Source organism: Bos indicus, chromosome 23, assembly GCF_029378745.1.
Source record: "Bos indicus isolate NIAB-ARS_2022 breed Sahiwal x Tharparkar chromosome 23, NIAB-ARS_B.indTharparkar_mat_pri_1.0, whole genome shotgun sequence".
Classification (NCBI taxonomy): Eukaryota; Metazoa; Chordata; class Mammalia; order Artiodactyla; family Bovidae; genus Bos; species Bos indicus.
In genome coordinates, this window is record NC_091782.1 from 22,172,697 (window position 1) to 22,316,875 (window position 144,179).

At 41.8% G+C, this 144,179-nt stretch overlaps 3 protein-coding genes across 4 annotated transcripts; all 3 read left to right on the forward strand.

Moving 5' to 3' along the window:
- The first annotated feature begins 262 nt into the window (after positions 1-262).
- Positions 263-35,645, forward strand: LOC109577446 (putative adhesion G protein-coupled receptor F2P). Of its 2 annotated transcripts, XM_019986374.2 has the most exons (10): positions 263-518; positions 8,800-8,906; positions 11,722-11,764; positions 13,199-13,350; positions 15,130-15,360; positions 17,143-18,501; positions 24,763-24,804; positions 26,446-26,505; positions 30,974-31,050; positions 32,231-35,645. In XM_019986374.2, the coding sequence occupies exons 2-9, from the start codon at positions 8,826-8,828 to the stop codon at positions 31,019-31,021; spliced, it is 2,016 nt and encodes a 671-aa protein (XP_019841933.2). In that variant the 5' UTR covers positions 263-518; positions 8,800-8,825; the 3' UTR covers positions 31,022-31,050; positions 32,231-35,645. The 2 variants fall into 2 exon arrangements, with proteins under 2 accessions (XP_019841933.2, XP_070634181.1); XM_070778080.1 differs by lacking the exon at positions 8,800-8,906.
- Positions 35,646-36,449: 804 nt separating this feature from the next.
- On the forward strand, positions 36,450-63,451 carry LOC109576863 (adhesion G protein-coupled receptor F4). Its single transcript, XM_019985501.2, has 10 exons — positions 36,450-36,616; positions 45,414-45,522; positions 46,755-46,809; positions 49,628-49,779; positions 50,741-50,992; positions 52,466-53,845; positions 56,218-56,259; positions 56,697-56,756; positions 58,203-58,259; positions 62,592-63,451. The coding sequence occupies exons 2-9, from the start codon at positions 45,436-45,438 to the stop codon at positions 58,248-58,250; spliced, it is 2,076 nt and encodes a 691-aa protein (XP_019841060.2). The 5' UTR covers positions 36,450-36,616; positions 45,414-45,435; the 3' UTR covers positions 58,251-58,259; positions 62,592-63,451.
- Positions 63,452-102,726: 39,275 nt separating this feature from the next.
- Positions 102,727-135,174, forward strand: OPN5 (opsin 5). Its single transcript, XM_019985528.2, has 6 exons — positions 102,727-102,856; positions 106,879-106,998; positions 110,697-110,867; positions 114,165-114,499; positions 130,702-130,943; positions 135,040-135,174. The coding sequence occupies exons 1-6, from the start codon at positions 102,727-102,729 to the stop codon at positions 135,101-135,103; spliced, it is 1,062 nt and encodes a 353-aa protein (XP_019841087.2). The 3' UTR covers positions 135,104-135,174.
- The last annotated feature ends 9,005 nt before the right edge of the window (positions 135,175-144,179 follow it).

A 144,179-nucleotide genomic window follows, 5' to 3' on the forward strand; every position in this document is an offset into this window, starting at 1 on the left:
ACCATAATCTTCGTGACCAGAAAGCCAGCCAAAGAGCTCCAAGCACAGACACTTGTGTTTCCCGTATCCCATTTTCAGGCTTAGGCAGATGCGTGAGGATGTTAGTAGCTGTGACCTAATACCACAAATCTTGTGCCGTCTCTATAGTCCTGGATCCTTTGCCAGAAAGAGAAGCCTTGGCCTTTTGTGAGAGTCTGTGTGTGTTCACCTCGTGTATGACTCATCCATTCTCCACCACGCTGCCCCTCCCACGGCAGGGGCTACTCCCAGGCAGGACTTGCCTGGCAGGCTGCAGGGCATATGGGGCTGGCTGCCTGTCAGGCAGAGCCCAACCTGACTGTCTCAGCCAGGGGAGCCACCATTCAGGGCTAAATTGACGGCTCAGAGATACAGGGGCCCAGCTTGCTGGTTTGCTGTGAGATATGGCAAAGGGAAGTCTTTGACATCTGCGTCTCCAGCTGCCGGGAGTAGGTCGAATTTGCCAGTGACAAATTCGCCTGTGTCGTTGGCTAGCCACGGTGAGTAGCCCCATGACCTTCTCAGTCCAAGGCCTTCCCTTGGAGAACTTCAGAGATGAGCAGCCAGTGAGGCTGTGTGGTGTGGGCTTTCATTAACATATACAGAGAGTCTTAAAAAGGAATTTGGTAACCTAGGGGCACTTGGCATAATTCAATAAGAGCACTAATCCGGTAGGACAATATTTTTGTTTTTATTTATTACTCTCCACTTCTCTGATCCCATGCAAACAGAGGCCAGGAAAGTAGAATCTTTAAAGGAATTTTTCTTTGATGACTTGACAGAGATTAAGTACAGATACAGAAGCTAATTAACTTTTTAAAAATCATAATTTCCCTCATCACACTTTGTAATGTTTTGTCTATAATTTTGGCTTATTATTAAGTCATCACCAGCCTTAAAGTCTCCTTGAATACAGAGGAATCTTTTTACACCCTTACACACACAAATTCTGCATTTCTAATGACTAACCTATGGCATTAAGAATTCCTGATCCTAAACACTGTTTTCCTGAGATCAGACTTTCTCAGGAGGAATACAAAGTTTGGGTAGATTTCTCTTGACGTGTGTTCTTTGTATGGCGGGTCGAGGAGTGGTGGTAGACACCCAAACATCCCCATGTCTATTGCTTTTCATGTTCTTCCTTAAAATATTGTTGAAATTGGTGCTTAATTTGATTCTTTCCTTTTTCAGAAGGATTCTTTGTATTTGTTGAGTGTGAATTTTGAAAGTTTAGTTCTGCTTAAAAACTTTTTTCTCTTTGAATTTTGACAAAATGAGTTTTCCCCTCTAAAGTAAACTTGCCCGATTAAAGAATGAGGCTTGACTGGACCTCACGTTATTTGGGTTTATTAAATTTTCTCCTAGAAAGTTCATTCATATTTTTACGGTTTGGAAAAATCAGTTTATTTGTAGCTCACAGGAATGATTTTTGTTTAGCTTTAAAAACTGTAAAACTGGGACTTCCCTGGTGACTCAGTGGTTAAAACTTTGCCTTCCAATGCAGGGGTGAAGGTTATCCCTGGTCAGGGAACTAAGATCCCACATGCCTGAGGCCAAAAAACCCAAAACATAAAACATGTAACAAATTCAATAAAGACCAAAAAAAAAAAAAACCCTGCAAAACTTAAAAGACAGCAAAAACTATTTTCTGTCTTTAGAGACATCTTAAGATCACACAGACCTAAACCCCTTTCCAACAGTATTTGCATGATATAGAGTTATGGCATCATTGTCTTTTTGCAAAATAAATGATATTTTGTAAACAGAAACCAAGGCTGTCATTCGAATATGAGGTGATCAGGGGACAGCTCCAAGCCTGGTGACCGCCTGATCTTGCTAAAATTGGACATGGGTGCAGAGGCACAGGCGTTGGGAGTAGAGGTGGTTTGCCCAGGTCCAGCCAATAATGGGAGGCAGTATCCATAGACAATCATATGTTTAAATATGTCTGAAAAGAATAATAGAACTAACTGAGATTCAGTCTACTTTTATTATCAGGTTTTGGTGATTCTAAACCACATCAGTGTTATGATACAATACTTGTCACCTCGGGGACACACCATTCCCCTCCTTCTCCTCCTCCTCCCCACACCTCCCCTTTCAGATGGAGCCTGGCTTGTGCAAGGTTTGACTTGATTCACCAACCGGCTACTTTAGCGGTTGCTGCTTCCACAAAACCATAGCCTGTGGTCTAGTTATCTTTAATCCCACTCTCTTGGGAATACACAGCTTCTGGTTTTTAAAAGGTCTTTCCCTGGTGTCTCTGATGGTAAAGAATCTGCCTGCCGGGCAGTAGACCCTGGTTCAATTCTTGGGTTGGTAAGAAAAAAGTATATTCCTCTTAATGTAATCTTGATCTTTCAAGTCAATAAACCCTCTGTTGTTGCTGCTAAATTAGGAAAGAGGTTATAGAATTCTATTGCCTCTGAATATTATTCTTGACCCTTTTGATAGCAATAAACAAAGTCCTAAATCATGCTACTTTAAGCCCCGAAGGTGATTTTATGATGATGATACTAAGGTGGCTCATAGAACCCAGGGCATGAAATACAGGATCTTGAGGGTCGCCAGGACGCCATTTTTAATCTTTATCTTTCTTGCCGTATCTACTTAATTTTGTGCTCTTTTTTGTTTTGTAGTTAGGGGTGTTCTCAATCCCATCACACTAACATCAGCTGGGGAGTTAAAAAAAAAAACCCTACTCATCCCTAAATGTTAATAATTAGTGCAATCTAAGTGGAAGATATGTAGGTTTTCACTGTACTATTCTTTCAACTTTTCAGTAGTAATGAAATTATTCAAAATAAAAAGTTTGGGGAAAAATATTAGTGTTTGAGCCTTACTGTCAGAAATCCTGATTCAGTGGTTCTGGGGTAGGATCCAGACATTGGCAATTAAAAATAAAGCTCTCTGGGAATCCTAATGTGTAAAGTTGAAAACTACTGGCGTGGGCTGCTGTCTCTTTCAGCTTCTCTAGAAGAGAGTGAGTGTTTTGAAAACAATGACATAATTTGAAAAATAGCTAAAATAGGAAATAATGGCTTTGGCTTATCAACAGATATTCTCAGATGCAGCAGTTTAGGACTCAATTTGCATTTCTGTTGGAGGGATACATTGGACACCTATTATTATTATTGCATTATTAATCATTTTGCCTAGATAAACCCTCACCCCACCCACACTTTTCTAGAAACTGCCTACGTCTTCCGTGTTTACTGCACATGGAGCTGAAAGATGGGCCTGGCCACAGCTGATTGGATTAGGGGAGGGCAGCTGACCCAAGCTGGGTAGACCAGTCCTCACCTCAGGAATCTTCAGGAAGGAAAGATTAAGAGGATTCACCACTCAAAGATCTTCATTGCAGAAGTTTGAGAAGATACATTCCAGCAAGACCTAAGTGAACGTAGAGAAAAGGCACAGAGAACAAGAAAGAATGTGACACCTAAGGGACCACAGGAGGAGCAATGTCTCTTTTCAGAAACTCAGAGCTGAACAGGACTGACATATTGTTTCAGGTTTAGGAGTTAGGTGATGCCTTGTTTCCATATTGGGTTGTTGTTTGTTTTTTTTTAAACTCCTCACTATTTAAAAAAAAATAATTTTTTTTTTTTAATTTAATTTTTGGCTGTGCTGGGTCTTGGTTGCTGCAAGGGCTACTCTCTGTTGCAGTGCTCAGGCTTCTCAGTGCGGCTTCTCTTGTTGAGGAGTGCCGGCTCTAGGGCGAGAGGATGTCAGTCGTTGGCAGCTCGTGGGCTCAGTAGCTGCAGCTCCCCCGGCTCTAGAGCATGGGCTCAATACTGTGGCACACAGGCTGAGTTGCTCTGCAGCATGTGAGATCTTCCCAGATCAGGGAGCAAGCTCGTGTCTCCTGCATTGGCAGGCGGATTCTTTACCACTGAACCACCAGGGAAGCCCCTCCACAGTTTTTAAAAAATTTCTGAAGATCTATTTGGAAACATTCTCCTCTTTCTATTTATATTAGAAAATATTCATAATTTCCATACATATGAGTTGTGAACAGCTATTTTCATATATATATAATATAAATGAGAGAATACCAAATGTCAAATAAGATGGAGCTAAAGTTCACAAAGATAACCCATGAGACTGTTGCATCCTATTGACTGATGTCCCATTACTATTACAAAATTATACATGTATATATATGTATATATAAAACACTGCTACCTCATACTAATATATTATCAAAGCTCTTCATAAACATTTTTAATATTTGTGTAATATTCCTTTATATAGATTTATCAGAATTTACTATGCACTGTATTATTATTTGACAGTTACGTGTGCAGTCGCTCAGTCGTGTCTGACTCTTTGTGACCCCATGGACTGTAGCCTGCTGGGCTCCTCTGTCCATGTAACTTTCCAGGGAAGAATACTGGAATGGGTTGCCACTTCTTACTCCACGGGATCTCCCTGACCCAGGGATGGACCCCCGTCTCTCGCGTCTCCTGCATTGGCAGCCTGATTCTTTACCATTAGTGCCACCTACTATATATTATCCAAGCGTGATCAGCAAACTTACATAATCATGCTTTTTTCTGTACTTCAAGTTACTTCTATATGATGGAGTCCCAGAAGTGCTTCAAAGCCACAATAGTTTGGGTTTACCTAGTTACTTAATCTTCTTTTCCAAATTTTGTATATGTTTATGATCTCTTGAATTTATCTCAGCTGTCTCTGTCAGAGTAAATTCTCTCTTTGGTTTTGTGGTGACTCATGAGGCTGGTGGTTCTTGGGGTACACCTTTACCAAGTGCCTGCATAGACACCATCAACCCATGTTCCTACCTGTTTGCTGTTTACCTTTCAGGTGTGAGTAATTCATTACTCATCATGGCTTGAAATCTGCATGCATAAAGAGAAAAACATCCAATTCAAAAGGAGGTTAGTGAAGCTTGCCAAGGCTCAGGGGAACCAATGAAATTGATGGAAAGTTCAAAAAACTGGGCATCTGGAGAAAACAGAGGACTTACATAAACATATCAGAGGAGGTGGTTCTGCGGATATGGTTGGGATCATAGAGGGTCATCCTTATGCCCAGGAATTTGGCCCATTGACCAAGGTCAGTGCCTTTACTTCCTACTGTTGGAGAGGTTTAGTTCAGTTCAGTTGCTCAGTTGTGTCTGACTCTTTGCGACCCCATGGACTGAAGCACTCCAGGCTTCCCTATCCATCACCAACTCCTGGAACTTGATCAAACTCATGTCCATTGAGTTGGTGATGCTATCCAACCATCTCATCCTCTGTCGTTCCCTTTTCCTCCTGCCTTTAATCTTTCCCAGCATCAGAATCTTTTCCAATGAGTCAGTTCTTCGTATCAGGTGGCCAAAGTTGGAGAGATTGCCTCTGGGAAATTCCTGTTAGAATGTACACGTACCTGGGATGATTAAATCACAAACCATTAATATTCACTTTCGCATTATTGGTAGTCAGCCTGACTGAAGGTAGTTCTTGGCAGTCAGAAGAATTCCAAATGGCTAAGATCTGAGAAAGGAGCTCATTGATGTGGCAAAGTTTGCTTCAGAGTAAGGAAGGAGCTTTGTCCAAGGTCAGAGATTTTTAGACTGGAGTCAAAATGAGACCCTGAGCATCTGGGCACAGCATGGAGATGACTCAGGATGAAGACTGAAGGAGTTCTGAAGGCAATTCTACTTAGTTTGTATGTTTCTAAAAGATTATTTAAACCTAGATCTCTCTATTTATCATCTATCTCTGACATCACTATTTCCATCTGTCTCTCTATGTGTATAATTTTTTTTACTGAGAGATAGAGATAGTGATCAGTTCTTTTACGTCTCCAGTGAGGACAGGAAGGAGGACAGGGACAGATCGATATAGTTTAAAAAGCCCTTGATCAGGAGTCAAAAGAATCCGGTTCTTCTAGTAACTTGGAGTATGATCTTGGAAAAGCCACCTTCTATCTGGACAATTTCCTCTTTGATAAAAAAGGAAAAATGGTAACTTTTTTGTTTACCGCATAAAATTTTATGAGGTCAAGGTGAAAGTTATATGTGAAATGTTCTGAAGGAATTAACTCCATACAAAGCTCAGCTCTTTCTTATATCAGAAAAGACATGTGATATACTGAAAAAAATTGCAGATCTGGGTTTAAATCTTAGCCATGCCACTTAGTAACTATGAGGTTAGCCAGGGTCAACTTTTAGCCCCTTAATTTAAAAAAAAAAAAAAAATTGTGGCAATCACTCACTTAGAACTATCCAAAGGCATTACAAGAGTGAATGTAAATATAGTGTCAGACACACAGTAATAGACAGTGTCTATTTGTTTTACCAATCTCTTGCCTTTCATAGTGTCTGCATTTAGGCAGGAGGAAGGGATTGGCCATTGACTAGGGGTGAAAGAGTACAATGTCTACAGGATAGACGCTATGGAATCTTCCACTCCTGAGATCATCTGAAGTGTATTCCCACAGTCTGTCTGGGAAATTACATAGTGTTTTGTGGATCTCACTAGAAGCCTCAGCAATTCACCTCGAAACCTAATTATGCAAGTAGGAGCCGCAGACTCAGCTGACCAGGCTGGTGATTGAAATACTCCTGGGTGTCTGATCAAAATATGTCTGGAGTTTTCTTGACTCTTGTTTGTGTTTGCCATGATTGCTATTCCAATACTTTCTTTTTTTCCTAGTCAAGATTTAAGGGTTAAAGTTGTAGAGTCCCCCCCACCCCCAATCATTCTATAGAGCTGCTCTGGTCTCTATCACTTGTGTGTGTGAGTGTGTTTAAATTAAACAGATGTTTGTTTCCGATGGAGCCATATGCAAAGCACAAGCCAGGGTGCAGCACGTATGTTTTCTTTCTGCCTGTTTTGTCTTTGTCACTCAACCTATGGCTTTCGGGATGGAGGAATTTGACATAAAGGTAGGAAGAAATATTTCAGAATTGAATTGCTAACAAATATGGGAATTGCTTTGTGGAATCTGAAACTTGGGGACACTTCCTGTCATGTCTACTTGTCTGGCTTTGACTTCAAGGGTCTGGAGATCTCCAGGGAGCAAACCCTAGCCAAGTTGCCACCCAATGGGTGGTGCTTCAGGAGTGCCATTGGACTGCGACTTCCCGAGATGTTGAGGGGACACGGAAAGTAGTCATCCTTGCTGTCATTGTTTAATTTCTGTTTAGGACACCATTGTTTAATTTCTGTTAAGGCATTACTTGGAGACGGGAAGCTCATTTTATGTTTGCTAAGAAAAGCAGGGGTGGGGGTTGGGGGGAAGGGATATTTAGGGAGTTTGGATTGACATGTATACACTGCTGAATTTAAAATGGATAACCAATAAGGACCTACTGGATAGCACAGGAAACTACTATGTAACAACTTAAATAGGAAAGTGTAGTGAAATGAAGTCGCTCAGTCGTGTCCAACTCTTCGAGACCCCATGGACTGTAGCCTACCAGGCTTCTCCATCCATGGGATTTCCAGGCATAGGGTACTGGAGTGGGTTGCCATTTCCTTCTCCAGGGGATCTTCCTGACCCAGGAATTAAATAGGAAAAGAATTTGAAAAAAGAATATATATATATATATATATGTGTGTGTGTGTGTGTGTGTGTTTAACTGACTCATTTTGCTGTACATGTGAAACGAACACAATATTGTAAACCAACTACAGTTCAATTAAAAGAATTCTTTTTAATTAAAGGAGAATAAAATACTATAGGACCTTCAGAAAACTGTTAATGATGGTCTGAAACAGGCACTGCAAAATATTTTAAATAATCATTCGATTTCAGTGGAACTTCAGCTAGACAATCATTTCAATGCAGCAAACATGATTTTAAAATGTAATTTGCCTAGTCTTTAAAATAATGGCATTGTTTTCTATAGAATTATGCATAGTTGGGATAAAGACTATTTATCTTTCACCAAAAAATGGTCAAATAGTATCAACCATTGTAAAAGCTCCTGGCCTTTGTTGATGACATCCAAGCCTTCTCCTTCTTTATCTGAAAGTAAAGAAACACCTCTCAAAGAATATCTTACTCAGGGATGAAAAATATTGAAGTTATTAAAATTTATATCTATATAGCATGGACTCTGATGCAAATCCTCAGTTCTTCCGGTCTCCCTTCTCTCGGTCCTACCTTTCTTCTTTCTTATGGAATTTTCTATGTCCCCATCATGTGTCCAGCACGGTTCTAGATGCTAAGAAATCATTTTAGTTTTGACATCAGTTTTGGCAGAAATAACAATACCAGGGCATGTCTAAGATCCATTTTGAAGGAGCTACTACCTACCTATGAAAATACAGCTCCAGAGTTAGGGGGAAATGAGGGACCACAGGTCAAGCCTGGTGCTTACTCTCCTTCAAAAGTGATTCTAATCTGAGTTTGCATGTGGGAATGCCAGCTCACCTTCCACCCTAGCCACCCACAGCTTTCTCAGCCCTGCCTAACCCAGAGAGTGTGCCATCCTTCCTGCTCCCCAAATATGGGCTGGATATGTCACACCCCAGTAGGCAGATGCCTTTGGAGGGATTCCCATGCTAGGTGTTACATGCAAGACAACAGCAGAACCTGAAGGTTATCACGGCGATTGCCTGCACCTCCCAGGGCCAGCTGGTGCGCATACCTGTGGCATCCTGGTAAGGTCTAGGGAGACCACAGGGACCCCACCTCTGAAGCAGTGGAGCCCAAGCAGACAGCGCTAAGGACAGAACCCAGTCTCAGGCTGACTGGTTCTGCATGGAACACTGAAAGCTTCCGATTGGAGACATTTTGCCTTTTCGTTTGTTCTTCTAGTAGCCAGAAAGGCAACTGTGTTGAAGATGATGACTCAGATGCTTTTGCTCTTGCTGTACGGCTTCGTGTTTCTTTTGGCCACAGAGTCCTGCAGGACGTTATGCCAGGTGAGAAGAGGGAGGTGGGAGGATGAACTGGTGGGGAGACCAAATGGAAACTAGAACCCATGAGTTAGGCAGCCCATCTGAGCTGAAGGGTATGTAGAAGAAGGGGTGAAAGTGAAAGTCGCTCAGCTGTGTCTGACTCTTTGTGACCCCAGGGATCGAACCCAGGTCTCCCACATTGCCAGCGGATTCTTTACCAGCTGAGCCACAAGGGAAGCCCAAGAACACTGGAGTGGGTAGCCTATCTCTTCTCCAAGGGATCTTCCTGACCCAGGAATTGAACCCGGGTCTTCTGCATTGCAGGCAGATTCTTTACCATCCGAACTGTAGGGAAGTCTCCAACCTTGACTGGGAAATGGTTAATGGCATTGAGTGAGCAGGATTTAGGAATGGTCCCGGCACCGTGAGACACTGTCCCACCCAAAATGGCATCTCCTTCGAGAAGTCTGATGGTGAACACCACCAATGGGCAGGAAGGAGCAGTGAGCACCTTGGTCAGGTGGCAGCCTGGATGGGAGGGGGTTTGGGGGAGAGTGGACACATGTATATGTATAACTGAGCCCCTTTGCTGTTCGCCTGAAACTATCGCAAAATGGTTAATCAGTTATAATCTGATATAAAATAAAAAGCTAAAGAATTCTTTCTAGAAGTTTCCAAATAATATTAACTCTGTAAATAATGTGCCCCTGGATGGGAATTTTCTCCATGACGCCCCTCCCCCTAATACTGAGTTACAGCCCAGTTTCTGGGAAAACTTAGAGACTCCCTCAGAAAGGCCTTTTCCAGGAGGCACCCAACTCCACAGTTCTGTACTATTTCCTCTTCATTTCCTCATCCACGCTCTTCCACAAGACAGAACTTGGAGGCTGAGCATGGGAGGCTGCCTTTGTTTTCTTGATTATCGCGGACTCACCTTACCAGAAATGTTCCATCCTTTTCTTCTCAATTTACAAGTTGCTGGGGGCTGAGCTTTTTTGGGGTGCTATCTGTCTTCCAACCTCTCTCAGGCAGTTCTGTGGGTTTAACAGGTGATGGGTTTGCAAGTGTCTTGTTCGTAGTATTAGTCTGAGGATTATTGCTGTGTGTGTGTGTGTGTGTGTGTGTGTGTGTGTGTTAGTTGCTCAGTTGTGTCTGACTCTTTTCAATCCCACGGACTGTAGCCTGCCAAGCTGCTCTGTCCATGGATTGTTACTATCTGAAGCTTAAGTGGCCCAGACCGGATACCACCCTAGAAATGAAGAGATCAGGTGGAGTTGTATACATGGACTTTGGCAGATTAACTGGAAGTGAATCAGTTCCTTCACTTAAGAAGACAGTTTCCAGAATTTCTTGTAAATAACATACCATTGCCTTCTGCCTTCCTATCTGACTAGCAGGATGTGACCTCACTGGAGTCTGTTTAATGGGCCAAGTGTTATCCAGAATTGTTCATTTTGAAGTGCTTTGTTATGGTGCATTGGAGATCATGATCCACTCAAGATGGGCTGAGGGCATCTTGAAATGTTTGCATGTCCATGCATCTATTTATTTATTTATTTGGTTGGCACCGAGTGGCATGTGAGATCTCAGTTCCCTCACCAGAGGTCAAACCTGTGTCCCCTACATTGGAAGCATGGAGTCTTCACCACTGGACTCTCAGGGCAGTCCCTCCAGTAATAAATTAGTAACAATATTTTTATAAATAAACTGCCAAGATTTCCTCTCTACATTTTTTGGCTGCATAGTTACATGTCAATAATTTTGTAGTTTTTTTCTATAAGAAAAATAGAAAGATGCTTCAGTTTTACCTCTAAAATTGATGATCAGATTTTTTTCATTCTTATTGCTAGTTAAAAAAAATAGTTTTCAGCTTCTCAATTCATTGTTAATAATGTTATGTAAACATGTGAGAAAGACTGTTGTCAAATTTGGGGAAACCAAATTTTTTTCATATGTTAGTTGCAAGGTATCTTGAGCACGTACGATTTTCTTGTTCTATGACAAATTGTAAATACTCTGAGAACGAATGCCTCTTATATGTTGATGTCCTCCTTGTAATGCAGATACGACTGCAAACTACATAAATATATGCTTTTGAATCCAAACTAAACATATACCCAACTCAACTTCTACCCCAAACAGCTACATCCTTCGAGTGCTCTCCAAAATAAGAGAGAAGGAGGGGGAGTTGGAAAAAGAAAAAAAAAGGACTGAACAGATGATGGCTAAACTATTTTGCTTCTGAAAATTTAATCAAACATATGATAATGATGGAGCTTCCCTGGTGCCTCGGTGGTAAATAATCTGCCTGCCAATGAAGGAGACGTGAGTTTGATCCCTGGGTTAGGAAGATCCCCTGGAGAAGGAAATGGCAACCCACTCCAATATGCTTGCCTGGGAAATCCCATGGCCAGAGGAGCCTGGCGGGCTACAGTCCATGGAGTCGCAGAGTTGGACACGAATTAGCAGCTAAACAACAACAACAGTGATCATGTGAACACATTGCTACACTCTTTTTCAGCACAAAGAAGGGGCCCATGCAAGCAAGGGGTTCTGCACCTCAACCTTCATTAATTTCCAGTGAGCCCACATCTGCCCAGGGTGTATTTCCTAGATAGAAAGCAGATCATTCTTCCTGGAGTGAAAGGAGTTCTCCTGCTGAATAGCCGTGGAAAGACATCTGTTCAGGTTGAGGGGAAATGGGACCGTGGTGACAAATTCATGGTCTTAGATTTAGTGGCACGCTAGCATCAGAACTGAGTCAGATGTGGTGAAAGTGAATCACTGGCTGCACATTTTAGTGACTGCTTCTGACCTGAGTTTTAATTTTCCTTCCTAGGCTTCCAGCAAGAGCAAGGAGCAGGTGTCTACCAGGCCACACGGTATGTTGGCAGCAGTTACTAACAGTTGGCTGTGTTCCTATCCATCTGTTGTAATGCAGAGCTCTTCTCAGCCCTCTGTCTCATGGCGTGGTAGATGGCACACCTCGATGGCATGTATCTGGATTTTCTTTTACTCTTCTCATCTTAAATTGTACCTTTGACCCCTGCTCCCTTCTTGCTGCATCCTGGTCTGAGAGTTCTTTGCCATAAATCCTTTGGATTGAACCAACTCAAAATAGAACAGTGGCTATGGGGGGGTCTATGACACCCTGCTGATGACATAACTCCTTGTAAAGTTCTGGAGCTAAGAAATTTTTTGTATAATACTTTTTAAAATTTATTTTTTTAAAATTGAAGGATAATTGCTTTACAGTATTTTGTGGTTTTCTGTCACACATCAACAAGAATCAGCCATAGGTACTCCCATGTCCCCTCCCTTCTGAATCTCCCTCCCCATCCTACCCCTCTAGATTGTCACAGAGCCCTGGTTTGTGTTCCCTGAGTCATACAGCAAATTCCCACTGGCTATCTATTTCACATATGATATTGTAAGTTTCCATGCTACCTTCTCTGTGCATCTCATCCTCTCCCTCCTCCCCTCCCCCCATGTCCATATGTTGGTTCTCTCTCTCTGTTTCTCCATTGCTGCCCTGAAGATAAATTCATCAGTACCATCTTTTTAGATTCCATATATATGTGTCAGTGTATGATATTTATATTTCTCTTTCTGACTTACTTCCCTCTGTATAATAGGCTCTAGGTTCTCCCACCTCATTAGCATTGACTCAAATGTGTTCCTTTTTATGGCTGTGTAATATTCCATTGTGTATATGTACCACAGCTTCTTTATCCATTCGTCTGTCAGTGGATATCTAGGTTGCTTCCATGTTCTAGCTATTGTAAATAGTGCTGCAATGAACCCTGGGGAACATGTGTCTTTTTCAGTTTTGGTTTCCTCAGGGTATATGTCTAGAAGTGGGATTGCTGGGTCATATGTGGTTTTATTCCTAGCTTTTTAAGAAATTGGAGCTGAGAAATTTCTTAGAGGCTATCAAGCATACTGGCTTCCAAACTGTATTCTTGGGGAGCTGCAGGCATGAGGCGTGTTTAGGGGGTTCCTATGGGGTGAGATAGGGAGCTAGTGGACTGAACTGTGGGCTCTTCTCTCTTACTCACTTCAGCTGGGATGGTACCATTTTTATCTATTTTAAACCTTAGAGTTCAGGATACTAGTTTGTCGGAATTAATAGGAGGTTGTCACTGAAATAGATGATGATCCCTGATCTATTTCAATTGTCCTGCACTTTACAAAGAAAAGACACCTGATGTCCATAGGACTGATGTGCCTTCACTGTGCGGACACCGTGGTAACTGGCCCATGTGGTCCAGAGCCCAGACCTCTCCATCCGATGCTGACACCTTTTCTTTTCTCAGGTGAATGCCGGGGCACTTGTGTGGACAATTCCTACTGCAGCCAACCTTGCCCTCCAGATACTCCAGGGGATATGGGGTTTTTATGCAGGCAAAAGAAATGGCACAAAGTCACTGAGTCCTGCCGCACTCTCACTGCCTTCAACATCTTTGAGGTAATATCCTTTCTCTCACCTGCAAAGTGGAGCCCCAGACTAGCAGTGCAGCACAATGGACAATAGTCAGGGCATGGAAGCAACCTAAACATCCATCAACAGCGAGGTGGATAAAGAAGTTGTGGTACATATATACAATGGAATATTGTGTATATATATATATATATATGTATATATATATATATTCAGCCATAAAAATGAATGAAATTGGATCATTTGTAGTCATGTGGTTGGACCTAGAAACTGTCATACAGAGTGAAGTAAGCCCGAAAGAGAAAAGCAAATATTGTATATTAATGTACATATATGGAACCTAGAAAAATGGTACAGATGAACCTATTAGTAGGGCAGGAATAAGAGACACAGACATAGAGAATGGACATGTGGCTATGGCAGGGGAGGGGAGGGTGGAACGAACTAGGAGAGTAATATTGACATATATACACTACCACGTATAAAATAGACAGCTAGTGGGAAGCTGTTATATAGCACAGGGAGCTCAGCTTACTGCTCTGTGATGACCTAGAGGGGTGGGATGGGGGTGGGTGGGAAGGAGACTCAAGAGCGTAGGGATATATGTATACATAGCTGATTCATTTTGTTGTGCAGCAAAAACTAATACAACATTGTAAATCAATTATACTCCAATTAGAAAATAAGAAATTATGCATGTAGCACTCAATAACGGGAAAGTGGACATGAGGCTGTGTGGTTGGTAAATGTGTTTGTACTTGTCCAATAAATCTATCAGTTCCAATAAAACTATATTTACCAAAAATCAGGCCATTTTTGGTGATAAGGAGAAGGCAATGGCACCCCACTCCAATACTCTTGCCTGGAAAATCCCATGGGCGGAGGAGCCTGGAAGGCTGCAGTCCATGGGGTCGCTGAGGGTTGGATACGACTGAGGGACTTCACTTTCACTTTCATGCATTGAAGAAAGAAATGGCAACCCACTCCAGTGTTCTTGCCTGGAGAATCCCAGGGACGGAGGAGCCTGGTGGGCTGCCGTCTATGGGGTCTCAGAGAGTCGGACACGACTGAAGCGACTTAGCAGCAGCAGCAACCTGCTGACTATCGCATTAACCTGATGATCCAGTGGCTAAGACTCTGCACTCTTACTGCTGAGAGCCTGGGTTTGATTCCTTATGTAACTATGGAATATGCCCTATGTAACTATGGAATAAGCCATGGAGCATGCCCTGCCCACTCTCCCTCCCCAAATCAGATGATTATCCTGGGGCCATAGTTTGCCCTGCTTGCTCTCAAGGGTGAGACTCAAGCCAGAATCCATGGGAGATCTCTCAATACTTTCAGTCCTTCTCTATGGATGTTCCAACGGATTCATCCAAATTCAGCTCAGAATTTCTATTTTAAAAATATGCTCATATCTCGCACTTTGCCCCTCAAGAATAGTAGAAATAAGCTTAGAGGGCACTAGAAATCTACCTACAGAATGAATGTGCAGCATACATAAATAGAAGTCAGAAAAGGTGTACTAAAGACCACAGTTGCTATTTTGGGCAGGAAGCAGGTGGCTGGCAAGGCAGGGCTTTCCTTTTCTGTTGAAACAGAAAAGGTTTCACAGAATAACAGAAATAACAGAATAACAGAAACAGGTTATTCACAGCGAGTATGAGCTTGAGAATGTAAAATACAAAAACATTATGCAATATACAATCGTGTAATCAGACTGTCCTAAATTTTAGTAAAACTCCTTTTCTATTTAAAACAAAAGGAACATTAAAAAACTTTTTGTTGTTTTTTGCCATTTCTTAGGCAGATTCAAATTCTGTTCAAACATTTGGAGGATCAAAAATAAATGAATATACCAATAAGCCTGAGACTATTACAGATTTGTTAATGGAAAAGTGTCCACAGAATCTGTCCTGTGTGATCAGGAACATTCAGAAGTCTCCTCGGATTCCGGGTAACATCGCTTTGATTGTGCAACTCTTACACAACATCTCCACTGTGCCAATGACGGATGTTGATGAGACAAAGATGAAGGTGAGTGGTGGTGAGGGTGTGGCAGAGAATCATCTTGATAGAAAAGGAATGCAGGTGAGCTGGATACTTTGTGAGCTTTTGGGGGTCTGAGAACTGTGTTTTTCATCTCAATATCTCCAGTGCTTAGCACAGCAAGTATTTAGTAAATCGTCATTGATAAGTGAATGAAGAGCTAATGAATAGAAGAATGAAAAAGTGAAAACATTCAATCAACAAACATTTAGAGAGACCACTTATGGGGTGTGGATCAAACCCCAGGGTACATTCCAGTATCTGGCTACTGAAAACTAAGAACCACGGTAGATCTGCAGAGAGAAAGAGACTTTTTTTACTTTCATTTGGAGTCTGAACTGGTTGCAAAAAAGGAAAATAACTGAGTGCAAAGAAAACAATCATACATATCTGTCTCAGGAATATAAAATGAAACTAGATCCATTTTTTTTTTTGCTTTGATCTTCAAAGCGGAGGATATTAAAAAGTAAGTTTAGCCTCTAGGATCGATTTCCAATTTGGTATGTTCCTATACGTGGGCTCCCCTGATGGCTCAGAGATAAAGAACCCACCTGTCAATGCTGGAGCCACTGGTTTGATCCCTGGGTCAGGAAGATTCCCTGGAGAAGGAAATGGCAACCCACTCCAGCATTCTTGTCTGGGAAATCCCATGGACAGAGAGTCTGGCAGGCTACTGTCCATGGGGTCACAAGAGAGTCGGACACGACTTAGCAACTAAGCAACAACAAATGTTCCTATACAGGGTGCTGCACACAAGCGGGATTCATTAGATGCTAATTACGTAATAGGTGCTCTGACCTGGGTAAACAAATGCTAGTTTCACTAAGGTATGAAAAGGAATTGATGATGGCAATGGGCATGTGGAAGGAAGGCATTGCACAAAATGCGAGGAAGGCAATTCCCTTGCAGCACTAACCTCACCTGGGAGTCTCATTAAGATGCTGGTTCTACATAGACATAGAAAATAGACTGGTGGTTTGCCAAGGGGGAGGGTGGTGACAGAGGGATGGATTGGGAGGTTGGAATTAGCAGATGCAAACTAGTATACAGAGAATGGATAAACACCAAGGTCCTACTGTATAGCCAGGGAACTGTATTCAATATCCTGTGATAAACCATAATGGAAAAGAAATGCAAAAGAATGTGTATTTATATATGTGTGTGTGTAACTGAGTCTGTTGCTGGACAACAGTAATTAATACAACACTGTAAATCAACAATACTTCAGTTTTAAGAAAAGGATGCTGATTCTGATTGACTAGGTCTGGGGTGGGGCCTGAGATTCTGGATCTCCAGGCAGTTCCAGGGGATGCCTTTGCTGCCAGCTGGAGGACCACTTTTTTATGTATTATTTTAATTATTTACTTATCTATTTATGTATTCTTGGCTGTGCTGGGTCTTTGTTGCTGCTCAGGCTTTGCTCTCGTTGCGGCGAGCAGGGGCTACTCTCGTTACAGTGTGAGGGCTTCTTACTGCGGTGACTTCTCCTATTGCGGAGCCCGGGCTCTAGAGTGTGTGGGCTTCAGCAGTTGTGGCTCCCAGGCTTTAGAGCACAGGCTCAACAGTTGTAGCACACGGGCTTAGATGCTCCATGGCATGTGGGATCTTCTTGGTTCAGGGATCCAACCCGTGTCTCCTGCACTGGCAGGGGGATTCTTTACCACTGAGCCACCAGGGAAGTCCCAGGACCACACATTTTAAAAGTAAATGTTGATTGTTCTGGCAGATTCAGAGAGTGGCTCAGTACTAATCCCGGTTCTTCATTGACAGAGTTACAGCATCATGGCCAACCACATTCTAAATAGCAAAAGCATCTCAAACTGGACCTTCATCCCCGAAAGAAACAGCAGCTGTGTCCTGCTACATTCAGTCAATTCCTTCGCAAGAAAGCTATTTGTCAATAAGCATCCCATTGAAATAGCAGATATTTTCATCCACACAGTGGGCACCATCCTCTCTAGAGACAACGCTGGAAAGAATTTCACCTTTTCAATGAGAGTTAACGACACCCGAGAAGTCACAGGGAAGGTGTCAATCAGTAGAGAGGAACTTCAGGAGGTGCCTTCTCCTTCTCGGGCTGTCAGCATCGCATTTCCAACTCTCGGGGCCATCTTAGAAGCCAGTGTTTTGGAAAGCATCACCGTGAATGGGCTTGTCCTGTCTGTCATTCTGCCCAAGGAACTTGAAAGAATCTCGCTGATTTTTGAAAAGATCAGCAAGTCGGAGGACAGGAGGGCACAGTGTGCAGGCTGGCACTCCGTGGAGAGCAGATGGGATCACAGGGTCTGCCAAAAGATTCAGGAGAACTCCCAGCAGGTAGTCTGCAAATGTAGCCCGAGCAAGACGTTTACCTCTTTCTCGATTCTGATGGCACCCCATGTCTTGCAGAGCCCCATCCTGATTTACATCACGTACATAGGCCTGGGTGTTTCTATCTGCAGCTTGATCCTCTGCTTGTCCATCGAGGCCTTGGTCTGGGGCCAGGTGACGAAGACAGAGATCTCATACTTACGCCACGTGTGCATTGCTAACATTGCGACCACCTTACTGATGGCTGATGTGTGGTTCATCGTGGCGTCCTTTCTCAGTGGCCCAACGAGGCACCACAGCGCATGCGTGGCAGCAACCTTTTTTGTTCACTTCTCTTACCTTTCTGTGTTTTTCTGGATGCTCGCCAAGGCACTCCTCATTCTCTACGGAATCCTGATAGTCTTCCATACATTGCCCAAGTCCGTCCTGGTGGCAGCTCTCTTTGCGGTGGGCTACGGGTGCCCTTTGCTCATCGCTTCTATCACGGTCGCTGCCACTGAGCCTGGCAAAGGTTATCTCCGGCCTGAGGCCTGTTGGCTCAACTGGGACATGACCAAGGCCCTTCTGGCTTTTGTGGTTCCGGCTCTGGCCATCGTGGTTGTCAACCTGGTCACAGTCACACTGGTGATTGTCAAGACCCGGAGAGCGGCCATCGGCAGTTCCATGTTCCAGGAGGTGAGGGCCATCGTGAGGATCAGTAAAAACATTGCCATCCTCACACCACTGCTGGGACTGACGTGGGGATTTGGCATAGCCACAGTTCTCAATGACAGCTCGCTGGCTTTCCACATCATCTTCTCCCTGCTCAACGCCTTCCAGGTAAGTCCAGACAGAGCCTTCTGACTGAGTCCACAGTGAGAGAATTCAGGAGAAAGTTTTGTGATCAGGAGCTCGTAGCATCGTATTTCTTTGTAAAAGACAAAGGATTTGAAATAGCATATTGAGTCAGGAGAGCTTCCCAGGTGGTGCTAGTGGTAAAGAATCTGCCTGCTAGTGCAGGAGGCACGGGAGATTCAGGTTTGAGCCTTGGGTCAGGAAGATCCTCTACAGGAGGAAATGGCAACCACTCCAATATGCTTGCCTGGAGAATCCCACGGACAAAGGAACCTGGCGGGTTACAATCCATGGGTGGCAAAGAGTAGGACATGACTGAGCGTGCTCGTGGAAGGGAAATTGAGGCAGGAAGTAAGCTTTTGTTCCAGAAAGGTCTGGATTAAAATCTGGATTCTCTGACTTATGCCTGTGTAACACTCTCTTGGGATATTTGCTTAACTTTGCCAAGCCATGTTTTCTTCACTTACAAAATGGGTAGAAGAATTCCCATTTTATAGGACTGTTTAAAAAGGAAAGATAACAGTGAATGGAGGACTTGCCTGGTGGTCCAGTGGCTAAGACTCTGCACTCCCAGTGCAGAGAGCTAGGTTCGTTCTCTGGTCAGGGAACTAGATCCCACTAGCTGTAAACAAAGATTCCTCACGTCCCAACTTAAAGATCGTTCGTACTGCAACTAAGACTTATAACAGCCAAATAAATAAATAAAATATTAAAAGCTGAGCTGTTGCTGTTGCTGTTTAGAAACTAAATAATACTACTTCCCCAAAAATCTAGGCATGTAAATGGAGGTACTAAAATGTGCCCACATATTTCTTTCTATTTAAAATTTTTAAAAAATTTAATTTATTTTTACTTTTTTCATAAAATTGTTTTCTTGGAGGATAATTGCTTCACAATGTCGTGTTGGTTTCTGCTGTACAACAATGTGAATCAGCCATGAGTACATATATGTTCCCTCCTTCTGGGATCTCCCTCCCACCCTCCTCACCATTTTAGAATTTTTAGTGACCATTGGAAACCATCTTATTTTAATGAGGCAAGCCATCCAGAGTGGTATTAAAGACAGTCTCTCTTCTTGTGGATTAAGCGATATTCCCAGTTTTATACGTATCTTTACCAAGTTTTCTATGCTTATATACAAATATGTTTTCACATAGGATTGGGGTTAAAAAACAATGTATGTTTTTACTTAAAAATACATCCGAGCATTTTACCAGGTGACTATGTATGTATCTTTAATGATTCCTTACCTGACTGAAAATTTTTTTCGTTTTTTCAGTTATGGTATACCAAAGAGCCAAAGTTTCTTATACTGAATGTTAAATGTAGATAGTAACTAACTGAAAAGAGAGCTTTTATTTTTCTAAAGCCCTCTAAAATATTGCTTTTGTTCCTAATTGTGTACTTATTAGAAAATAAGACTATTTCAAATAAATGTTTTATTTATAATAGAAATTTTAAGTCAAATGTTTTCTCATTTTGCTCTTGTAGAATTTAAGTGTACATGATTTCATTCTACAGCGAGTGTTTTGATATCTTGGGGACAACCTTGCGGGGTGAGATGGGGAGTGTGGGAGGGAGACTCGAGAAGGAGGGGATATACATATATTTATGGCTGATTCACGTTGTACAGCAGAAACCCACGCAACACTATAAAGCAATTATACTCCAGTTTAAAAAAAACACAAAAATAAAGGTGTTTCACCTTTCAAATTTTTTTTTTTAATTTGTATGAAAAATATTAATTGTGCCATACATTTTTTTGTATAGCTCTTGGTAATTATCAATTGCCTTACCCACATTTATGCAGCTAGTCACTGGTAGAACTGGGTTCAAAATGTAGCGTTCCTAGGGACTTCCCTGGAACCCCAGTGATTCAGACCCCATGCTTCCACTGCTGGGGGCGTGGGTTGGAAACTAAGATCCCACATGCTTTGCAGCAAGACCGCCAAAATAAAAAATATTTTAAAAATTGTAATGTTCCTAAAACTTCTCTTCTGGGTACCCCATGGCCATTCATCATGAATGCTTAATGAATTCATGTTTCACTTTTAAGCATTTTTTTTTTCCCTTGTCTCCCTTGGGGCCACTTTACTGTGACTTTTGTTTTAAACCAGGCTGTGAGCATTTATTTTTGATACCATGAACTCCTTTACCTATTATTACAGGGTCAACCTGTAATTTCAGCTGTTTCTGCCTTGACTCCTGACAAGGAGGAGGGTGGGGCCATCCAGCTAAATGCCAGGATCCTTGGGACAGTGAGGAGCTGAGAGCAGAGTCAGGGTGAAGGTCAGACACTGGTGCAGGCATGAGGCAGTGATGGGCTGGAACTGGCTTGTACTGGCTCAGGAGAGCTGACTGTTACCTTTCAGGAATTTGGGGAGCTGATTGTAAACATAGACATCCTTACAAATTAAATAAGTTAGATTGAAAACAAAGGTCATACATCCTCAAAATGCATCACTTTGTAATTGTTTGTGTCTATTTTTCACTGTACTTTTGAGGTTATTGGCAACTATTTTGTCTGGGTGGTGGGAACACTGTGTAATGATGTATCCATCTCTTCCTGACTCCATGTTCAGTGATGCCATCTTGCTGGATTGATTGATTGATTGATATTATTTTCATTTTTTATCTTTTTTTAATTGAAGTATAATTGCTTTACAACATGTGTTAATTTCTGCTGTACAAGGAAGTGAATCAGCTGTGTGTATACATATATCCCCTCCCTCTTGGGCCTGCCTCCCACCTTCCCTCATCATCCCCCACCCATCGTTACAGAGCACTGAGCTGAGCTCCTTGTGCGATACAGCAGCTGTCTATTCCACTAGCCATCTATTTTACACATGGTAGTGTTGCTAGATTTAAATCAGCTGTGGTGGAAGTATTTAACCATGGAGAATGGCAAGAGCTACAAAGTTGGTGAGTTGGTTATTGCTGTTTACCAGCAAGTCTGTGGATCAGAGTATCCTGAGGATGCCCAGTGCCGGAGGAGAGAAAGGACAGTCATCAGCCCTCACTGATGGAGGAGACAGAATCAACGGAGCAAAGAAGAAGCAGGACATGCAGGGACTAAGGAGGAACTGAGATGTGGGGCAGCTGAGGCTGACGGGGCAGATGGAGAAGAGAGACTCCTAAACATGCAGGAGGTCAGCAGGATGTAGGAGAAAGACCTTCTTAAAGATTTCATGGTTCCTTCTCTGTGGGAGCATCTCCACAGGTTTTAAAGCTCAAGCTGTGTGTGTGCTAAGTCCAACTCTCTGTGACTCCACGCACTGTGGTCCGCCAGGCTCCTCTGTCAATGGGATTCTCAAGGCAAGAATACTGGGGTGGGTTGCCATTTCCTCCTCCAGGGGATCTTCCCAACCCAGGGATTGAACCCGCATCTCCTGTGGCTCCTGCATTGCCAGCGAATTCTTTACCTCTGAGCCACTGGGGAAGCCCCACCCTTTAGCTAGGGAAGTGTTATTATGTAGTCAAGAGCTACCTTGACTGTTCATTTGTCAATCCGTAACTTTTGACCCGTGTCTTCCTTCATATTTACCCAGAATAACTGTCTGGGTGGGAGGTTTGAGGACCCCCTCTAGCTGTTTTGATGGGAGAAAAGTAAATGTTTCAGTCCATTTGGGCTGCTGTGACAAAAAATACCATAGACTGGGTGGCTTATAAACAACAGGTATTTATTTCTTATAGTTCTGGAGGCTGGGAAGTCCAAGATCGAGGCACACACAGATAGATTGAGTTATCTGGTGACAGCCCACTTCCTGGTTTACAGATGGACAGTTTTCTCGACGTAACCCTGCCTGTTGAAAGGGGCCAGGAGCTCCCGGGGCCTCTTTTATTTGGACCCTAAATCCTTTTCAGGAGATTCTGCTATCATGACTAATCACCTCTCAAAGGCCCCACCTCCAAATATCTTCACATCCAGCACTAGGATTTAACATATGAATTTTTGGAGGACACAAACATTCAGTCTACAGCAGTTAAAGCACATACTTTAAAACCCGGGAGAACATCTTGAGATTTACTGCTCAAATTGTGCTTTATCTACTAAAGGAAATTCAAAGAAGCTGCTACCAGTGAATTCTTCTCACTCAGAGATAAAACTGTGACTAAAATCTTATCTGAATTTTTTGAAAGATATTTTTGTAACTTTTCCCAAGGTGGCATGGACCAATGACAAGTGATCCTTGTGGAATGTTTTCCTGTTACATATTTATTGCTATAGATGCAGGTTGTATAATAAAGCAATTAAATGCACACATGCACATACAGAAATACACAGATCCATGACGTTTATTATTTCTTTTGTGCTGAGCATTATGGTAAATGTTCAGATATGAATATAATTAATCCAAACTCAAGAAATTAAAGATCTTTCAAAGAGAGAGCTGAGTCCTTTAGCCTTCAGGAAACAGGCTAGAATTGTGGTTCCCTGATTTTTGAAAATTACTTCCTGGGTAAAATTCGTGAAGATTTTGGTTTAAAATGTATTCCTAGTACCAAAACCCGACTGGGATGTATTTGGCCCAAGCATCTTTATACAAGTGGTACTTTATAACTGAATGGTTCACAAAATCAATGACATTTTCTTAATAGACACAATGACAGATTTCAATGGTTTTCTTGTAGGTTAAGAGAAACACTAGAAAGAGTAATGTGAAAGAATCATTCCATGCTTTGGAGCGCTCGACAGACTGGGTGAACAGAGAGGTGTATTTTAGCCTGTCTGGGGGAATAGCTGAGCTGGGTAGCCATGCACTGGTCCCTGTGAAATCCTCTATCCTTCAGCCAGGTTTTTACAGATCATGATTGCAGGGGGTTTTATATTGTTTCTGCTGATGGTCACTTGGTTGCAACATCTTTAGGGTGCCGTTTGTCTTAAATTATGTACCTTAGCAGGCCTTAGCCTGGGTAAGGATCACATTTGATTATGAAATAGAAGCAGCTTAACAAGGATGCCTAAATTGAAGGTCATTATCTTATGTCTCTTGTCTGGTGAGTCAAGACCTGAGTAACTTCATCTCCAGGAGAAATTTTGTGTAATGTATTTTGTTGTTGCCTTTCACATTTTGAAAGTTAAATCTCTGAGCTTCCTTAGGTGAAAAATGGGACATATACATTTCCTTCCTTCTTCCAGAGTGGTTTTGTGCCAATTCCATGAAAAAAAAGTTGAAAACTCAAATGGACTATAATGATAGGAGAACAGCCACTGTGTGACTTTAATGGGGTCTATCTTTGTATGAATCATAAGAGATGTTGTTGTTCAGTCTCTAACGCATGTCCAACTCTTTGCAACCCCTTGGACTACAGCACTCCAGGGTCCCCTGTCCTCCATTATCTCCCACAGTTTTCTCAAACTCATATTCATTGAGTCGGTGATGCCATCTAACCATCTCATCCTCTGTCACTTCCTTCTTCTCCTGCCCTCAATCTTTCCAAGCATCAGGGTCTTTTCCAATGAATTGGTTCTTCACATCAGATAGCCAAAATATTGATATGAGATAAGAGATATGAGAACTAATAAATTCTCCCTATACTATAATATCTGGAGCACCCATATCTGAGCACCTGTTAGTGTACTTAGAAACTCTAGAGTTTCTAGTATAATATCTGGAGCACCCATTTCTGAGCACCTGTTAGTATACTTAGAAACTCTAGAGTTTTTATGAGTATCCGTGGACTTAATTTTTCTTCACAAGTTTTATAACAGTTTTTAGTTGTGGATGGGGGAAGGAGGTTGGGGGTGTTCATAAAAGCTGAACACAGCTGCTTTTGTTATTTTCTGTGGAAGTTTCTTTCATTACTGATTGTTCAAGAACTGTGAGGTGGCTGTGCATAGCCTGTCTCCTTGGACTTTCTTGGGCCATTATATTCTGATGAGATGCACAACTCCTGATAAACACAAAACACTTTATTTTGCCCAAATAAAAAATTCCTATAGTATTCTTGCATGCCTCAGGGACCTCAGTCTGCTTAGTTTACTGAGTATTCTAAGTGTTGAGAGCAGCGGCTGGTGCATGAAAAATTCTGTATCCATATTTGTTGAAAGGATCAATCTAGGTGTTGCAACTTTAAAATGAGAGAGTCAAAGATTTAATAAAATGGTTTTTGTCTTTCTATTTAAGGATTTAGGAAAGTTATTTTTACCTTCTACCAGAATAGGAACTGATAATAAGTACTGGTATTTATTATTATCATTTTATTTTGTTTAATGGCTCTTCCTCCCTCTTCCATCTTTCTCAGGGCTTCTTCATCCTGGTGTTTGGAACAATCCTGGATCCGAAGGTACAATAAAGTCTTCTGCTGCTTTATGCATTATCAGTATTTGGCCCTGAAATGCTCACTTGTAAATACCACTTATTGGGGGTCTTTCACCTCAATCATTTGTGCAGACACTTGAACAGGACATCGAGGTCTCAATGCTGCAAGCTTTCAAGCTTTTATGGGGCTAAGCTCTTATATTCATTAGCTCTTACCCTGAAAGCAATCCTGGTTATTCCTATTTTTAGTTCTACAGATGAGGAAATTGAAACTCAGAGTGATGAAGTAGCTCAGAAACCCACTCTAGCTAGCCGAAGCAGAAAAAGTTATTACATCTCACGATAACATCTTTGGGAAGGTCTCTCTGTGGCTGGGAGGCATGGAGGCTATGCATAAAGAATAGTTTCTGATTCACAGCACAGATGACTCCACAGGAGGCTCTTCTGCCCCTTCCTACTTTGCTGGGCACAGAGAGCACAGCTCGGCAGGGCAACATGAGACAGTGTGTGCTGAGCTACAGTTCCTGCTACTGCAGCCCCTTCATGCTGCCTGGGGAGGATCACTGATACATGCTTCTTACATTATCGTGTCTGATTGGCTGAGCCCAGGTCACGCGGCTACATCTTAGCTGCAAGAGAGGCTGAGAAAGTGAGTTCCTGGCTTCTACCTTAAAGAGCAGTGGACTTAAGGAAGGAAATTCTCCAAATACAGATGAGTGTGTGTAGGTGGTATGATGAAAATAAGTGAAAAAAAGGAACAAAACATCAGATGTTTATTCAGACTTTTAAGATCACCCTGTTTCTATTTTATTACATTGCCTCTTGAATTGAGAAAAGCAAACCTTCTAAATCATAGATGCAAACACTCACACTGCAGGGCTTATTTTGTAAATTTTATGTATCTATTTATTGTACTATCAATGCTGTTTTACTACTAAGTTAATATGCAAGGTTTGTAAAAGACATTTCACAGAGGTTCTTTTGTTTTCCCATGGGGATACAATACCAACCTAAAAGCAAAAGAGGTAAGGGTTAAGAAATGAGCTCTTTAATCCTGATATTTCTATGGAATAGCTGTGTGCTGCTGGAGAGTCCTTAACCCATGAGCCTTAGAATCTTCCAATGGATCACAGACATAATAATGGTTTTCCTGCCTTCTGTGCTCCTCAGTCACTTCAGTTGTGTCTGACTCTGTGATATTATGGACTGCAGCCCACCAGACTCCTCTGTCCTTGGAATTATCCAGGCAAGAATACTGGAGTGAGTTGCTGTGCCCTCCTCCAGGGGCTCTTCCTGACCCAGGGATTGAACCCACATCTTCTCATTGCGATTGCATTGCAGGGGCATTCTTTAGCTACTGAGCCACCTGGGATGCCCTGCCTTCTCTGCTAGATTAGGATAAAGAACAAATGCAGTTTTGCAAGTGAAACTGCATAAAAAACACTTAAGGTTTTATGTAGTTATAGACCATATGATTACTTTTTAAATGAATCGAATACCACAGCTAGTATTTGTAGGCAAAGTACCAACAAGAGCATTATTCCTGTTGGTCCCGCCAACAGTACTTGCTGGAAACACACTCTCAGCATAGTGTTTGCCGGTCTCAAGCATATGCGTTAGTTCTTCATAGTCTTCTAATCCTTAATTCCTTTTGTTAACCCCCCAGATAAGAGATGCCTTAAAGGATCGAATAAACTCTGCACAATGGATCTCCAGGATATCAGAGGTAAAGCCTTCACGTTCATTTTTGTATTTAAAATTTGACGAGGTAACAGCCACATTGGAGTTTCTGGCACCTGGAGTGTTGCTCAAACCATCACCTAACACTTTTGCGGTATGGATTTTTCAGAAGAGCTTTGTGAGTGCCTCTTTGAGCTGTTCAGATTCTAGGTGGAGCACTGGGACCACAGCCACAGAGAGAAAGTAGACTTCAATGCATTTAGAGGAGAGTGACAAGGCAGCAGGGCCTGGAGGGGTGACCCTCAAACTATGGAGCAGGAGAGCAGGTGATGAAACAGAGAAATGAGAGCAGATGGAAAGTCTTGGGTCCCCATGACAGCTCACTCATTCATTGTGACTCTAATTAGTTGAACCATATTCAAGGTGTGACAATTCCAGAGGAACAAATTCTGACCCGACACAAAGATTTTCCTAATATCAATAGCTTGATGTTCAGGAGGGCTTGTTTCCATGGTTACTGGAGTTGTAAAAGGTTAGGGACCTGGAGGAGGGCGTGACAACCCTCTCCAGTATTCTTGCCTTAGAAATCCTGTGGACAGAGGAACCTGGTGGGCTACGGTCCATGGGGTCCCAAAAAGAGGTGGACATGATTTAGAAATGAAACAACAATAGAGCTGATTAACAATATCGTGTTAGTTTCAGGTGGGCAGCGAAGTTAATCAGTTATAGATATCAGTTCCTGTTCAGTCGCTCAGTCATGTCTGACTCTTGGCGACCCCATGGACTGCAGTACGCCAGGCCTCCCTGTCCATCACCAACTCCCAGAGTTCACTCAAACTCCTGCCCATTGAGTCAGTGATGCCATCCAACCATCTCATCCTCTGTTGTCCCCTTCTCCTCCCACCTTTAATCTTTCCCAGCATCAGGGTCTTTACAAATGAGTCAGCTCTTGGTGTCTGGTGGCCAAAGTATTGGAGTTTCAGCTTCAACGTCAGTCCTTCCAATGAAGTCAATTTCCTTTAGGATGACTGCAGTCCAAGGGACTCTCAAGAGTCTTCTCCAACAGCACAGTTCAAAAACGTCAATTCTTCGGCGCTCAGCTTTCTTTATAGTCCAACTCTCCCATCCATACATGACTACTGGAAAAACCATAGCCTTGACTAGACAGACCTTTGTTGGCAAAGTAATGTCTCTGCCTTGTCTAACTCAATGAAACTATGAGCCATGCCGTGTAGGGACACGCAAGACAGATGGGTCATGGTGGAGGGTTCTGACAAAATGTGGTCCACTGGAGAAGGGAATGGCAAACCACTTCAGTACTCTTGCCTTGAGAACCCCATGAACAGTATGAAAAGTTATAGATGTATTTATTCTTTTTTCAAATTGTTTTCCCATTTAGGTTATTACAGACTATTGAGCAGAGTTCCCTCTACTATACAGTATGTCCTTGTTGGTTATCTATTTTAAATATAGTAGTGTGTATCTGTCAATTTTAAGCTTCCAATTTATCCCTCCCTCCCACATTTCCCCTTTGGTAATCATAGCTGTGTTCTATGTCTGTGAGTCTGTTTTGTAAATACGTTCATTTGTATCATTTTAAGATTCTGCATATAAGTGATATCATATGACATTTGTCTTTCTCTGCCTAACTTACTTCATGTAGTATGCTAATCTCCAGGTCCATCCACATTGGTGCAAATACCTTTCGCCTTACTCTTCCCGAAACTTTGGTCTCCTTCCCAGTCCTTGGTCTGCATACCTGGAAGATGGTTGATAACCTTTACATGCTTTCCAGCTGGGGAAAAGAAAAAAAAAAGCCAATTTTTACTGAGAAGAAACATTAATGATTATCTAAAGCAATGATTCTCAATGTTGGCTGGATATCAGAAGCAACTGGGAAGCTTACAAAAAAATGTTGCTCCACCGCTGCCATCCCCCGAGGTTTTAATTGGATTGGTCTGCACTGTGACTTGGATTTGGGAAGATGCATAAGCTCCCTAGGTGGTTCTAGTGTAGTCAGGGTTGAGACACACTCATCTAAGCCTTCCTGAAGTATCTCAGCAATGTAAATGTTTGCCTCCAGCTACCCTATCTGATTGGAGAAGGCAATGGTAATCCACTCCAGGACTCTTGCCTGAAGAATCCCATGGACGGAGGAGCCTGGTAGGCTGCAGTCCATGGGGTCACTAAGAGTCAGACACGACTGAAGCGACTTAGCAGCAGCAGCAGCCTATCTGATGTATTCCCACCTCTTCCCTGGGGTCTTCCTGGATGCTCTCAGGAGAGAGATCTGACTCTTCCAATCTCTTTCAGCTTAGTTTCACTCCTTTACGTGTGTCTGTTATTTATCCATTCAGCTACCACAGGGAAGCTCTGCTCTTTGGTGTTATAGAAAATAGTTATTTCCCCCCCTCCTTCTCTTTGTGTCTTTGTATGCAAGGTAAGTCAGGATAATACCCAGAATTTCATTATTAGCTTGTTGATTGTCTGAATCTGTGGTTTTCCAGGGTGGCTGCACCTCAGAAACACCTGGACAGCTTGTAAATAATACCACTGTCCAGGTTCCACTGAAGAAATTAAACTAGAAAGTCTTAGAGTAGAGCCGAGTTACTATATTATTTTTAAGCTCCCCAGTGATTCTAATGTACTCTTAGGGTTAAGAATTACTGGTCTGTTGAACTTCCCTGGTGGCCCAGTGGCTAAGACTCCACATTTCCAATGAAAGGGACCTGTGTTTGATGCCTGGTTAGGGAACTAGATCCCACGTGCGGCATCTAAGACCTGGCACAGCTAAATAAAATAAAAATAAGTGTTAAAAAGAGAATCACTTTTCTGGGTCCTAGGCAAATTTGTTCTTACCTTTTTATGTCCTTCCTTCACTCTGCCTCCAGCTGTAGCCATTGTAAGTTGGTGTTTTAGCCCTACTCAGAGGAAGTACTCTTGCCTGGAAAATCCCATGGACGGAGGAGCCTGGTAGGCTGCAGTCCATGGGGTCACTAAGAGTCAGACATGACTCAGCAACTTCACTTTCACCTTTCACTTTCATGCATTGGAGAAGGAAATGGCAACCCACTCCAGTGCTCTTGCCTGGAGAATCCCAGGGACGGGGGAGCCTGGTGGGCTGCCGTCTATGGGGTCGCACAGAGTCGGACACGACTGAAGCATCTTAGCAGCAGCAGCAGCAGAGGAAGTAGGCTATCAACTGTCTCCTCCTCTCCTATCTGTAGGTCTCTGACTTCTAGGTCACCATATCCTACAGTCCAGATTTAAGTCTTTCTCCTTGGGCTACCTGCCTGGGGAGTGTCAGTCCCAGCTCCCCTAAACTAAAATAATAAACATACTTGTTTGCATTCATTTTATATCCTATGTGATGGATTAATCTATGTTCACGTGGTGATAATTCCACCAGCAAGATGATATTTCCAATCCACAACATGTACCTGAAGCACAAGGATAATTTAGACCAGGTGCATCGCAAGCTGGTGATCGTATTGTTGAGTATTTCAGTAGCTGAGAAGGAGCTGTTTGAAAATAAGATCATCTGTACCATTTTTTGGATTCCACATATGTGTGTTCATATCTGACATTTGTTTTTCTCTTTCTGACTTACTTCACTCTGTATGACAGTCTCTAGGGATGTAGCTCAGGGAGCTCTCTACTCAGTGCTCTCTGGTGACTGAAATACGAAGGAAATCCAAAAAAGACGGGATAGATGTATATGTGCAGTTGCTTCACTGTCCTCTACAGTAGAAGCTAATATAATATTGTAAAGCAACTATACTTCAATAAAAGTTAATTTAAAAAGTGGAGTTGCCTGACGACTAGGGATTACCTGTTTCACTCTCTCCACACCAGTCAACTGCCTTCTCCCCACCTCCGTCTCAAACTAGAGGCTTCCAGAGAAACATCCAAGCCAGGGAGGAAGAGAATCTCTCATACCAGCCTATTCGCATGTTGTCAGTGGTTCTAAAATAAAAAAGGACAGGGATGAGGTGAAGGCAAGAAAGAAACTGCTGTAGGTCACAATTCTACATGTGCTTTTTTAGAAAACTGAGATGGAATCAATTTACAGTATTATGTTAGTTTCAGGTGTACAACATAGTAATTTGATGTTTTTATAGATTATACTCCATTTAAAGTTATTGCAAAAATGATGGCTCTATTCCCCATGCGGTACAGTATATCTTGGCAGCCTATTTATTTTATACGTAGTAGTTTGCACCTCTTAATCCTCTGCTCCTGTTCCACCCCTCTCCCCACTGGTAACTACTAGTGTGTTCTCGATATCTGTGAGTCGGCTTCTTTTTCTGTTTGCTGGTTTGTTTTATTTTTTTTAGATTCCACATATAAGTGATAAGATTCAGTGTTTGTCTTTGTCTGACATGTTTCACTAAGCACGATACTGTGCTTAACGAAATAATTCTCCACGTGCTTTGAATAATGGTGATCTTATTAACGACTGAATAATTGAACAGACTGCTGGTGACAAGTCCACTATCCTTTGTCTTCCTCAGAATGTTTCTTCTGATTTCTCTCGTCACCCCACCAAAGGCCCAAGCTAGTAAGCCAGGCTATACTCCTAACTTGGGAGGTGAGTACACAATGAAGGGGACCCCATATACATGGCCTGTATGTGACATTTCTTGGGAAAAAAAAAATCTCAGTTTGATTCATTCTAATCAGAAATGATGTTTTCTTGATTGAAATGATTCTTCTCAGGCAGTCTACTCTCACCTAGCTCTGGCTGGAGATATAGTCACACTTCTGATTCTTGGATGTCTGAAATTGTTATTTTCCTTTTAAAACAGTCAGGCTTGTCTGGGGGGTGCCTGTAAATCAGCCTGAGTCTTTGAGAGGGGAGTGAGCCGAGGGATCCGTGGTCCCAGCTGCTCCCTCTCTCCCTCCTTTTTATTCCCCATCCCCAGGACATCCTCCATGATATCAACAACATCCCCATAGTTCTTCCTGTCACCCTCTCTCTTCCCTAGTTTTAAAAGATCAGGGAATTATGATACACACTGTCTGCAGGAGGCCTTGGAGATAATGCAGAAGTTAGTTTTCATTTGCAGAAGGGTCAGAGACAGAGAGAAAGAAAGGGAAGGGAGGCACAGGGGGAGACAGACAGACAGGGACGCTTAGTGACATGGGGTGGCAACTCAGAGATGGAAGAGCAATCAGACATGTGCAGTCAGGACTTCCAATCCTCTGTCTCCGTGTCCCTCTAGAGCGAGAGAGAGAAGACCAGGCAGGGAGATGGAGACGTCTACAGCAGGACCCCTACTTTCACCGTGAGACAAAGAGGTACAGAGAGAGGCTGAGGGATACAGAGAGAGACATGGAGAAATACAGAAAGAAACAGAGAGAGCAACACACACACAGACTCACACAGACACATGTAGAGTGCCAGAAAAAGAATTATAGAAAGAGCCTGCCTCCCTGATCCTAGTACATCAGGGCTCTAGTAGCCAATGTGGCTGAGACCTCCTGCAGCAACCCAGGGCCTCGGTCAAAAGAGAGGTCTTTTCCAAGAGGAAAGGGCGTGGTCCAACTTGGAGACAAACAAGTTCTGTAATAGCTTTTGCAGACAAGAGAACAAAGCTGATTCTTGGATTCCCAAGGGACTTAAAGGGAAGCGACTCTTCATTTGCCAAGGGGGCTCTACCCAAAGGGGCTTCTTGTTCAAGAAAGAGTCGATCCATGATGCAGTTGTCATGATGCTTTTAGATATTGCTGCTTGTATGTTAAAGATGTGATTGTCTGTTCTTGACCAGGTCATGCATTTCAGGAGTAGCAGAGACCCCAGGAGAAATGTCCTCATTTGTGTCTTCTTGCCTCCGAAGAGTATGAAGGAAGCCTCCCTCTTGGTGGTGCTGACAGAGGAGGGCATGAAGAGAGGATGGAAAGCCCCTCTGTCTAAGCTGTTCTGTGTTGCTGACGTTTTCCCCATCCACTGTCTACATATATATACCATGCTGGGTATCCAACAGTGGACAGCAGAATCCTGGTCTTGCCAGGGTCTCCAGCCTCATCAGGAAGAGAGCTCTGGCTTGTCTTGGCAGTGGTGGCCAGGGATGTCACCCAGCTAGATTCTATAGGTGGCTGAGGGAGGGCTTTCATGCATAGTCACCAACATTGGGCCGACTCTAACTAGGTCACTGTTCTTTGGACAAAAGGAATTCAAGGGCCAATATGTTCCACCCCTCCACATTTAAATTGATTGCATGGTCAGCCTAGCGTTGGCTTAGACACAACTTCTTTGGCCGTGAACCAAGCAAAAAGCATAGAGCTTTTGAGCCAGAAAGGTGTTTAAGTTAAGGAGACTGAAGGCTGGAGTGATAAGTAACAGCTAATAGAGATTTGAGCCAGAGGTAAAAACCCAAGTCTGTTGATTCCTAGCCCTGGACTTTGTCCTCAAGAGCACGGAGCCACCGAGGGTCTCTCTGTCTACTCTGACTATGTAAGAGGTGCTTGCGTGCTAAGTTGCTTCAGTGGTGTCTGACTCTTTGTCACCCTGTGGACTGTAGCCTGCCAGGCTCCTCTGTCCATGGGCTTCTCCAGGCAAGAATACTGGAGTGAGTTTCCATGCCCTTCTCCAGGGGATCTTCAAGACTCAGGAATTGAACGCACGTCTCCTATGTCTCCTGCGTTGGCAGGTGGGTTCTTCACTACTAGCGCCACCTGGGAAGCCCATGTAAGATGAACCCCCACAAACAATCTGGTGTTTTGAAACCTGGGATGAGAAAGGAGAAATATTATATTTCAAGTAGAGAGCTACTGATTTTCTTACCTTGTATGTAAACAAATTCAACATTCAAACCAGGAGCCACCTGATAATAGAACAGTATTACAGATAAAAATCCTTCTGGAAAAAAAAAAAAAAAAGGTCCTTTTTAAAGCAAGCACACAGTCAGACGCAGCAGGAAAAAAAAAAATTAGTGGATAAAGGGCAAGGGGCAATGAGTGGCCCTTACTTATCTCCCCAGGAAGTCAGTAGTGGGACTTTCCTGGTGGTCCAGTGGTTAAGAGTCCAAGCTCCCGATGCAGGGGGCCTGAGGTTTGATCCCTGGTCAGGGAACTAGATCCCACATGCTGCAACTAAGAGCCCACATCCTGAAACTAAGACCCTGAACAGCCAAATAAATAAGTTTTTAAAGTTACAGACAAAAGAAGCCAGTATTAATGATGTTACATTACAAATGGAAAAGGGCGACTCACTTTGTGAATGAGGGGTGTCATTTTTTTTTTAACCACAGAAACTGTAGTAAAACTTTTTTATTCCCCCTTTCTTTTTTTTTCACTATAGAAAATTTCCTGTAAATGGGAACGTTTAAGAAAGCAAAAATATAATAATCAGAAGGTAGAAAAATATACCAACCGGGAGAATGAGTCATCTTCTAAGTGGTGTTGTTCATCTTAGGACAACAATTGCACCCTTTGCAAATGAGGTCAGAAAGAAGCTTTAATTTGGCATTTCCCAGTGTCTCTGTAGGGTCTCTTCAAGGGAGGAGAATGGAGCAGACACAGTCCTGGTTTTCCCAATGCAGAGATTTCCGTATGAAGAAAGGTCACTTACCCCAAATCAACATATTGAAGGAAGGATGCAATGTCATGGAGCTAGATGGTTTTAAGATTTATAATTCTGGAAAAAACTTTAGAAAAGACTGAGTCCAAGTGCCTCCATTTGCAGATGGAAAGTCTGAACATAAGAGAGAAGGGTTGAGAGACAGAGAGAGGGAGAGGCTGGCCTTTCATCTGTATTGTGCGTTTGGCAACCACATCTCATGTGAAAGCACACTCTGCTCCGATGTACTCACTCCCTAAGAGAGGAGGTGCGAAAGACTCTATCTTGGGGTTATTATTCATTACGAAAGCCTCATGGAGGACTTCCCTGGTGGTCCAGTGGTTAAGACTCAGCGCTGCCAACGCAGGGGGTGAAGGTCAGACCCCTGGTAGGGAAACTAAGGTCCCGCCTGCTGCGTGGTGTGACCTAAAGATAAAAAATAATTAAATAAAGGCTCGTGGATGCTAACAGAGAAGCCCCACCATCATTTGACGATCTCTTGGAGAAGTCCACCCTCCCTCTTGTGGCCCACACAAGTCTTCAGTCTGTCCCATCCTGAAAGGTGACAAAGAACTGCATGGATCAGGCTGACCGTGGAAGACCCAGGGTGGAGATACGTGGCACGCCCCGTTCTCACCTCACCAAGGAAGTGACTTGGCCAGGTGGCTCAAGGAGAAACTGGCCCAGATTCTTGGGCAAAGCACTTAGTACTTGATAATCCTTGGGACAGTTATTTAAATTCCTGGAACTTTGATTTTCCCAACCAGAAATTGAGAATAATGGAGCTTACCCTATAGGGCTATTGGAAAGATTAAATGAACAAATGTAGATAAAATACTGAGAATAGTACTTGGCAAATAATAATTGGCATTAAAATATAAGCTGTTTGTATTCGAGTCCCTATGAATTCATGTATGTGCAACACACGCACAAACAGCAAACAGCCATGATCTTTTGCATGAGTGTGGATGAGACACTCTCATAGGAGTTGGTTCATTGGCATCTAATTTCTTCTCTTTTTAAAGAAAATTTTTTGGCCGTGAAGCATGTGGGATCTCAGTTCTCTGATCAAGAATCAAACCTGTGCCCGCTGCTTCAGAAATGTGGACCACCAGGGAAGTCTTGGTTCACTGGCATCTAAATGAAAGTGTTGAGCATGGGATTCAGTTTCTTTCATCAGGGTGACCAGCCAGCAAAATCTACTGAAGGATCTTTTCATTCAGTGTTTACAGAATTGTGATACTTGGTATCCTGCCCTGGAAAGAGTATATTTCAGAGACTATACACATATCCAGGGCTTTCTGTGTCTGAACTGTGCATCACTTTTTGCCTTCCCTGTAAAGCCTTCCCTAATCAGTCAACCAGAAGTGCTGATTCTCTCCACTGATTTCTTGCAATATGTATATCTGGGCCATTCACTGTTGAGTCAGTATTTATTGTATAGTATTATTTACTTTTAGCTTTCTTGTGTGCATGTATTTTCTTTCCCAGATAAGACCATAAATTTTTGGAGACAGATTTACCCTTGTTACTCAATAAGTCACTTGTTTTGTATGTCCAAAGAGCAGAATGAAGTGCTTTGTATATAGAATGTTTAATAAAGTCCTCTGATTACACAACCAAAAGTTTGATGATACTGATTTTTCAAAATTTCCAAATGACACAGTACTTAACTAATGACCTAAATGGGATGACCTATTTCTACATGCATCGTCTCCCTGAGCCTCTTGAGTACAACAGACATAGCAAAACTCCTCTCACTTATTTCTTCTTCATGTCTACATCTCCCCTGGTAATAGTCAAATGAAAGTTTGCAGCAGTCATATGGAGGAGCCAGGAAGGTAGATTAATGGGAGGGGCTAGAATTGGGAGGTGTGGGACCATTTGGGGGTGACAAGGACAATCCACCTGGCCACCCTGTCCCAAGTCAGACCAAGGGAAGTTTCCCACAGGCAAAATTCTCCATCTGAATTCCCCATGGCTGTGCACCAAGGAAGAGGTTCAGTAAGAACTCCTTGGACAAGTCATTAAAAAATAAACCAAAGATATTTTTGGTGTTAAGGCAGGGATTGGATCATGTCTTAACCAGTGTTCTCCAAGTTTAAGGTCAGTACAGGCAAAAATGGGATCTCCTTTTAACAATTTAACATCAACAACAACAGGGGCACAATCCTGCGTTTACCACCCTCCTGTCTGAGTTCTCATCACCCCAGTGCAGTAGATGCAACAGTCTCATGTGATTATCTGAGCTAAAGAGGAGGAAAGAAAGGACAAACAACTGACTCATTTTAATGGATTTGTTTCAGACGAGAGGAACCTGTAATTTCTCTTAGGCGTGTTTGACCGACCCACTGAGGAGTGAATCACAGACTTACACAAGCCTCGAAACCCAGGGCAGGTTCACAGTTCTCACCATCGGCTTCTCACCGAGGCTAGTGAGCACCAGGGCCTCCTCGGCCTCCTTTCAAACATGGAGAAGGCAGATCACAGCCGCTGACATCGTGGGGGGTGCCAGGGCGGACACAGTGATGGTGGGGCACCCTGGGGGGAAGCCTAGTGCCGACCCCCTGCTGGGCTGCGGGATTTCCTGGATGCCGTGAGTACACACGCCACACTAGCACCTTTTCCTGCTGAAGACAGGATTGTCGTTAGACGTATCCCAGTGTGGGGAAGATGTGTGATTTATGATGGTATTTTCTGGAATGCTTGACTCTGCAGGAAACTTCCCTCTCATTACTTAGAGATTGGCTAACTCAGGTCTGGAGTATTTCCTCAGTCTCTTTTGCATTGGTTTCTTTTTAAAAAGTCATTTGTCATTTGCTCTAAATTGCTCACTCCTAGGGCTGAAAATGGCAATTAAATCCTCTGTTTTCCAATAGTCTCCCTTGCTTGATAATTGGATGAGAAAACTAGCTTTCAATTCCCTTATTTAGGCTGAGTGTAAAGCTAGATGTTTTCTTTCTTTCTTCTTTTTTTTTTTTTTAAATGAAGCATGCTTTAGTAGCTTCTTCTTTTAGTGGGACTGACAAAGCTGCCCTTAAACGGGAAACATTTCCTCCACTGAACTGCTGAAACCTTTTTGCAAAGGCATCTCACCCTCATTTTGTGGCCAATACTATGTCATTTGACGGTATATATTCCTTATACTTTGAGGACAATTCTGGAACCTCTAAAGTGTGCATCTTAAGATGCTATTTTTTTTCCCTTAAGTGTCAACCCTCCAGGGAACTTTCTTCACGAAGCAGAGAAATTGCCTGTCTTATCCATTTCTTTAACATCATGTAAGTATCAAGATAGTTGGTGAGATGCTGGAAGCTTTCCAATTCTGAGATGATGTGATTACTCAGACTTATCAGAATTTGAATCCAGACTGCAATTTTCAGAGAAGATGCTAAACTACAAAGGCCTGGGCTGGACACCATCTAAAATAATCTAGGATGAGATGTTTCTTTCTTTTTTTTTTTTGTCTTTTATTTATTTATTTTTTTAATTTTATTTTATTTTTAAACTTTACAATATTGTATTAGTTTTGCCAAATATCGGATGAGATGTTTCTACTAGCAAATCTTTCATATATTTTTCTTCCCTCAAGGCTCTGTATGAATCAACTCATCCATGGCAAGGGAGAACCCGTAAGAGAGACTGAATATATTCTATTATCGAGGCCAAGAAACACACAAACAACTTGCCATCTGGCTAAATAATCAGAGTCTTAATTACACTAGTGGGATAGACAGGAGATTAAGCTGAGGGGAGCAACACACACACACACACACAACAAAATGTGGGTCACTGAACTCACCCTCCAGTTAACCTTTCTGAATTGATCCTTCCCACCAGTGGGATTGGCTGAGTATGCAGTGAGGTGCCATCTAGAAGGTTTGAAAATGAATTTTCTGTTCCTCTCACCTTGGGGTGAAGTTCAGTGGAGCGCAACGCTTTGGGAAAGTTTCCAGGGAGTTTACAAACATTCTCAGGCAGCTCACCTCCGAGCGTTTTGTATGAAGAGGTTTGAGAGATCACACATTTCCTTGCATTCCTCCCCGCCTGACTGTGCTTACAGTTCCCAGGTTGCACTTCCTATTATTTTCTTGGCAAGTCCTGATGCCAGCCCTAGCTCAGCATGTTCAGACAGGCGGGGAGCGCCTGAGCCTGTGTGAGTCACCTGCTCCAACACCATCTAACATCGAGTATCAGAAACAGTTCCAGGACCCACGAAGGCTGACTGTATTTTTGAATTCCAACGCATTCAGAAACTCAGTTCCAGGTTCAGGGAAGATGGGACAGTTAGAAGATGGTGTTTAAACCTAGCCAGCATCTTCTAGGTCCGTCCAGGGAAACAGTATTTTGTGGTTCCCGACTTTGTGGCAACAGTGTGGAAAGACACTTGCACTGTCATGCTTGTGGAAGACATCACTAATCTGGCAGCCCATAGTTTCCTACTGAAACTAGATGAGACCTCAAAACCTTTTTTTACATAAGGCTCCATGTAGTATAGCAAAGAGGAGGTCCATTAGACTGGGTGCATTTCAACTTACATTACCAGGTTCCAAGTTTATCCAAGGGAAGCTTGGCATGCTGCAGTCCACGAGGTCGCAAAGAGTCAGACACGACTGAGCGACTGAACTGAACTGAAGTTTATCTAGCATTGCAAATATGCTCATCTGTTCCCCTAAGATAGGAAAGTTATCTTGTGATTTTATTTTTTAATTAATCATTGAATTGCTTTATTTTTATTGGAGTGTAATTGCTTTAGCAGGCTTGAACAATGGCTCAACAGGTAAAGAATTTGCCTGCAACGCAGGAGACTCAGGACACGAGGGTTCTACCCTTGGGTCAGGAAGATCCTGTGGAGAGGGAAATGGCAACCTACTCCAGTATTCTTGCCTGGAAAGTCCCATGGACAGAGGAGCCTGGAGAGATACAGTCCAATGGGTCGAAAAGAGCCAGGCATGACTGAGCAACTGAATGTATATAATTGCTTGACAGTGTTGTGCTAGTTTCTGCTGTACAATGAATTGAATCGGCCATATGCATACATATATCCCCTCCTTCTTGGACCTCCCTTCCACCTGGGGAGAATGATCTTGTGACTTTAAAACAAAAACATCAGAAGCTGGCATTATTCACTCCTTTATTCATTTCTCCAACAAATATTTACTGAGGTTATTATACACCTTATGCTCTGCTGGATGCTGGGGACGGAGAAATGCCCTTCTATGTTTACCTCCTAAGTAATGATAACCTGAGTTTCCCACAAGGTGCAGTCTACTTTCTCTAGGGTTCTGGGGCTAAAGGCATTAAGCCCAGTGCTGTGCTGATCCCATGTCCTTAGGGCTCAGAGCACAGGCAGTGAATGGTGTGCGAGGTGCCTATGGCTGTGAATTCTCTAGCAAGTTAAATCCTGAGATGCAGTCCCTCTGGGACTTTTGAGTGCAGCTGCATTTTCCTTTAAGCCTCTGAAGGCTGCAAACACTATATTCTCTCTCTCTCCGAAGTAATCACCATGTCAGAGCAGGGAGCCTGGCTTCCATTCAGCCGCCTAGAACTGCTGCTTCTTATTAAGTGAAAAGCAAAAGGAGGTGATTCACACCTCTATGAGGATGCACAGAGAGTTGGGTTGCGGGAATAAGGAGGAGTAATTGGAAATTTTCTAGTTCCTGAGAAGCTGCCATTCCAGATTGCTTGTTGTTTTTATTTTTTTTAATTTTATTTTTTCAAGAGTTTTTTTGATGTGGACCATTTTTAAAGTCTTTATTGAATTTGTTACAATGCCGTTTCCGTTTTTTGTTTGTTTTTTTGCCTGAGAGGCTTGTGGGATTTTAGATCCCCGGTTAGGGATCAAACCAGCACACCCTGCCCTGGAAGGTGAGGTTCTAACACTGGCCCACCAGGGTCCCCTGATCGTTGCTTTTATCTCTGAGATAAATCTCCTTCTGGATACTTTGGGACAAAGTGTGGAGTTGCCTTTATTGGGTGACTAGTATAGAAGCTGGAGGGAGTTTCTTTGTAAATCAGATAGCTATTTATTTACCTAATTACCCCAGATGGCCTCTGGTGAGAGTTCTTTTGCATCTTTCTTTTCCTCTTTTTTATTCTCCATTTCTGAGGCTCTCTTGCCCTCCCCTGTGGTCATCCCAAACTTCTGACCGCCATGTATGTGTGCCTGCCTCCCTTCCCTCTCTACGCCAAGCATCATCTCTAGTTTCAGGATAATTCTGGCTTATTTCATGGACTAAAGATGACCACTACACTGCCTCCTTCTTTCAGGATGTGCTAACACCAGGACTATCACCCTCTGCTGGGCTACTCTGCATCACAATTTGAGTGAATTAAAGGAATTAGCACAGGACTAGCATGGGGTGAAGTGAAGTAATTCAGTCCTGTCAGATTCTTTGTGACCCCACAGACTGTAGCTTGCCACACTCCTCCATCCATTGGATTTTCCAGGCAAGAATACTGGAGTGGGTTGCCATTTCCTTCTCCACGGGATCTTCCTGACCCAGGGATTGAACCAGGGTCTCCCACGTTACAGGCAGCCCCCTTAACATCTGAGCCACCAGGGAAGTCCCTGGTGGTAGCATGGGGTAGGGGTCTGACAAAGGCATGGGAAGCCCAAATCTGGGGAGATTCATGTGTTCCCAAATAGCATACTGTCTTTGGATAGCAGCTTTCCATGCACCCAAGGCACTTTTGATGATGGAGTAAATTTGGTAAAAGCTGGGTGACAGTCTTATCACTTCAAGAACTCTTGGGACTTTGCTATATGAAAGCCTGTGTGTGTGTGGGGTGGGTGGTGGTGGTGCTGGAATGCAGTGTTTCCCAAATGGACTTGACCATGGACCCCCCTGCTCTTCTATGAGACCAGAATGCTTTGGCAAAATCCATTAGACACCAAATTCTGTATTGTTTGCCTACTAAGAGCAAAGCAGAGAGATTTCCTGAATTTGTAGAACATTTAAGTATTCTTGCCTGGAAAATCTCATGGGCAGAGGAGGCTGGTAGGCTGCAGTCCTTGGGGTCGCTAAGAGTCGGACACGACTGAGCGACTTTGCTTTCACTTTTCACTTTCATGCATTGGAGAAGGAAATGGTACCCCACTCCAGTGTTCTTGCCTGGAGAATCCCAGGGACAGGGGAGCCTGGTGGGCTGCTGTCTATGGGGTCGCACAGAGTCGGACACGACTGAAGTGACTTAGCATCAGCTTACGTATATAAAAGTCCTCAGTGTTGTTTTTCTTCCATCCTTTTTCTCTTTACCTTTTGATGCCTGGGACAAATTGTTGCCCAACTGATGGTGGATAATATGCATCCATCCCATGATAAATATACATGATTGCAGTGCCAGTCTACTACTGGGCTGGAGCTGGCTTGTGCTGCCTCAAGAGAGTTGACTGTTATGTTTTCAGGAATTAAATTATATAAATATACCCCTCAAAAGAATTTTCCATATTGGTTGCATTTCAACTTGAGATTTGGACCATTGAGATGAAACAATGTGAACCCAAGAACCTTAAATTTAAAAAAAAAATGCTAGATTTTTCTAATAAGACATGAGTTAGAAATGAGATTCTAGTCCAACCGTGTCATTTCAAAGGTAAGGAAACCAAGGCATGGAACATTTGTGAGATTTGCCCAAAGCCATCCAGCAATTCATGAGAATTAGGAGTCTCCTAGCTTCGGGCTTTTTCAGTGAAAATCACACTCCCTTGAATTGAAGTGTCTGGGTATTTACAGAGCTTGAGGATGAGTTTTGACCTAGCTGTCTATCTTTTTAAGTAAAAACTGAAATTGCCATCATTATTATATTCATTAGAAAGAAATCATTTACTCAACCAAGTTTCTCAAGAAGAGCTGCTTCCTTAGAAACAAATAAAAAGCTTTCTGGACACACACAGCATCAGAATTTATGGTCAGCTAGTACTGAGTGAGACTTTTAGTGCTGCGTATGTGAGAGCTCAGTCATATCTGACTCTTTGAGACCTCATGGACTGTAGCCCGCCAGGCTCCTCTGTCCATGGGATTATATTGACAAGAATATCTGAGTGGGTTACTGTTTCCTACTTCAGGGAATCTTCCTGACGCAAGAGTTGAACCCAAGTCTCCTGCAGCTCCTGCAGGCATTTTTTTTTTTTTTTTGCCCCTGAACCATCTGGGAAGCCCCTCTTATAGTGCCATAATTCATCAGTTCTAAGATAGGCATTTTTTTTCTAACCTTTCAACATTTCTGAAATTGGAATATATTGTACAATCAGTGGCATGTCATAGTTTAATAGGCAAGCTTTTTTTCTTTTCCTGTCTTAGTGGACATGAAAATAATGATGTTGCTTACAATGTTGGAGTCAATGAAACACGATAATTTAATTCAGTGTAGCAATGTCAATTTGGGTACTTTCTTGTTTCCATCTTTACATGTTTATCTCTAGTCAGGCATGGACATGAATATAAATATATGTGCATTTTGGTCCATGTCATTTCTCATATTGTCTTCACTGTTATTTTTTTCCCTTTTAGAAGGCATCATTAAGCCCAACCAATGGATTTAAATTAATGAATCACTGAGGATAAGATATGAGTGTTAAAACCTCAAAGAGAATCTTACTATATGTAGACATTGTGCTAGGCCTTGGAGAGGCATTTTATTTGTACTTCCAGAAATTTTTCAGCTTGGTATTACACAAACTCAAAGTTTGTTCTAGTTATCAAGGTTTTGCGTGTGTTAGTCGCTCAGTCATATCTGACTTTTTGCAACCCCATGGACAAATGTAGCCCGCCTGCCTCCTCTGTCCATGGAATTCTCCAGGCAAGAGTACTGCAGTGGGTTGCTAGTCCCTTCTCCAGGGGATCTTCCCAACCCAGGGATCAAACCCAGGTCTCCTGTGTTGCAGGCAGATTATTCACTGTCTGAGCCAGCAGAGACGCCCCCATCAAGTCTTTACCAACGATTAAGAGAACGTGTTTCTTCCATTCTTTTCTGTACAATATCAACCTCTGATTATGGATTATGCTGGCAGTGCTTATTATTTTTTAATTCCTCATTCTCAGGGGTCTTAAGCTTTCCCCACTGGTCTGCAGAGCACTCTGGCTTTTGGCCTCAGCCAACATCTGAATTCTGATGGGAGGGATTCCATCTAACTCCTTCTGGTGAGAAGAGAAACAACCCAGTTGGAACTAACCTAAAAACATCTATCCATCTGACTCATCCCCATTGTCAAACTGGACACAAGTGAGAATGCTAGGACTTCTCTTGAGTAATATCATTAAACAGTATCTCCTAGCATTTGTAGTAACTGAAGGAAATTTACCATATAATTATCCTACCAAGTGGTATCTGGGTTGCACATACCAGACAATGATAACATGAATGATTATGTAGTAAATTAACCTCAAACTAACCAAGAATGCTTAGTTCAAAATTTGTGCTCCTTATGTGTATGCTTATGATTTCGTATTGCATAAATATTTATGCCAGTAAAATTTTTCTTAGTTTATATGAATACATAAAATGTATCATTTCATAGTCTTCCACAAAGAGCATAATGATCTACAGAAAATGCCATGGCTTTTGGGCTGTCTATTCCTTGAACATTTTTTGGAACTGTGGCCTTGGAGGCCCTAGCATTGGTTGGGGAATATTTTTGGGTTCCATAAATCACATCACATCACTATGCCAAACCCTTGACTTTCTTCCAGCAAGATTAACTTTAAGCAGGATTCCTATAATGAAAATAATGAAGAATAAGAGTGGCCTCTCACCTGAAGCCTTAGATAGCAGGCATTACTATTTATAAATGCCTCCCTTTGGCTTGACTTTGATCATTTAACTGTGCATTTCAAACAATGCTCTCCAGATAGAGGAAAATCACACTCACCCATCAGTCCTATTCTTTGGTTCTGAATGTAGATATCTTTTCTCCCTGAGAAGTGTACCTGGGGAAGGAGATTGTGATCAGATTGTGAGGAATAGCAAAGAGAAAGGATCAACATGACCAATTTGACTTGACAAAGAAAATGAATCTTATAGTCTATATTTCTGTTTTTCAGATTGCAGTTTCCATCCATTAGAGGTTTGTGAATTCAATTAAGTGGGTAGCAACCAATTTTTGAGAGAATGTCAGATAGAATAAAGTGGGATACAAGACAAAAATTGTGACTATCAGAATGTCTTACTTGCAGATAGGAAGAATTGTATTTTAACATAAAAGTTTTTAAAATCTAAAAATCATTTATTTTCAAATGTTTATATAGAGATAGCTTTATACACACATATTTTTGTCAGTACACACTGAGTCACAATGTAAGATCTGTTTATTATTGCGTTATGGTAAAAAATTCTTGAAAGCTCAGTTCAGTTCAGTTCAGTCGCTCAGTCATGTCAGACTCTTTGTGACCCCGTAGACTGCAGCACACCAGGCTTCCCTGTCCATCACCAACTCACAGAGTTTGCTCAAATTCATGTCCATCAAGTTGGTGATGTCATCCAACCATCTCTGTTGTCCCCCTTCGCCTCCTGCCTTCAATCTTTCCCAGCATCGGAGTCTTTTCTAATGAGTCAGTTCTTCGCATCAGGTGGCCAAAGTATTGGAGTTTCAGCTTCAACATTAGTCCTTCCAACGAATATTCAGGACTGATTTCCTTTAGGATTGACTGCTTGGTCTCCTTGCAGTCCAAGGGACTCTTAAGAATCTTCTCCAGCACCACAGTTCAAAAGCATCATCTTGAAAGCTACAGGAGAATTATATGTAAAACAGTTATTTTAAGACAACTCATACTGGTACTTCTGTTACTTCTGTTTGTGAGGATCAGTTAAAAATCTATCCTAAACAATATTGATACTGAAAACTGCCTTCTGTGCCCATCCACCGATTGGTTGCATACGTGAAAACTTCTTTCTGCCCACACTATAAGACTGTGAATTCCACAGTTCTGTTTCAACACCTATGCAAATCCATTACTGACTTTGCCTGTCATTCTGCCACGTTCCCTTTCCCCTGCTCAGACTTGTTCTACAAGATGATGGTATAAGTCAAAACATACTTTCCCTGTGTTCATTGGTTAGGAGCTCAAAGACAATTTTAAACTAGAAGACAACTTGGAAGCCTTCCTGTAAGTGCCTGTGGATCGTCATCTCGGCAGAGGGCACAGTGGCGTCATGAAAGTCCCTCTTAGTCTTGACTCCAACTAGGAAGGCTTTGATCCAAGATCCTTGAGTTTTGTCTGCTTCCTGGTCACAGTTTGCCTCGGGAGCCTAAATGGATCAGAGTGAGTGTATCTCCATTGGAGCATAAGGAAATTTACATTTGTTGCCAACTCAGTGGTTGGTTAGCTGACTAAATATTAGGTTAGTTATGTGGTATTGTCATCTTCAGCTTGATCCACCCTTGTCTATTGCAGGTGAAGATCTTCGTGTGTGAAAATGAAGTCCCAGGCAACCACGATTTGCTGTTTAATATTAATTTTGGCCACAGAATATTCTCAGAGTAGATTCCATATCCGCGCAAAAGTAAGTTTGATTAATTCTTATGTGGTCCCAAGAGAAATCAATCAGGTCTCTGAGACAATTAATTTATAATAAATAACATGTCATTTCAAAGAAATTTTCAAATGATTACAATGTTACCCTTTCTGATGGCAACTTTCTAAAGAAAGGAAGGGACAATGAAAAGTTGAGAGTTGGCTGGAGCTTGTGACAGTACAGTATTGTTGTCACAGGGTGCGACAGTCTAGTAGAAAAACCACTTTGCAAGCCATGGAGTATGTAGACAGGCAACTCTTGAGAGGCAGAAGCACTAACTTGGCAGTCAAGCCATTTAGGTTCAAACCTTAAGTTTATCTGTTAGCCGCACAAGTTGCTTCAATTCTCTGGGTCTTAATTTCCTTACCATAACACGAAGAGTGTCTTTTCCTCTTTTAGATTTTTACAGTCCTTTATAGCTACAAGATGCTTAGTCAGGAAGTTGTGTCTGACCCTTTTGTGACCCCATGGGTTGTAACCCCCCAGGCTCCTCTGTTCGTGGGATTTCCAAGGCAAGAATACTAGAGTGGGTTGCCATTTCCTTCTCCAGGGAATCTTCTCAACCCAGGGATTGAACCCATATCTTCCGCATTGGCAGGTGGATTCTTAACCACTGAACTACTAGGGAGACTCGGGTTTGATCCCTGGGTCAAGAAGGTCCCCCTGGAGAAAGAAACGGCAACCCATTCCAGTATTCTTGCCTAGGAGATCCCATGGACAGAGGAGCCTGGCAGGTTACAGTTCATGGGGTTGCAAAGGAGTCAGACACCCTTAGCAACTAACAACAGCAACATAGCTACAAAAAGATTCTATTATTGCAACCTAGCATTCATTCCTAGTATCTTCTCACTTCTTTCTCTGTGTATCAGGTGGACCATATTAGTTCCCTATCATAGCTACAGTTAATATAAGCAGAGAACAGTTTAGTGCTCTAATTGTCGCCACTGTGCTCTCCATGGGTCCTTAAGCTTTCCAACAGATGTACCCAATCCCCTGACCTTCAGAGCCTATGTGACCACACCCAGTTTCTAGCCTTCACTCGGGGCAGCATGTTCTCTGCCAGGGCTCACATCCCTTCAGCAAATTCCTGCAATATCAGATGCCATTTTCTTTCTAGTCCTGAACACATTTTCTCTTCATATTAACATGGAGTCTCTAAGTTGAGATGAGAGAGAAGAGTCCCACTGTAAAGAAAACCTTTGAGAATTTATGTTTTACAGGATGGAGATAAACTTCAGGGTCCTGAAAGAAAACCCAAGACTGGAAGAATTCAAGGTATGTAGCTACAGAACAGTCTTCTTCCATTTGAAGACTGGGCAGAATAAAGGAAGGGCATGGATATTGCAGATCAATCCCCAGACCACAAGTTTTCACACAGAATAACAATCTCAAATAAGTTCTAAATGTTAAACATCATCAACAGATTTTCTTGCAATTATACTATTACCCACGGCATAATCAATGAAACAAGTTGGCAGATATTCATACATGTTCTAGAATAGTAGATGAGCTGCTGCTGCTGCTAAGTTGCTTCAGTCGTGTCCGACTCTGTGCAACCCCATAGATGGCAGCCCACCAGGCTCCCCCATCCCTGGGATTCTCCAGGCAAGAACACTGGAGTGGGTTGCCATTTCCTTCTCCAATGCATGAAAATGAAAAGTGAAAGCGAAGTCGCTCAGTCATGTCCAACTCTTAGCGACCCCATGGACTGCAGACTACAAGGCTCCTCCATCCATGGGATTTTCCAGGCAAGAGTACTGGAGTGGGGTGCCATTACCTTCTCCAAGAATAGTAGACGAGAATCCCTTTTAAAACTCAAAAGGGAAATCTGAACTAATGAGCTAACAAGAGGCAGAAGAGTGAAGAGGACAGGATCATTCATTCCTTCATTCAAAGATACTTTCAAGGTTCTTAAAAGCATGTAGCACTCTGAGGCTGAGTGATCTATTCAGTGATGTAATAGGTATCATGTTGGTGAGATTGACAGAGGATAAGATGGTTGGATGGCATCATCAACTCGATGGACATGAGTTTGAGCAAGCTCCAGGGGTTGGTGATGGACAGGGAAGCCTGGCGTGCTGCAGTCCATGGGGTTGCAAAGAGTTGGACATGACTGAGCGACTGAACTGAACGGAACTGGCAAGACTGGTTACTCTGGAGAAGTGAGAGACAAACTGTGGAATCATCATGAGAAGTAAGATAGTGAAATCCTGCGGTTCTCATCCACATAGATTACTGGGATCTGCACAGTCATGGCCAAGTATATTTCTGGGGGCAAATACAAATCTATACAGATTTGGAGCTAAGAAAGGAAAGAGGAGAGAAATGTATCTAATATGCATCGAACATTTACGACAACACTGATCCAAGTGCTGTACAAGATGCTGTCTCATTCAATGTTTGTAACAAGAATATGGCATTACCTCCAAACTATATGAATGAGGGAATTGAAATGCACTTGGCTTAAATAAATTGCAACAATAGATACACTTGGGTGGATGTCAAAGAAAGATGCAAAACAACCTGCTTCTATTCTCCTGTCCGAGTAATAAATATTTGTCATCAATATTCTTTGGCTCACAGCCAATAGGGCACTTCAGTTTGTATTTATTTCAATACCTTGATAGTTCTCAGTATCATCTACTTCTTCCTACTGCCCTGCTGCTATCTGAAGGCAATTCTTCCTGGGAATACTTCAGCAGCTTCATCAAGTCAATCTACTCTCCTCATGGGCCAAATTAGGCTGCTGCCAGTTTTTTTGAATAAAGTTTTATTGAAACGCAGCCATGCTCACTCATTCACACATGGTCTTTGATTGCTTTTATGCTACTAAGCAGAGCCGAGTATTTGTGACAGAGACCATATGGCCCTCAAAGCTGAAATGTTTACTCTCTGGCCAGCTTTGTTGTATTTAGCAAAAACATAGAATGTCTGGTGAAATTTAAATTTCAGATAAGCCATGAGTGATATTTCATGGGTTATACATAAATGAAAAATTATCCACTGTTTTACCGAACATTTTTAATCAGTTCTCTTTATTCGTGGATTCTGTGTTTGCATCTTCTCCAAATCAGCACTCACAGAGCTCTCTGAATTATTAACAGACATGCACAGAAGAACAGAAAAATGGTCAGCCAAGGTGCATGTTCTCAGTTGAATGAGGTGGCACTTGACCTTCCTACTATAAACAAGTGTTTTTTGTGGTCTATGTAGTGTCACGTGTTTTGTGGTTTTGTTTTTAGTTGGTGATTTTGCTGTTTAAAATCGCCCCCAAATATAGTTCCAGAGTGATGTATGGTGTGCCTAAGAGGGTTGTGATGTGCCTGATGGGGAAAATATATGTGCTAGATAAGCTTTGTTAATGTGTTGTCACAAGTTACAGTGCCCTTGGCTGTGAGTTCAATGTCAGTGAATCAAAAGCATATATTAAATAAGATGTCTTTAAATGGAAACACACAAAACAAGCTTATATAGTGATATATTGATCGGTTGGTGAAAATGTTGTGAGCAGAAGCTTATAGGAACCTAATCTTGTATTTCTCCTAGAAGTGATGGTTACGTATTCACTAATTCAGAGTTTGTGGCAGTGACTTTATAGATTGTAACTGCTGCAAATAATGAGAATTGAGTGTATCTGAAAACAAAACCAATATTTAACTGGCATTTAACCTGTATTGTATCTGGCAACTCTATTTACCTGGTCCTTTACAGAAAAGTTTACTAACTCCTGTTCCATGCATGGTTAATTATCTTTCACAAATCTAATCATGTTTCCTGGTAACCCTCATATAAGCACAGAATCCAGGGTCTTGCAGGACTTGACCCTGCTTTCCTCCCCACCCTCATCTCTTGCCACTCTCCCCTCAGACACTCTGAATCAGTCTTTATGCATGAACCTCCTTTCCACATGTTCGTCGCTCTGTCTGGATATCAGCTGGATATCACAGTCTGCCTGGCAGGTCTTAGTGGTTGGTGGCTGAGAACCCAGTTCAATGTCATCTCCTCTGGGAAGCAACCCCCAAGCCTCAGGAAGGAGTTAGATGTCCTTGTCAAAGTGTGGAAATGCTAATCAGGCCTCTCTCTCTCTTCTAAGAAAAATGCCATGGACCTTGCAGCACTTCTTCCAACTGCAGCCAGCCCTGTGCTCAGCACTTTCATGGAGAAATAGGATTTATCTGTAATGGAAACAAGTGGCAGAAATCAACTGAAACATGTACAAGCCTTTCTGTGGAAACACTCTTTATGGTGATGTATTTGCATATTTGCATCTTATTTGCATATTCTACAAGAAACATTTTAAATGTTTTCTGTTCAGCATGACAATAAGTCTCAGATCTGGACTTGAGGAATTCTGCAGAGTGGGTTCAAATTTGTTTCTTATCATCCCTTCCTCACCCAAACTCTCAACCACTTTATTTTGCCTTCTCAAAATCTTTACCCCCCCCCCCAAAAAAGATCTGAAATTCATTCAGACAGTGATAAACACTTAGAGATTAAAGTTTTGGCTTTAAAAATGGATTTTCATACCTCTTATGCTAATCAATTAAGCAACTGAATTTGTCTACGGTTAAATTCATTTTGATATCTTTTTCTCATACTTTCAATCACTTGACCAAAGGAAGACAAGGTGTGTGTCCCAGAAAGAATAAAAATCCAATGAATAAAACAATTCTCAATTAAAATATTTTATGTTGTATCCTTTCACTTAGCCACTGTTTCCTTCTGCCTCTCCTTCATCCCTGTAGAAGCACATTTATCTCTGCATCTCCTAAAATGTCAAGTGTTTTTAGAACAGGAGTATCAATACAGTCTCTGTCACTTCAGTTCAGTTCAGTTCAGTTCAGTTGCTCAATCATGTCTGACTCTTTGTGACCCCAAGGACTGGAGCACGCCAGGCCTCCCTGTCCATCACCAACTCCTGGAGTTTACTCAAACTCATGCTCATTGAGCCGGTGATGCCATCCAACAATTTTATCCTCTGTTGTCTCCTTCTTCTTCTGCCTTCAATCTTTCCTAGCATCAGGGTCTTTTCAAATGAGTCAGTTCTTCACATCAGGTGGCCCAAAGTATTGGAGTTTCAGCTTCAGCATCAATCCTTCCAATGAATATTCAGGACTGATTTCCTTTAGGATGGGCTGGTTGGATCTCCTTGACATGTTGGGTGCTTAATCATTTTTGAGTGAAATAACCATCTTTTTACAAACAGGACTCAAACAGTGCATCACGCCTCTCCGTGGCAGCACCGTCTATAACTCTGCACATTCTTGACTACCAAACCCCAGAGCCCATCAGGAGTGTAGCTCAAGGAATCCAAAAGAATTGTCCACTGGATTATGCCTGCATAATTAATGCTGTGAAATCATCAGAAGCAACGTCTGGAAATATTGCATTTATAGTGGAGTTACTAAAAAACATTTCAACAGATTTGTCTGATAATGTCACCCGAGAGAAAATGAAGGTATTCTATGTTAATTTCATTCAAAAATCTGACAATTTTTTGTTTCAAAATCTTGTACTTTAATAGTTTCAAAATAGTTTTCAGGGTAAAAACTATCATAACCAGAATAACAACTCATTTCAGTTTTGGGAGTGGATTCATCCTAGTTTATGGACATTTTCAAGAAATAGTGAAAGAAAGTCACTCAGTCGCATCCAACTCTTTGTGACCCCCATAGACTGTACAGTCCATGGAATTCTCTAGGCCAGAATACTGGAGTGGGTATAGCCTTTCCCTTCTCCAGGGGATCTTCCCAACCCAGGGATCAAACCCAGGTCTCCCACATTACAAGCAGATTCTTTACCACTTGAGCCACAAAGGAAGCCCAAGAATACTGGAGTGGGGAGCCTATCCCTTCTCCAGCAGATCTTCTTGACCCAGGAATCGAACCGAGGTCCCCAGCATTGCAGGTGGATTCTTTATCAACTGAGCTATCAGGGAAACCCTTTTCAAGAAATAAGAACATTTTTAATACAGGTTTTTGTACAGACTGAATATTTTCAAGGAACTTATCACATAATGATCCTGTGAGGAAGACTTTGACTACTGTAAAGTTTCCCAAATTTTATTTTTGTAAAATGTAATTGTACTGAGAAATGTTAGCAGAGGTTTCATTTCTTAAAAGAGAGATCTGTAGTACAGCAGATATAGGAATTCTGGGGTAAATGAAGCCAAGTAGGTCTTATAGCAGGACTTTATAGAGCTTTAAATGTGTTAATAAACTTTGGCATTCTTCACAAGGGTGGGGCGGAGGATAAGGATATGGTGTGCTGTACTTGGATTTCCATAGGACTGTTTCCTCCTTAAACAGTCATTAATATCTCATGGAAAACTTGGGTTATACAAATTGAAGTTGGAAATGCTGCCTGGGGTGTATAATAAAGCAGGCAACCCTTCTCTGTAGTTCATCTCATTTCATTTCATCTTATTTGCTTATTTCATTTTATTTTATCTTATATTTTTTTTTAGTTTATATTTATTGATTTTTAAAAATTGGGGTATAGTTGCTTGACAGTGCTGTGTTAATTTCTGCTGTACAGCAAAGTGAACCAGCTTCAAGTATACATATATCCCCTCTGTTTTGGATTTCCTTCCTATTTAGGTCACCACAGAACATTAAGTAGAGTTTCTCGTGCTATACAGCAGGTTATCAATATCATCAGTTATCTATTTTATCCATATTAGTGTATATATGTCAACCCTCAATCTTATTTTATTTCATTGCTTTTTACCATATTTCGTTTTTAGCATTTCTAACTTTTTTCCTCTCTCCGAAGTCCTACTAGTATGAGATTCTAATAAACAGTGAATTTGAAGAGAAACATGTCAAATAATATCAAATCGTCTGATCTTTAGAAACTTGAGGTTTTAGAAATCAACTTTGTACCGCAGCGTGTACATCCCCAGTATTGTATCCACTTTTCTCCACTGCAGAGCTACAGCAAGGTGGCCAACCACATCCTCGACCCAGCGGTCATTCCAAACTGGGCTTTCATTCCAGACAAAAATGTCAGCTCCGATTTGTTGCAGTCAGTGAATTGGTTTGCGAGGCAACTCCACATCCAAAATGAACCTGAGCACATTGTGGATGAATTCTTCATTCAGACGAAAGGGTTCCCCATCAACAACAATACCTCAGAGAGAAGTCTCCGTTTCTCCATGAGCTTGAACAACACAGTGGAGGGTATCCTAGGAATCATAGAAATCCCCAGGCAAGAGCTGTGGAAGCTGCCCCCAGATGCATCCCAAGCTGTTGGCATAGCTTTTCCCACCTTGGGGGCTGTCCTGAAAGAAGCCCACTTGGAAAACACCCGTCTTCCCAGGCTGGTAAACGGACTGGTCCTTTCAGTGATTTTACCAGAAAAATTGGAGCAAATCTTATTCACCTTTGAGAAGATCAACAAATCCCAGAATGCCAGAGCCAAGTGTGTTGGCTGGCACTCCAGGAGAAGGAGGTGGGATGAGAATGTCTGTGAAACAAAGTTGGACACCAAGAATAGAGTGCAATGCCGGTGTAACTACACCAACGTGATGATGTCTTTTTCCATCCTCATGTCCCCCATATCTGTGGACAACAAAGTCCTGGACTACATCACCTGCATTGGGCTCAGCGTCTCCATCCTTAGCTTGATTCTTTGCCTGATGATTGAAGCCACCGTCTGGTCCCGGGTGGTCATGACGGACATATCATACATGCGGCATGTATGCATTGTCAATATAGCTGTGTCGCTCTTGACTGCCAATGTGTGGTTCATCTTAGGCTCCAACTTCAACAAAAAGGCCCAGGACTACAACTGGTGTGTTGCGGTGACATTTTTTAGCCACTTTTTCTACCTCTGTCTGTTTTTCTGGATGCTCTTCAAAGCCCTGCTCATCATCTATGGACTGCTGGTTGTTTTCCGGAGGATGATGAAGTCCCGCATGATGGCCATTGGCTTTGCCATTGGCTATGGGTGCCCATTAGTTATTGCTGCCACCACTGTGGCTATCACAGTGCCAGGGAAAGGCTATGTGAGACGTGGTGCCTGTTGGCTTAACTGGGATGACACCAAAGCCCTTTTAGCCTTTGCCGTCCCAGCCTTGGTCATTGTGGCTGTGAATCTTATTGTGGTATTGGTTGTGGCTGTCAACACTCAGAGGCCCTCTATTGGCAGTTCCAAGTCTCAAGATGTGGCCATAATCCTGAGGATCAGCAAAAATGTCGCCATCCTCACCCCACTGTTGGGACTGACCTGGGGTTTTGGAATAGCTACGCTCATAGAAGGCACTTCCTTGATATTCCACATAATCTTTGCCTTGCTCAATGCTTTCCAGGTAAGTCCTGGGAGAGACACTTATTTTACTGATACTATTGATACTATTAGCTACTTTTTATTTACAAAATATTATTACCTTATAATTTGGTATTCTGGCTATACAACAAAATATGGCTATGGTTTAAAAATACAGAACACCACATATTCCTTCCATTTCCTTTCATATCTTAGAGACATTTATCTGTGACATCTCTCTGTCTATTGATTGTCCAGTTGGATTTCGATGATCAGGCTGATTGGGTAGGCATCTCCTTTCGTCTTTTCTAAAGTTTCAATGTGAAAAGACATTGACCTTCACTTATGGAGGACTAGTCTTTGGTTAGGGATGTGTGAGGCACATATTATGCCTCAAAACAAGCACAATTTTTATGCTTTCTCAAGTAGTCTAGGCAATCTATGAAATAATAGTCATTTTTCACAGCATGCAGAGATGGTCCATGCCACTCACTTTGGATGTTAATCGGTCAGGGATTCTCATACTCCTTCCCTGCTATTCTCTGTAAAATAAATGTCATTTGTTATTCACAGAAATGGATCCCAGCAATGTCACTTTCTCTGGTCCTCAGACTTCTCCTCTGTAAAATAAAGATGGATCTAAAATGATCTCTAACGTCTTTTCTTGCTTAACATGCTTGCTTTGATAAGATTATCCATCTAAAAGTCGTTCCACTTCATCTTGGCTACTAAGCCACTTTTAGGAAGCTGTCATTAGGCTGCTTTCTGCACCCATGAGTAATAGAAAATTTAGGAAGTTTATATATATATATATATATATTTATTTAAATATATCTATTTATTTGGCAGTTCTGGGTCTTAGTCGCAGCAAGTAGGATCTAGTTCCCAGACCAGGGATCAAACCCAGACCCCTTGCATTAATGGTATGGAGTCTTAGCCACTGGGCCACCAGGGAAATCTCAGAAGGTTTATCTTTTTAATATATTTTAAATCAGGAGCTGGCAAACTGTGGCCTGCTGCCTGTGTTTGTAAATAGTTTTATTGAAATACACCTTACACATGGGCTTATATACACATCTTTTTATTGAAAAAGTGTTATTGAAATACACCTCACACACACACATTTTGCCTATGGTGGCTTTAGTGCTACAGGGCAAAGGTGAGATAGTCGGAACAGAGGCTGTAAAGCCTGCAAGCCTGAAATATTTATTATCTGCTTCTTTTCAGAAAAATATCTTCAAAAAAATTTTGACCAATGCTTTAAATTAAATATAACTGTTTAACAAAGCAACAAAGTATTCCATATCACTATTAGTCTATTTCTAAACCTAATGTGAAATAATAAAGCCAACTTCAAAGTAATGCCAACTCAGTACAATTATACATCTTACTCATAATTTCTTAATAACTATGGAGAACATTTATTTCATTCTTTCCTCTGTATTGCTTTAAAGAGAAACCTTTTAAGGTTTTCTTTGGGAGTGGGGATCAAAAGCTCTTGGACTCACATAAATCTCCCCTGCTCTTGAAGTTATACTCATTACCACTGATCTCATCCTACTTTTACTTTGCAATTTAATTAAACCCCAGAAAATTTTGTTCTGCATTTCTCTTTCGGATCATTTCTCTTTCTATTTTCTTGATGGAAAGACAGTTTCTAGACTCCCTTTAGTTACACACATTCCATTTTTCTAAAACAAGCGTTCTCTGTGACTCACAATTCAGCATTTTCAGTTTTCTGATCAGTGTTTCTTCTCCATGAAACTGTCCTTAGAAACCAGGCTTCCCTTCACTCTTGTGGCAGGATTCAGATTTTCCTTGCAAGACTCCTAACTCCCATTCCTTAAAAGGATTGACTGGCAATTATTCTGACTTTGTAGGTGACCAGATAATTTAAACTCTTAGAGACCCTGGTCTTATGGGTTTCTTTAGACTTCTCTCTCTCTTTTTTTTTTTGCAGTAACTTCTTTCACCAGTTTTAGAGACTCTAGCTGCCTGTTTCTTGACTTTTCCATTGAAAGTAGACTAGAATACATTTCATTTTCCCATGACACCTTCCTTGATTGTGACTTTGAATGACAAAATTTTATGTATGTGTTACTATCATCATGAGTAAGAACAACCACCTTAATACCTGGGAAGAAATGTAAACAGATTTAATAAGTTTGAAAACTATCCTACATTTGAAGCCATTCAAGAAATATCAATCACTCTCATGCACAAGCTTGAAGGTTGTCCTCTGTTTTTGAGGTCCATTCAAAGAAAACACTCATTAGTGCAAGAGAATCCGTAGACACTGAGGTTTCTAATATATGATAACTATCTTTGAAGGAATCTAGAAGAGTAGTGTTAAAATAACTTCTGGGTTATGGTCTGCAGAACTGTCCCTCATACTTTTGTTGAATTCTGTCACAGGGGTTCTTCATCTTGCTGTTTGGAACCATTATGGACCACAAGGTAACTTGAATTTGTGTCACTCACTGTAAATGTTTTTTCCATGTGGTTGGGGGGAGCAGGAGGATGAAGCAGCCTTGATCAGAGAGAATGTGGAGAAGAGTTGAGTTTGTGGGGTGATTCAAGGCATCAGCTGCAGGGGGTGGGGGGTGGAAAGGGAAGAACCATACTCTGTTTTGTCCTGCTCCTTCTCAAGTCAACTGGAGGTTATATTTGAACATAGCTGGTGAAAAAAAATAGAAACCATGACCAGAATTTTAATCTTAATCCTAAATCTAGTTATGATTACACCTCAAGTTTTATCCAAGTTTCATTATTTTCCAAGCACGGTGTTGAACCATCTGATGATGCTTCTGCCAGAGTTGCTGGCCTCAAAGTTTCAGGACCCAGGTCTAGAGCTTGAGGATGTTGTCATTTCTTCACTCTCATTGCTTCTGTAGATACGAGATGCTTTGAGGATGAGGATGTCTTCACTGAAGGGGCAGTCGAGGGTAGCAGAGGTAAGCCTCTCCCTTTCAGTCTCAATACTGGAAGGTCGGTGTTCTCAGTAGAGTCATGCAGAGACAAATACTCAATATTGGGGATTTGTTAGCAAACAGAATCATGAGGGCATACCTTTATTCATTCATTTCTTCAATCAACAAATTTGGAGTATCCTGCTAGAGCTTAGGGTCACTGGAACATACCCCTCAAGAAAAGTTTCCAGGGAATTCCCTGATGGCCCAGTAGTTGGGACTCCATGCTTTCACACTCGGGCCTGGGTTTGATCCCTGGTTGGGGAATTAAGATCTTGCAAGCCCTGCGGCATGGCGAGAAAAGATAAAAAGCAAAGTTTCCATACTGGTTGTATTTCAATTACATACATTTGGACCATTGAGAGAGAGACGATGTGAATGCGTAGACCATAGATCATAAAATGCCAGAGCTGGAAATAAGACATGAGTTAGAAATGAGATACTAGACCCCCTTTTCATTTCATAGGTAAGGAAACCAAGGCCCAGAGTACTTATGAGATTTGACCAGAGCAACCCAGTAATTTATGAGAATTAGCATTCTTCCTGCCACAGGCTTCTGCAATGAACCACACTTCCTTGAACTGCAGTGTCTGTGTATCTAAAGATCTTGAAGATGACTTTTGACCTAGTTATCTGTTTCATCAACTACCAGCTGAAATTGCCACCATTGTTATATTAATGAGAAAGAAGTCATTTACTCAATCAACAGTTTCTCAATAAGAGCTGCTTTTAAAACAAACAAATAAAAAACTCTCTGGAGACACACAGAATCAGAATTTACAATCAGCTAGTACTTAGAGTGCAGAGAAGGCAATGGCACCCCACTCCAATACTCTTGCCTGGAAAATCCCATGGATGGAGGAGCCTGGTAGGCTGTAGTCCACGAGGTCGCTAGGAGTCAGACACGATTGAGCAACTTCACTTTCACTTTTCATTTTCATGCATTGGAGAAGGAAATGGCAACCCACTCCAGTGTTCTTGCCTGGAGAATCCCAGGGACGGGAAAGTCTGGTGGGCTGCCGTCTATGGGGTCACACAGAGTTGGACACGACTGAAGTGACTTAGCAGCAGCAGCAGTACTTAGAGTGACTTTTAGTGCCAAAGACCATCAATTCCAAGATAGGCATTTTTTATCCACCTTTGAATATTTCTGAAATTGGAACACATTGGGCAATCAGCAACATGTCATGACTTAATTGGCAAGTTATTTTTTCATGTCCTTCCTCCACAGACATAAAATATAATGATGTTGCTTACAATGTGAGATTCAGTGAAATATGATAATTTAATTCAGGGTAGCTGTGTCAACTCTGGTACTTCATGCTTCCATTGTTACATGTTTATCTTCAGTCAGGTATAGACATAAATCTACGTGCATTCCAGTCAATGCCATTCTTCACTGACATTAGTGTTATTTTTACCCCTATTTAGAATGCATCGTTAAGCCCAACCTATGGATCTAAATTAATGAATCGTTGAAGATAAGACGTGAGTATTAAAAAATCAAGGAGAAGCTTCGGGAAGGGAACTGGGGATATCTTTCAGAGAATGGAAATGTCTTTATTGCCGAGCACATAAATGAAAATACACACATCTTTAAAACCCACGTCAGCTCAGTTTACTTGATCAAATGTTAAGAATACATCTTTTTTTTTTTCTGTCTTCAGTGAGAGGATGCAGTCATCATCCACATTCTGATACAGGATACATCTTGATGTTTCAGTTCAGTTCAGTCGCTCAGTTGTGTCCGACTCTCTGTGACCCCATGAACTGCAGCACACCAGGCCTTCCTGTCCACCACCAACTGCTGGAGTCCACCCAAACCCATGTCCATTGAGTCGGTGATGCCATCCATCCATCTCATCCTCTGTCGTCCCCTTCTCCTCCTGCCCTCAATCTTTCCCAGCATCAGGGTCTTTTCAAATGAGTCAGCTCTTTGCATCAGGTGGCCAAAGTATTGGAGTTTCAGCTTCAACATCAGTCCTTCCAATGAACACCCAGGACTGATCTCCTTTAGGATGGACTGGTTGGACCTCCTTGCAGTCCAAGGGACTCTCAAGAGTCTTCTCCAACACCACAGTTCAAAAGCATCAATTCTTTGGTGCTCAGCTTTCTTTATAGTTCAAGTCTCACATCCATACTTGACTACTGGAAAAACCATAGCCTTGGCTAGATGGACTTTTGTTGACAAAGTAATGTCTCTGCTTTTTAATATGCTGTCTAGGTTGGTCATAACTTTCCTTCCAAGGGGTAAGCGTCTTTTAATTTCCTGGCTGCCGTCGCCCTCTGCAGTGACTACACACACCTTAATTTCATTGTTCAGTGAGTGTTGACACTTGCAGTAGCCCCATTGTTGAGAAGGAAGTCTTAATTGATTGGAATCACAAAGCTATAAGCACGTCTCTCCCTAAAGAAGCTGGTGTTCAGAATCATTCCTAAAGGGATGAGGGTGGAGTTGCACAAATCAGCTGCCTACTCACAGGCACTTTCTGAGACTTATTTCTACACAGGTGAGATCAGGGGGAAACAAATATTAGTCAGTCGTGCAGGGGAGGATAAGTCACACAGTGGCAGCCTGAAGCCAGAGAGGTAAAAGCGGAATGTGGGCAGGGTGATGGAACTTGCTGTGCTTTTGTCTTGGAGAGGTGTCTTGCCTTTCTGCATGGATACCGAGGAGTCTCAGACTTTTTTTTAAACACCACCCAGCGGCAGGCACAACCTCTTTTACATTCCTTTCCTTTCTGAATCATGGCCCATCTATTGAGCGATGGGGCAAAGGAAGGGGTTGAAACAATCTCATGGAATGAAAGACTCTCTGAGTTGGAAGAAACTTTAAGGGCCCTCCTGGATTAGAGATTATGCAAACCTGCTGTCATGCTGCTGTGGACATTGGCACGTGGTCCCCAGAAGAGGGAAGGGGCTCTTTCATATACATTGACTGGCATGTACCGGGTGCTATAAAACAAAGGGGAAAACACTGGTGTATTACCCTTAGTTAATCGCCTTCATGTTTGAATTTTAATTTTAGAACTTTAAAGGGGAGGATTCAGTAGAACTTTGAAGAGCTAATGCCCCCAACTTCTGTCCTTTTCCTAGTCCATAGGAATCTTCCCTGGTAGGACATTGCTTTAGAATTTCTTGATTAGTCAGTAAGGAGAGGCAGTTCAGATGACCAAGTAAAGCCAATCTTTCCATTGTTGTCGTAAGTCATTTCTGACTCTTTTGCAACCCCAAGGACTGTAGCCCACCAGGGTCCTCTGTCCATGGGATGTCCCAGGCAAGAATACTGGGGTGGGTTGCCATGTCCTTCTCCAGGGGAATCTTCCTGGACCAGGGATTGAACTCACGTCTCCTGCATTAGCAGCAGATTCTTTACCACCGAGCCACCAGGGAAGCCCAATCTTTCCATCAAGGTTCTAATTTGATCTGTTTGGGGAAGTTTCTTAGACTAGCAGTCCCCAGTCTTTTTGGCACCAGGGGCTGGTTTTGTGGAAGACATTTTTTCTATGGACCGGAGGGTGGTGATGGTTTCAGGATGATTCAACCCTAACCCTATTGTTATTATATCAGCTCCACCTAGATCATCAGACATTAGATGTCAGAGGTTGAGGACCCCTGTATTAGACTATCTTGGGTGGAGGAGGCTGGGCCACCTGGGGATATGATCTCTAACCATTCTAGAGAAGAGAGGTGTAGATGAAGTCTCCACTTTAGCTAGTTCAGCATATCTGGCTGACTGTATCAATAGCTGAGACAACCAGTAGAAGACAAAGTCAGGGACTGTACCACTTAGGAGAATCAGAGGTGCTCAGTGTTTGGCCAGTATCAGGAGGAAATGGAGGAAGGAGGTGGAAACACACCAACAACTTGCCCCAGAGAAATGCTCACCACCTCATTCTTCAGCTTTCAACCTCTATTTCTAAACTTGTGAAGTGGGGGATGGATGAGGATTGCATTTTTTCAGCACATCTTCGGTGGGTGACCGTGGGCCTATTGAATTCTCCCGGTAATTGCAGTCTCTTTGCTTTTTACATCTGGACCCAGGAAGAATTAGAAGCGCTCAGAAGCAGCAGCTGGCACCACGCTGGAGCCAAAACAGGCTCAGAGGATAGGATGGGAAGTTCATGACCAGGGATCCTCCCAAGTCTAGAATGGAGGTCTGGCAGCCATGGGAAAGTCTTTCAGCAGAAGAAAGCAGGTCCCCCGTCAGGGGGCTGAGAACAGAATTACAGCTCAAGACACAGGCAATTGGGGAGCACAAGGCTGGATCGTGGTCGAGGCTGGGGTTAATCACAACGCAAAGGCAGTTTTTCAGATCTTAAACCAGGACACAAAATCTTAGACTAAAGGGGTTTTGGGTCAGAAAAGTGGCCGGAGGTGAGGTACGGGGCCCTCCATTGTTGGAAACACCACATACCCCAGGGACCTCAGGTGGGACTGTTATTAGAAACAAGGTCTGGACACGTGTTCGGAGAGGCCCGGGGACTGTGGAAGGGCAGCAGCAGTGTGAAAACCGGGATGTTTTCCCCACATCCCAACTGGGGGACCCGTCCTGGGAAGCAGGGGAGGAACGTGAAAGTGAAGTCGCTCAGTCGTGTCCGACTCTTAGAGACCCCATGGACTGCAGCCCACCAGGCTCCTCCATCCATGGGATTTTCCTGGCAAGAGTACTGGAGTGGGGTGCCATTGCCTTCTCTGAGGGGAGGAAAAGGAAGGGCATTTTTAACACGCGGCCAACGCTGCACAGTGCCCTCTGCTGTTCATACGGACTGCTGCTGCTGCTGCTAAGTCGCTTCAGTCGTGTCTGACTCTGTGCGACCCCATAGACGGCAGCCCACCAGGCTCCCCTGTTCCTGGGATTCTCCAGGCAAGAACAGTGGAGTGGGTTGCCATTTCCTTCTCCAATGCATGAAAGTGAAAGGTGAAAGTGAAGTCGCTCAGTCGTGTCCGACTCCTAGCGACCCCATAGACGGCAGCCCACAAGGTTCCCCGGTTCCTGGGGTTCTCCAGGCAAGAACACTGGAGTGGGTTGCCATTTCCTTCTCCAGTAGACCCAGTAGAGCCTGTTATTAACCTAGTGTGATTTCAGAGTCACTAGGATGGCTCCTCCGTTCTTCTGAAATCTCTTCCACGTATTCATGGTTAAACTTCACTTAAAAAAACTTTTTATTCCAAGTGAGAAACGGGACGGATAGAACGGATACCTGGAGAGAAGCGCCAAGGTTTTCCTAGGAAGTTGCAAATTCAGAGGACTGAGTCATTCTAGAGATCAAGCTTACTTAGCAGAAGGGTGAGAGGGGGACCTTGAAAATTTAGGCATGTGGGAGTGGCACGGAGAAGGCAAAAGGCACAGAAAAATAAAGCTGGGAGTTTAGCCTTCCTACTGTGTGACCTTGAAGAAATTGCTCAATGTTTCAGTGTCTCCACTTCCTCATCTGTAAAATGAAGCTAATAATAGTACATACCTCTCAGGTTTCGGGACTCAATGAGCCAAAATACTCAAAATTCATAGACTAATACCTGGTTCGAATTAAGTTATCGGGTTTTGTTGTTTTTTGTTTAGCTGTTGTATCCACCTCTTTTGCGACCCCATGGAATAGCCTGCCAGGCTCCTCTGTCCATGGGATTTCCCAGGCAAGAATACTGGAGTGGGTGGCATTTCATTGTCCAGGGGAATCTTTCTGACCCAGGGATCGAACCTGTGTCTCCTGACTTGGCAGGCAGAGTTTTTTTTTCACCACTGAGCCACCTGGGAGGCAAGTTGTCCATACATGCCAGCTATTATTCTGACTTAACCAGCATGTCAATCATTTTGCCTAGGCTGCCCCATGCTTCATGGAAGTCCTGGGTCCTGGCTGGAGAATTGAACTCCTGCGGGAGGCTGGAAGGCAGGCCGGAATGTAGAGGGACAGTCATGTTTCTTTGGAAGACTTTCTCTTCTTGCCAGAAACGATGCCTGAACTCTCAGTAAGAAGGTTTGCCGAGGAAAAATTGAGGAGAGCATTTGGTGACTGGGCTTTAAGGACGTGGATTTATGAGCTCTTTGATCTACCCGTGACCTGCAAAAGCCTAGCTTCTTGGTCAGCGTTGGCAAGATTAAGACTTAATCCCCTTTCACCCCCGAGGACTTGCTCTGCGGTTCCTTGGCTCAACCTCCCATGTCTCTGCATGGATCCTGGCCCTTTGGGAGGTCAGGATCTGGATCCAGGTTTGGGGCAGGTTGGGATAGGCATGGGGGTGGGGGGGGAATGAGGTGGCAGGAAACACACTTTATTTACTTTGGAGACAGTTAAAGCATGCTAGGTTTCCTAAAGATAGGGGACAATAATAATAATAATAAAGAGGACTTTTTTGGGGAGCTGGTTGTGCAGCTTGTGGGATCTTTGTTCCCCGACCAGGATTCGAACCTGGGCCCTCAGCAGTGAAACTGTGGAATCCTAACCACAGGACCACCAGGCAATTCTCAAGAGGACTTTTCAATGTGCTTGCTATTTTGCTCTGTTTTAGACCTTGAGTAAAATAATTTTGCCCCTGGGACCTTACTTTCTTCATTTGTGAAGCAGAAAAAAAAATTCTTGTAGTTATTATTATTTGTGTGTGCATGTGTGTGTGTGTGTCTGTTTAAACCACTGTACATATGTAAAACAATTTTGGGTGTTATTTTAGAAATAAAAATGAAAATTTTTATTTTCTTTTTTGTCTCTTTATTTAAAATAATTATATTACAAAATAGAACATACAATATCTCCTGCATAATCCTATGCTTTCAGAAGTGAAATACTCACCTTCTTGAAAATATTAATATCTTGTTTTCTGACTCCAGCATCCAAGAGTGACCTTAGGCAGAGATATCTTAGACCTGAGCGACTCAGTTTGAAGACTAATTTTCTCCTTGGAATTTTTCCCCTCCTGGTAATTCTCATCTTTGGGCATAACTCAATGCCTCCATTGAGAAATAGATTTTTCACCCTTGTTAGGTGGTTTGGTGATGCTTTATCATCTCTTTCCACCTTCCCACATCCCATTCCTTGCTTAAAGAGGTGTGGCTAAAAGTTTGCATTGCAAACAGCAGGCGTGGCTTTCACTTAGTGTTTGGTTTCCCAACCCAAGTCTTCAAGAGCCAACAACTGCTCAGGGAGAGGGGAATTGGCTTTCAAAGAGTTACAAGATCTCTGGGAAGCAGTCCGTGAGAAAGCAACATCACTTAAAGAGGCAACAGAGAAGGAAGCATATCCTGCTTTCCCACAATTTCCTCTTCAATCTTCTACTAAGATTTAAGAGCCCTCAGCACAGGATATGATGAGGCAGCAAAGAGAAGCTCTCAGCTGATAAAACAAATGAAGAATGCTGAAACTCATTCAACAGGAAACAATCAAGTGTAGACAGAAGACATCTTAAGACAGTGGGTAGAATCTTTGTTCAGACACAAGAATGGGCTGTGAAACTCAGGAGGTGAAGACCACAAACACCTCAGCCTTTGGGCCTGGGGAATTTGGGGAGGGGGCGGCATGGATTCAGACGTGGGTCAGTGATGCCCTCTATACATAAAGCTGTGTGGGCCAGAAAACAGGGTTTGAAGACAGATATGTGTTTCAATTTTTACCTTACCACCTCCTTCTTTTTTTTTAATTGTAGAAGATTTAAATTTGTAATTTTCTTTATTTACTTTTGGCTGTGCTGGGTCTTCACTTCTGCAAGGGCTTCTCTGTAGCTGTGGTGAGTGGGGGCTGCTCTGCTGGTTGTGGCCCACGGGCTTCTCATTGCAGTGGCTTCTCCTGTTGCAGAGCACGGGCTCTAGAGCACAGGCTCAGTAGCTGTGGTGCACGGGCTTAGTTGCTTCACAGCACGTGAGATCTTCCTCCGATCAGGGATTGAACCCATTCCTCCTGCATTGGCAGGTGGGTTCTTAACCACTGAGCAACCAGGGGAGTCCATTCTTTCCATCTTCTAATGAGTGACTTGGGGAGGCTATTATTTAGTCCTTAGGAGTTTCCTACTTTGGTCATCTATAAAATGGTCCTATGAAACGTGCTTTATCGTATTTTGGAGAGCAAAGAAGAGGATGTCTGTGAATGTCCCTGCACCCATGGGAGATGCCTGAGAAATGTTAGTTCCCTTCCCCATCCTTCCACCTGTCTGCGGATGGGGCGTGTGTGCTTTGCTTTTCCTGTGGCAGAGCTTTTGACTCTGCAGCAAGCGGGGTGGTGGTGTGGACTAACTAATAAAGAAGTGAAATTGAGGACCTAGCATTTTCATTAGACTCAAGAGCAAGAGTCAGTGTGTGCTTCTAGTGGATTGGCCAGGTCCCAAGATAGGAAAAGGGACAAGGTTTCAGAGCAAGGAATAGAAGTTAAAACTGGATCTGGAAGGTGATGCCAGAGAGCAAAGAACTCTACCTGGATAACATGAGTTTTCAGAGTAATGATGTATGCAGAAGATAAGTTCCGTTCTTTTTTTTTTTTTTGACAAGTTCCGTTCTTGAACTACTTTAGTCACTTAATCCCACAATCCAATGTACATTTCATGGAGGACTAGTGGTCAGGGCCCTCTGTCTGGTGAAACTGAGATCGTACAAAGCATTCCATGGGGGAAGTGACATTACTGGTAAAAAGATACAGGCAGCCTCTAAAAGCTGGGGAAGGCCAAAAATAGAGTTCTCTCCTAGAGCTTCTAGAAGGAACGCAGTTCTGTCAATACCTTGCTTTTAAGGCAGCAAGACCCACTTTGGACTTCTGACCAGCAGAACTGTAAGATAATATGTTGTATTGTTTTAAGCCAATACGTTGTAGCAGTTTGTTACAGCAGCGATAGGAAGCTAATAGAGTAGCTGTAACTACATTGTCATAAATAATTCACAGGCAAATTAGCCGCAGTCTTGACAAACGGACAGTGCAAATGATTGATTTGAATACGTTAAACACTTTAGTGCCACCTGGTGGCTGGCAATGGCACCCCACTCCAGTACACTTGCCTGGAAAATCCCATGGATGGAGGAGCCTGTTAGGCTGCAATCCATGGGGTCGCTAAGAGTCGGACGCGACTGAGCGACTTCACTTTCACTCTTCACTTTCATGCATTGGAGAAGGAAATGGCAACCCACTCCAGTGTTCTTGCCTGGAGAATCCCAGGGACGGGGGAGCCTGGTGGGCTGCCGTCTATGGGGTCGCACAGAGTCGGACACGACTGAAGTGCCTTAGCATAGCATAGCATAAACACTTTAGTGCCACCTGGTGGCTGAAATCCTACAGTGAAGGACCTGTAATGTCATCTGCCCATAGCTTTTCCCCACAAAGAGCAGGCATACTATCCCCCAAGCAGGCCAGGAGGCTAATTGTGATCAGATGATGAAATAAGGTTGAAATGGTTCAGATGGATTACCTAACGATACAGTGGGAAAAGAAACTCAACTTACACGCATTCAAGGATACAGCATTTTATTACAAGGACCCGTGATAGAACACAGGCAGCTTGTAAGACCTGCCTACGAACCATTAGCCAGTGACGGTGGTGGCCAGTGCCTGGGGGAGCTCTCATTCCATTCAAGCCTTACTAATGCCATCAAATTTATCAGACCGCTACTCTCCCGATACTAGTTATGCACAATCAACACTTCTCAACCTTGTTTAACTAGAAAGCACCCTTAGATCTTTTCTGTACAGAAAATCTGAACCTGCCTGGACATATATGGCCTATTTGAGTGTCTTACTGTCACACATAAGGACAATGAAAATTAAAAACTACGCTAAAAACGATTTCCAACCATCAGATTGGCAAAAACACAAATGTTTGACAGCTCGTGCTTTTGGAGAGATTGTGAAGATGTAGGGATTCTCATGTATTGCTTGTTGTAGTGAAAACTTGTTGCAGTATGACTTCTATGGAGGGGACTTGACAATATTTACAAAAGAACATGGGCTTTCCAAGTGGTGCTCGTGGCAAAGAACCTGCCTGACAGTGCAGGAGGCCCGGGTTCGATCCTTGGGTCAGGAAGATCCCCTGGAGGCGGGCGTGGCAACCCACTCCAGTATTCTTGCCTGGGAAATCCATGGACAGAGGAGTCGATGGGGTCACAAAGAGTCCAACATAACTGACGCATTTTAGCAAGCACACACACCCAAAAATATACTTTTACTGTAGGGAAACATGTCTAGAAATCTGGTGTGAGAACACAGCTCCCTGATTATTAGAGACCATGTTCATAAAGTCATTCTTAATAAAGTTCCATTTTTATTAGCAGAGATCGGAATCCACCTAAATGTTGATCATTTAAGGACTGGTTGAATGAGTTATAGAGCATCCTCACTATGGAGTCCTGTGCAGGTGCTAACAAAGAACACGAATGTATGTTGTTTAGTGAAAAAAAAAAAAAAAGAAACAGCCTAGGTGCAAAGAGTTTGTATATAGTATGGAAATTCTGTATAAGAAAGAAAGAAAATTTTGGAAAAATATATATGTATTTTTTGTTAACAATATATGTACACAGGAAGCAGAAAGCAGGAGATAATGGGTAGCAGCAGGCCAGGGTAGGGATGAGAGATGGGCTGGACTTGATAGGCATGAATGCCAGTTATCTGTAGCTATTATAACAAGTTGCCACAAATTTAGTGTCTTAAAACAACAGAATTGGTCTTCCCTTGTGGCTCAGTGGTAAAGAATCTGTCTGCCAATGCAGGAGACGTGGGTTCTATCCCTGATCTGGAAAGAACCCACATGCTCCAGGGCAGCTAAGCCGGTGCATGGTAACTACTGAGCCTGTGCTCTGGAGCCCAGGGAGCCGCAACTACAGAAGCCTGTGTGCCTAGAACTGTGCTCCATAACAAGGAAGCCGCAGCAATGAGAAGCCTGAGCACCTCAGCTAAGGAGTAGCCACCACTCGTTGCAACTAGAGAAAAGCCCACATGGCAAAAAGATCCCGCATAACCAAAAAGAAATAAAACAGCAACAGCAAAAAACCCCTCAGAATTTTATATATTATAGTTCTGGAGGTCAGAGTTCTCAACTGAATGTCACCACATGAAAAGATGCTCAACATTACTAATTATCAGACAAATGCAAATCAAAACTACAATGAGGTATAACCTCATACTGGTTAGAATGGCCATTTATCACAAAATCTATATTTTGTTATCTATTATTATCACCAAAAGATAATAAATGCTGAAGAGGGTATGGTGTACTACACACTATTGGTGGGAATGTAAACTGGTAGAGCTATTATGGAGAACAATACGAGGTTCCTTAAAAAGCTAAAAATAAAGCTATCATATGATTCCATAATCCCTCTCCTGGGCATATATCTGGAGAAAAACATGATTCAAAAATATACATGCCCCCTAATGCTCATTGCAACACTCTTTACAATAGCCAAGACATGGAAACAACCAAAGTGTGCATATACATATAGGCTTTCCTGGTGGCTCAGTGGTAATTGGGGAGATAAAGATTTGATGCTGGGTTGGGAAGATCCCTGCAGAAGGAAATGGCAACTCACTCCAGTATTCTTGCCTGGGAAATTCTATGGACGGAGGAGCTTGGTAGCTTACAGTCCATGGGGTCCCGAAAGAGTCAGACTTAGCAATTAAACAACAAATATTTATATGTATAAAAAAATAAATATATATAAAGAAGACTGAGCATTGAAGAAGCGATGCTTTTGAACTGTGGTGCTGGAAAAGATTCTTGAGAATCCCTTGGATGGCAAAATCAAACCAGTCAATCTTAAAGGAAATCAAGCCCGAATATTCTTTGGAAGGACTGATGCTGAAGCTGAAGCTCCAACACTTTGGCCACCTGATACGAAGAGCCGACTCATTGGAAAAGACCCTGATGCTGGGAAAGATTGAACGCAGGAGGAGAAGGGGCCGACAGAAGATGAGATGGTTGGATGGCATCACTGACTCGATGGGCATGAGTTTGAGTAAGCTTGGGGAGTTGGTGATGGACAGGGAAACCTGGCTTGCTGCAGTCCATGGGGTTGCAAAGAGTCGGACACGACTGAGTAACTGAGCTGAACTGAACAGGAGGAGAAAGGGACGACAGAAGATGAAATGATTGGATGGCATCACTGATTCAACAGACATGAATTTGCGCAAACTCCGGGAGACTGTGAAGGACACGGAAGCCTGGTGTGCTGCAGTCCATGGGGTCGAAAAGAGTCAGACATGACTGAGCAACTGAGCAACAATTTTTATAGATAATCACAAATAGCTAAAAAGTGACAGATTAAGGATTTAAATTGATTTCAAAACCCCTATGGCTTATCTATGGAGAAGGAAATGGCAACCCACTCTAGTACTCCTGCCTGGAAAATTCCATGGATGGAGGAGCCTGGTAGGCTACAGTCCATGGGGTCACAAAGAGTCGGACATGACTGAGCGACTTCACTTTCTTTCTTTCTATAGTTTCTTTTGGAGAAGGAAATGGCAATCCACTCCACTGTTCTTGCCTGGAGAATCCCATGGACAGAGAGGCCTGGTGGGTTACAGTCTATGGGGTTGCAAAGAGTCAGACACGACTAAGCAACACACACACACACACACACACACACACACACACACACAGCTTATTTAGTTTATTCTGTGATTTTTTTTTTTTTTCCATTTAGGTACTACCTAGATGAAACCTGTACCACCATCTCTCCGGGTACCAATTATACTGCTGAATCACTCTCAGAAATAGGGCCTCATATGAGTGGATCATCTGGAAATGTCTGTCCTATTTTAAGAACAAATTAAAAGTTGCCACAGTTGGTGGTGTCTGACTCTTTAACTCAGAGGAGAGAAAATATTAATAGGAATCAACTCTGCTTATTTAAGAGGTCGGGTTGGTCTGTGGTATCCATGGGGACGCTTGAAGACAAGCCGATTACCATTGAGATGTGTGGAAACAAGATCAATAGTTTTCAGTAGCTGAGGAAGATTACCAGAAGTCAAGGAAGTCTTTAGCAGGGGCTGGGCAGCCCGGTGTCCAGGCCTGTCCAACACTTGGCAGGTGATTGAGAAAGTCTAATTGTGGCTGGCGGTGAGTCGTTTTACACTACTGTCACACCTCCAGCCTCTCTGTTCCATTTTAGGAACAGCATAACTTGCCCAGCCAGAAATTGCCTAATTTAAACCCTGACTCTTACCTGTGTGAATCAAAATGACTCAGGAGGTGCAAATAAAATGTTCATTTTAGTTCTCTCCTAGGTTGTCTTCTCAGAACTGAGTCCCTAAGTATAGACGAAACACAGGTCCTAGAGAGTTGAATTTGGGTGGGAAGAAGAAAAGTCTCACAGGATAATAAATCAGAGCCTACACGGTTTCCCTGACAAGAGGATACAGGGTAGGCAATTTTACAGTTTATGATTACGTTTTAATTGTACAAAAAAAAAAGTGCCGATTCTTTAAAAGGGGAGTGGCTGCCTTTTTAATATTATTAAAGTGTTAATAATAAACAAAAACAGAGAATGGGTGTGTATATCTATGTGCGTGTGTGTTTTGCCCCTTTCATATTTATTTAATAATCACAGCCTAGATTCTAAAAAGAAGATTTCAGAATTTACAAAAACACTGAATATTGGCCTACAAAGTGAGGAACATGGAGCGCTGAGGAGCTAGGCAATTCACAAGATATCACTTATTCCAGCATACGACAAAGATTGACGTTTATAACAATAGCCCTGAATCATCTAGAATATCATAGCTAACATTTTTTAAAAACCAGTGATTTATTTATTTTTGGCTGTTATGGATCTTTAGTGTTGCACGGGCCTTTCTCTAGTTGTGGCGATTGGGGGCTGTCTCTAGCTGCGGTGTGCTGGCTTCTCATTGCGGTGGCTTCTCCTGCCAAGCACAGGCTGTGGGTATGAGGGCTCCAGTAGCCACAGCACATGGAGTTTAGAGCACAGGCTTGACAGTTGTGGCACATGGGCTTGGCTGCTCTGCAGCATGTGGGATCTTCCCAGATCAGGGATCAAACACATTTCTCCTGCATTGGCAGGAGGTTCTTTACCACTGAGCCATCAAGAAAGCCCCATAGCTAACATTTCTTACTTTTGTTTAGTACTTTGAAATTCTGAAGATGCTTTATCATATATTTATCTTGTTTGACACTCACAAACTCCTTGTGTGCAGCCAGAGGATAAAACTTTATTTCCCGTTTATAGGTAAGGATCGGAAATACTAAAAGCTCAAGTGGTGTGCCTAACGTCTATTATCTTACAAATCATCCCCATTGACTTCAAATCTAATGATGGGTAGAAATACATAATACATGATCCACAAATTTCTACCATAAAAAATTGAAGATCCCCGAAATAACGAGGATATAAAACGAACGGTTTCAATTACTCACAAACATTACATTGTATGTGAAATATATCTTTCCTCCTGACTGATTAGATATCACTATATTTAAAAAATATGTTGCAATTCCTAATGTGCAGATTATTTTTCCTTGATTCCTTTCATTTCATTAGCAAAGTTATGTTGTTTATTTGAGATCTTCCTTTATATTTAGTGTAGAAATTTATCACTTTAAACTTTTCTCTTAGAACTACTTTTGCTATAAGATCAGTGTTACCTTTTCATTTATTTATTTATTTTTGGTTATATTATCTTCAGTTAAAAAAACTAAGGACATATGTATCAAATCATCATGTGATACACCTTAAAATTACACAATATTATGGATCAGTTATATCTTAGCAAAGGTGAAAAAACTCTAACCATATCAATACCAAAATGTATAGCAAGTTTCTGGCTTTAAAAAGTTAATTGTCAATTCTATAACATCATTACTGTTGTAAAAGTAGTCTATTTTCATGTCAGCAATGTTAGCGCAGGACAGAAGCCATGGTGGGAGGGTGCCCAGGCATCTGCTTCTCTGTGGAAGGGAGTAAGTGGCACCATTGGTACCTGCCAGATTCAATATATATTTTGACCTACTTATCTTTAGAAATCATATATCTTTCAAGATTTTTATACCTTTATCCTTCTAGAAGAAATATATGTTAGAAGAAAGATTTTAGTGGACTTCATGTGTCAGGAACAAGAGTGTGTTTTACACACCCTTTCCATGGCATTAACTACTGGGAAATTGTAAGTCCATCTAAGTATACAAATTGTGAAGCATCTCTTTGGAAAACATGACAGAGGTCTTATAAGGACAATCAATCCACTCCTATCCCTGCCAAGATTTTTTTTTCTTCAAAGTTCTAAAGACGAAAATTAATAGTTGGCCATAGTTTTAGCAAAGATACTTAAAAAAAAACATGAATAATAATCATTACTGTCTTGGACCAGATGAGATTATTGCTTTATATCTTAAGGGTCTGTGACTTGATATGATTATGTATTTTTTTCAGTAAGCTGTTCTTGCTAATATTAATTAATACTATTTATATTAACATTTGGTATTTTATATGATATGAGAATCTATTTTACAGTTTGGAAAAAAACCGGCTAGTATTCAGTGTATTTGTCTGGAGCACCAAAAAGCAGCTTCTGATCGCCCAGATGTGACAGTTTTAGCTGTTACTGCCCAGGTGGTGCTAGCAGTAAGGAATCTGCCTGCCAGTGCAGGAGATGCAAGCGATGCGGGCTCAACCCCTGGATCAGGACGATCCCCTGGAGAAGGGAATGGCAATCCATTCCAGTATTCTTGCCTGTAAAATCCCATGGACAGAAAAATCTGGTGGTCTACAGTCTATAGCCTGTGGGATTGCAAAGAGTTGGACACGACTGAGTGACTGAGCACAGCTAGGTTATTAACTATGACTACGATAACCAAAGATTTAAAAGAAGGTTTGATGCCTTTCATGAGAAGGAAATGGCAACCCACTCCAGTATTCTTGCCTGGAGAATCCCATGGACAGAGGAGCCTGGTGGGCTACAAGCCATGGGGTCGCAAAGATTCAGACACGACTGAGTGACTTCACTTTGATGCCTTTCAATGCATAAGAAGAGGTTGGAGCATCTTTTCAATTTACTTCTGGGAGCAGTCCATTTTGATCTGCTTGCCTTCATAGCAAGTTTTATGGAAATCCAAGAAGGCAGGGGTGAGAGTATTGACGCTTGTTAAATGGATCTGGTACCCGCTGATTGAGGAACGAAAGACTTTTCTAATTGTAGACTCACGAATTCATGGGGTCGCAAAGAGTCGGACACGACTGAGCGACTGAATTGAACGCTTTCGAAGAGAGGTTACAAAGTTGGCTTTCGAATTTAGTCAATTTTGAGGTAAGAAAGGCACACCACATTGCAAAAAGATGTCCTTGCTTCTCTACTCTGCCTGGAACCACTGAGAAGCTACAGAGGTCTTGGCTGCAGAATGGAGAGCAACTGGTAGAATGGCATATATGTCGCTAGCAGAGAGACGTTGAGAATTGCCCTTTAGATCTTTCTATCATGCCGGCCAGCACTGATCATGCCATCTTACAAACAGAAATGCTGTTATGTCTCATCAATCACTTGCTCGATTGTGCAGCCTTCCAGCATAGGAGGCCCAGGATATGCTCTTACGGCTTTCAGCTAGGTCTCCTACTGTCATGAATTAATAACAACAACAACAAATGAATGAACGGATTCAAAAGGAGGTAAAACTCATTAAGGTAAAAATCAGCATATTCATGAATTTGTAATATACATATAAATTACAGGTTAAGAAGAGAGAAAATGAAGAATGGTTTATTGAGAAGCAGCATTAACAGGTTATGTTACTGGATCTTGACAATAAAGCATATAAATAAATTTAATATTTTTTTGACTTAGGTATTTTGAATTTTTTTCTTCACCAATGATCCTACTATATCACATAAGATTTGAGGTAGCTTAAAGGAAAAAGTTAGATAGGGTGCCTGATGAACTATGGAATGAGGTTCGTGACATTGTACAGGAGACAGGGATCAAGACCATCCCCATGGAAAAGAAAGCAAAATGGCTGTCTGGGGAGGCCTTACAAATAGCTGTGAAAAGAAGAGAAGCAAAAAGCAAAGGAGAAAAGGAAAGATATAAGCATCTGAATGCAGAGTTCCAAAGAATAGCAAGAAGAGATAAGAAAGCCTTCTTCAGCAATCAATGCAAACAAATAGAGGAAAACAACAGAATGGGAAAGACTAGAGATCTCTTCAAGAATATTAGAGATACCAAGGGAACATTTCATGCAAAGATGGGCTCGATAAAGGACAGAAATGGTATGGACCTAACAGAAGCAGAAGATATTAAGAAGAGATGGCAAGAATACACAGAAGAACTGTACAAAAAAGATCTTCACGACTCAGATAATCACGATGGTGTGATCACTGACCTAGAGCCAGACGTCCTGGAATGTGAAGTCAAGTGGGCCTTAGAAAGCATCACTACGAACAAAGCTAGTGGAGGTGATGGAATTGCAGTTGAGCTATTCCAAATCCTGAAAGATGATGCTGTGAAAGTGCTGCACTCAATATGCCAGCAAATTTGGAGAACTCAGCAGTGGCCACAGGACTGGCAAAGGTCAGTTTTCATTCCAATCCCAAAGAAAGGCAATGCCAAAGAATGCTCAAACTACCGCACAATTGCACTCATCTCACACGCTAGTAAAGTAATGCTCAAAATTCTCCAAGCCAGGCTTCAGCAATACGTGAACCATGAACATCCAGATGTTCAAGCTGGTTTTAGAAAAGGCAGAGGAACCAGAGATCAAATTGCCAACATCCGGTGGATCATGGAAAAAGCAAGAGAGTTCCAGAAAAACATCTATTTCTGCTTTATTGACTATGCCAAAGCCTTTGACTGTGTGGATCACAATAAACTGTGGAAAATTCTGAAAGAGATGGGAATACCAGACCTCCTGACCCGCCCCTTAAGAAATCTGTATGCAGGTCAGGAAGCAACAGTTAGAACTGGACATGGAACAACAGACTAGTTCCAAATAGGAAAAGGAGTACGTCAAGGCTGTATATTGTCACCCTGCTTATTTAACTTCTATGCAGAGTACATCATGAGAAATGCTGGACTGGAAGAAACATAAGCTAGAATCAAGATTGCCAGGAGAAAAATCAATAACCTCAGATATGCAGATGACACCACCCTATGGCAGAAAGTGAAGAGGAACTAAAAAGCCTCTTGATGAAAGTGAAAGAGGAGAGTGAAAAAGTCAGCTCAAAGCTCAACATTCAGAAAACAAAGATCATGGCATCTTGTCCCATCACTTCATGGCAAATAGATGGGGAAACAGTGGAAACAGTGTCAGACTTTATTTTTCTGGGCTCCAAAATCACTGCAGATGGTGATTGCAGCCATGAAATTAAAAGATGTTTACTCCTTGGAAGGAAAGTTATGACCAACCTAGATAGCATATTCAAAAGCAGAGACATTACTTTGCCAACAAAGGTTCGTCTAGTCAAGGCCATGGTTTTTCCTGTGGTCATGTATGGATGTGAGAGTTGGACTGTGAAGAAGGCTGAGTACCAAAGAACAGATGCTTTTGAACTGTGGTGTTGGAGAAGACTCTTGAGAGTCCCTTGGACTGCAAGGAGATCCAACCAGGCCATTCTGAAGGAGATCAGCCCTGGGATTTCTTTGGAAGGAATGATGCTAAAGCTGAAACTCCAGTACTTTGGCCACCTCATGCGAAGTGTTGACTCATTGGAAAAGACTCTGATGCTGGGAGGGATTGGGGGCAGGAGGAGAAGGGGACGACAGAGGATGAGATGGCTGGATGGCATCACTGACTCGATGGATGTGAGTCTGGGTGAACTCCGGGAGTTGGTGATGGACAGGGAGGCCTGGCGTGCTGCGATTCATGGGGTCACAAAGAGTCAGACACGACTGAGCGACTGAACTGAACTGAACTGAACTGAAAGGAAAAAGACGGGCTTCCCAGGTGGCTCAGTGATAAAGAATCAACTTGCCAATGCAGGAGACCCAGGAGATGCAGGTTCAATCCCTGGGTCGGGAAGATCCCCTGGAGGAGGAAATGACAACCCACTTCAATATTCTTGCCCGGAGAAACCCATGGACAGAGGAGCCTGGAGGGCTACAGTCCATAGGGTCGCAAAGAGTCAGACACGACTGAATTCACATACACACACGCACACAAGGGAAGAAAACACAAAATAAAGATATAATTTTAAAAATAAGGTGAGGGATAATATTGATAAAATAACAAGGCCAGATAGAGGGAAATTTAGAAAATTTTAATCTGCAATCTTCATCATCCTGAACCTACAGGGAGAAAAGAAAAGTGTGCTTTGGTTCTTGCTACCAAGACTGTTCCAGCGTGTTAATGGGAGCCAGGTGGTCTGTGGAAGCTTACTGTAACTCACTTTACTCTCCCTAGTAAGCCAATTTAATCTTTGCTCTTTAAATAAATATAGCTTTTGGATGGCTCCTTGCCTATTATCGTTTTTACTTATGATATTGAATTTCCTGATTGCTGCAAGGGCTTTTTTTTTTTTTTTTTTTTTAGCGCCCAATTAAAAGTTTAGGCTACTCCGGAGTTTGTGGAGCACAGCTCTTCTAAATCAGCCAACTGGTGGATGATATTCACACATTCTTGGTCTCTATGAAACAAGTACTAAATGTGAAAATATAAAGGAAAGTGTCAGTTTCTAAAATGGCTTGTTTCCTATCCTATTTCTGCCCATATTGAACCCAAAGGAAACTGAATGGTTCATTTATTTTTTCTTCTGAAAGTGGCTCCTATTTTATTTTCTAAAAAAGAAATAAAAAAAGAAGAAAAAAAGAAAACCTCTTTCAACTCTACCAATTGGCCCAGAAATTAATTAAAGAAAATATATTTTTTCTATTTACAAATCATAATAGTTATTTTGTTAATGGATTTCTTACAAAGTAAATCCTATCATTAGATTCCAGTGGTAAAGATTTCTGGCTTTTTTGAAGGTGAATATTGAATGATCATTTCAGAAACCCCACCTGTGTGAGTTAGAAATTAAGTTGAGCCTTGTGTGCACGCGTGCTCGTTGCTTCAGTTATGTCCGACTGGCTGGGACCCTATGGACTGTACCCTGTAGACTGTCCGTGTGATTCTCTAGGCAAGAATACTGGAGTGGGTTACCCTCCCCTCCTCCAGGGGATCTTCCCAACCCAGGGATCGAACCCTGGTCTCCTGCATTACAGGCATATTCTTTACTGCTGAGTCAACCAAGTTGAGCCTTTAAAAAAATCTAACTGTAAAGTTCAAGTTATAGTGCTACTCATCATGGTACAATGTCTTTCAATTTTTTACTTTCTTTTTTTTGTAATTCAGAAATACCATTATGTAAGATTTCATTTTTCCAAGCTAATAATAAGCATGTTTAAGAAATATTAAAATATAATCTTTAACAATTTTACTGAAAATAGTATCTAAAATACCCTCTAAGGCCCTTTTGTATAATATTGATTTTTAAAATGCATGCTGTTTACATGTGTATAGGTATGTATATTGTTTTGAGTTCTATGTTTTTATGCAACCTTTATTTCCCACATGTAGTTTTTGTTCTTTATGCTTTCCATTTTAATGATCACAATAATATGTACATCTGGGATATTTTTGTTTCCTTGAGTATTATAATAGCCTTGGATATTTTTATTTCTTGTTTCTTTTTATTATTATAAATGTACAGCAAGTGTACTCATAAACTTTAGAACATACTTTTGATAATTTAAATTGAAAATTATCGACACTAGCTGTAGGGCTCAGCATGTGATCAATTTCAGTAAATGTTACACGTACACATGAAAATGTGTGTTCCACAGTTGTTGAATGCAGTATTCTATACATGTTAATTAGCATGTTGCTTATTCTTGCTGTTCAAATTGTCTTCTGTATCAGCATAGCCCAATAGAAATGCTATTCTTATATGTAGTTCTTATTTTAAATTTTCTGGCAGCTGTATTACAAAGTAGAAGAGCAGGTAACATTTATTTTAGTCGTATTTTATTTCAATGTGTAATTAGCAGAAAATTATTAATGAAATTTTTTTGAATACAGCCCATCTCAATGCAAGTGCTCTCTTTGATCCCTATTTAAATTTTATCAAATTTACATTTGAAAAGGTAAACATAGACTCACGTATCCGGATTGTTCCAATCAAATTTGAAAGTTTTCAATTCCTGAATCAAGTGCCAACAAATTAATTTATATTATTATTTAATATTTATATTCACATTGACAAAACTGGTTTATCTGTTTTAGAATACTTGATCAAACTTTTGAAGCAAAAGCATATACTTTTCAAAAATATGTCTCTTCAAGTTTCATAAATTGATTAACTTTTGTGCCAACTCAGTACTATTATCACCGATTTTAAAGGCATATTTCTAATGTTTGTTAGTTAACAATGCATCGCAGGCATATTGTTTGTTAGTGTTTGTAGCCAGTTTCTATAACATTGTCGATTATAATAAAAAATCTTCTTTATGTCAATTTATGTTAGAAAAATGTGACAATAAGTATCAAGAAATTTGCAAGTTTTGATGCTAACATAAGTTTTCTTATCTCTCTAGTCAGGTTGCAATAAGCTCTTTTTTTCCTTGGAACTTGTAAATTTAGCTCATTTATATGCAGTGTGATACCAGTTAGGAAACATAAATAAAATTCCTGATTTTTTGTCTTTGATTATGGGATATTTGAAAGGCATTTCTTTTGTTTCAAGAAAATTTTGAATTGGAGTTAGCAATACAATAAATACTCATAAGCATCTTCACAAATTCAACCAATGGACATTAGCAAAGAATACAAGAGAATTAAACTCATTGATTTTTATGTCTTTCACTAAGTCCACAAATTGGTGATGAATTCTGGCATTGGAATATATATAATAACTGTGTCTATGACTTTTTATAGAGACTATTTCCAAAAAGTGAGGAAAAATATTTTCAGTATTTATCACACATTGGAACGAAGCAGTGAGGAAAGCATGAGCACCTTGTTTAATTTCAATAAACGTGGATTTTATGCTTATGTTTAATTCTAATAAACATAGATTTTGATCTAAAACATCCAGAGCACTGTCTGTTGTGGCGGAAACCAATTTTTCATATCTGGCAGAAATTTTTCTTTGACACATGTGAAAGATTTGAGAATACCTGTGCCACCAGCTCAAATTTTTTAAGCTGTGGATTTCCAATGCTCTTTTGATAAATTGGTTAAATCTTTTGAGACAATGCATACCCAAAATATTCATTGGGCAGAGTCTGTTAAACTGTATGACTCATCTAAAGCTAAAGAGATGTATTGCATTTCCATGATATTGCCATACAAATCCTTGTTTAACAAATCCTTCACCTCCTGTTGGATTTATGTGTTACCCTCTTGTGTTGGTAGGATACTGAGCTTACAAAACAAAGATTTTAAAAAGAACTTTACATGGGACTTCCCTGGAGGTCCAGTGGTGAAGAATCCATCTTCCAATGAAAGGGATGTGGCTTTCATCCATGGCTGGGGAACTAAGATCCCACCTGCTGAGGGGCAACTGAGGCCAAGCACTCTGAAGCCTGCACACTGCAACAACTGGGCCCACACGCTCTGGAGCCCCCGAGCTGCAAGGAAAGATCCTGCATGCTGCAACAGGGATCCTGTGTGCCGCAAAGACACAATAGAACCACCCACCGCCGCCCCCCGCCCAAATCTTTACAGTTCAGAATAGCAACTAGAAACAAAGAAGGTTCAGTTAGGATATATTACAGTTTTTTTAATAATGTAAATGTCATGATCTGTGCATGAGTTGGAAAAGAATTTCCAGACATGAAGCAGAATAAAAGGAGAATAAAGTTTACTATAGCAGTGGAGGAAAGGGGGTAGCTGCCAGTACAGCAAGGAAAGTTCCTGATAGCCAAGGAGAGCTGACCCCTCAAATGTGGGTCTTTGGTCTATTTTTATAGCCAGGGGACAAGGAGCAGGATAGAGGTCTTGCAAGTCATTTCCTGATTGGATGAGGTACATATACATTCCCTATACTCTTCCCTGGGAGAAGAGTAAGGCAAACACATTTTCCTCAAATGGGGTAGGAGCAGAGACAGGCCATGCTACTCAGGAAGACTCAAAAATTCTGCAATGGTTACAACATGGCGGGAAGGACAATAAAGGTCTGTTTTTCTTCTGTTTCTGCATTTCAAGACTCTTCTTTCTCATCTGGTCTTTGGTCTTTGTGTGTTAATCACTTAGTTGTGTCCGACTCTTTGCAATCCACCAGGCTCCTCTGTCCATGGAATTCTGGAGTGGGTTCCCTTCTCCGAGGGATCTTCTGGACCCAGGGATCAAACCCAGGTCTCCTGCTTTGCAGGCAGATTCTTTACCATATGAGCCACCAAGGAAGCTTTCATCCTTGAGGCTCCACAATATTTATTTTAGTTTCAAAAGAATAAAAAAATGCCAGTAAGATACCAGGAGAGCAGACATGAAAAAGACTCAGGCACTTAATTTAATTGGACTCTCATGAAAATGATAATTTTGACTTGTGATATTGTGATTTATACTAAGAAATAGATATTTGGTTTTTCCCCTCATTTCTGGCATAAAACTCCTAAGACACTTAGAATTTCCTAAGTGATAAGAGCAAGAAAGGTGACTTTTTGTATGTTAATGATCGATTTTGGGAAAGCACCTAAGGATGGGCGCTGGTTGCCTGTGGAACCAACCTGTGATTAGATGGTCAGTCCATTCAGTCCCACCCTTCAACCTCTGGGGAGAGCAGATGGGCTAGAGGTTGAATCAGTTTCCAGTGGCCAGTGATCCAATTGCACTCATGTCACATGCTAACAAAGTAATGCTCAAAATTCCCCAAGCTAAGCTTCAACAGTATGTGAACCGAGAACTTCCAGATGTTCAAGATGGATTTATAAAAGGCAGAGAAACCAGAGATCAAATTGCCAACATTCATTGGATCATAGAAAAAGCAAGAGAATTCCAGAAAAGCATCTACTTCTCCTTCAATGAGTATGCTGCCGGGGTCCTATCCATCCCTAAAATTCAACACTGGGGGAAAGGGTTGGGGACCTACCTTCGAATCGTCCCTGTTCGGGTGCCACCTGCCGGGGTCCAGCCCTGGCTGATCCAGGGTATTTGAAGCGGGGACAGCGTCAGTGAGGATCAGGATACAATAGCTTCAATTAGATATTAATTAGAGATGTAAAGAGTAATAGAATGAGGATAGCTCAGTAGGAAAATTCAGTGGAGAAAAGAGACTGAGTAGCTTGGTGTACGCGGGAAACCAATAAAACTTCAAGACAAGAAGTTTGCACCACTTACGTAGGCTGCAGGCATCCTTCCGTTCTCTGGAAGGAGAGGAGACACTGAGGCCTCCCAGGTCGGATCTTAGAAGCCCAGGCATAATTAGTAAGCATGGCGGGTTCCACGCTCCAGATGGAGACTCAGCCAGAGTGAGAGAGAGAGCGACATGGGGAGACCAGTATTTCGAGAAACTGATCCCAATTCTTTATTTTCCATGGTCTACTTTTATACACTGAGATGTTATGCAAAAGTCACGCGGGGTCAGCAGTCCTGAGTTTTATCAAAGTCAGGTGCTTCATACAAATGTATACAGAGGTCTTAGGGGTGTTACATCATCTTCTGGCCAGGGGGGCCTGCTGACAATTTATGACCCTCTCCTTGTGACAGCGGTCAGTCAACCAGGACACTTATTTCTCCAGGGGTGATTATTCTTAAAACAGACACCACCCAAATAAAGTTACATTCCTATAGGGTGAGGGTGTAGTGGGTTTTAGTTAAGGAAAGAATTTACTTAGCCTAAGGTCTAACGTGATTAATATCAAAGGTTAATACTTATTTCTTCTATATATTCATTAATGTGTGTAAGGGCAGGGGATATGGAGACTTAGCAACAAACATTGGCTCAACAAATGAAAAACCCTTCACCAATACAATTTTTAATCAGCCCATTATACTTATACTAATAGTTTTCTAACTTTTCTAAGGAACCTGTTTTTAGAAAGTTTAAAGCATCTTGTGCCTCTCACGGTTGGGAGGCTGTGAGCAATCACATGTGGCCGGACAAGCCTGTCAGGCAGGCCAGAGAACCTTCAGAGGAGTTTGTAGGTTAAAACACTCTTGTCACACCCAGGAGTTTTTATTAACTGGAGCTCTAAGTTAACTCCTTCTCCGAAAGAGGTGGTGGGGGACAGCCCCCTGTAAAGTCAGAGATGTAGGTGAGAGCACAAGGTAGTAAAGTAGGCAGGCTCTGGTTATGGGGGTAGATGCTCGAGGAGTTCCAGGGGGACTCCTGAGGCTTGATCCCGCCTTTGCGTATGTCGAGCCTCCTTCCTCATGACCTTTGTCACGGGCAGAGTACCTCACTCTGGCCCCCAACAGTATGCCAAAACTTTTGACTATGTGGATAACAGCAAACTGTGGAAAATTCTTCAAGAGATGGGAATATCAGACCAGCTGACTTGCTTCCTGAGCAATCTGTATGCAGGTCAAGAAGCAACAGTTAGAACCAGACACGGAACATCGGACTCAAAAGTTGGAAAGGAGTACATCAAGGCTGTATATTGTCACCTTGCTTATTTAACTTATATGTAGACTACATCATGTGCAATGCTGGGCTGGATGAAGGACAAGCTGGCATCAAGGTTCCCAGGAGAAATATCAATAACCTCAGATATGCAGGTGACACCACACTTATGGCAGAAAGCGAAGAGGAACTAAAGAGTCTCTTGAGGAAAGTAAAAGAGGAGAGTAAAAAAGCTGGCTTAAAACTCAACATTCAAAAAACAAAGATCATGGCATTCAGTCTCATCCACTTCATGGCAAATAGATGGGGTAACAGTGGAAACAGTGACACTTTGTTTTCTTGGGCTCCAAAATCATTGCAGATGTAGCCATGATATTAAAAGACGCTTACTCCTTGGAAGAAAAGCTATGACAAACCTAGACAGCATATTAAAAAGCAGAGTTATTACTTTACCAACAAAGGTCTTTATAGTCAAAGCTGTGGGTTTTCCAGCAGTCATGCATGGATGTGAGATTTGGACTATAAAGAAAGCCAGTGCCATAGAATTGATGTTTTCAAATTGTGGTATTGGAAAAGACTCTTGAGAGTCCCTTGGCCTGCAAGGAGATCAAACCAGTCAATCTTAAAGGAAATCAGTCCTGAATATTCCTTGTAAGGACTGATGCTGAAGCTGAAGTTCCAATACTTTGGCCACCTGATGCAAAGAACTGACTCACTGGCAAAGACCCTGATGCTGGGAAAGATTGAAGGCAGGAAGAGAAGTGGACGACAGAGGAGGAGACGTTGGATGGCATGAGTTTGAGCAATCTCCGGGAGCTGGTGATGGACAAGGAAGCCTGGCATGCTGCAGTTCATGGGCTCACAGAGTCAGACACGACTGAGAGACTGAACTGAACTAATGATTCAATCAATCATGCCTGTGTAATGAAAGAAAGTGAAAGTGTTAGTTGCTCAGTTGTGTCAGATTCTTTGCAACCCCAGACTCCTCTGTCAATGGAATTCTCCAGGCAAGAATACTGGAGTGGATTGCCATTTTCCCCTCCAGGGGATCTTCCTGACCTAGGAATTGAACCCGGGTCTGCTGCATTGCAGGAAGATTCTTTACTGTCTGACCCACAAGGGGAACCCCCATGTAATGAAGCCTCCATAAAAATCCCCCAACAGGATAGGGTACGGAGAGCTTCAGTCTGGTGAACATGTGGAAATTTGGGAAGAGGGGCAAGCTTGCCCTAAGCATCTCTCCCATTTGGCTGTTCCCAAGTTACATCCTTTTACAATAAATCAGGGATTTAGTAACTAAAATATTTCTCTGAGTTCTGAGTGCTGATCTAGAAAATTAATCCAGCCCTAAAAAAGGGTCGTTAGAACCTCCAATTTATAGGCAGTTGGTCAGAAGTACAGGTAACCATCTGGACTTGCAGCTGGTGTTCTGAGCTAGGGTGGGTCTGGAGCCTACAGTTTGTAGTCAATTGATCAGAAACAGATAACGACCTGGGCTTGCAACTGGCTGGTGTTTGAAGGAGGGGGTGGAGGATAAATGACCTTGTCTTTCCTTGACCTGTGGGATCTGAAGCTCTCTTCAGATTGATAGTGTCAGAACTGAGTCGAATTGCAGGACATCCTGTTGCTGCCTGGAGAATTACTTGCTGGGGTGTGTGTGTGTGTGTGTGTGTGCATGCACGTGCACATTGGAATTGGTCTCAGAACCAAAAGAGACTAAATAGGTTATGTGATTTTAGAAGCCATTCCCTTCTTCAGGGAATCTTCTGGACCCAAGGATCGAATCCAGATCTCCTGCATTTCAGGCTGATTCTTTACAGCCTGAGTCATCAGGGAAGCCCTTTTAATGTAGAGTTCCCTCTAATCTTTGATAAGTTTATTTAGGAAAAAGTAATTATTTGAGGATGAAAGAGAGCAGTGAAAAGTCAATCCTTTCCAAGGTCATTGCCCACATATATAACAAGGAGCTTCAGATTTTGACCTTTAAATGCAGATTGGTGACGAGAATGAGTAATAGTACTTTCCAGGAATGTCATGCCCTAGGACATCATGCTCATAGTTATCTCAGGGGGCTAAGGGTTCTAAATTAAAAACGCTGTTGGACAACAAATGCTAACTTTCAATTTTGTACATTTGATGAATCAGAAAAGTGCAATCAGAGTAAAATTCTTTAAAGACTGATCAATCCAGTCTTTAACATTCTCATTCTGACCATGAATTTCTAATATACATATTAGATGTATAGATGTAGATGTCAATGATGAAGGTTCACAGATGGGGTGGAAGGGAAACAAAGACCCTGGTGTTTTCATAGTGTGAAATGATCGGTGACAACGAATGTTTACTCAGTATGCTTTTTTGGAATGTTTACTATGAAGCAGACAAGGTGAAGGTATGACGTATACAAAGATAATGAGCAAAACACAGTCTGTGTATTTAAGAATTATGCAGAGGGAATAGTCAAGGACACAGGGGATTAACTAAGGTACAATGGGATGTATGCCATCATAGTCAGTGTAATAGTGGTCAGTATAGCCAGGGAGGAATTAGTGGTTCTCTGCATTGGAATGTGATGGTGAGAATGGAATGGTACCTATAGTGACATTTAGCTGATCTTGGAGGCGCGAGGAAAAGTGTTCCAGAAAGCAGAGTAAGAGGCAGAGAAAGATCATCTCTTTGACAAAAGTCATCTTCTAGCTAGACAAAAAGCCATGAGGCTTGTTATTCTATTCAGAGTTGAAAACAGGTAAGTACGATTTGGGCTTCCCAGGCAGCGCTAGTGGTAAAGAACCTGTCTGGGAATGCAGGATGCATAAGAGATGTGGATTTGATTCCTGGGTCAAGAAGATCCCCTGGAGAAGGGCATGGTAACCCACTCCAGTATTCTTGCCTGGAGAATCCCACGGACAGAGAAGCCTGGTGGGCATAGAGTCGCAAAGAGTCAGATGTGACTGAAGTGACTTGGCACGGTAAAAGTATGGTTTAAAAGCCTTTTAATAATGCAGTTGCAATCAAAGAGGTTTTCTTCCTTGACAAGCTCAGTTGCTCATTCGTGGTCAACTCTTTGTGACCCTATAGTCTGTACCCTGCCAGGCTTCTCTGTTGACAGGATTTTCTTGGCAAGAATATTGGAGTGAGTTGCCATTTCCTCCTCGAGGGGATCATCCTGACCCAGGGAGCAAACCCTTGTCTCCTTTGTCTCCTGCATTGCAGGTGGATTATTTATCACTGAGCCATCAGGAAAGCCCTTTTCTTCCTTTAGTTAGACAGAAAATTATGAACAATTTTGTCATTAGGATAGACCCTAATGTTGGGAAAGATGAAGGCAAAAAGAGAAGAGGGTGGCAGAGGATGAGATGGTTAGGTAGTCTCACTGACTCAAAGGACATGAATTTGAGCAATCTCCAGGAGACAGTGAAGAACAAGATAGCCTGGCTTGCTGCAGTCTATGGGGTTGCAAAGAGTTGGACATGACTTAGCTACTGAACAACAGCATTTATCTTCTGGATCCATACATCTATCGATGGACACTGAGTTTACTTCCTATGTTGGATATGGTAAATATGCCCACATAGAAGTAAATGTATCTTTTCAAATTAGTGCTTTTGTTTTCTTTGGAAGAATACCCAGAAGTGAGTGAGATTGCTGGACTTATTAACCTCCATAGGCATGTAAGTCAATTTCTTCTAATAAATCTCTCCCTCTTCATACACACACACACACACACAGCCTTGTTGATTTTGTTTCTCTGGAGAACCCTGACAAAGACATCATCTAATCTTTGTTCTTCCTTCCTTTTTTTACTTTTATGATATCATCTTATTTCCTTGGTTGGCTTATTAGCTACAACTCTTTGTTTTGTTATTTTAGTGGTTGCCTTAGGAATTATTACACACATAACTGATCACAGTCTACCTTTAAAGGATAGGCACTCTGCATATAACATAAGAACCATATAGTATTAATTCTTCACTTCTAATCTTTGTAAAGTTTTCATTCACTTTACTTTTATATATACTATATATCCCACACTACATTTAAATAATAAGAGAAAACTTACATATATAAAATTATATTTTTTTCTGTTTGTTTCATTTATGAGTTTCTATTGCTTTTTCTTCAAATTCACCATCTTTTCTGATCTAATACTATCATCCAGAGTATTTTTTTTAATCTCAGGCTTTGCAGTTTTCATCTTCGGAAGTTTGATTAGGGACGTTTTTATGCTTTCCATGTCTCTAGTTAAGTTTTGAATATACATATATAATAGAGTTATAATAATAACTGTTTTCATGTCTTTGTTAATTCGAACATCTGTGTCAAGTCTGGGTCAGTTTTGATTGGATGACATATGGCTCCATTAGAGATGATATTTTCCTACCTTTTATTTTTTATTTTTTTTAGGATCAGGATCTTTTTATTTTTATTTTTTTTAATTTTATTTTATTTTTAAACTTTACAGAATTGTATTAGTTTTGCCAAATATCGAAATGAATCCATCACGGGTATACATGTGTTCCCCATCCTGAACCCTCCTCCCTCCTCCCTCCCCTTTCCTACCTTTTAAAACTCCCTATTCAGTCTTTTCAACTCAGAGTGTTTGGATTCTTCCTCCCTGAATTATATCTGGAAGGTATATCTACCTTTCTCCCAAGGTAAAAAGCTGGGCATTTTTATATAGGTTGACCAGGGAAGAACCACACTGTAAAGAGGTCATTGGAGTAGGATATGAAGGAAGTGAGAGAGTAGATATCTAGAATACCTAGAATGGAACCATATAGCCAAAGAAAGGAGAAAAGCCCTAAAGAGGGAACAAAGAAAATTAAAAAAAATAGTCAGCTATAGTAAAACTTAAATACTGCACTAGTGTATTTCTTACAGGGCAGGGATGCTCAAAATAATAATTGCACATCCCTTAAGATGACTTAGATTTGAGTTTGTTCTCAGCTAAGATGGAAGTAGTCCTTCAAAAGTGTGGACCCAGGGAGCTGGATTCAGGCTACTATTCTGGAAAAAATGCTACTAGATACATTATTCATAGTAGCTCAGTTGACAAGTCCGATTATTTCAGTTGAGATACATAAGTTTTTTGCTTCCTGTGTGGGAAAAACATTCATTGAGATGGATTTTTTTTATGGTGATTGCTTTCCTGATATAAAAGGAGACATAAATCTGCATCTCCCCTAATGCTCAAGTTTATATGTTAAATCCCAGGAAGCAGCATTAACTTACAACCATCTGCTTGAGTATTATTGGTGTTAAGTCAAAATGACAGACAAAGAAGATTAAGGACAAATAAATGGATGAGAAAATCTTCCTTTATCAATATCTGGGGCCCAAGAGCTTATAAGTGAAAAGTTGCACTAGAGGATCTGAAAAATAGCACCATGACTAATAATCAGAAGAATTCAGAAGCAAGAGAGAAGGGATAAAGGTCAACTCAAATTCCTACTCTATTTTCTTCATGAGGGAGCAGGGGAACAGTCAACGTGGGCCAGTCTTGCTGTGCAAGACCTCTGCTGTGTCACCCTGACTCCTTGCCTCTTGGTTTCAGTTCTAACATGGAACAGCCCTCCTCCTCATTGATTGATTTACTCAAAAAATATTTACTGAGTGCCTACTAAATATGCTTCTGATGGTGTGCTTGGACCTGGGGGCACCACTGGTCACCAAGAGTCACAGTTCCTGTAGCCATGAATTTTTCAGGCAGAAGAGACATGCATTAAGAAGGGAGCTCTATGAAAGAGAAGTTCAAGATTACTTGGGGATGTATAATGGAGAACACAGGCTTCCCAGGTGGCCCAGTGGTAAAGAATACTGTCAATATTCATACTGCCAATGCAGGAGAAGCAAGAGACAAAGTTTTGATCCCTGGAGGAGGAAATGGTAGCCCACTTCAGTATTCTTGCCTGGAGAATCCCATGGACAGAAGAGCCTGACAGGCTACAGTTCACAGGGTCACAAAGAGTTGGACACAACTGAAGCAGTAAGTATACACACACAGACACACACCAGAGAACACAATTCAGTGGACTAGATGCTGGATACTGTTGTCCTGGGGGTGGTATTGTGATCTTTTTGGCTGAGACCCAGAAAAGAGTGAGATATGCACCTCACAGGTTCTTGTCTTGGGTTGGATATCAGGAGGACCCCCGGCAGGGGCTAAGTGCTGGATCTGATAAACGACAGCTTTTCTTGCATCTGAGGCTTTTAACTACCCCAGTACCTTATCAAGGCACATCTGTTACTGAAAGGTGTTGGATCCGGCTGCTTGCCACTCAAATGCCAATAAACCAGCCAGATTGGTGGAAAGTAAATTTCGCTTTATTTCAGATGCTGGCAACTGGAGTGGAGAGCAGACCTCTGTCCAAAGGCCAACTCCCCCAACTGACAGTCAGAGGGGAAGAAATTTATAGACAGAAGGAGGGGGCTACATGCAGAAACAGCATAGTTATCTCTGGTAGATATTTTGAAACTGATCATCAGTGGTCAGACCAGCATCATCTTGGTTGTTTTAAGTGCAGCTAATCTTCAGTTCCAGGGTTGGTTTGTTTCCATTTCTTTGAGGCCAATTTTTGGAACTGTGGCAGCTTATGTCACAGTTATAGTCTGGTCATCATGTAATTATTAATGACTTCTTCCACCTGGTAGGGGATTTCAGTATCTGTAAGACAGCTCACAGGAATTGGTTCAGAATATCATCCATAGCTCTTGTGAAGGAACTAAAAGCCCTTAACTATGTTTGATGACTACATTATCATAATTTAGTCTCCTTGGACTGTTTTCCTTTTTTTCTGCATGTTCTTATTTCTCTGATTAAGCTTTTTCTTTGACTAAAGCTTTCCACAGACAAAAGGAGGCAGAGGACATAGCGGGAAGACCAGAGGGTCCTGCTGTTCCATCCTCTCACTCCCTCTGGCCTACCTCTAAAATAGGGACTTCCCACCACATGACTTTGGAGACACTTGTAATTCCTATTAATGCTTACTGAATAAGTGCTTATTTCAACAGTAATTAAATACATTTTTGTAGTGATCTTGCACCTCTGTTAAAATGGAAACTCCATGAAAGATGGAACAAACTTTGTTGTTTTACTGTTTTATTCCCAGAACCTGTTAGATTTGCATGGTAGAAGAAAAGATATTCTTTAATTTTAGAAATAGATAATACCACCCAAATAGTTTCATGGACACTATTATATTGCACAGAAGGTGTCCCGCTCTTCTAAACCATTCATGTCTTCCTTCTTGGAATCCAGCATTTGGGATTCTCCTTGGCCACTTAACTCTGGTTCTCTGTGGTCATTAGTTACCTTTTTATATCAACAATAAGCATAACTAAAGAGCTTCCCAGATGGCATTAGTGGTAAAGAACCTACCCGCCAATGCAGGAGATGGTAGAGATGCAGGTTCTATCCCTGGGTCAAGAAGATCCTCTGGAGGAGGATATGGAAACCTACTCTAGTGTTCTTGCCTGGAGAATCCCATGGACAGAGGAGCCTGGCAGGCTACAGTCCATAGGGTCACAAAGAGCCAGATGTGACTGAAGTGATTTAGCACACATCCAAGTATAACTAATCCTGGATCTTGGGTCTCTTGAATCTACACAAAGATTTCATTTTGTGGCAAGAATGAATCTACACAAAAGACATGGCCTGGCATTGGTAGAGAATCCACACACAAATTTAAAAAGTCAGTGTTCTTTGTATTGTTTCTCCCCTCCCTCCATTTAAGCCGTCTTTTCATTATTTTTCTCATTCCAACATCTTTCTTTGGAGAGACATGATGATTTGTAAATTTCAAAAAGTAAATAACTAGGAATTCTCTGGTTGGTCAGCAGATGGGAATCTGTGTATTCACTGCCCAGCACCAGATCCTGCAAGCTGTGCAGTGCAATCAAATTTTCAAAAATAAAATAAATCACATACCTTCAATAAAGACAGATTTGTCCTTCAGGTCCAGGTTTTGAAAAACAAGATATCTGACCTTCAGAAGGAGGGTGAGTGGGTGATGGGAAATGAAGCACGTTTATGGTGAGAACATTTTCAAAAGTGAGGGCACAACAGTAGTCAAGAAATGGTAGCAATCTAAGTATCCATCAAAAGTCAAATGGATAAAAAAGATGTGTAAATGTGCACAACAGAATATTATTGAGCTGTGAGAAAGAACAAAATCCTTTTTTGCTAACATGGAGGGACATGAGTAGACAAGGTGGCAGAGCAGAAGGACGTGAGCTCATCTTCTCCCGTGAGAACTCCAAAATTACAACTTGCCACTGAACACCCACTGACAGGAGAATGTTGGATCCCACCAAAAAAAGATATTCCACATCCAAGCACAAAGGAGAAGCCCCAGAAAAATGGTAGGAGGGGAGAAATCCTGTCTAGAATCAAACCCCATACCCACAGAGATGCTTGGAGGGCTCAAACAAAACCTTGTGTGCACCAGGAGACCCCACAGAGACTGAGTCAGACCTGCCTTTGAGTGTTTGAGTGTCTCCTGTGGAGATCCAGGTCAACAGTGGCCTGACTCAGGGGCAGGAGCTCTGGGTGAAGCAGTTCTGCATGTGGCATAAGAGCTCTTGGAGGATGTTGTCATTAACCCCACTATAGAGCTGCCAAAACTTACACAGGACTGGGGAAACAGACTCTTGGAGGACACAAACAAAACCTTGTGTGCACCAGGACCCCGGACAAAGGAGCAGTGACCCCACAAGAGACTGACCCAAACTTGCCTATGAGTGTCCAGGAGTCTCCACCAGTGGTGTGGGTTGCTGGTGGCCTGCTGCAGGTCAGGGGCACTGAGTGCAGCAGTGCGTGCATGGGACCTTCTGAAGGAGGTCGCCATTAACTTCATTACCGCCACCATAGTTTGGCCTGGGTAAACAACAGGGAGGGAACACAGCTCCACCCATCAACAGAAAATTGGATTAAAGATTTAGTGAGCATGGCCCTGCCCATCAGAACAAGACCCAGTTTCCCCCACTGTCAGTCTCTCCCATCAGGAAGCTCCCATAAGCCTCTTATCCTTATCCCTCAGAGGGCAGACAGAATGAAAACCACAGTCACAGAAAACTAGTTAAACTGATGACATGGACCACAGCCTGTTTAACTCAATGAAACTATGAGCCATGCTGTGTAGGGCCACCCAAGATGGGAGGGCCATGGTGGAGAGTTCTGACAAAATGTGGTCCACTGGAGAAGGGAATGGTAAACCACTTCAGTATTCTTGCCTTGAGAACCCCATGAAAAGGCAAAAAGATAGGACACTGAAAAATGAACTCAGGTTGGTAGGTGCCCAAAATGCTACTGGAGAAGAGTGGAGAAATAACTCCAGAAAGAATGAAAAGATGGAGCAAAAGCAAAAACATCACCCCGTTGTGGATGTGACTGGTGATGGAAGTAGTCTGATGCTATAAAGAACAATATTGCATAGGAACCTGGAATGTTAGGTCCATGAATCAAGGTAAATTGGAAGTGGTCAAACAGGAGATGGCAAGAGTGAATACTGAAGGTTTAGGAATCAGTGAACTAAAATGGACTGGAATGGGTGAATTTAACTCAGATGACCATTATATCTACCACTGTGGGTAAGAATCCCTTAGAAGAAATGGAGTAGCCCTCATAGCCAATGAAAGAGTCTGAAATACAGTTCTTGGGTGCCATCTCAAAAATGACAGAATGATCTCTGTTCGTTTCCAAGGCAAACCATTCAATATCACAGTAATCCAAGTCTATGCCCCAACCAGTATTGCTGAAGAAGCTGAAGTTGAACAGTTCTATGAAGACCTACAAGACCTTCTATAACCAACATCCCAATAAGATGTCTTTTTCATTATAGGGGACTGGAATGCAAAAGTAAGAAGTCAAGAGATACCTGGGGTAACAGGCAAGTTTGGCCTTGGAGTACAAAATGAAGCAGGGCAAAGGCTAACAAAGTTTTGCCAAGAGAATGAACTGGTCATAGCAAACACCCTCTTCCAACAACATAAGAGAAGACTTTACACATGGACATCACCAGATTGTCAATATTGAAATCAGATTGATTGTATTCTGTGCAGCCAAAGATGGAGAAGCTCTATACAGTCAGCAGAAACAAGACTGGGCACTGACTGTGGCTCAGATCATGAACTTCTTATTGCCATATTCAGACTTAAATTGAAGAAAGCAGGGAAAACTACTAGGCCATTCAGGTATGACCTAAATCAAATCCCTTATGATTATACAGTGGAAGTGAGAAATAGATTCAAGGGATTAGATCTGATTGACAGTGTGTCTGAAGAACTATGGATGGAGGTTCGTGACATTGTATAGGATGCAGTGATCAAGACCATCCCTCAGAAAAAGAAATGTAAAAAGACAAAATGGTTGTCTGAGGAGGCCTTACAAATAGCTGAGGAAAGAAAAGAAGCTAAAGGCAAACGAGAAAAGGAAAGATATATCCATCTGAATGCAGAGTTCCAAAGAATAGCAAGGAGAGATAAAAAAGCCTTCCTCAGTGATCAATGCAAAGAAATAGAGGAAAACAACAGAATGGGAAAGACTAGAGATCTCTTCAAGAAAATTATACATACCAATGATGGGCACAATAAAGGACAGAAATGGTATGGACCTAACAGAAGCAGAAGATATTAAGAAGAGGTGGCAAGAATACACAGAAGAACTATACAGAAAAGATCTTCATGACCCAGATAACCATGATGGTGTGATCACCCACATAGAGCCAGACATCCTGGAGTGTGAAGTCAGGTGGGCCTCAGGAAGCATCACTACGAACAAAGCTAGTGGAGGTGATGGAATTCCAACTGAGCTATTTCAAATCCTAAAAGATGATGCTGTGAAAGCGCTGCACTCAATATGCCAGCAAATTTGGAAAACTCAGCAGTGGCCACAGGACTGGAAAAGGTCAGTTTTCATTCCAATCCCAAAGAAGGGCAATGCCAAAGAATGCTCAAACTACCACACAATTGCACTCATCTCACACGCTAGTAAAGTAATGCTCAAAATTCTTCAAGCCAGGCTTCAACAGTACGTGAACCGTGCAATCCCAGATGTTCAAGCTGGATTTACAAAAGGCAGAGGAACCAGAGACCAAATTGCCAACATCCACTGGATCATCAAAAAAGCAAGAGAGTTCCAGAAAAATGTCTACTTCTGCTTCATTGACTATGCCGAAACCTTTGACTGTGTGGATCACAACAAACTGTGGAAAATTCTTCAAGAGATGGGAATCCCAGACCACCTGAGAAATCTGTACGCAGGTCAATAAGAAACAGTTAGAACTGGACATGGAACAATGGACTGGTTCCAAATTGGGAAAGGAGTATGTCAAGGCTGTATATTGTCACCCTGCTTATTTAACTTATATGCAGAGTACACAATGTAAAATGCAGGGCTGGAAGAATCACAAGCTGGAATCAAGATTGCTGGGAGAAATATCAATAACCTCAGATATGCAGATGACACCACCCTTATGGCAGAAAGTGAAGAAGAACTAAAAAGCCTCTTGATGGAAGTGAAAGAGGAGAGTAAAGAAGTTGGCTTAAAACTCAACATTTAGAAAACTAAGATCATGGCATCCAGTCCCATCACTTCATGGCAAATAGGTGGGAAGCAATGGAAACAGTGAGAGGCTTTATTTTTTTGGGCTCCAAAATCACTGCAGATTGTGATTGCACCCATGAAATTAAAAGATGCTTGCTCCTTGGAAGTAAAGCTATGACCAACCTAGACAACATACTGAAAAGCAGAGACATTACTTTGCCAGCAAAGGTCCATCTAGTCAAAGTTATGGTTTTTCCAGTAGTCATGTATGGATGTGAGAATTGGACTATAAAGAAAGCTGAGTGCTGAAGAATTGATGCTTTTGAACTGTGGTGTTGGAGAAGACTCTTGAGAGTCCCTTGGACTGCAAGGAGATCCAACAAGTCAATTCTAAAGGAAATCATCCCTGAATATTCATTGGAAGGACTGATGCTGAAGCTGAAACTATAATACTTTGGCCACCTGATGCAAAGAACTGACACATTGGAAGATCCTGATGCTGGGAAAGATCAAAGGCAGAAGGAAAAGGGGACGACAGAGAATGAGATGGTTAGATGGCATTACTGACTCGATAGACATGAATTTGAGTAAACTCCAGGAGTTGGTGATGGACAGGGAGGCCTGGCGTGCTGCAGTCCATGGGGTCTCAAAGAGTCAGACATGACTGAGTGACTGAACTGAACTGAGGGCATTCTGCTATGTGAAATAAGCCAGACAAAGACAACTATTGCATGATATCATTTATATACAGAATATTAAAGAAAGAAAAGGTCAAACTGATAGAAACAGAGAGTAGAAAAGGGATTGCCAAAGCTGGAAGCTGGGGGAAATAGAAAGAGGTTGGTAAAAAGGTAGAAACTTTTAGTGATAAGATGAATAAGATCTGAACCTCTAACATATAACATGGTAACTGTAATTGAAGTTTAACATTGTATTACATAATAGAAAAAACCTAAGAGAATGTAAGTTAAATGTTCTCACCAAAAAACAAACAAACAAACAAAAACAAACCAGAGATAAATATATAAAGCAAGGAATGTGTTAATTAACTCAGTGGAAGGAAATCCTTTCGCAATGTATGTCAAATCACCATGATGTATACTTAAAATATCTTTTATAATTTTGTATGTCAGTTATACCTCAATAAGTCTGAAATTAAAAAATGGGATCTCATGATCGAAAAAGCACAGTTATTGTGTTGACAAGATAGAATATTTAAAATTGAGATTGTACTGGAAATTCTGGGAATATTTCTTTTTGGGACTGCTCTGAAATAGTCTTATTTTTTAGGATGCTTTCCTGAAATGACTGTGTTTATTGACACATACCCTTTTTTTTTTCCTTTAAAATACATATAATTTCTTCCCTTTGTCCATGAAAACATTTGAATATATTTGAAACAGTGTTCTGTGTGGGTTAAATGTTTGTTCATTGATTTAGTCCACAAGTTTTTAATGAGATTCTACTAGGAGTTAAGTAGTATAACTTCTCATGAGCTGCTGAATTTCTCTAAATCTCAGTATTCTTTTTTTTTTTTAATTTATCATTTTATTTTATTTTTTGGCTCTGCTGGGTCTTCATTGCTGGGTGGGCTTTTCTCTAGTTGCGGTGATCAGGGGCTCCTCTCTAGTTTCAGTGCGAGAGCTTCTCATTGCAGTGGCATCTCTTGTTGCAGAGCACAGGCTTTAGGGTATGTGGACTTCAGCAGTTGTGACTCCTGGGCTCTGGAGCACAGCCTTAACAGTTGTCACGCATGGGCTTAGTTGCTGCAAGGCATGTGGGAACTTCCTGGACCAGGGATCGAACCAGTGCCTCCTGCATTGGAAGGCAAATTCTTTACCACTGAGCCACAAGGGAATCCCCAATCTCAGTATTCTTATTGACAAAAAATTATTGTCTTGGAGTTGTAATGGAACAAGGCGTGTGGAACTCTAAACACATTCCAGTTATGCGAAGAATATCTGATCCATGCTAGGATCCCATAGATGCTTAATACCAGAGAGCAAAAACCTTGATTTTAATTTTGGTAAAACTTTAGAGCTGTAAACCAGGTCAGGACAAAGGTTTATGCTTTAAAAATTATACGTGAGCTTCTCTCTTTCTATTTTTGTGCTCTCCTTCAGGAAGTTATGTTAGGCAATTGAAGAGAGTGTGCTTTGGTATTTTTAAAAAAGCTAAGAAGACAATTAATAAAAAGCTCTAGGATTTAATTCTTGGTCCTAAATAGTAATCTGAGATTTTAAAATCTGGAAATAAAAAAGCAAGCGTATGGTGTTTTAAAGTACAGTCAGCAAATAGCATTATTCTAGTTTCTGATCAATATCTGGGCCCAGTAGCTGCTGCTGGGTTTTAATCACCAATAAGTTAAGCTTCCAAAAATTACATCTCTTCTCAATAATTCAATAAAATGAGATTATTTTTTCCAAAGATATGATTGGTCCTTTCAACAGAGGGGTGGAGAGAGCAGGAAAGTCTAGAAAATGAGTACCTTTCACTTGATACTGTTTAAAATCAGCTGAAGGGCAGAGTAACTAGTGTTTTGGAAAGAACCAATAGGAAGACATCGCAAGATCTGAGCAAACCCAGCTTGAGAAGCCCAGGGAAAGACATTTCTTTTTGGCAGGCCCTTAAATTGGTGAGTTTTAACAAGGGGGAGAAAAAATGAAGAAACAAAGAATTCTAAGATGATTGTCGGGAAAATTAAAGGGAATGATAAGGATGGCCGAGGCTGACACAGAGACTGCGGTTCTTAATTCACTTTTAGGGGATGTCTCTCCCTCCTCTTTGGGGTTATAAGAACTAGGAACAAGTTAGAGCCATTCTGTCTGACTCTTTATGCTGAATGCCACTGTGTAATTGATGAAGCGAACTGGATTTTTTTTTCCCTCTTGTTGAGTTTAGGGTGAAATCTATCAACTAATGCTTATCAACTTATGTTTAAAAGGCATTGCAGAAACAGAATATTGGATCAGGAATGCAACAAGGAAGAACAGTAGAACAATGAGAGATTGCAGTAAAATTACAGTTTCGGATCTGTCTGAAGCCCTCTGAGTTTCCTGTCAAAGTAACTGTGTGTCTAGCCGGTTTGTTCCTCCCATTTTTCTTTAACCCTCATGTGGTATGGCTGATTTCTTCTCAAAGGAATATGAATAGATTCATTTGCTGAAGATTCTGCATGTGCTTCATGTTGGCCATGACTATTCCTGAGGGCAATGTTGTCACTAGGAATCTCAGCTACATGATCTGATGTGGAGAGTTGGATGAGCTCAGAGTCTGCAGGACATGAATTTGGGAAGGAAGCAGGGGATTTTGTATCCCTTTTTCAAAGCCATTTTATTTTGCCCAAGGTTCTTTTTATCCTAGAGTTTAAGGGCTGGGGGGAGGAAATAAAATGTTCACTGTGAGGGTACAGACAAAAGTATCCCCCACTTGAGAAGGGTTTGCCCATCTGGTGTTCTGTCATGATGCCAGTAGGGGTCCTGAGGTTCTGGCGTCCCCTCTGGGGCTTACATTTTCCTGTATGCTCTTGAGACAATGCCTACCTTGATAATCTGCAGAGGTCTGGGCTATTTGATTGCTTCCTTAGGAAGAGATCCTAATGTAGAGAGAATAGGAGTACCCCAGGCAAAGCAAGGGGCAAATGTGCCCCCTGCCAGAATTGGACAATGTTGTCTGGTACTTGGATTGAGTAGGTGGGGACTCTTGTCCTGAGAATGAAAAGTACTGAGAACTGGGAATTAAAATGGTCATTCTTACATGAAATTTGTAGTGCCTTTTGCCTGGGAAAAGTGGTTTGGAGAGAATGTGGGATAAATTAATTTCAAACTCATTACTCAGAAGTTCAGAAGAGGAGAGGTGGTTGAATTGGGAGTTATGTGACAGCTGACACACAAGAAGTTAAGACAAATGATTTAAGACAGAATTAAAGCAGACTTCTATGGCTTACAATCCTCCCATTGCCTTAGATTTGTCAATTTGCTTCAAGCTGAACTGCTTGGAATAAATTGACTTGAAGGTTATTATTCTCAACAGACAACTCAGCCCCCTTTTTACATGGCTTAGGAGCTATTGAGTTGAATTGATTGCTTTCTTGCTGGTTTGGTTCTGCAGCAGAAAATATTCTTTGCTTCCTTTTCCCGCCTTCACTTCCTCTCTTTTCCTCTATCCCTCTCTTTCTTCTCATGCTTCTTGTCTTAAGTGGGTCAAAAAAAAATGACTGTTTTCTTCTCTAGCATCATATTGAACCACGACAGGAAAATCTGAAGGGTGTTATGTGCAGTTCTGTTTGACAGCCGACCTCAGCTGATCACTAGTTTTCTTTGTGGCTGTGAATATTTCTCCTGTAGAGAAGGCAAGGATCTCATTAACACTTAACTAACTTATAAAGGTTACCTCTCCGGAGAACTGGATTGGGGTTATTTGAGCTCCCACATTATTATTTTTTTTTTTCTTGATTGCCACTTTGTTGAAGCTCTTGCAGGGTCCTTCTTCATGTATATAAAAAACAAAAATACCATATCCTTAATACAAGGATGCCAGAATCATCCAGATTGCTTCACTAGGGAACAGATGTGGTTTACAATATATTAGTATGAGTATTATGACTGCCTGATGAACATTAAGCTTCTGCAGCTGCTGACACAGAAAAAAAAATCGCCATGAAGAGCATGGTTTATGCTTATTAAATTTATAGAACACTCAGTGAGCAAGAAGAGACTCAAGAAATGGGGAGAAAATTCCCAAGGTGTCTCCTGGGTCCCAGACCTGTGGCTGACATACATTCAGGCCAGTGCTAGGCACAGATCAGGGGCAGAGGTGTGAATTGCTCCCTGTGTGTGCTGAGATTGCAGGGCTATGAGTAGTCTTTTGCAGAAAAATCTAACTCAGCTCCAGCGAGGCCCCCTCTTAATGACAAAGTCCCAAGGGAAGGGACTCATGGACTCAGTAGAGGCCTACCATACAACCTGTAGTTTGTAAATGTTTATATGAATGAATGGGTGTAAAATTTTCACAAATTTCACAAATAATCTGTAACAACTCCTATATTAAAATATAGATTTATAAAAGTAACATACCCCTGCTACATAATTAGAAAATGAATATATCATCAAGTGATCTCAAATAAAAAGTAGAGGAAAAATTCCTCCTAATACCACTATGCATAGTAACAATACTACCACAGTTCATAATAAAAAAAACATAACCCCTGGATATATATCTTTCTATTTTTTTCTCTACTTAAAAAAAAAAAAGTGATTCATAAGTCTTTGATAGTTTTTTTCTTCCCCACCAAATATATTGTGAACACTCTCCTATGTCGACCACATGCGTCAACTCCAATTTATTAGAGAAGAATTTGACAGGAAAGGATAGGGTGAGGGTGATGGCATAAGGCACTGTGGTTCTCCAGTGGAAAAGGCAGAGCCTGAGATTGAAGAGGGCAGCAGAGAGGTGAGAACAAAGCAGGCAAAGAAAATTCCACCCCTGGGTCTTCAGTAGTGGTCTCACTGCTTACGATGAGGGGCCCAGGCTGGCTGGTCATTGGGGCTGAGCTACAAGGAAGTTTGGTCTCAAGTTTTTGGCCTCTTACTGCAAAACTCCAGCTTAGTGAGGGGCACACATTTCTGGAATCAATGTGTGTGTGTATTTTTTTCATCTGTAGGAATTCTTTTAAAAGTTTTTGACAAAATTCGACACTTATTTATGATAAGAACTCTCTAGAAAGTGGGCATAGAGGGAATCTACCTGAACATATTAAAGGCCATATATGAAAAACCCATGGCAAACATTATCCTCAATAGTGAAAAACTGAAAGAATTTCCTCTAAGATCACGGACAAGATGAGCGTGTCCATCTGCTTTCACCACTTTGATTCAGCATAGTTTTGGAATTGAGGTTAAACTGAATCTAACCACAGGCCTTTTGTCCTCTAGGCCTATTGTGGGTAGCCTTTGAAGACAGTAGTAAAAATGGGCCAACACCCACTTGACAATGACCTAGATAAGCCATCCATTGGACTTACAGAATTTTAAAATCTGTGTTTCCTTGCTTACATTATATTAGGCTTAATGCTAAGAAATTTGACCTCTAGAAGCTGAATATTGTCAATTCTTGCTGCTCTTCTTGCTTTGATGTCCTTTCCCTAACTCTTGGGTGCTTCTTTGTTAACTTTCTGGATATTTCATGGCCTTCCGTGTACTTTCAAGCATCACCATGTTTTACCATGTTTCCATCCTCCTGCTTTATGCCATAATTGATGTTACCTGTATCCCACTTTGGAGAAGGCAATGGCACCCCACTCCAGTACTCTTGCCTGGAAAATCCCATGGACGGAGGAGCCTAGTAGGCTGCAGTCCATGGGGTTGCTGAGGGTCAGACACGACTTCACTTTCACTTTCATGCATTGGAGAAAGAAATGGCAACCCACTCCAGTGTTCTTGCCTGGAGAATCCAAGGGATGGGGAGCCTGGTGGGCTGCCGTCTATGGGGTTGCACAGAGTCGGACACGACTGAAGTGACTTAGCAGCAGCAGCAGTATCCCACTTATTTTCAGCTCCACTGGCTGCTACTGGGTACCAAGTAACTCATTTCAGAAACTCCTCGATGTTAAAGATTTCATGGATGCTGACAGATTCACATCTTATTTTCTCAGATAATATATGTGCATGCATGCGTGCTCAGCCATGTCCAACTTTTTATGACCCCAAGCATTGTAGCCCGCCAGACTCCTCTGTCCATGGAATTTGCCAGGCAAGAATACTGGAGTGGGTTGCCATTTCCTACTCCAGAGGATCTTCCTAACCCAAGGATTGAACCTGTGTCTCTTGAGCCTCCTGCATTAGCAGGTGGATTCTTTACCATTGTGCCATCTGGGAGGCCCCTCAGATGGTATATACCTAGAAATAAATGTGGGGTTGATAAAGCTTTCAGGCAAAAAAACCACAAACTTTTCAGAAGCCAGAGCAGCCCAGTAGGGAAGCCCATTTTGGGAAGAACACTTTCAGATCCTATGTATAAGTAGCTATCTACAATGTCCATGCTACCTCCTGCCTTAAACAGTGACAATTCAGCAGGTCAGAGAGAAATCTGTGGCCTAACATTCTTTGAAGATAATTCTAAGACTGGATAAAGTTGGATAGAATTAAATCATCATCCTTGACACTGATTTAAAGTATTTACTTCCTCTTAGTAGGTGATGATTTGCCATTCTGTTTTCCGTATCTGCTAAATAGTCATTTGTAAATTCTTTCAGTTTAGACAGGAGAACTTGGGTCTGGCTCCATCTCAAGTTACCTCTTAATTTTTATTGTGAAATCATAGAGGTCAATGCTAGTAACTCAAAAAATATTGAAAACTTTTACAGGTGATGAGGAGTGGGGATGTCTTTAGATTTTTCTATAATAAGCTGTTATGAGAACAGTTTTCAGAAGCATTATTTATGGGCAAAAGACCATTAAGTAGCAAATGTTAGGGTGCCAGAGTATATTTTATTGCTCAAAGGAATATCTGAACATGAATAATGTGATTAATGACATACAATTTACTCCAAGAGTTTTTTTTTTTTTTTTTTTTAATCTTTGCATAGAATCATAAATCTGGGGGGGGGGTGTCTCGAGCAGTCATTTATTTTATTCTTCACTTTTAGATAGGAGGCTTCTTTTGCAACTCTTGGCATCTTCCCTGAAATATCAGACTTTTCACAGAAGCATTTGCACTGTTATATGGTATTTTTACAGCAAACAGTGGATTTAGAGAATGGATTGGAAGGTGTGGGGGTGGGCAATAACGGAGTTGCTTTCTGCTTTAAGAAACTTGAAACTCAAATCTGCCTGTGGATGAGCCTAGTGTTGTTGCTGTTTAATTACTCAGTCCTGTCTGACTCTTTGTGACCCCACGGACTGTAGCCCGCCAGGCTCCTCTGTCCATGGGATTTTCCAGGCAAGAATACTGAAGTGCATTGCCATTTCCTTCTCCTGGGGATCTTCCCAACCCAGGAATTGAACCCAGGTCTCCTGCACTGGCAGGCTGATTCTTTATCACTGCACCAATTACAGAGTTCTACCAAAATAGAACTCATTTCTAAACAGTCTAATGTTGAAAGATATTTTGTTTTTAAGTAACTCAGCTTTAAATTTTATTATTGTAAAATATTTTTTTTTCTGTTCCTTTCCTGACAATCCTTTAGTTCTTAACCTCATTTAGTGAAGATTCTATGTCTCTTTGTATTCAGTGCTCTAATAATCAATGACTATTTTTTCTTTTAGAAAAATTCTGAAGCTCACTGAACATATAACTGACAGAGATGCTCCTCTGGGCAGTTTGGATAAATAAAAACCCACTATACTCTGGCAAATTAAAATATTTTATATATTGATAGGATTTTAATAAATATTGATTAAATATCTCATATGTGTGTGTGCATGTATGTGTGTGTGTATCCAAACCACATCTTTTCTTGGCTCAGACCTTTACAAAAACTGAGAAACAGCCTTATGTGGCAGCCTGGATGGGAAGGGAATTTCAAGGAGAATGGATACTCTACGTTTGGCTGAGCCCTTTTCCTCTCCACCTGAAATTACCACTACATTATTAATCGGCTATACTCTAATATAAAGTAAAAAGTTTAAAAGTTAAAAAAAATTTGCCAGAAGTAGTAAAATGGATGAGATTTGGCCTTCAGTCTCTTATTCACCCAAGGAGGGTGTGAAGTGGCACAAACTGGGTGGCAGTGGGAAGGAAATAACAGACACTTGGATAGCTTACACACTGGCGAATTGAATATTGACAAATGTGGATAGTGGAAGAAAAACGCGCAAGTGTTCACCAGTTATTAGAGACTTAAGCATGACCCTGCGAACTTGATTTTCATTTTAAAGCTGGGGGCACGGCCGTGAGATGGGTCGGGCGGGCTTCTTCTGGGCTCTTGTGACCTGCACGCGTCTGCCTTTCAGACCGCTGCGCTGGAGGAGAGCATGGCTTTGAACCACACGGCCCCACCCCCGGACGAGCGCCGGCCGCCTTATCTTCGCGATGGGGATCCCTTTGCTTCCAAGCTTTCCTGGGAAGCGGATTTAGTGGCTGGCTTTTACTTAACAATCATTGGTAAGTTTCCTTGTTTTTTTTTTTTTTTTCTGTGCAAAGGCTGCATCTAGAAAATTCATAGGCTGCTATCTTGACTTTGCAAATGGATGCCAACACTTAAGTGTATATTTTGAGATGAAGAGTGGGAGGAAGCAGGAAAAACGGGTGGCATCCGGCCTTTATGTTTCATAGAAACGACTCCATTATCTTTATTATTAGGAATAAATATTCCCTCGATAATCCGAGAAGCTTTACAGCAAAATAATTTATCTTGAGACTATTTCATTTTGATTGCTTTGGTAGTAGGTTTGTCCACCGAGTAATAAAATTAATGATAAGGAGATCTTATTTAAAATAGAGTGCTTTTACTTTTTGAAAAGTGTTCTTGATGTGATGCTAAGAGTATAGGCTCAGAATGGACCTTAAAATACATCCAGTTTAGCCTCTGTTTTTTGCGACGGAGGGAACTCTGTCCCCAAGCTACCGTCAGGAGGATCATACTGAGTTTGCTTCACCTGAAGTCAAGTCTGGCCATGACAGCATCACCAAGTGATTTTGGTGAGAGTTGAAAAAACGTCTGAATAATAAGTGGAAGTCAGTCCAGGGTCTAAAGTTTCTGTGCCTGATCCACAGCGTGGTGCATCTTCTTCCTGGCTTTGGCATCCAGCGTGGTGGCCGCAAGTGGCTCCTCAGTACTTCTAACTTCTCCAAATTGAGACATGTGTAGTGTAAATAGAAATCAGATACTGAAAACACAGGACCAGAACAAATAATGTAAAATAGCTCATTAATAATTTTAAACAATCGGCTACAGGTGGTGCTAGTGGTAAAGAACCTGCCTTTCAGTGCAAGAGACCAAGAAATGCCGGTTCGATCCCTGGTTTGGGAAGATCCCCTGGAGGAGGGCATGGCAATCCACTCCAGTATTTTTGCCTGGAAAATCCCATTGACAGAGGAGCCTGGCGGGCCACAATCTGTAGGGTCATGCAGAGTTGAGCACAACTGAAGCGACTTAGCATAGCACACACAGCTAACCCATTAGGTTAAATAAATATATTTTCAAAATAAATAGTAATATTTTTATTTTGCTTGATATGACTACCAGAAAAAAATTAAATATGTATGTGACTCATATTTCTGGTTTCCATTATATTTCTATTGGACAGCACCAGTCTAGGTAATTAGATTCAACCGTAATATTTTTCTTACATTTATAATCATTGTTTTAAATTTGGGTAACCAGCGTGCAGGTGGGTTACGTCTTTAGATGTGTCTGCCTTTAATCTTTTTACATGTTGGGTCAAGCTTTCTCAATTTCTTTCTTTCTCTCCTTTTCCCTTCTTTCCTCCTCCCATCTCTCTTTCTCATCTACTTATTACTGGCTAAGACTTTCATTTAACCTCCTGAAATTAGCCAAACTCATTAGAAAAGTCTGGAGACCCCTCTATGGTCAGTGCTTGAGGAAAAGGAATTAATGAAATTGAATTAGAAATTCTACTGCAAAGGGTTTTCCTGAGTCCTTGGTTTTGTTATTAGTTATTATCATACTGACTTAAATTCTGTTTCTTATAAATGGACCTCCACATCCTTTCAAACACAACTGTATGGGCAAAGGGCCCATCCTTTGCCACTGTTTATGCTGCTGGAAACACAGCTGTGAACATAATGGGCAAACTGCCCTCTGCCCACACAGAGACTATCTGGTAGTAAAATCCACATTGCATTTTTATTAAACGTAAGTACCTTCAGTGATCAGAAAAGACAGAAAAATAGACATCTTATAAATAGAATTTGTCTCAATCAGTTGTGAGGAATGAATTACAAAGTAGCATCTGTAACCTGACAGATATCTCCAGATGACACAAAATAGGATGTTTAGGGGTCTGAAGGAAAATCTACTGTAATATTCAAGTGGAGGAACTGAGGAGGCTCCAGGAAAAGAGGTCCCAAAAGAATCCAGGAACAAAGGGAGCCTCAGATGACTCAGGGAGTCGAAGGTGGGACCAAACGTATGTTCCCAGGTCTCTGTTCAGGGTGCAGCCAGATTCAGCTGGAGGGAAGGGGAGGCTGGACTCATCCTTGACCCAGTTTTGGGCTTGGTTCTGTGCCTGATTCCCCCACTTCTAGGACAGGTGTAAGGATGTGCCCAGATTCTTTTAAGGAACCAGTAGTGTGAAATTCTTGTGAAATACTAGAAGTCTTAAGGAAAACTGGAAGATGAAAACATAACGTGAGTTTGGAATAGAGGAGAAATAAACAAGAGACCCATTTCCATCCTCTGTTCTTTTACTAGAAACACTTAGTTCATCAAGGGTCTATACACAAGATCTAACATTTTTGTATTCATAGAAAGAGTCAGGATTGTCATCATCAAAAAAGTCCCCCTTGCTTTAGCTTTTACCTTCTTCATCTTCTTCTCCTTTTAACTCTCATTAAAAATAAGCTTGTGTTCTGTTAATATTCCCCTAGGGGAGATTGCCTGTGAGAACAATTTATATGTAGCTCGTAGAGAGTTGACTATTTTTTTGATAAGCTTTGGGCACTGGGTGAAGCCTTAATGAATCAGTAGTAAAAATAATTTGAGAAAGGAAAAGTAAGAAATTCAGTATTCTCAGAAGAAAAAGACAAAGGATGTTTAAATGATCTTTGTGTATCAAATGCATAGTTACTGCTTTTAATCTTTTTGGATACGAAGTAGAAGCCACGTGTTTGTAATTTTTCCAGCCATGTTGTCACTTTTTAATTTCCCAGTGCGCCTTGCTAGCTGGTTCCCTTGAATGAGACCTGGGTTTCATTGCAGTTGGTTTGCTCTGGAATCTCCACAGTCTCTCCTATTTTTTGCCTCTTCTGTCTTAAGAAAGCTAAAGAGGTTTTAATGGCCCACAAGGCCAATCTGACGCCTGGAATTCACAATTTCCTAAGAGCACGAAGCAGTTAGTGCCTGCTGGTTTCATACCATCAGCTGAAACACCCAGCTGTGAAACACACGGCTGCCCCTCAAATGAATTGTGGTGGAGAAGTAGAAGTTAAGATAGAAAAATCTGGGTTTCTCCTGTTAATACTCTCCTTATTCCTTACTACTAAAGGCAGCTGTACCAGATTCTCATTTATACACAGCTATGAAGCAAGAATTCCTGAAGAAATCTACTCTACATGTTAAGCTATGGAAGTAGGTGTATTCTTTTCTTCACTAAAGTCAGTAGGGATTGGGTCTTTTTGGATTTAAACTGGGTTTGCAAGAGCTTTTGAACAGTTATCATTGTAATGCCAAAGCTGATCAGTCATTAATAAAAGGATATTAAAAGTGGGAACACATTGATACCATTGTTGGTAGGTTGGTGGGTTGACGGCCACCTTCTCTCCCTTTGGTGGGAGGGGGAGAGCCCACGTTACCAATTGTCACCCACTTCCCCTCCGTGCCTACTCCAGTAGCAGTGGCAGACACCCAACGTCCATGTCCGCAGGATGCAAAAAGCCCTGGATGTGTCTCCAGGAGATGAACCCTGTCCTTGCAGGGGGCCATGCTAACCTAGTCTGGCCTCTGCCACTCCTGAATGCCAGTTCCCCCTCAGGAGTCCACAAGGAGAGTAAAAGCACCTCAGTTTGTTTGGGTCACTTCGTCTTCAGAATTTACTGATAGCCAAGGGGTTCACCCTTCTCATCAGAGGGAAGGAGTTTTTTCTATAAAGCCAGTACTCTAAAGATGGCTAAGGAGATGCTCCATCCTGGGGGCTAGTACAAGTACTGACCATGGGGATTCCCTCACCCTCCTGAGCTTCACTGGGAAATCAGTGGCTCCTTTTTCTGGGTAAGTGCAGTTTAATAACCCCTGACTCCTATCCTTTTTGGAGGCAACCCATCCCTCGCCTGTCACTTACACCTCATGCTTTTTATTTCATCTTCTTAACTTAGATTTTTATTTAGAGTCCTCTCACTACCCTCTTAAATCAATGGTGTCCGTTTTTGAAATTGAGAAGTGTTTCATATCCGAGGCAGCTCTAAATCCTAGTCTTAATGATGGAAATTTCTATTTTTCCTTGTAGGGATTCTATCCACGTTTGGAAATGGGTATGTCCTTTATATGTCTTCTAGACGAAAAAAGAAGCTGAGACCTGCGGAAATAATGACTGTCAATTTAGCAATCTGTGATCTGGGGATTTCAGGTAACACTGCCATGCCGTTTCTCCTTTGAGGGTTTCAATGCCCAGTTATAAAGTCCTCACGGACTCACAGATCAGCCTACCCTCAGCTTCTTTTGCTTCTCTTTTCACAAGTCATCTTTGCAGAATTTGTGGTAAGTCAGCAGAGTGTTGTCTGGCTATGGAGATTGTCCATTTAGTGTGTATTGAGTCCTTTCAGTGTGGCAGGTGTGTTAGATGCTGAGGATACAATTTGAAATGATACATGATGCTTCAGATACCTCATACTGTACGGGGCTAAGTGATTCCAAAAACAAACTTACAGACAGGCTGTAGATCACTATTTTGAGCTCTGTCACATCCCTCCCACTCTTATGGAAATCTGTTAAGCATCAGGGGAGTACGGTCTTAGGCTAAAAGATGAATCTGAGAGGTGAGTCTAGGTCTAGGAAGGAGGGAGGGCTGCCCTTGTAATGACATACTAAGTGTGGCTTAGGGACTGAGTGCAAGAATAGGAAACTTTTAGTTCAATAGCACTTGAATTTGGCTGCACAAAAATATCACCTGGGGAACTTAAAACAAGAACAACAACTTATGGCTGAGTTTCATACCCAGAAATTTTTATTTAATTGGTTGAGAATGTTACTCTGACATCAGGTTATTTAGGACTAGAAAATTAAAGCTTCCAGGTAAATTTGTTGTGCAGCCAAAATTTTGAACCCCTGGTTTATTTCTTGCTTTTTTGGCCTCTCTGATTACCCAGCAAGGAGGAACTGGAAGACAATTTGTCTTTAACTGTAATTCATTTTTACAAATATGAATGATTTGGGGGTAAGTCACCTCCTTTTGGGTTCATCTATACAATCTAAGTGTTGCCTAGATACACACAAATATGTCTTTGGATCCCTATTTTCTGTTACGTAGCATGTAGTCTTAAGTTACTAGAATTGGGGAAATAGAGTTTGAATAGCACACATCAACTTGTCTTTCCACCGGAAATATTTTAGCAGTTTCCCATCTAAGCATCCTTTAAAAAATATTTCCTGGTATTTGTTTCTCTCTTCATAAGTAGATTTTTCTGCTACTGCCAATCTCTAAAAACATGGCTCAGTGATAAGTGTTGATCCACTGAGTCACTATTTATCACACAGCAGTGGATGTGCTGCCCTCTTACTGAGTTTGGATGATCTTGGTTATTTGGGAAGACTTTTCTCAGCATGGACAGGCTGAAATATCGTCAGCTCTTTGGGAAATACACATGCATACTAAGGGGAGCACGACAGCACTGGCCCCTTTCTGTGAAAATAAGTTAAGATGCGCCTGGGGGTGATTTGCGAGACTGCAAAATGAGTGCCATTTTCCATTTGGACACACGATGGCGGTGTCGCAACATGAATAATCGCGCTCCCGCTCAGCTCACCATGCTGCCCCCTAGTGATGCTTGACTGAAACCTGCCAGTTCAGCCACATCCTTCACTTGGAGCGGACAGATGCTTACACTTGAATTAGACTAGTCTGGGGCTTCCCAGGTAGTTCGGTCGGTAAAGAATCTGCCTGAAATGCAGGAGATGCAGGTTCAATCCTGGGTAGGGAAGATCCCCTGGAGAAGGGCATGGCAACCCACTCCAGTACTTTGCCTGGAGAATCCCATGGACAGAGGAAGCTGGCTGGCAACAGTCCACAGGGTCCCAAAGAGTTAGACATGACTGAAGTGATTGAGTGCATACAGCATGCATAATTGGCTGGGTCCATTGAAAATACTTTCAGCCAAGCAGGTCTGCTCTAGGGCTGTATAAACCACCTGCTCTGCATGTCTCTTAGAGTAATTCACCAGGAAGCATTTTCTTCCATGGGTTAGTTTTCTCTGATCAACTCAGACCATTTTTTCCAACCTCTGGATCTCTCACTCTCTCTCGTTCTCTCTTTTTTAATTTAATTTAAAAATGTTTATGTCTTTTAAATTTTTTCCTTGCTTTAATATGTACATTATAAAGCACCTTGAAAAACACATCCTAGAGACCAGATGTGTTTCATCTATACAACTAATATTTGTTGTTTAAATATCAATGGCTCTCAATCATGAATATGTATCACAATCACCTGGGGAGATAAAAAATATACTGTGATGGCTTAGCTTTCTCGAGATAAATTAAATCAGATTATTTGGGGGTTGGAACTCTGGACACTGATATTTAAAATTAAGCAAAGCAAAGCAAAACAAAAAAATCCTCCAGTGATTTTAATGTGCAGCTGGGTTTGAGGAGAGACATTTCCAAAACATTCATCAAATCCCTTTGGCATGGACTTCCTTGGTGATCCAGTGGTTGAAAATATGCCTGCTTACACAGGGGACATGGGTTCGTTCCCTGGTCTGGGAAGATTCTACATGCCTTGGGGCAACTAAGCCGTATGCTACAACTCCTGAGCCCCCTGAGCTCTAGAGCCTGCCATGGCAATGAGAAGCCTGAGCACCACAATTAGAGAGTAACCCCCACTTCCTGCAATTAGAAAAAGCCCGCACACAGTAACAAAGACCCAGTGCAGCCAAAAACAAACAAACAAACACACAAACAAATAAAAATTTAAAAAACGGTTTGACATCCCAAAGGTTCTAGATGACATCCCAGAGGTTTGTTAAAGGCTCCACTCTAGACAGAAGCCTAACATATCTTTTTTGCTGATGGATCCCAGGCACCTCCATCAAGTCACTGTCAATTGCCTTTTTTGGCTGCCTTTAGCACCACCCAGCAGACCCTTAGCTCAAACTCTGAGTTTGCTGTTGTCCCTGCCTAGAATATTTTCCCTTTAAATGTTTGCTCGAGTTCTGGGCCACTGATTAACATCTACCTACACCTCACATTCACAGAGAGGTCTTCCCTGATCTGATTGAAAACAGCAGATTCTGTCTCTCTCCTTTGTCTGTTTCATTTTTCTTCCCTCCACTCATCATGAGCCATCATTCCATCATATCGTATCTTACAAATTATTGTTTGGTCTCCTCTGTTAAAAATGAATCTGTTAATCTTGATCTCCACATTGTCCTCTAGCACCATATACATAATGAGCATTAAATAATTATTTGTTGAACAAAACAAGAACTCTTTTACATTGGGTTTCCCTACTGACAATGGAGTATAGACCCAACAGGATTAGAAAGCTCTGAGATGAAGGTGCTCAGTCTAGTTAGTTGGAGTATGGCACCGGCTGTGTAGACAGCTAGAGGTGATGTGTGTCTAGCTTATAAAAGCACCCAATAAAGATGAGTTACTTGATTGAATTAACAGTGTATCAAGGGAGGGTACACCTGGGAAGGGTGGGAGGGGCCAGCATTTGCAGGCTGTGAATGTGTTACTTGGGTTTTCTGATGCATGAATGTTGGGGAACCGTCTTCAGAATCAGATACAGGCGTTGGAAAGCTTCCTCAGCAGTTCTCTTCAAGGAGGGGGAAGATTGACTATATACGGGATAAGGAGGGTGCAGGGTGTGAATTAAAATAGAAGACTACTTTCTAGAAAGTAACAAACAAAACAAGCTGATGAAGGCTGAAGGGATAAATAGTTTAAATCCTAGAGATCCGGGTCTGGTTGTAAATAAATTGGACCTAACGTTTCCCAAAATAGCTCCCTCTTGTCTGCCTAGGATAAGACTCCACAGCGAGTTGGGTGGGCGGGGTAAAGTTTAACCGGAGGGAACGTCCCTTGACAAGTCACTTGGCGCTCTAGTTGTAGGCAAACCGTTCACCATCATCTCTTGCTTCTGTCACCGCTGGGTGTTTGGCTGGATTGGCTGCCGCTGGTATGGATGGGCTGGATTTTTCTTTGGCTGTGGAAGCCTTATCACTATGACTGCTGTCAGCCTGGACCGATACCTGAAAATCTGCTATTTATCATATGGTAAGTAGGAAGGTTTCTATTCCCTGAGAGTCGAATCTAGGTGGATTGTCAGAGCGGTACATGTTTTACCCAGAGATAATAAACAAAGATTATGAATACACTGAGAGACCAGGAGTATTTCTACTCATAGCCTATCTTGTTCTAACTTACACTTAAAGACTCGAACCTGTGTCCATGTAGGTTTCTTTCAATACTGTTTTTTATAGGAATGTCTGGTGTTTCGCTACGATGCTTTTATGAAAGTATCATCTCTTTGTATAAAGTGTGTAAGCTTTTACTGTGTTATGCAATGTAAGCAAAAGAAATAAAATGCACTGAAAGGATATTGGGTCCAAGATGTTTTAGCTGTTTCCCCGCGTAGTAAGTATAATTATATGGAAAGATTTTTCTGATTCTCCTTTAGCACTCAGGCTCCCTGTGGCTGCAGAGATGAGGAATTCTCCTCCAGGTTAGAGAACCAAGCCTGCAGGAAAGGACACACATACGAAATACCAGCCAACATTCTTTTTGTGGTCTTGGTATGTAGAAAGAGCAGTGGGTAAGAGAATCGGTTAGGGGTGAGCCAGCCATAAACACACTTTCAGAGGCTAGTGATCAGATTTTAATGATAAGACCGTTCTACAATGTGAAAAATAAATTTGTAATACTTTGGCTTCTTGGGCTTCTGGAAAAATTATTGAACCCGAAAGAGATGCATTTGGCCCTTTAAATTTAATATTGAAAACTAGGTGCAGCCAGAGAATGATACTGGTTCATGCTACACTGCTTTGCTCATCAGTCTCAATCAGCTTGGTGATTGTGACCATGGAGACAGAACATGGCCTGGAGCCCAGAATGGGAAAGATCAAGTTGATGTGACACTCTCAATGGGGTAGAATTTTTCTTTCTATTTTAAAAGCTTGCAATCCTAAATTAAAAACGAAATATACAGGAGCTTGAGGTGGGGGATAGGGTCACGGTCCAATGCGTGCACCATCCAGCGCTCATCTTTGAGAAAAATTTTGCATCGCTTTTTCTAACAGTTTAGAATCTGCAGTAGAAATAATTTGAATCAAAAATTCCAATAAAATACAAAAAATACAATTATACCTATTCTGGATGATATCAGAGTCAATTTTTTTCTATACACTTATTTTTGATCATATCAAGTAAATTTTTATCATATCAAGTAGATTTTACAGATGAAGAAGCAAAAAGTTCAATTTCCTGAAGATATTTGAGGAATACTAAACCTCAGTGTCTCTGCTTTTTAAATATTTTCTTGACTTCAGGCTTCAGGTTCAATATAGGGATAATGTTGCTCACTCCCCAGAATCACGGCAGGGTACAACTCCCATGGGCACTGTATATGCTTTCCAGCTTCTTCTAAGATTGATTCTCGATAGTCTGGTTCATCGTTTGATTTGTTGCACAATTAAACCCTCCACACGGTATCTTGGAATGTTGGAATTAGGAAGTCGCTTGGGGCCATGTAGACCTTTCCCCCATGCAATGGGATAAAGTGTTTTAAGGCGTCCCTGACAGACAGCCACCTGGCCTCTTCTTGAGTAATTCCAGTGACCAGTGACGGGGAGCTTACTACTGCACAAGGCAGCCCATTCTCTGATTGGTCTGCTCTGGTTGTTACAATGTTATTCCTTATATTGAGACAAAACTGCTTCCCAGTAACCTCCACCCATTGGTCCTAGTTCTGACTGCTGGAGCATCACAGAACCAATCTACTAATCTACTCCCTCCTGTACTTGACAGCCTTTCACCATAACCGAATGTAAGTATAAAACACCTCACCAAGCAACCCTCACCGTAAACGCTTCTACATATGCTTATGCACGTTCCTGTAAATTTATATAATTATCCGTGCCAATGTTTTCTGCGTTATAATGGATAACCAAGAGCTGACAGATATCGTGGCTACCTGATTGTTACTCCTATCTGGTGGGTCCATGAGATTTGCATTTTATGACGATGTCTATTTGAAAAAAAAATAGAGACGAAGGAAACCATCTGTTACGTTGGTTTGTGCCAAATGAAACAAACACAGGAGTGAATATTCATGTCAATGTAGTCCTTCATAGTTTGCAAAGGAGACCTGGCATGGTTCATTTCACCCTTCTCGAAATCTGTAAGCAGTAGATTTTTATTTCCTCCATTTTACTGCTAAGAACACTGACGTCTGGAAAGGTTACGTGAAGGGGGTCAAATACTAGAAATGAGAAGGATTAGGCCCTTCTGATTTTCCCAGACCTCACGTGACGCTAAGCAGAGTCTGTGCTGAAGAAATCATTTGGCTTTTATTAAATATGATTCGATATTTCTTCTCTGCTACCAAAACCCAAGGCAGGGAGGAGTCACCTCTCTGGCTCTTTGGGTTCCAGGCAATAAATGGGGCGGAGGGAACTTCCTGTAGAGGCTGAAGCCCTAGAGCAGGCTGACCTGTCTTTGGTGGTGGTATTGAACTTTGTAAAATGATCACTAGTGCTTTACAGCTTTCCTTCACTGACTGCACTGTTTCTGCCTCTTGGAATTCTCTTTTGGCTAATGGAAACCAGTGCTGAAACACGGAGTTTTTTTTTTTTCCTTTGTTTTTCTGAAAATATTTTCACAGAATTACTTTGCAGAGCATGGTATGTTCTACCTAGGTTCCCCACTTCTTCACCTTTGGCTGTGAGTGTGACTGTTGTGTTAATAACATTGGAAGAGTTAAAATCTGCTCTCACCCAACCCTTATAACATCACCCCACACCGTCATGACTCTGGCATCCACCCCCACTCCTCGAGTTCTTAGGTGAGAGGCACACAAGCTTTTTGGAAGAAGGATATTTTAGACACAAGCAGTGTCTTCTCATTTCTCCCCCAAAGGACTCTACCTCTGATGAACCCTTAACACATGCTTTTTGAGGCTCCATTTGTATATTCTACCAGTTAGCCTCTTATCCTGGATAGGAGCTCCAAGGTCATTCTGGATATTTTCCCAAGATCTTCCACCGTCTTCAGCCTCCTCTCATCTTTTTACCGCCACCTCTCCCCAGCTTTTGTCACATCCCCCTCCCAAGGCTCCCAGACGCCTAGAGAAAACCTTCCCTGTGAAAACACTTCCTGTTTTATTCTCTTGGAAAAAGAGCCCAAGCTCTGGAGCTCTCCTTCCCTCCACCCAACTCTCCCTCCGGCTTTGGTTACTGACCACGTCTCCCAGAATCCAATGGATCAACTCTTTGGATGTGGAATTTGACCTGTCGAGGGGAGGTGTCTGGGTGGAGGGCAGATTACATCCTGATAATGCTCTTCTTCCACCTCCAGGGATTTGGCTGAAAAGAAAGCACGCCTACATCTGCCTGGCGGTCATCTGGGCCTATGCTGCCTTCTGGACCACCATGCCCTTGGTAGGTCTAGGGGACTACGCACCTGAGCCCTTCGGAACTTCCTGCACCCTGGACTGGTGGCTGGCCCAGGCCTCAGTAGGGGGCCAGATTTTCATCCTGAACATCCTCTTCTTCTGCCTCTTGCTCCCAACGGCTGTGATCGTGTTCTCCTATGTGAAGATCATTGCCAAGGTTAAGTCCTCGTCCAAAGAAGTAGCTCATTTTGACAGTCGGATCCATAGCAGCCATGTGCTGGAAGTGAAATTGACCAAGGTAACTGCAGTCATAATTTATAGACATGTTCTGTAATCAATTAAAACTTCACAGGGTGAAGAACCTAGGGAATGTTGAAGACTGGGAGAACTTCAAATGCCCTCTGTTTATATCCTTCTGAACTTGGTTTTATTTATTTAAACCTTTATAGTATCCCTTCTGTCTCTATCTCAGTCTCATTTACACATACACACACACACACACATTTAATATCTACCAAATTTATACAGTGGATCTACTGGGGGCTTATTTCCTCTATTGAATAGGATATTATTGATTTTTAAACATTATTTCATCAATAAGAATAATAACTTTTGTGACTCATAAAATGCCTCACAGTATTTAATGTTTCGTATGGACTTTGGTCTGGAGGAGGGCATGGCAACCCACTCCGGTATTCTTGCCTGGAGAATCCACCGACAGAGGAGCCTGGAGGGCTATATAGTCCATAGGATCACGAAGAGTCGGACATGACTGAAGTGACTGAGCAGGCAGGCACATATGGACTTTGATAGGTGTGATTATAGACAGTCCTTATTTATACAGTAAGAGCTTACTGTGTCTGCTTTCCTATGGGTTCTTCGCACAAGAGGAGTTTCTGCAGCATTGAGTGCCTTGGCAAATGCTAGTCTCAGAGTCAGTGGTCCTTCAAATATTAGTGTTGCTCAGTCGTGTCCAACTCTTTGGAACCCCACGGATGTAGCCCACAAGGCTCCTCTGGCCATGGAATTTCCCAGGCAAGAATGGGTAGCCATTCCCTTCTCCAGAGGATCTTCCCCACCCAGAGATCTAACCCAGGTCTCCTGCATTGCAGGTAGATTCTTTACTATCTGAGCCATCAGCTATTGTGGTGCTCTGTAAAAGAGCAGACAATTTGAAAACAGACAAGAGTTTGGATTTTTTGTAAGGCTTGTGACCCAGAGGTAGATACTTTGAATCTTGTGTAACAGGAATAGTAACATCTGTCTCTCTGGGTTGTGGTGGGAATTCAAAGAAATAAGCCTATTATCCTGTCATCTGGTGTGTAGAAGATGGTAAAGAAACCACTGGTTGGTCAGTTTAGTCTCTAAGTTGTGTCCGACTCTTGTGATCTCATGGACTGTAGCCTGCCAGCTTCCTCTGTCCATGGGATTTTGCAGGCAAGAATACTGGAGTGGGTTGCCATGTCCTTCTCCAGGGCATCTTCCCGACCCAGGAACTGAATCCTTGTCTCCTGCATTGGCAGACACTTTGAGCCACCAGGGAAGACCAAAGAAACTGTAGTTCCTCTTTTCTTTCCTGACCTATAGGAATTCAAGTAAAGCCTAATGCAGTGGTTTGTACACTTTCATCACATCTCACCTTTATATTGAAAAGTATTTTTCAGCAATCTCAATATAAATGCCATGTTGCACCATCAAGTTGTTTTTTTTTTCTGTTTCTTTTCTTTTTTAGTTTATTTTTTTATTGAAGGATAATTGTTTTACAGAATTTTGTTGTTTTCTGTCAAACCTCAACATGAATCAGCCATAGGTATACATACATCCCCTCCCTTTTGAACCTCCCTCCCATCTCCTGCCCCATCCCACCCCTCTGATACAGAGCCCCTGTTTGAGTTTCCTGAGCCATACAGCAAATTCCCGTTGGCTATCTATTTTACATATGGTAATGTAAGTTTCCATGTTACTCTTTGCATATATCTCACCCTCTCCCCACCCTCCCCATGTCCATAGTCTGTTCTCTATGTCTGTTTCTCCATTGCTGCCCTGTAAATAAATTCTTCAGTACCATTCTTCTAGATATATGCATTAGAGTATGATATTTATCTTTCTCTTTCTGACTCACTTCACTCTGTATAATGGGTTCTGGGTTCATTCACCTCATCAGAACTGACTCAAATGCGTTCTTTTTTATGGCTGAGTAATATTCCATTGTGTATATATACCACACCTTCTTTATCCATTCATCTGTTGAGGGATATCTAGCTTGCTTCCATGTTCTAGCTATTGTAAATAGTACTGCAGTGCACATTGGGATGCATGTGTCTTTTTCAATTTTGGTTTCCTCAGGGTTTATGCCTAGGAATAGGATTGCTGGGTCATATGGTGGTTTTATTCCTAGTTTTTTAAAGGAATCTCTATACTGTCCTCCACAGTGGCTATATCAGTTTACGCTGCCACCAACAGTGCAAGAGCGTTCCCTTTTCTCCACACCCTCTCCAGCATTTATTGTTTGTAGACTTTTTGATGATGGCCATTCTGACTGGTGTGAGGTGATATCTCATTGTAGTTTTGATTTGCATTTCTCTAATAATGAGCAAAATTTAGTTCTCTAATAATGAACTAAAAAGCCTCTTGATGAAAGTGAAAGAGGAGAGTGAAAAAGTTGGCTTAAAGCTTAACATTCAGAAAACGAAGATCATGGCATCTGGTCCCATCACTTCATGGCAAATAGATGGGGAAACAGTGGAAACAGTGTCAGACTTTATTTTTTGGGGCTCCAAAATCACTGTAGATGGTGATTGCAGCCATGAAATTAAAAGACACTTACTCCTTGGAAAGAAACTTATGACCAACCAAGATAGCATATTGAAAAGCAGAGACATTACTTTGCCAACAAAGGTCCGTCTAGTCAAGGCTATGGTTTTTCCTGTGGTCATGTATGGATGTGAGAGTTGGACTGTGAAGGAAGCTGAGTGCCAAAGAATTGATGCTTTTGAACTGTGGTGTTGGAGCAGACTCTTGCGAGTCCCTTGGACTGCAAGGAGATCCAACCAGTCCATTCTAAAGGAGGTCAGTCCTGGGTGTTCTTTGGAAGGACTGATGCTAAAGCTGAAACTCCAATACTTTGGCCACCTCATGCGAAGAGTTGCTCCTTGGCAAAGACCCTGATACTGGGAGGGATTGGGGGCAGGTGGAGAAGGGGACGACAGAAGATGAGATGGCTGGATGGCATCACCAACTCGATGGACATGAGTTTGAGTGAACTCTAGGAGTTGGTGATGGACAGGGAGGCCTGGCGTGCTGCGATTCATGGGGTCACAAAGAGTCAGACGTGACTGAGCAACTGAACTGAACTGAATAACTGAGCAACTGAACTGAACTGAATAATGAGCGATGTTGAGCATCTTTTCATGTGTTTGTTAGCCATCTGTATGTTTTCTTTGGAGAAATGTCTGTTTAGGTCTTTTTCCCACTTTTTGATTGGGTTGTTTGGTTTTCTGGTATTGAGTTGTACGAAAATGAAAAGAAAGTGAAGTCGCTCAGTCATGTCTGACTCTTTGCCACCCCATGGACTGTAGCCCACTGGGCTCTTCCATCCATGGAATTTTCCAGGCAAGAGTACTAGAGCGGGTTGCCATTTCCTTCTCCACGGGATCTTTCTGACCCAGGGGTTGAACCCAAGTCTCCTGCATTTCAGGCAGATGCTTTACTGTCTAAGCCACCAGGGAGTTGTATGAGCTGCTTGTATAATTTGGAAATTAATCCTTTGTCAGTTGTTTCATTTGCTACTATTTCTCCCATTCTGAGGGTTGTCTTTTCACCAAGCGGTGTTTTTAATATTGGCACACTCTAGTTTCTATCTTATATTTGAAAGATAAAAATTGATGTAAGGACTTCCCTGTGGGTTCAGTTGTTAAGACTCCAAAGGTTCAAGTGTGGGGAATGTGGGTTGAATTCCTGGTTGGGGAACTAAGATCCCACATTCTTCATGGTGGGGTCAAAAAAAAAAAATCACTGAAGTTCTAATCCTTCTGGTATCCCAATCCATCATGTTGATTGATAACCATCTTCAAGTTTCCTTACAACCTACCCTGGAGACTGCTAGCCTCAGGAACCTGGAATAACACAGCTCCCTCCAGACCACAGGTAGCTTCCTATTAAGTCAAAACTTTTGTCTAAATAATAGTTTTCTTCCCCCATTTCAGAGTTCTTAGTGTCATGCAAGGACCTATTTGTTGCACAGTGTGAGCTAGAGTTTTTTCTTTTATTTTCTTTTTGGCCTCATTACATGGCTTGTGGGATCTTAGTTCCCCAACCAGGGATTGGACCACCAGTGAATTCTCTTGAGCTAGAGATTCTTGATGGTTCCAGTTGATCTCTACTCCCTAAACTCCACATTTGAGTAGGAGGCAGTCTGAGAGAAGTTTTCATCATTCTAAATCTATACTCATAACCTTAAAATAGAGCCAAAAGTAACCTAAAAATAGATGCTGGACAAAAATGCAGCATCAGGAATCATGATGTACTTCTAGCTTATAATCAGGTGTTAAGTAAGAAAAATATTTCCGTAAATGCAGGATCGTGAATTAAGATCCTCATTTCCCATTCTTCCTTTAGCTCCTGTCTGTGATGCCAAAAAAAAAAAAAAAAATTAATGCCAATAAATTAATCCAAGTTAAATGTGGATTTCATTTCATCCAAATCTTACTTGGTACCAAGTATTGTTCTAGGAGGGCTTCCCAGGTGGCACGAGTAGTAGTAGTAAAGAACCTGCCTGCCAATGCAGGAGACATAAGAGACACAGGTTTGATCCCTGGGTTGGGAAGAACCCCTGAAGGGGGGCATGGCAAGCTACTCCAGTATTCTTGCCTGGAGAATCCCATGGACAGAGGAGCCTGGCAGGCTACAGTTCATAGGGTTGCAAAGCATCAGACTTGACTTGAAGCAACTAGCATGCATACATTGTTCTAGAAACTGGGTGAATACAAAAGAGATAAAGTGTTTGTTTTCAATAGTTCGTGGAGGTATGCCCAGGGAACAAGATAATGTCTGTCACATGGGTGTCTGATCTCAGTTAACCTTGCAGCCCTGTGGTGTGGCATGTCATGAAGCTACTGAGATGTCACATGACATCCTCTCCTCTTTCCATCTCTCAGGGTTACTGGCTTTGAGACGTTTGGCTGCTCTTGAGCAGTGAGTCTGGATCCACCAACCCATAAGGTCCTTCTCCTGTTTCTCTGAGTCTGTTACTCATCAGCCTCTCTCCCGTTAGTTGAATTCCTCAGCTCAACCTACTAACAGTCAGTTTTTACCAACATTCTAGAATTTGGTTCTTTGTGTACTCTTGAGGGTAGGCAGCTCGTTAGAATTTCTGAAGCTCATTATGCATACACATGCAAGCGCAGTGTACACTGTTTAATGCATTGTTTTTTGTATTTATTTTTATATAATTTTTTAAAATTTTATATTGGGGTATAATTGATTAACAATGTTGTGTTAGTTTCAGGTGTATAGCAAAATGACTCAGCTATACATCTATATGTATCTATTCTTTTTCAATTTTTTTTCCCCATTTAGTTTATTTCAGACTTTTGAGCAGAGTCCCCTGTTCTATACAGTAGGTCCTTGTTGGTTATCTGTTTTAAATATAGTGGTGTGCATATGTCAATCCCAAACTTGACGTATTGTTATCATTCTCCTTAACCTGCGCTAAGTAGACCAAATAGTCAGACTCACCAAGACCGGATTAACCAAAGTGATGCTAAATGAAAACTGTAGGCATGTATGTATATGATTTTATTTTATATGTAGTTTCTAACATGTATTCTAAATGATACTATATTATATATGATGTCCATATTATATATTGGGCTTCCATGGTGGCTCAGATGGTAAAGAATCTGCCTGCAACGTGGGAGACCTGGGTTTAATCCCTGGATCGAGAAGATTCCCTGGAGAAGGGGATGGCAACCCACTCCTCCAGTATTCTTTCCTAGAGAATTCCATGGACAGGGGAGCTTGGCAGGCTACAGTCCATGGGGTTGCAAAGAGTCGGACACGACTGACACTTAACACATGTAATATTATGTATTACATCTATAGTTCATTTGTGTATATAATGTCTGTATCAATATAATCTAAAAATACATCGCTAATTATTCTCATTTGTGCAAAAAAATTGTCACAGTTGAACCCATATTGAAAAATAAACACATCTTTCTACTGTGGCACCTTCTCTACTAAATTTAAGCTGTTTTAAAATACTATTTAATTTTTATCCTGTTTTTTTTTTTTTTTTTGTACCGAGTAAAAATAAGTAGAAAAACCTTCACTGGACCTTTTCATAATTTTAGAAACCTTGTCCTCATTCAACTACCTCTTGGGATCAGGGGTTTGCTTGTTCGCTTGGCGCTTTCTGATCTCCAGAATGGCTTGGTCTAAAAGCTTATTACTTAAAGGCCACTTCACTGCATTATGGGATCAAAATCATTCATTTTTGATGTCCTCTAATTATTTCTAGGTGGGTAATTATCTAGGCCTACATTTTGCCAGTCTGATCTCATCAGCTTAAATATGGATGTTCTAGCTATAAACCTTTCTCCATATTATAATTTCCTTCTGATTAATTAAAAAATGGTTTTGCCAGACTTTTATAGCAGGGTGAAATTTCACAGATTACCAAAATTGCAAAGGTGTGCAAAGTGAAAAACAAAAAACAAAGAAACGAACAAAACAAAACAAAACACCTCTTTGTATTCCTACGACACAGTACCATCTCATTTTTATGCCTGCCTTTGACCTTGTAAAACAAACAACATTACAGGATCAGGATAAATTCAGTTGAATCAGGTTTTCCGCCTCTTCCTAGACTCTACGTAAGTTCCAGAGAGGTCTCTGTGACTCTGTGGGACCCGTGGGTGGGGCTCTTGGTTTGGTTGTTGTCAATTTATTGACCCTGGCTCCTTCTGGCCTCAGGCATCCATTGTCATAGGTCACTTTGCATCCTATCTCTTTCAACTGTTAAGGGCTCTTTGGGCGCATTAGAAATTTGAGCTACTTCCCCATCTTTCCGTGGCAACCCACAGAGTGGATTTTGGGAGCTTGGCTGGCACCTTAGGAAGTGAGGCACGAGCTTTCTGCTCTTGCAAATGTATTGAGAGTCTATTGCTCCTCCCTGTGCTTAGTTTACTGGAGTATTTTCAGGACAGCTTCTCAAGGTCAGTTACTAGCTCCTCTGAGGTTCTCCCTTGGTAAGAGCTACAGGCCCTTGACTCACTGTGGGCTTGGAAAACTGGCTCCTAAATCCATGTACATCCCTTTGACATGTGCACACAGTAAGTACGCTTAATGCCTCTAGTCTTACACGTCTCTGATAGTAAATACTCAAAGTCATTTTTGTCACACTCGAAACCCTTTTCTCTCAACTGTTTCCTTTCTTGTAAGTTTCAAATTTCTATTTTGAAATTCAGAAGCTGAGAAGTGAATGTTTTACTTCTTTGGGCATTTCTGCTTGTAAAAACCTTTGTGCTGTTGCAGTGAACACTTTTGCTGCTGCTTTAACAAAGGGGATGGTAGGGTAACAGGAAGGAAATAAGAGAAGTTTTGATGAATTTTTCTGTATATTACTATGCTGTGTATATTGGTACCTCATATTTATTCACTTGACACACACTGAGGGCTTTCCCAGTGGCTCAGTGGTAAAGATTCCTCTTGCCAATGCAGAAGATGTGGGTTCGATCCCTGGGTTGGGAAGATCCCCTGGAGGACAAAATGGCAACCCACTTCAGTATTCTTGTCTGGAAAATCTCACGGACAGAGGAGCCTGGCAGGCTACAGTCCATAGCGTCACAAAGAGTTGGACACAATTAAGTGACTGAGCATGTACACAATACACAGATTATCCACAATATCCCAGGCCTATAGTTAATATCTAAATCCTGTGGACACCTGGATGTCTCTTAATGTCTCTTATTTCTAGCAGAAAACCTTTCTGATCTCTCCTGGCTTGTTGAAGTCCCTCTGCTGTGGCCCATCAGAGCACTTGGCATATCCACTTTTGTTTGCTTTTGTTTTGGTGACTCTCTGTGGCCTGTGGAACTTTCCCTACCATGGATTGAACCCACGGCCCCTGCACTGGGAGCTCAGTCTTAACCTCTGGACCATGAGGGAAGTCGCACGTTCCCTTTTTTGAATGACACAGCTTTGTGGCTCTTTTTTACAAGACAGTAGCTGGATGAGGGCAAGTGCTATTTGCTCTAGTTCTCCAGTGCTTGGCGTCTGTGAGATGCTTAATCAGGATTGCTGGGATGACAAATAATTGAATACTCTGTGTTAACATAATTACCTTGATCAATGTTAACTGTTCTCTTGACCCCTGGCTTGAGGGCCTCTGTCCCTTTTATGCCCAAGGAGGTATTTTGTTTTGCTTTGTTTTTTTTTTTTTTCACATTGACTGTGAAGACTTTTTAAGATAACTTTGTTTTTTTTTGGCTGTGCCAGGTGGCATATGGGATCTTAGTTCCCTGACCAAGGATTGAACCCATGCCCCCTGCATTGGGAGCAAGAAGTCTTAACCACTGGACCACTTCAGGAGTCCCTGAAGTCTTTTTAAAACTCAAAAACCTCTGCTTCCTTCAAAGGCTTCTCTTCAGTATTGCTCATTGAATGTTATTTATTACTGAGGGTGCAGAGTCAGAGGACCCCCATGTGGACTCTGAGGGCAGTTGGTGGGAAAGCTGAATTGTATTTCTTTTTAAAACTAATTAATGGATTCCTTTTCTCTGGTTCTTCTTACTTGTTCTTAGCTTAAATGTTTTTTCCCATAGAAGCAGTCTCTGAGTTGAATTCAAGTTCTCCTGTATAAATGTTTCATTGTTGCTTGTACAAATGTACAAATCCTATTAGAATTTGCCACAATTTAAAAGTAATTTGCAATTGCATACCTATTTTGTGACTGTTTAGTCAATGTCTGTCTTTGCTACTAGTCAATAAGGCCCATGAGGGTAACAGTCATGTCTTTTGGTTCATTTTGTGCCCCTAGGACTTAATACCATGCCTCAAGAGAATGGATGTGTGGACATGGTTGGAACAGGGAATGAGGGGTGAACTGGGAGACTGGGATTGACATATACACACTCTCATGTGTAAAACAGATGCTCTTGGGAGCCTACTATACAGTACAGGGAGCTCAGCTCAGTGCTGGGCAAGTGGGCGATGCTGCCCACGGAGCCCAGCTGGGGAACTTGGTGCCACCCTCAGGTCCCCTGTGTGTCCTCCCTGCCACTGTGCCGTGGCCTCCCAAATGAGGCAGGCTCCTGGCCCCAGATGTCAGAGTGGCAGCCGTGTGCAGCTTGAACCCTGAGAGCCGATGCACAGTATCAGTAACTAGATACACAGTATCAGTAACAAGCTGCGCAGTATCAGTGACCAGATCAGGGCTGGGTCAGATGACATTGTCCAGGTAAACAGAATTCCTGCTGGGACCCCTGTGTTTGGTGGCCCCGTGTGTGCATTGGTGGGGGTGGAGGGTGTGGGCTGGGTGTTGCAAGGTAGCTTCTGGGTGCGCGATTCTGGGGTTTGGGTGAGAGGACCGAGAGAATGATGTCTGTGGAGACAGGAAGGCAGAAGGGTGATGGGGGCCCAGTGGAGGCTGGAGCCCAGAGCTTCTGCTCCGTGAAATTCCAGGCTGTCCTCAGGCCTCCCTGACCTGCCCAGGGAGCTGTTTCCTCCTAGTGGGATCTGGGCTCCTTTGTCCCTGAAATCCCACGAGGAGGTTCTAGGAGGCAGCTTTTGGGGGACTCTGTTGAGTGACAGCCAAGAAAGACAAAAAGGATTGCTATGGAAATAGCTAGCGTGGTTGGGTGGTTTAAAAGTCTGCAGAAATAGCTTTCAATTGCTAATATCTCTGGGCCTTCGGACTGTGCATGCGTTGCCCTCTGAGTAGCAGTAACCCCGCCTCGGAGGCCTCGGTTCATCTAGAGTGAATAGTGAGGTCTCCCTTGTTTGGTTGAACTAGGTGTTTAGAAATCTGTATGTTCTGTTCTGTAAGCCAGCCACTGCCTCGTCAGGGAATATTATGTTCAGTTTTAGACTCAGAGCCCCAAACACAGATGCGCAGGGTGACATGACCTAATTTACATCCGCCGCTTCTGGTCACAGCTTTCGCTTGTTTATGGAGTAGTGGTATTTCAAGATTTGAGAAAACGGCAATTGGGAAGTGAAGAATCCTGCTCTTTCTTCTACATTTTTAAAAAAAAGTATGAATTAATATTTTCTAGTTGGAGTGCAACCAGGGCTAACAAATAACAGAGGTATCGGGGCTCTCAGAAAGAAATTTTTTTTATCAGTGTATGAAGGTGGGCCTGAGACAGTTGGCCTTTGTCATCATTCTGCTGATGAAATAGAAGGAAAGAGGAAACTCAAATTAGACGTGTTTGGAGTGGTCAAGTTACTTAATTTCTTAAAGGTGATGTGAAAGCGAAATATTACTACCCCGCTTTTGTATAGATGAGGGAATAGAGCGCCAAGGAAGGTAGGTCACCATTTTCCAGCTCCCTCTGTGCCATCTCTCAATGGCAGGCTGCCCACATGTGGAGGACTGTAGCCTCACAACTGGCATTTATCACTGCAGTGCTATTTTTTAATATCATTTTCCCCTCTTGTTGGGAACAAATCCATATATTTGCTGGCTAGACCCAAAAGAGAAAAACCAGATCTGATCCTGCCTGTGCTCCTGCCAACTGTAGGCTTTCTGTTGGCAGGTGGCACCCTCTCCCTGCCCCGTCTTTCAATGCACAGATGTGGTGATTTCTCTTCTTGGGACCTGATCTCATCCCAGCCACTGAAATTTCTTTGTCTAGCTGGTTCCGGAATGTGATTCAGCCTCGTTCATGGTGGGGAATTTATGCCATCTCGTTGGCCCTGACTCTAAGCCTACACTTCCACATCAAGTCATCTCCTTATCTATTTTGTTATCCAAGGTAGCATGCAGCTTCAAGTGTTGGCTGAAGTCTTATTTATATCTGGGCAAAGGAGCCTGGTGGAAGGAACTAAGGTGGCAGGGCTTGAGAGTCAGGGATTCCCTCACAGTGCTCGGTGGAGATGAATGGGGACTGGAATCCAAACCTCTGAGCACTTCCATGTCAGAATGTGTGTGTGTGTGTGTGTGTGTGTGCTCAGTTACTCAGTCGTGTCTGACTCTTTGCAACCCTATGCACTGTATCTCTCCAGTCTCCTCTGTCCATGGAATTTTCTAGGCAAAAATACTGGGAGTGGGTTGCCATTTCCTCCTCTAGGGGATCTTCCTGGCCCAGGGCTTGAACCTGAGTCTCCTGTGTCTCCTGCATTGGCAGGCAGATTTTTTACCCCTGCGCCACTTGGGAAACCCACCTCCATGTCAGACTCTCCCACTATTCCACGCTGCCTCCACACACAGACAGGACAGAGGACTTTCCTTCTTGGAAAACTCCTCTGCTGTAATGTCTCAGATACACTGGTGTCAGAGGTAGAGCCTTATAAAGCTTTTTCATCCCTATTTTATTCTTGCTTTAACTGGTTAATTCACTGGAATTGATCCATGGTGGGCAGTTTTGCTTGTGTGGCACTTAATACCAGCTTGAACCATAGCTGTAACATACCGGTATATTTCTTGGTCCTCTGCAGCAAGATATATTTAAAATCAACTGGGTTGCAGATGTGTGATTCTTTTGTAGAAGCTAAACACATATTCTGTGAATTTCCTCCCACAAAAACGGTCTAATTTAAGAATTTGAAGTTTTACTCCTCTCTCAGTGAACCAAAAGACAGTGATAAAAATGAAGCAATTAAAAAATAAACAACTTAGAAGAGATTGATGGTACAGGTGCCTATATTAGAACTGGTTTACAGATATTTGGGAGAGAAATTTTGGAAAATAGAAATGAAGACACATTTAGAAATGTGAAAAGTAAAGAGCAGACTGGTGGGAAGATTAAATGTGCTCCAAGTTAAGTAGAAAGTTTTGGGGAGGAACTCCCCTGGCAGTCTAGTGGTTAAGACTTCGCCTTTCAATTCATGGGGTGTGGGTTTGATCCCTGTTTGGGGAGCTCAGATCCCACATGCCACACAGTCAGAAAGCCGAAACATTAAACAGAAGCAATATTGTAACAAATTAAACAAAGACAAAAAAATTTCTGGGAAAACTGTCACATGAAAGTTTTGCAAATTTTTGTAGTCTCTCCTAAAGTAACTTTAACATTTAATATTTCAATGTTTAACATTTTGTGGAGTATATTTTGACATGAGAAGGTTATAGAAAATGATTGTGCCTCGTGTTCACTGCATGTTCACTTCAAAAACATAAGTAACATTATGCAGTACTTTAAGATCTAAGTTTTTTCCCCTCTTTCTACTTCAAAACTTGATTTCTAGTCATTCAATTTAAAGTATTTAGCTTTATTCAAATCTCAGGAAAACCACATGGGTTCATTTGCTATGTATTTAAAAGCTTTGGTATATTTTAATTCTCTTCTCTCTTTTAAAAAGGATAACAAAATGCAAATGTCTTAAGTCTTTACTGTTCTCCATTGCACATGCCCATAAAAACAGGAAATATGTAAAATGTAGAAAATATTATGGACTAAGAGCTAGTCTATTTTTTGTCAATGCCTTTGGCAGCAACACAGAAAACAGCTTTTGAGATACTGTGAAACCATCTTATGACTCACCAAAGGAAAAAGGATGGAGCTATGTTAAGTTTCCAGACATCTGCGAAAGCAAGCTTTATTTATATTGTTATTGTTTATTTGGGGATTTAGGAGAAAAAAAAAAAAGACCCTCACTGTGAGCTTTGAGGCATCCAGTCCATTTACAAAAAAAGTCACACAGACCAAACCAAATACCATCTCTCCTGGGTAAGCTTCTGTAGAAGGATGGGAAAGCAAGCAAGCTGGAGAGTTGCACGTGTGCTTTAGGTCTCCTTGATAACTGCTGAGCACAGGTGAGAATTTTGGTCCAGGACCCTAACTCGGGGCTTCAGGATGTCCACGAGGTCTGCTCTCATTTGATTCATCTGCTTGGGATTTCGATTGTCACAGCAAAATGGATATTGCTGAGGTTTTTCTCTGCTGCTGTTAATATTTAGAGATGAGCCTGAACTTTTTGGGTAGAACTTTAGAACCTGAGACTTTCTGGTGGATTTCTCATGCTTCCTCCTTGAGACACCTGACAAATATGGGGTTCCCAGGGCAAGCGCACCCTACTGACAGGCTGTTCCACAGGTCAAGAAGACTGAGGGGTACAGACCATTTCCTGCATACAATAGCTCAGGTCTGCAAAAGCATATTGAAATACACATGTGCAGAGATGACTTTGTTATAAGGAAAACTTTTCCAGTTGAATTTCAGAAACAAAAAAGCATGCACAAATATTGCGGCTTTAACTATCAAGAAAACATTTGGTATCTCATTCCTCATCCTTGATCGTCCACACCAGCTTGTTGTGACTTTATTGATGGGAACTGTTATTTTACTTCTTTTAAAAAGTATTTATTTATTTAACTGCATCAGGTCCTCGTGGTGGCTTGCAGTCTCTTCGTTCCTGTGCATAGGCGTCTCTCTAGTTGTGGTGCAAGGGCTTAGTTGCCCTGTGGCATCTGGGCTCTTAGTTCCCTCATGAGGGATTGAACCCACATCCCCTGCATTGGAAGGCAGATTCTTAACCACTGGACCACCAGGGAAGTCCCTATTTTACTTCTTAAATGAGGGTCTGGGGGCTGAAAGAGGAAGTGGTTCAGTTCAGTTCAGTTCAGTTGCTCAGTCGTGTCCGACTCTTTGCGACTCCATGAATCGCAGCACGCCAGGCCTCCCTGTCCATCACCAACTCCTGGAGTTCACCCACACTCATGTCCATCGAGTCAGTGATGCCATCCAGCCATCTCGTCCTCTGTCGTCCCCTTCTCCTCCTGCCCCCAATCCCTCCCAGCATCAGTCTTTTCCAATGAGTCAACTCTTCGCATGAGATGGCCAAAGTACTGGAGTTTCAGCTTTAGCATCATTTCTTCCAAAGAAATCCCAGGGCTGATCTCCTTCAGAATGGACTGGTTGGATCTCCTTGCAGTCCAAGGGACTCTCAAGAGTCTTCTCCAACACCACAGTTCAAAAGCATCAATTCTTCAGCACTCAGCCTTCTTCACAGTCCAACTCTCACATCCATACATGGCCACTGGAAAAACCATAGCCTCGACTAGACGGACCTTTGTTGGCAAAGTAATGTCTCTGCTTTTGAATATGTTATCTAGGTTGGTCAGAACTTTCCTTCCAAGGAGTAAGCATCTTTTAATTTCATGGCTGCAGTCACCTGACCTCAAATAGCTCCATCCTCTCATCCTCCCAGGGCTGTAGGGAGCTCAAAGATATAAGGAAGGCTGACTTTTCCTAAAACTGCCTTATGAAATCCCAAGGTGGATCTGATTATGCTGTTTATAGTCAAAAGTCCAACCTTGTTCCTATGACTGTAGCCAGGAGCCCGCAGTCCATTGGTTAGACCAGGCTCATGTAATTCCTATGACACAAACTCCATAAAAGACTGTACAAGGCAGAAGGGATGTTGGCAGTGCTAATCAAAAGTACAAGGGAAACAGGAAAATAAATACAAGTGAACAACACCAGATCTTCATCACACAGAGGGCATGTTTGAGTATATTTCATTATCCATTTTACAGAAAGAATAGTCTAGTAGATAACAGTTTAAGGAAGCTTTGAAGTTAGGTCACCTCTCACCTAGGGCCTGAAATAGCTCTAGATTAAAATAAAACCCAAGGCTTGGACTTCCTTTTCAAGTCTAAAGAACTCTCATTAAGATCCCTCTTGTTTCTTGTTTAGCTTATTGCCTTAACAAACCTGCTCAGAATGGAAATTCTAGGTGAGGAGGGATTGTATCTGCTTTGTTCATTGTTTTATCCTCAACACAAACATGCAGGAGATGCTCAGTCATGCTTGTTGGCTGAATGAATAAACAATGACCTTTCTGCTTCCTATGTTTTCCAGCCGCATTTTCTTTTATGGGTTAATCTTCCTAAACACGCCTCTCATATGTCTCCTGCCCAAAATCCTACTAATGTTTTCAGACGCATGGAATTCAGTGCAAGCTCAGTAGTAGGTTATACAGACCCCTGAGGGCGGGGATGTTATCTTTCTTTCCAGTCTGATCTCCCTTTGTGTTTTCTCATACACCAAAGCGAATAGCTCACTAGGTCCTGTACAAACCTCACACATGCCCGTCTTTGCCTTTGCTTGTGCTGGCCTCATGTTTCTTTATTTCCACTTGCCAATGTGTAGGTTGTATCCCAGCTTCCTCCTGAGACTGTTTCTTACTTTTCTCTGTAGCATGTAATTTTGTCCTCCTCCAAGCTGCACTTAAACCATATTCAGCTTTGTTGAGCCGTTGTTTGTGTTTTAGAGAAGGGGTCCTCAACTTCCGGGATCTAACGTCTGATGATCTGAGGTGGTGCTGTTGTAATAGTAATAGAAATAAAGTGCACAGTGAATGTAAGTGTGCTCGAATCGTCCCGAGACTATTCCCCTCACCGGTCCCTGGAAAGATAATCTTCCATGAAACTGGTCCCTGGTGCCAAAAAGGTTGGGGACTGCCTAGAGGGATGGAGCAAAGGCGCAAAAGCCTGCTGGTGTCCCCATAGAACCTACACAGTATCTCACACAAATACTTGCTAAAAAGATTTGTTGGATTCAAGTGGGATAACCTATAGGGTCAGACTACATTCTTAAAGAGACTGAATTGGAGGTAGTGAGGAGCTAGTCAGGGTGGGTTAAACCTTATCTCGAACTATTCTTTGATCTAAAAGTTAAGAGGTTCCTAAAGGTAAATATAATTTGGTGAAAGAGAAAAATACTTGCTGGAAAAGTCTCACTTCATACAACTGTGTCACTTTGGTTTGAACTCACTGACTCTCTTTTCCTCTGTAGCAAGTGGATTTCTACTACCTGAGCCTCAGACTTGAGAAAAACTTGAGCCGAAGGAAATTACATTTCATAGAAATCTCTGAAGAAGATTCCTATTAGAATTTCAAACAAAGGCAGAGTTTCTAAGTTTCCCGAGGCAAATGTGGGTGATTTAAAATTTCATCAAGGTGAACATATTCTTCATCTAGTTTCCAAGTGAACGTGGGTTGAGAAGTCTGGAAATTTCAGGTGCACAGATGTCTTTTTAGCATGCTTTTCCTGCTCCATGTGGGCACATTCTGACAGCTTTTACAGGGTCAAACATTGGGTCTTTTGGGTACGTTCAAATTCTGGAGTGGAGAATGCAGTGAATAGGGTAAGAATAGTCATTACTTTTTCTGGCTGAATATCTCAGAAATCCATATGATATGATTCCCACTGGCAAGATAAACGAAAAAATGATAGATAGACTTCCTTAGGTGTGAATAGACTACCTGCTCCTCCCCACCCCCCATCATTTCCACCAGGTGTCTCGATTTTGTTCTCTGTCGCTTTCCCTCACCAGGTGGCGATGTTGATTTGCGCTGGCTTCCTGATTGCCTGGATTCCTTATGCAGTGGTCTCTGTGTGGTCAGCTTTTGGACGGCCAGACTCCATCCCCATACAACTCTCTGTGGTGCCAACCCTCCTGGCAAAATCAGCAGCAATGTACAACCCCATCATTTACCAGGTCATTGATTACAAATTTGCCTGTTGCCAAACTGGTGGTTTGAAGGCCACCAAGAAGAAATCTTTGGAAGACTTCAGGTAAAATTTCAGAAGCTGGAAATGAATGACACCCTCTTTGTTTCAGAATTCCGTGGGGTTCAAGCCACCAGGACATGCTGCCTTCTTAGGGTTAAAGCTCATCACTTAGGATGAATGTGAGAAGGACTTTATTTTCTGTCCGCCAAAATTCCTGAAATCAAGTAATCAGATATGGAGGAGTTGGACAACAGGAGTAGAGGGTGAGAGCAGTGATTCGGTTTTTTATTGTGGAGCAGCTAAGATACGGAGCTATGCCCATTTGAGCATCCATCATCTTCCTTATGTGGAACCAGATTCAGTTCACTCCAAGAGTACTGTGCCACATGTCATTGATCCCAAATTAACTTTTCACAACATAAAGGAGTGTCTTGTTTGGGATATTTCTTCTGTTAACTAAGATGTATGATTTGGACAGGCAAAGGAAGGGGAGATGACATTTTTAACCTCTGCCAGTTTCTTTATTTTCACAAAAACCCCATATGATTCCTTCTCTTTGTCAGATGAGGACACAGAGGTTTTAGGAAGGCGAAGGTCTATTGGGCTTCAAAAGTCAAGCATGTTGATTCTTGCTTAAACTACATCTGTAGTCATACCTGGGCTTGCCTGGTGGCTCAGATGGTAAAGAATCTGCTTGCAATGCAGGAGACACAGGAGATGCAGGTGTGATCTCTGGGTTGAAAAGATCCCCTGCAGCAGAGAATGGCAACCCACTCCAGTATTCTTGCCTGGAGAATCCCATGGACAGAGGAGCCTAGTGGGCAACAGTCTATGGGGTCACAAAAAGTCAACTGAGTGACTAACACACACACACATGGTTATTTGTATATCTACTGATACTTGCTTTAAACTGATATTCACTCAAGTTCAAACACGTTCTGAAAGATCTACATTTTTAATGTTAACTCTTATTATTAATACTATTTTATGCTATGACTACTGTGTTGCTTTTAATTATCCCACTTTCTGAAAGGATCCTTAAGTCACAGTATAATTTTTAAAAAATTAAACAAGAAAAAAATCTACATTTTTGTACTCCCTTCTCCTACATTTTGTGATTTTGATGTCCTGGTTTACATCTTCTGCTACACAACGGACCAGTGAGTTTGGGGATCCAACATCATTTTTCCGAAAGGCTGGAAAGGCTCAGACTGAGTCAGCAGTGAGTTGGTCATCTTCTATATTCAATCAGGGATAGTCTTCTTCGAATGTGGGACAGGCCCCAAATTCAAGGTCTGAGGTGAGGAATGTTGAGAAGGCCCCTTAATTCTTACTCATTTGAGGTCCAGATAGGTTTCATTTTCCTTGAGTGAGTATGGAACAGCGGAAAAAGGTGGGACTAATGAGAAGATGTGGGTTTTGACCCTGATCTGTCACTGTGCTTGAATGAGGGACAAATGTTTTGACCCAGAATTGCCTTAGCACGTAGGTACAACATCAAATAAAATAGATTTAAAAGGCACAAAACAATAGGCAGTGTGGTCAGTGCTGCTGTGGTCTAAGGGAAGGACTACACAACCTGGAGGTAGGAGACCACGGTTTAAGAAGGATTTTGCTATTTATAGGGCTTCCTTTTTGGCTCGGTGGTAAAGACTCCACCTGCAATGCAGGAGATGCAGGTTCAATCCCTGGGTCGGGAAGATCCCCTGGAAAAGGAAATGGCAACTCACTCCAGGATTCTTGCCTGGGAAATCCCAAACAACAACTATATCTTTGGGAAAAATGAACTACTCAGAGTCTAGGATTGGGAGGACCTAGGATTTCATCTTTCAAGTTTAGTAATTACAGAAAATGCCCATGTAAAAAGAGCTAGGTGGGGTTAGTGTTCTTTTTTTTCCACATTGCTGGTCTCTGTTGAACTGAACGAAATGAACTGAAAGTCACTCAGTTGTGTCTGACTCTTTACGACCCCATGGACTATACAGTCCATGAAATTCTCTGGAATCCTGGAGTGGGTAGCCTCTCTCTTCTCCAGGGGATCTTCCCAACCCAAGTCTCCCACATTGCAGGCAGATTCTTTACCGGTTGAGCCACCAGGGAAGCCTGAATTCAAACGCTAAAATGCATCTACTTTGGATGTAATGTCACTTTGCCCTCATCAGCTATTAATACTATTATGAATGCAGATGGAGGGAATAGTTTTAATAGAGCAGTTGTGGGAGAAATTAGTGAGGCACTTTTTCTTCTGAAGGAGATGGGAATTTGACAGGCATGGCTAGAGGCAAATTTCACGTGCCTCATAATTTTGCTTCAGACTGACTCTGTGTTCTGTATATTTGCTCACAAGGGTAGCACATAAATATTCAACACCCCAAAATAAAAGGAGAAAAAAATTTATGTGGAAGAAAGTGACTAAGGGCCACAAACCTTTGGAAAAATCAGCCAGGCAAGAGAGAACTCCATTCACCTGCTCCTATTAGCCATTTATATGAAATATAGAGGAAGACAAGGATTCCTTCCTTACTCCAGAATTTCAGCTTTTGGTGGAAAAATCAGTTACTGGTGATAAAACAGGGTGGAGCCTTGGATTCTAGAGGTTGGAGCATCATCAGGGAAGAAATGCTGAAGAGGTGTGATGAGTTTCAGATTCTAGAAAGATCTATTTTGGGGGAGAGCTAGAAGATGGAGAAGTGGCCACTAGAATTTTCTTTTTAGCTTTCCAAAGAAGACACACAAAAGGAGTCTTTATTTGTCTTTGTTTTTATTAAGAAGCTAAGAAAATAGGTAATGTGGAGGACTATAGAGTAAGGTGTCATGATGGGAAACCAGTCCAGAGTGGTTCATGTACTACCAGAATAATTCAACTGAATTAAACTGAATTTATTTTATCCTTGGTCTTTCATTTTCTGAGCTCCAAAATGTATTTACTCCTACTGGGAGATCCTCTTGGGAAATATTTTGAATTCAAATAAAAGAGCTAATGTGTTAAATATGAGATTGTAGAAATAAATTTTGAGTAATTGCAATGGTTCATTAAATGTTAACTCATTTCTCCCCCCTCTGAATTGAGGTTTCCTGAGATTTCAGTAGCAGCTGATGAACTGAAGGGGAAAATGTGCCCAAGAGCCCCTTTTGAAGTGTCATTATTCACTGCACTGTATTATCCATAATGCTTCCCTGGTGGCTCAGATGGTAAAGCATCTGTCTGCAGGGCAGGAGACCTGGGTTCGATCCCTGGGTTGGGAAGATCCCCTAGAAGGAAATGGCAGCCCACTCCAGTACTCTTGCTTGGAAAATCCCATGGATGGAGGAGCCTGGTAGGCTACAGTCCATGGGGTACATTATCCATAATAGTCTCCCATATTTTGTAAGCAGGGGTTCTGTACCTTGGCTGTGTATTAGAGATACCAGGGAAATTTGCAGGAATACTGCTGCCTGGACCCATCTGCAGAAATTTGGATTTAATTGTTCTGGATTGGGTCCAAGTGTCAGTTGTTAGGTTGGTTATTTCCACTAGATGATTCACACACACAGCCATGACTGAAAGTCAGTGAACCAGAGTCTGGGGAAGGAAGATATTGCCACTGCAGCTCAGGAAGTCATAGGCCTTCCGCCTCACCTAAGGCCCAGTGAGTCCACTTATCACCAGTAACAGGTGACCCAAACTTTAGATGCAAGGCCAATTGTAGATGGAATAGGCATGTTCAGAAGACTCTGGGGGTGCATAGTGAAGGACCCAGGCATTCTACATCCCTAATATCTTAGTAAAGATAAAGAACAAAGCCCCAAACTCTGGCACTGCTTGTAATCAAGCCTCCCCTGACCACCTTAGCTGGGTGAGTCCCTGGGCCCAACTGAGTGGTAGGTTGTGTGCAGTGAATTTTGTCCTAGAGGACGGGAAACTCACTAGGGCACAGGAAATGTGCTCTAAGCAAGTGGCTTGCTTTTGGAAAGCTCTGCTCAAGGAATTTCTTGACTTTGAATATTCTAAATTGATTAGTATTTCCCATCTTTTTGAAATTCAAGTTTTGTACAAGTAATCTTCATGGTACTCAAGTTTGACATCATCATCATATTTATGTGCATATAACTGTGTGTATATATACAAATATGTGTGTGTGTTATATATTAAATCGCATTTTTCTTCTCCTGTGTCCAGGCTGCACACTGTAACCACAGTCAGGAAGTCTTCTGCTGTGCTGGAAATCCATCAAGAGGTATGAAGATGGACACAGCATTACTCATGGACACGATGATTCACTTACTTGCCTCTTCACTGCTCTTAATGTTTGATTGTGACCACACTTTTCTCTTGATATTATATTTTTATATTTTGTACACTTTTCCTTTTTTTTTTTCCTTGCTAGGAGTTGTTGAGAAATCCAATGGCCAAATGGAAACTAGAGGATAAGTTACTACTTTAAGGAATATTACTAGGATGAGCCTCCCTTTTTTTTTTTTTAAATTCTATTTTAAAGCCTATTGTCATGCAAAGTGTTAAGCCTGAGATATTAAGACCAATGTTTAAAAATTGTATTTATTAGGGCATACTTAATTTCATTATATCAGCATTATTATTATTAATGTAGGGCCAGGGAGGCTGTTTCTGGGGCTCATGTAGGTGGGTGATTATAGAGACTGTGTGTTGGACTGTGACTCTTTGACTGGGAGATGCTCTTGCAGCCTATCTCTTCTCCTGCTGAGAGAGGATCACACTCTAATGGTAGTGATGCCCCAAAGTAGTCCTCTAGGGAAATCAATTTTGCCTTCAATCCCTAAATGGAAAACACTTCTATCTCAGAATTTGAGGACCAAAATAATTCCCACTGATGATAATTTTACTCCCGTGGAATTTTTCTCTTATTAAGTTCTGCATACTAATACAGTGGGTGATACAGAGTATTACTAGTTATAATCTTTAAGAAACGAATGTAGTGAACATAGCTGTGTTGTTCCTTTTATTCATTTGTTCTTTGTCACTTTGTTCTTTCTTTCACTCATTCTCTTTTTCCTCTGACAAATACCTTGTGAGATCTGCAGGTAAAGAGATGCAGTTAAAAATGGCATAGAGTGATTTCATCCTATGTTTTCATATCTCATATATTGGTGCAATTTCTTTACAATGGGTAGATTTAATTTGTCTTCATGTTTAAAGCAGCTTTAAGAGATATATTAGCAAATTGAGTTGGGAAGAGGAAGAGCTTGAGGGTAGGATACTGAAGGGGTCACTGATGTCTGCCAAACGAAATATCTTAAAGACTGTCCAAATGTCAGAGGGCGTTTTATACAGGGAGACCTCAGAGATACTGTGGACTGGGTTCCAGACCCTGCCATCAGTGGAATAGTTCAATAAGGCAGGTCACACGACTTTCGTAATTTCCCAGCACATCTAAAAGTTATGTACACTATGCTATGGTCTCTTAGATGTGCAGTAGCATTGTGTCTAAAACCACAGCGTACACACTTTAATTAAAAAATACTTTATTGCTAAAAAATGTGCTAACCATCATCTAAGCCCTTAGTGAGTTTAGTAGTCACATTAATGATCACTGATCACAGATTAATACAACAGATACGATAATAATGAAAAAGTTTGAAATATTGTGAGAACTAGAGAAACGTGACAGAGACACAAAGTGCAAAGTGGACAAACAGTGCCCCTGGATCTGCTCAATGTGGAGTTGCACAAACGTTCAGTTTGCAAACATGCAGTATCTTTGAGGTGCAGTAAAGCAAAGTACGATAAAATGAGGAGCGCCTGTATGTCATTATAGAAAAAATGCTAGGGAAGATAACATCAGCCTTTGATTCAGTAACTAGTTTTGTAGAAAGTGAGCCAGATCTATTACTCAGAAGGCCAAAGAGTTCACCAGTCTGCATTCCTCTTGTGAAAAAAGGGGAAAACATCAAGAAATATAACAACCAGAGGGTATTTGACAAGAAAACACATTGGAGGGCATGTCCAAGTTCAAACAGTTAACCTCCACCACAAAGTAAAACCAAGGGTCCCCACTGTGACCTTGAGTGATTTTTCAAAGGTTGTACAACTTTTAACATATATGTTCATTGGGTTATGAAATTGTGTGGCGTATATTCTGAACACAATTTTATCCAAGAGATTTAAATCAAGACAAGCATTGCTAATAATTTTCTCAATTACTTTGAACTTGCTTTTCTGAACCATGCTAGAATAATTGTACGTAAGGGTCTTCCCAGATTGATCATAAAATAAACTATATATATTTATATATAATTATATATATATATATTAACCCTCACATGTATTACAGCCTCTAGAATAGACAAGCATACATTATATACATTACATGAAACATATTTGAGAGCAAAAGTCATTCAGTCTGTACAAGAGCATTGTTATTGCTTTTCTTTCAATTTGGTTTTAACATTGACCCAATCTGTGTAGGCAAACACTGCATTCTCTCATTCAGCTTTGAATTCTGGAAGCTTTTATTAAAGGGCCTATAGTCTACTCTGTCCTGAATGTTTTGGGAGACACAAAAGAGAGGGAGGCTGTGCTTTCAGTTCTCTAAGAATTTGGGGGTTTTGGCAAAATCTTGACCTCTATCTACATTATAAATGTTTTTAAAGATTATTTATTTATTTATTTATTTTTGGGTGTGCTGGGTCTTCCTTGCTGCACGCAGGTTTTCTCTACTTGCGGTGCGTGGGGGCTACTCTCTTGTCGAAGAGCTTGGGCTCTGGGGCTCATAGACTCAGTAGTTGCGGTGCCTGGGCTTATGGGATCTTCCTGGACGAGAGACTGAACCCATGTCTCCTGAATTGGCAGGCGGATTCTTAACCACTGTACCACCAGGGAAGTTCATATAAATGGTTCATATTCTTTTTATTAATAATAATTTTTAGATGGAGATCTACAGACACCAGGAGCATTTACTTTGGTGGGATACTTTGAGAAAATGCAGAGTGTCAAGACAGATCTGGGGAAGCTGATTTGCATAGGTGCCTCTGTGCCCCAGATGAGGGGAGAAATATGGGGTTTCTACCAAGTCTTCCAGAACTGAATTCTTTCCTTGTCTGAGGCAGTGACCTGCTGTAGACTCTGGATATTTGAATGCTTGGTTTGAGCAAAGGAAAATTTCACAAATCTGCTTCTTTTCTCAGGTTATGACAAAATTAGGCTGATAGGCGGTTTGGGAGCACAGTGAATTATGCATTTTCTCCCGAAAACAAAGGTTAGAGCATTGGAGAAACATCATTGGGTAGAAGTATGGGGTACAGATGTTCACTTAGCCAGAGCTAATCTCGCACTCAGGTTCTGTCATTTACCAGCTGCTTGGGCCTGGGCAGATGACTCACTCTCTCCTGTCCTCATTTGTCCTGGCTGCGAAATAGGGACAGTCTTACCTCACTAGAGTTTGTTGTGAGTGATTTAAGTTGGCAAGGTTCTTAGGACAATTCTGGCCCTTTGAAATGATACCATTAATGAAAGCTGCTATTATTAACATAGTTAGTGTTAAGAATACCACCTTGGGGATATGCTTACCTGCTTAAATCACAGCTGGGGGTGGCAGGTGGTACATTAGACCAAGAGAGTAGAGGTTTGCTGCATTCCAGTAGGCACCCTTCTGGAAGGAGAAGGAGGCTGGAGTACCTTGTCTATTTCATTCTAATGGAAGGATCGAGAAGACCAGCCCTTCATAGATACTTCACCGAAGTGAGAACATAATTTCCTGCTATAGATCTTTTTGGAAACAGAGGCAGACTCAGAAATTCTTTCTGAGGCTTAGCTAGTTATAACAATTCTCACATAATTACCTCAGGTTACTAGCTGGAGAGTACATTTAAAGCAGAGAAAATTCTATTTTGAAGGCTTAGCTAGGATTTTCAACCAGTTAATGTCTATGTATGATATATGGAGTATGGTCTAAGTCCTTGTTGCCTAGAGTATAGTCTTCAGAACCAGAGCTTGGCTACTTTTTTTTAAATTGGAATATAATTGCTTTACAATGTTGTGTTAGTTTCTGCTGTACAATGCAGTGAATCAGTTATATGTATACACGTATCCCTCCCCTCTTGAGCCTACCTCCCACCCACCCACCCACTTGCATTATACCCCTCCAGGTCCTCACAGAGCCTGGAGCCGCACCCCCTGTGCTATACACAGCTTCCCACTAGCTAGCTATTTTACGAATGGCTGTGTATATATGTCAGTCCTACTCTCCTAGTTCATCCCTCCCTTCCCTTCCCCTTTGCATCTGCATCTGCATTCTCTACGTCTGCATCTCTGTTCCTCCTGATTCCATGTGGGGGTGGTTTAGTCGCCCAGTCGTATCCAACTCTTTGTGACCCCATGGACTGTAGCCCACCAGACTCCTCTGCCCACAGGATTCCCCAAACAGGAATACTGGAGTGGGTTGCCGTTTCCTTCTCCAGGGGATCTTCCCAACCCAGGGATTGAACCTGCATCGCCTACATCTCATATGTTGGCAGGCAGATTCTTTACTGCTGAGCCATCAGGGAATGCATTAATATATGAAATTTTTCAAAGCTGGTTAGATTCTTCTTCTTAGGAAAGCAAGGGAGGGGAACACGAGGCTGGTGGGTGAGTCAGCACTTTCCTGGCCTACAGGGATGTGGATGGGGATAGACTACTCAAAACTACTTGTTCAGAAAGAGATTTTCCGTTGATACAAAGAGTCACATTTTCGTTAAGTATTTTCTATTTTGAATGTAGCATCCACTTGCAACACCCACCCTCCCCAAATACACACACACACACACCCCCCCCCCCAAATGAACAAAATCTAATTTTGTCAGAGGAAAAGAAAAGCATCTGATCCATTTGAAAAATGAGCCAAACTTGGCAGCAGCCAGCATGTGGGATTTATCCAAACTGCCCAGAATAATATCTGAATCTACAAATTTTGATGTTCCATCCATGAAGGAAGCATGGCCATAGATGAACCCAGATTGATAAAACCTTTTAAAGCACTGGGAGTGAAGAGTAACGGCATTAAAGTAGCAAGTCACTTTCAACACTCCAGGAGAGTGGAAACACTGGCAACCTTCACTAATTATGGGACTAGACCTGAACACAACACAGATACTTTCAAGTTAGGGTTTTGCAGGAACTCACTGTCACTGGGGAACTGGTAGGGCATTCATCGGAAAGAAAATCTAATTCTGCCGTTGAGTCTGATGGTGGGTCAGAGATGAAGAGATGAAGCCCTTAGCTCAGGATGAGGATGAAACCAAGAACTCTCCAAAGATGATACTTCTCCCAGGATGGGGATGATGGCCAAGGTGAGAAAAGATCTGCCCATTGTTAGCCAATCGAGTCCTGCTGCTTGCTGGTTACAAAGTCAGTATTCACAAATGCTGGTAAAAAGTGAAGGTGCCTTGAATCAGAATGCTGGCTATCTGGGGAGATGGGGAGATGGTGGCCTAAGCACTCTCCTGCCCCCACCCAACTACCTCTGAACATTCTATTCAGCCATGAAACAGGGAAGGAATCTCAGTTAACCACTGAGATGAAGGGTCAGAGCCATCGCCACCCCCCACTGGGTACAGGCTTGACAACTCGTGGTCTTCTTTTAGAAACTTGTTCACACAGTTTGATCACACAGTTTGTTTGGGAGATTGTTGAAGGGGAAGCTAGGGAACAGATCTGGTCATCTGTTAATTACTTATTCTTCATTTCTACTTCTTTGATTCACAGAAAGAACCAACCAGTTAGGCCAGGTGTTATGTGATTAAAAGATTTGAAAGGTGTTCTTGGGCTGGACACAAGTAGAGGATGGAGGTGCTGGCTTAAAACTTGGTTATTCAATACAATATACTTTTACTAAAGTGATAAGAAAAGGGGCCTCCTGCTGAGGGCAGGTTTCTGCAAAGAGCTCCTTACAACACTATCTCTACTGAGCCTTTTTCTGGTACCTTTTTAAGGTAGCTGAGCAGACTCCCAGAAGGAGCTTGTAATGGAGAATATGGGCCGGGAGCAGGGCAGTTCTGAAAATCAGCAGTTGGATCAGCCTGGATTCTTGAGACCAGGCACCCCTGTGAGAAGCAGCTGGCTCCATGGTAATAATGGTAAGGACCAAGCACCTCTGGACTGTAATAGGTTGAGCGGATAACACAGAAATGAGAGAGGAGTGGAGGGGCATGAGACAGTGAATGAACAAGGGAATTTCATGTCCCTTTGCTGGGTTGAAATAGCTGCTACTGGCCCAGGGCTGGCAAGTGGACACAGCCACTTGGAGGATCTCATAAACTGGGGACTTTATGGGCAGAGGACAGCAGCAATCCTTCCAGGCAAACTCTACCAAAAAAAAAAAAATTGCTTGCAAAAGTTGATATAAAAAGGAAGACTCCTTTAAATTTATTTAAAAATTATTTATATTTAGCTCTTGGCGAGGGCTTACCTGGTGGCTCAGCTTTAAAGAATCTGCCTGCAGTGCAGGAGACCTGGGTTTGATCCCTGGGTCAAGAAGATCCCCTGGAGAAGGAAGTGGCAACCCACTCTAGTACTCATGCCTAGAGAATCCCATGGACAGAGGAGCCTGGAGGGCTCTAGTCCATAGGGTCACAAAGAGTCAGGCATGACGAAGCGACTAAGCAGCAGCAGCTGGTGAAAACACCAGAAATGGTTAAATCATTGTGAGCATAATGTAATAGCAAAACAAACACCCTGACTAGAATGTCTAGTTTTGGTCACCCTGAATCTCCTAGGCGGGGCACCAAGGCTATGCCTTTGTAGGTCATAATGAACTGAATAATTCTGAGGGTTATGTATATGGCAGTATAAGTATACATGTGATGCTGGAAGGTTGTAAAGGAGTAATTTACTCCGTATTCAGCAGTGTAGTACCTTGGTTCTGTTTGGTGTTGTCTTGATTTAATTTGGCATGGTTATTAATTAGCATAGTTTATCATTCAAAAGAAATGATTTTCAAATTTTCACTTCAGTCAGGCTACTGCTTATGTTGTGACTTTCCCACTGAAGTGTCTTACAGGTTTTTTCAAATTGTTTTGTAGTTTGGAATGGTAGAAGTTACAGGGAAACTATGTTGTCCAGAAAATACTCCATTGGTTTTATTTCATAAATGAAAAGTGGTGGGAACTATGATTATCTCCTGTGAGTCTTCTATGGCACCCTGTTTTGTATTGACTCCAATTAGTACAAATAGGTGAGATGTGTTCTCATTATAGTGGGAACTACACAATTAAAAGTTGTATAAAAGATCAGAACTGGAGTTATGCACCAAAATGTAAATTTCTCCAAGGAAAATAACAACAACGACAATATTATTAAGTTTAACACGTGCAAACATTGCTCTGGTGCAGAGGTCGGCAAATGATGGCCCGTGGGCCAAAGGCCAGTCCACTGATGGTTTTTGTCAATAAAGTTTTATTGGAACATAGTCATGCTTAGTTGCTTATATATTATCGATGGCTGCAAGAGAGACTGTCTTGCACAGTCTAAATTAAGTAGTTTCTGGTACACTACAGAAAAAGTTTGCTACAAGCTGCTGTACTGTTTGTTTTACATGTCTTAATGACTCTAGTGGATATTCTTTGTTCTCTGTGAGGAAACTGAGGCACAGAGAATTGATAGAATTGATGTGATGTGCTCAAAATCCCACAACCTACCAGTGTGCCAATGGAAGAGCTCCAGTTCTAGCTCTCTCTCCCTGCCTCCAGAGACTGTGCCTCTTACTACTGTGTTTATTCTGGATTTAGCTCTCCTCCTTCCCTCTTGCTTGCTTTAAAATCCTACTCTAGGTCTCATAATAATTCTACTCACTTTTTTGACTTACAAATAGGAATTTACCAGTGAGAATTAAGAACTGATTTCTGGACCCTTTCTATGGATTCAGAAGGTCCCAATGCAGGTGTATTAGGCCCTAACTCCATTTATGTTCTAAGGGAACTAATAATCTGGGAGTGCAATGAAGTGATGGCAGGTGAGGGTAAATTCAAGACACATTTCTTGAGTGCTTCCTAAAGGGGAGGGTAGGCAAAAAATAGTACGTATTCTTTATAGGAAAAGAAGTTAGTCTGGTGGAAAAACAGATGAGTAAATAGAAGATTGCAATACATGATGGGGAGAATAGAGGCTGTCTAGGGAGTTACAAGAGCATAGGAGGACGCTTCTAAATCATGTTGGTGTGGAAATGGGAATGGACCCTGGATATTCCTGGGAAAGGGAATCCTAATAGGAGTAGGTCAGAATAAATTGCTAGGGGCATGTGGTCTTCAACACTGAATGGGGCTTTGTGAGGAAGAGCACACGTATGTCACCGCCAGGTGGCTGTAGAGGCTCTGAAGAGCTGGGTAAGAGACCCGGAAGAGGTCATCACTTCCTGAAGGTCTTTAAACATCGTAACATTGTGTCCAGTAACTTCCTTCATTTTCAACTGACTGTAGGGAACTATCTACATGTTTTTAGTACATGTAGATTGTTTTCCAGATTTCCATTTGGGATCATACATTTGAAGTGAGTATAGTCCTCATTCTCATCCAAATGTGGCAACTGGAGCACCTCTATCAGAATTGTCTGAGATGCTCATTTAAAATGGAAATCATCAGGCTTCCACACCTCCTACATCAGACTCTCTGTGGAGTTGTACCTATTTAAATCTGCATGATATTTAAATCCAGTGGTGTTTATTTATATCTACATTTAAATAAACATCTTGGGTGGTTCTTATACACTCCTTGGTTTAAGAAGCATGGAAGGGTAGTTTTAAGAAGGAATAAGGGCAGTGTCAATCTAGGTGATGTGGGTCTCAACAGGGGTACCCAGGCTTCAGAGCAAAAGATGGATGATGTGTTTTGGAAATAAAAATCGATGAGTTGGTGATTCATTGGATGTGGGTAATTGGTAGTAAAGGAAAAGGAAATGCTCTTCCTGATTTAAGAAATTCTGACCTAGGTTATTGAAATGAGATAGAGACTGTTTTTCTCCCACCTAAAACACCTACCTCTTCCTGCCTTCTCTCCCAGGATAATTCAGATACTTGCTCACTAACTTCTTGTTTTCTATTCTGGAAATGAACCAGACTGTCTGGAAATGAACACTCAGTTTAGTTCCCCAGAAATTCAAAATAATGTCCAGAGTGGTTGTTTGGAATGTAGTATATTTATTTAAGTGAGAACCCAATACGTGGGTTCCTCAGTGGTACTACTAGTAAAGAATCTGCTTGCCAATGCAGGAGATGTAAGAGATGTGGGTTTGATCCCTGGGTTGAGAAGATCTCCTGGAGGAGGAAATGGTACCCCCCTCCAGTATTCTCACTGGGAGAATCCCATGGACAG

What these genes read in the sequence shown, in the direction of transcription:
- OPN5 (XM_019985528.2), top strand. Translation starts at nt 102,727, where the DNA reads ATGGCTTTGAACCACACGGCCCCACCCCCGGACGAGCGCCGGCCGCCT. An exon ending in CTGTGATCTGGGGATTTCAG is followed by an intron (nt 106,999 to 110,696) that starts GTAACACTGCCA and finishes TTGGCGCTCTAG; the next exon opens with TTGTAGGCAAACCGTTCACC. An exon ending in AAATCTTTGGAAGACTTCAG is followed by an intron (nt 130,944 to 135,039) that starts GTAAAATTTCAG and finishes TCCTGTGTCCAG; the next exon opens with GCTGCACACTGTAACCACAG.
- LOC109576863 (XM_019985501.2), top strand. Translation starts at nt 45,436, where the DNA reads ATGAAGTCCCAGGCAACCACGATTTGCTGTTTAATATTAATTTTGGCC. An exon ending in CTGTGGAAACACTCTTTATG is followed by an intron (nt 49,780 to 50,740) that starts GTGATGTATTTG and finishes TTTTACAAACAG; the next exon opens with GACTCAAACAGTGCATCACG. An exon ending in GAACCATTATGGACCACAAG is followed by an intron (nt 56,260 to 56,696) that starts GTAACTTGAATT and finishes TTGCTTCTGTAG; the next exon opens with ATACGAGATGCTTTGAGGAT.
- LOC109577446 (XM_019986374.2), top strand. Translation starts at nt 8,826, where the DNA reads ATGATGACTCAGATGCTTTTGCTCTTGCTGTACGGCTTCGTGTTTCTT. An exon ending in TTGATGAGACAAAGATGAAG is followed by an intron (nt 15,361 to 17,142) that starts GTGAGTGGTGGT and finishes CTTCATTGACAG; the next exon opens with AGTTACAGCATCATGGCCAA. An exon ending in CCCTGCTCAACGCCTTCCAG is followed by an intron (nt 18,502 to 24,762) that starts GTAAGTCCAGAC and finishes CATCTTTCTCAG; the next exon opens with GGCTTCTTCATCCTGGTGTT.